General features: G+C 44.2%; 2 protein-coding genes across 4 annotated transcripts; one reads left to right on the top strand and one right to left on the bottom strand.

Moving 5' to 3' along the window:
- Window positions 1–1,316: 1,316 nt before the first annotated feature.
- ZNF628 (zinc finger protein 628) lies at window positions 1,317–14,706 on the top strand. The gene is made up of 2 exons (XM_066580780.1): window positions 1,317–1,446; window positions 5,646–14,706. Exon 2 carries the CDS (start codon window positions 5,660–5,662, stop codon window positions 8,969–8,971), a length of 3,312 nt encoding a protein of 1,103 aa, XP_066436877.1. The 5' UTR covers window positions 1,317–1,446; window positions 5,646–5,659; the 3' UTR covers window positions 8,972–14,706.
- Window positions 14,707–28,687: 13,981 nt separating this feature from the next.
- Window positions 28,688–125,593, bottom strand: AVPR2 (arginine vasopressin receptor 2). Of its 3 annotated transcripts, none has more exons than XM_066580777.1 (3): window positions 125,386–125,593; window positions 39,614–40,496; window positions 28,688–29,579 (listed from the first exon to the last, which is right to left on the bottom strand). In XM_066580777.1, exons 2-3 carry the CDS (start codon window positions 40,494–40,496, stop codon window positions 29,374–29,376), a joined length of 1,089 nt encoding a protein of 362 aa, XP_066436874.1. In that variant the 5' UTR covers window positions 125,386–125,593; the 3' UTR covers window positions 28,688–29,373. The 3 variants fall into 3 exon arrangements, with proteins under 3 accessions (XP_066436874.1, XP_066436875.1, XP_066436876.1); XM_066580778.1 differs by lacking the exon at window positions 125,386–125,593 and adding an exon at window positions 50,439–50,517; XM_066580779.1 differs by lacking the exon at window positions 125,386–125,593 and adding an exon at window positions 50,460–50,495.
- Between the last annotated feature and the right edge of the window lie 18,586 nt (window positions 125,594–144,179).

Here is a 144,179-nt window from a genome sequence, read left to right as displayed (position 1 = left end):
AAATAAGCATTTTGCCTCCGTTTTCCTTTACGTTTTTTGCTGCGCAGGATAATTAGTGTGCTCAAATTATAGTTCAGGTCGTTACGGACACGATGATACCACACATGTGGGGTTTTCTCTTTTTTTTCATATAAGTAGGGAAAAATGAGCAAAAAAGGGGTTTTTCATTATTTTTTTAATGGTTTTTTTACACTATTTTTTTAATACTGTTTATGTCCCTGAAGGGGATCTGATCTATAGCAGCTATGATCACTCTAGTAAGGCATTGCAGGACTTCTGTCCTGCAATGCATTATCGCTGGTTATAGCTATCATAGACACTGGCAACGCAGGACGCCTGTATCTGGCATCATGTTGTCATGGCAACCCGTTGGCCCTCCATGATTCCATCACGGTTGTCCGATGACATCACACAGGAAGCAATCTCCCTCTGTGAAGCCTTTACACAAGGCATGTAAGCGGTTAACAGTAGGGTTTGCTGTCCCGATGCACCCCCGCTGTTGCAGCGAGAGGCCGGCTATCAGTAACAGCTGGCTCCCACTGCTGGATCCCGTGAGATCCACAACATAAGGTTACGTCCTGTTGCCTTAAGTACCGCCCTGCCATGACGTAACCTTATTTTCTGTGGCTGGAAGGGTTAATGGACCATTTCAGTTTGTAATACGGACCAAAATTGGACATGCTATTTTTTTTTCACGCACATAAAATACATGTATGAAAAACGTATGTCTGAACGCTCCAATGCAAATCAATGGTGTTCAAATGCAGCCATGTGAATGAGCCGTTATAAAACGGCCCATTGAAGGCAACCATAAGGCTACCTACACAACAACAATAGTAAAGACTGAGGGGAGCTGTGTTCAACACAATGGGCCTCAATGAGCAAAACTGACAGAAAATCTGGCCTTGTTGCTCATAGCAACCAGTCGCAGCGCAGCTTTAATTTTTCCCCAGCTAAGAAATGAAAGCTGCACTGTGATTGGTTGCCATGGACAGCATTCTAAACCTTATGAAGTTTAAGCGGAGGCCGCCCATAGCAACCAATCACATCACACCTTTCACTGTCGACCCTGCAGTAAAAAAATAAAAGCTGTCCTCTGATTGGTTGCCATGCTTACGTCAAACATGGCTATATGAGAAGAGAAAAAGAGCAGCAACGACGCTCCTCAGTCGCTGTATAGTCACTGTAATTTTAGACTGCTTCTAATTACACACCCCTTATTTCCCCGCGGCTATTTTCTCTCTCTTTGCGTTCCAAGCCTCGCTCAGTCGCTTCCGGGTGGCGCGTCAGTATGACGTCACTTTTATAAGTCGCGGCGCATGGAGCTGACGTCATCGCGAGGACATGAAGGCCTAGTAACGGGAGGAGAGAGGAGCAGAGAAGAGTTCGTGCACCGCTCCCAACTATTTGCCGGGATGTGAGAGGGAGTCGGGACGCCCCCGGCCGGTGAGTGCACGTCAGTAAAGGGAGGAAGGGTAACTTGTAGTCCTCCAAGCACCACTGAACTGCAAGTCCCAGAACAACCTGCGAATCCTTCTGAGGCTAAAGGGCATGCTGAGATCTGTAGTGCCACAGCTTAAGGCACTCGTCCGCCCTGGCAACCCGTTTCCACCATCGGTTTGTGTAAAAACACACCTCAACGAATATCCTCATCGGCTGTAATGGGTCCGCGAAATACACGGAAATCACATATGGCCGCCTGATACCGCCCTAAACGGAACCGGTCGCCTGCTTGTAACCCGGGGCCCGTTTACACGTAACGATTGCCGCTTACAATTTGCTCAAACGAATGTAAGTGCGCGATATAATCGTTACGTCTAAACGCGAAGCTGTCATTCAAGCAGCGTAAAAATCAGCACCCGCCCGTTCTCTGCTCGTTACGACTTAACGCTGCATCTGCAGAATCATTTCCTCTTTATTAACAAAGGCCGAGATCACACGACCGCACGCTGCTCACGGATTACCTGCGCCGTTTGGCACGCGTAATGCACAGTGGCAATCTCACAGGAAATCCTGCCCGAAATCCGCCTGCTGGTGACCCTGCGTACCCGTCCGTGTCTTTAAGTGCCGGCGGACGTGTGCAGTACAGAAATATAAAAATTCCTGCTCGTACCGCAGAATCCGCAGGCCCATCTGCAATGTCAACCGCACACGGGCCGCGGATCGGACTGCTTCCGGTGACTTCATGTTACAGCGGGAGGCGGAATCCGGAGGCGGAACACTTGCTCCGGATTCCGCAGCGAAAATCCGCCCGTGGACATTAAGGCCTGACCCAAACAAGATGTTCTGCAGTACCTGGGACAGAAGACCTGCGGTGTATTACTGTCGCAGCAGAGTGGATGCGATAAATTTTTTTTTTCCCCCCTTCTTTCTTCCCCCCCCCCCCCCCCTTCCTTCACAAATCTTATCCATAATTAGTGGGAAAAATGCGTAAATTGACCGGTGCGGATCGTGGTAATTGATGTTGTGGGCGATCGCTGCGGCGTTCCTCCATTGCAATGCGTAGAGTAACATCTACGTAGATCTGCAAGGAGATTCACCGGTTAATTCACTACGGAAAACCTGTACGTGAGAGCATCCACTTGGGGGGCGGATTAATTTTCTGAGTTTTTTTTTTTTTTTTAATTTATTCATTATGCAGCCAGGTCCGCAGTATACATGCAGGGGTGGCCAAAAATATGGAAACGCTGTATGAAATACATGCCTTAAAATCGGTCTTTACATGTCTTATTGAAATATGATTTATTAGGGCGCCTTCACGCTGGCGATAAAATTGCGCGATGCGGGAGAGTGAAAATGCAGAATTATGAAACCGATGATTTTCAATGGTTTCTTTCACTCGTGCGATGTGATTTAAAAAAAACAACAAACCGCAGCTTGTCCCATCCTTCTGCTTTTTTCCCCTATGGAGCCTCCTTTTTATTGCATCGCGAAGCACTAGCCTGCGATTTTATTTATTTATTTATTTATTTTTTATGCGATGCGTTCTTAACATTAGAAAGTCCTCTCGACTTTCGTGCTGAAAAAATTGCGCTAAAAAAGCATGAGAAAATAGGAAGTAGCAATGATATTTTTGCGAGAAAATCGTGGGGAATAAGTTACAATTTTACCGTGATTTTCTCCCAGCGATGTCTCGATTGCCAGTCTGAAGGAGCCCTAATACCATGTAATTTAAGTGGAGGTAATATGGCACAGATGCTGCCGGGCAGAAGTGAACATCTGCCTGAGCAACAAGGTCCCATTGGTCAGCGGTTTGAGCCCCAAAAACACCCAGAGCAGGGCAAGAGGTGAAGTAAACAGAAATTTGGTGGGAAAGCTCTCAGCCAGGCAAGGGTCAAAAGGACAGCTCAGTGCTAATGGTTAAAAATAAGGATGAGCGAGTATACTCGCTAAGGCACTACTTATTCGAGTAATGTGCCTTAGACGAGTATCTCCCCACTCGTCCATAAAGATTCGGGGACCGCTGCGGCTGACAGGTAAGTCTCGGGAGAGAGGGAGAGAGAGATCTTCCCTCCGTTCCTCCCCGCTCTCCCCCGCAGCTCCCCGCCCTGTGGCGGCCCCCGAATCTTTAAGGACGAGCAGGGAGATACTCGTCTAAGGCACATTACTCGGACGAGTAATGTGCCTTAGCGAGTATACTCGCTTATTCTTAGTTAAAAACCCATGCATTTTGTACGATGTTTCCATATTTCTGTCCACCCCCTGCAAGGAACTAGTGTTACCTTGGTTAGTTACTTCTTTCTGTCTGAAACTCCTGTTCTCCTTTTTTTTTTTTTATATCCCTCAGATGGTCATGTGATCTCAATTCTGACCAGCTCAGATATACTTGGGGGTTATAAATTAATTTTCTAGTTAGTCTGTTTGTGTGATGCTGTTACATGGATTAACCACAGAAACAGTGTACAGGGGAAAACAAACCCTTCCGTCGCAGTTACTGATGATGGTCACACGGGTGTAATAGAGGAGGTCACAGCTCACTGTATACTTATGGTCTGTAGGTGAATATAGATGATAATGATGATTAAACTGCCCCATCCCCACAGCAGGAGGAAATGGTACAGCTTTTAGCTAATGCAGTGCTGATGCATTGAAACTGAAAGTAAAAAATATCACCACCAAGATGGTGTCTGATAAGCATCAAGGAGGCCGCACAGCAGGGAAGGGACTGGAGAACATAGAGGGGACCTGTGGGACAGACGATCTTGGGTGATGGCGGGTGAGGATGGAAAAATGTGATTTTGCTGGAGTGGCCCTTTTCGGAAAAAAAAATAAATGTCATCAATATACTACAGAAATATTGCACATGAAGACTGACTGTAAGGTTTTTAAATTTTCTTTTTTTTTTTTTTTAAATCGATAGCAATTTATGTCTTTGTTGTTGATTTGTCCCCATTTACTTCAGTGGGGATGTCAAAATCTGCAATCAATCTGCGGTGACATATTGTGGATTTTGAGGACCAAATGGTCAATTTCAGGCTCTTTGCGGCACATTTACTAACAAAGAAAGTGTTTTTTGAGAATTGCATAATGCAATTCCCGCTTCGATAACATACGACATTTGGGGCGCATGCGTCTTAGTAAATTTGCTGCTTCTCCAGCTGTCCCACAGTGTCAGATCTACAGCAGCTACGAGCGGGGAGTCGCGTCAATTCACTTTCAGGCGTAAATTTATCACTGAGCCACATCCATTTTTAAAGGGTTATTCCTAAGATTGATTTTTATTACTTATCAATGGGACAGGTGATGAAAGTCTGAACGCTGAGACCCCCTACGATCCCGAGTCCCTCTCTCCTCCTTATCAAAGTACAATTGTTTGACTATCACCAGCGGTCACATTGAAGGTGAATGGAGCGACTCTGCACACTCACCACTGCTGCTGTATGTGGGAAGCACAGTGCGAAAACGTCAAATTCGTCCTGTTTGCATTTACCCTTAAAGGGGATGTTGGCGCGCTTGGCTGTCTCCGCACCGCCTATAACATTGCATGGCCATGCCGTCACCTCATGCTCCCTTCCCAGCTGTATGCAGGAGCAGGTTGATGCCCATCACTAGACTAAAAGCCTCGCTAAGGGTCCCAGAAATCTGACCACAATCCATCAACCCGCTGAACAGCTGTTATTTGTGGAACTAATCCCTTTAAACCTTTTTCAAGTGTCAGTAAAATGGGCACATTTCATTGTCAACCACCTCCGGTTGTTCTACTGAAACAAATATGGATCACCATAAGGAGTCTGCTTGGCTCAGTAGAATCACATTAGGTCCGGGCATTCCTGCCATAATACAGATGACTGTTACAGCAACCATAAAGAGCTATTACAACCTCAAGCCAATCATGGCCGAGATGGTAACTCTACTTTGTACATAGTGGTCAGGTATAAGGAAACGGCCTGATTCGGCTGTTCTACACCGTTTCCACAATCCAGAGCTGCAGAGACAACGTTTCAATTCTGTGGGAGTTACAGAAACTGTGTAGCACAACTCGCTTGGCTGTTTCCGTACTCCAAAACATGGCCAACCGCCGCATTCGACCTGGTCGGGGAAGGAGGGGTTGTTAAGTATTCGGAGTAGGTAAAGATACTCTTTGATGTTGAAGATTGTCTTGAGATGTTGACTTAATTTTTTTTTTTATCTCCATACTTTCTTAGCAAAGTTCTTGAAAATGGTGGGGGCACAGGAGATGGAACTCCAGACGTCATCAGTACAACAGCAACCTCTGGTACAGTCTACAGAAACCAGTAGCCACCAGTATGAGTGCCACGAGTGCGGCAAAGTCTTCAAGTGGTCCTCTAGACTGATTCACCATCAAAGGACTCACACCGGAGAAAGACCGTATAAATGTTCCGAATGTCCCAAGGCCTTCAAAGGCTCTTCGGCCCTACTATATCATCAGAGAAGCCATACGGGGGAACGGCCATATAAGTGCGGAGACTGCGGCAAAGCCTTCAAGCGGTCATCTTTATTGCAAATCCACCAAAGTGTTCACACTGGGTTTCGGTCTTTCAAGTGCAATGTTTGTGGAATGGCGTTCAAGTGGTCCTCTCATTATCAGTACCATATGAGGCAACATACAGGTGAGAGGCCGTACAAATGTAACATCTGCGAAAAGGCATTTAAGAACTCGTCTAGTTTGAGGCGGCACCGAAACATTCACACAGGAGAGAGGCCTTATGTGTGTACTGTATGCGGCAAGGCCTTCACCCAGTCTACAAACTTGAAGCAACATGAAAGGATCCACACCGGGGAACGGCCCTACAAGTGCAATGAATGCGGTAAATCCTTCACCCATTCATCCAACCTTCTTCTTCATCAACGCACACATACTAGCGGGCACACACACAAGTGTGACTTGTGTGGCAAAGTCTTCATTTCGGAAGGTTTCCTCCAAAAGCATTTGCTGTCGCACGGTATCGTACAGACTTTTGTGCAAGGTGATACTGAAGTTTTCTTGACTACGGCTGGGGATGTGGAGACTGTGGAGATGCTCTATAAATGTGGCACGTGTGACTTGACGTTCAAGGTTGAGGACTTGCTGCTTGAGCATCAACACAGCCACACCACCGATGAGCAGGTTTATTCTTGCACGTCTTGCGATAAGACGTTTAAGAATGCCTCGGGGCTATCACGCCACCAATATACCCACTCTAATGAGCGGCCTTATAAGTGCTCCATTTGTGAGAAGACATTCGTGCAACTTTCCAACCTCTTGATGCACCAGAGAACCCATACTGAAGAGCAACAGTTGATCCAAACAGAAGCAGAAGTCACATGCCCCCAAACTATTGAAATAGTTCAGCCTTTTACGGCAACGACCCCTTCCGAGACGGTCGACCGCCCGTACAAATGCACAGACTGCAATAAAGCTTTCAAAGGTTCTTCAGGACTTCGTTACCACATGCGAGATCACACTGGAGAGCGTCCTTACAAATGTTCAGAATGTGGTAAGGCTTTTAAACGCTCTTCACTATTGTCCATTCACCAGCGGGTACACACTGGCGTCAGGGCGTTCAAGTGTGCCGAGTGCGGCCTCACATTCAAATGGTCCTCACATTATCAGTACCACTTAAGACTTCATACAGGGGAAAGACCGTATAGTTGTACAGAGTGTGGCAAGTCCTTCAAAAACACCTCTTGCTTGCGCCGTCACAGGCAGTTGCACACCGGCGAGCGCCCCTTTGCCTGCGTCATGTGCGGTAAAACCTTTACTCAGACTTCTAATTTACGGCAACACGAAAGGACTCACACGGGAGAGAAGCCGTATAAATGTGAAAAGTGTGACAAAACTTTTACCCACTCTTCAAATTTGCAACTACATCAACGGACACACTCCACTGACCGACCTTACAGGTGCACGGTTTGTGGCAAAGGCTTTGTCATGTCCTCTTACCTCCAGAGACACATGCGGACCCACGCTGTAAACACTGGGTCGGATGCGGAATTGATCGCACAAACTCCACTCGGCCCTCAGAATGGACAGGTCACGCCTAACACACAAAAAGTGCACATTGTATCTGACATGCCTACAACATTAAATCTAGAGGTTTGCAATCAAACCCCTTCATTAAACCCACAAACCTTCTTCTTGGTCCAAGTACCCCAGCAGAATGCTCCAAAGCTTATATTAGTACCCTCTCATCAAATCTTAAACTCGCAGCAGAAGGTACCTGTAGCACCAAGTGCAAATGCCAATCTTGTTACAATACCAAACACGGGTCAGAAAAATCAGCAGAGTAAAGTTTCACGAAAGCGAGTCAAGCAGAAAACGTCTGATGTAGTTCCCAATATTGCATCCCTAAATAAAAATATTCTCATTATGCCCAACACTAGCCAAACACTACCTAGTGTGCAGCCTCTTCAGTTTCAAACTATCCAAAGCTTTCCAAGGGCACAAAGATTACCCATGGGGCAGAACATACTTGTGCTGCAGAATATGGCCGAGCAAAGTCCCCTACAGTTATCGACAGTGCAAATAAATACAATGCCACCTTCACAGAAAACCGCAAACCTACAAATCCAACAGGTATCCAATACGCAAGACGTAACTATTCAAAGTTTGCCCAGTTCTCAGGAGGTATCAAACCTTCAAGTGAAGACCCTACCATTGGCAGAAGACGTGTCCAATATCCACAGCTTGTCTAGCCCCCAAAATATTTCTAACATGCATATCCACCAGGAGCTACCCAATGTCCAGCTCCAGACTAATTCGAATACATCCCCTCTTTCAGATATTCATATTCAAGCACTTCAAGAAACGCCAAGCAGCTTACACGAAAGTCAAAACTTGACTGTTGTGCTGAACTCTCCAGGCGAAGAGCTTCTAAGCACCAGCGAGAGCGTGGAAAGTTTGCAGTCCATGGAAGAAGTTCAGGACGTCCATTTTGAAACCCTTCAGACCGAAGACGGTCTGCAGAACGTCCTAGTCCTGCAGAACGCTGATGGCGAGCAAACGCGGTTGTGCGTACAAGGAGTTGAAAATATTCAGGGGCTACAAGACGTTTCGAACGTTCAAATTCAAGCCATGTCCAACGTGCAGGAACCTGCAAACTCTGCTTCCGAGTGTCAGAAAGTTTTTATTATTCAGAGCGCTCAAGGAGAGCAAACTCTACAAGTAGTTGATAACTTTCCAGGAGATCCAAATGTACATGTAGTAGAAAACATTCAAGGACTGCAGGCTGGGCAAAACCAACTGCAAGTTGGGCAGAACCAGCTTCAGGTGCTCCCAGGTCTCCAAAGCCACAACACTGTGCAGCTTCCACAGAATGTGCAGCTGAGAACTCTACCGAGCAGTCAGGGGCTCCAGGCTGTTCAAAATGTCCAGGGACTTCAAAACCTACAGGCGGTCAATTCTGGAGCCCAGAATATACAAACTATTCAGTTAGTTCAAAAGAATTCGGTTCAGGGGTTACAACATGTCTTGCCATTCATTCAGATTGTACAGAGCGCCCCGAAAGTTCAGCTTGTCCATACTTTTTAATGTTGGCTGCATTAAAGAGGACCTGATGGCTCTTCGGACTTGTAGGTCGAAGCGCTGGAGCATTTCTTTTTCTTTGCGTTGTCATTCCTCCTAGAAATATGAGAATGAAGTGACATCTGTGTGTTACCATTTTGTTTGTCTGTAGTGTTCCGACTTTACCCCTTTTAGAATCGGCTGGACAGTTTCGGACTGATTAAGGTCCTCCTACAAGTGGAATGGTTACACCCAGTTGTTAATTTGTTCTTAACGTTTCCCCGTGGAATAACACAAAGCAGAGTTCGGAGAAAAGATGCTCTAGAATTGTTGTTTTATTGAGGGAGGGAATGTATGTACCCAAGGAAAACCAGACATTAGGAGAGCTGCAAGGTGCTTTGTTAAAGCTATCCAAATAGTAAAACTGGTAAGCTTCGACTTTGACACTACAGCAGTGCCTGAATTACACGTACCGTCATGCATGAGGAACCTTGACCAGCCTAAACATCTCTGCGATGACTTGTCCATACTCCCATACGTCTACCCTATCCTTCGCAGGCACCTACACTTATGCATGGCTGTGTTTTACAGGATGTGACGGAAATTATTGCTTCAACTTCCAGTCTTCTAGAACTTACTATATTGTTTTTAGTATGTGTATTAATTCTTATAATAAGCAATATTATATCCAATTATTTACAATTTTTGTTTTTTAACAATAGAGCACTTTCTTGGAGGACGATTAGTGGTCTATATTCGCCTCCATTCCCTGGTAATTTCTTATATTGTAGCACGAGCATGCACCTTCCTTGAACGTCTTTAGACAAAAAAAAAAAGTGCAACCGCAGCGGTAAGATTAAGGATTAGTGATATTTAGCATTGCAAAAAGTTACATTTCTTTATTCTCCTATGAACTTGTAAGGTTGTCTTGTTGGGGATGATGGTGATATAGACTCAACACCCAACAGGTTGTTGTTTAAGACCTTTAGTAAGGTGTATTCGCATGCGGAAAATTACATTAACCTGAATGGAGTTGCTTGGGTGGTAAGCATATGAATTTCTGTAAACGTATTCGGATGAATTTGCCGACAGATTTACTAGGTTTGACCAGGGGTCCCCAACTCCAGTCCTCAGGGACCACCAACAGGTCATGTTTTCAGGATATCCTATGGTAAGAACACCTGTGGCAATGTCTGAGGCACTGATGATCATTACATCACCTGGGCAATACTGAGGAAATCCTGAAAACATGACCTGTTGGCGGTCCCTGAGGACTGGAGTTGGGGAACACTGGGTTTGATGATCATAAAAGGACAACTCACACTTACGAACACGTCAAAGCAAAACCACATACAGCTTACTGAGGTAGAACTGGTTTAAAATCTCATCTGGTTATAGTATCTACAGACATCATACATTGGGATATTGCCTTTTAAAATTTCCCACAGCTTATGCAGATCTCGGCTGAGCGGTCTGGTGGGCAGGCTGGACTGTCTCTGCTGGCTGGAGATGCTTCCATAACACCTTCCGACTGCGACGTGGATTTCTCCTACGTGAGCGGCAGCGATGATCGTCCACATGGAAGCAGGATCTTTGCTGGTGCAAATGACTGAGCAGTATCTGCCCAGAAGTTGGCCTTTTGGTCTGCAATCTTCTGGCGCATGCATGAAATTTAGGAGACCCCCATCCACGTCACTGGAGCGGTCAATGTACACAGCGTGGGAAATTTTGTAAAAGGTTGTTTCTCAGGGAACTGGAACCAAATGAGATTTGGAACCAGCTCTACCTCAGTAATCTGTAGCTGTAGTTTGATATGCTCAGAAGCAGGGGTGTAGCAGGCGGGGCATCTGTCCCGGGTGCAGTCAGAACTGAGGGGAAGGAGGGCACCAGCTTAGCATTTTAACCTCCCCTACTGTTTACCTGAAGCAGAGCTGGTTCTACAGAAAAAGGACATTACAGTTTTGGATAAACTGGGCTTGTTCTATTCAAATGGCTGTAACTCCGGTTAGATTGGGGCAACTGACGTGATTTTGGTGTCATTTTAAAGGCAGCGTGTCTGTAGCACTTCTAGCCATTAGAAATGGAGTTGGGAATATTGATTTTACAGCTGTCATGTCTGTGTGCAGAGCAAGAGGGGGTAGGGTGACGATTATCTGTGATTCTCCTGTCTGTCCCAGGGAAGGGGGTGACATGGGCTTTTCCTTCATGTTAAACCCCTGATCCCTGGCAGGGATGCCAAACTGATTTTTTATTTTTTTGCCCTGGGCAGAAGTACTGACAGGTTTCCTTTTATCTATTGTTAAATGGGTAGTCTGAGAAGGCATGACTAATTTAATAGAGCATGATGGGAGTGGGAAAAAATGACCTGAATTCTTCTAAAGATAGCACCACCCTTTTCCATGGGCTGTGTCTGGTATTGCAGTTCGTCCCTATTGTAGTGAATGGAACTGAGCTGTAATATCAGTCATAGCCCACGGGCAAGGGCAATGTTGCTTCCAAGGAAGAATAACCTTTTTCTAATCCCAAAAAAATTCCTTTTTTTTTTTTTTTCTTTTAATTTTTCAACATGTGTCCATTTATAATCTGTTGGATTTTATAGGAATCCACATGCCAGACAAGAAAGTAAGTAAACAATCCCTGCCCTGTGGTATTCCAGGACCATGTTGTATTTTCCCAGCGTACCCCCTTTTTTTTTAGCAAAAATATTTACCCAGTGTAATCGTTTCACATCTTGTGAAATTAAATTACTTTTATATTTTATCTAAAATTTTCCATTTTTTTAAAGAAACTATTCTTATGTAATCCTGTCCATAGACACAGGGAGGAATGCATGAACATCTTTACGCCAGAATTGCGGCTTAGAAAAGTCACAGATTCTTGCACCAGTCCAATTTGTGCAAAAATTTGCAACTTTTCACACTGCCTTTATCAGCGGGCAGGGCGGCCGCAGCCCGTTGGATTCACTATCCTTTACATCAGAAACTCTTGTAAGTTTATAGCGCAGATCTACGGCAGGTTTGATCTGCCGTAGATTTCAGAAAGTGGCGCATGGGCAGCGCAGGATGCGTCAAAAATATATAATAAGAGACTTGTGCATCTCTGTCGACACTCAACTAAGGCCGCCTGCAGACGGGTGGGTCGGATCCGGCAGCGAGGATTCTCGCCGCGGGACCCGACCCGAGCACCTGCAGGGACCAGCGCGTACTCGCCCGCGGCTCCGGCTGTTTGATGTGCCGGCTTGCTGGGCAGCCGGCGCATGCGCTGACCAGAGCAGGCGGCGGGTGTGCAAGCCCCGCACAGAAATAAAACATGCCGCGGTTTGTTTGCCGCGCAAGATTTCGCATGGCCAAACCGCGGCCGTCTGCATAGGATTGCGTTTGTTAACGCAATCCTATGCAGGTTTCCAGCAGCGGAAATCCCGCCGCGGAATTTTCGCTCGTGTGCAGGCGCTCTAAGATCTGCATGTAAACGACCGGTCTTGGATAGATGTCTGCTGTAGACTTTCCAACATCTCATAGGAAGATAGAAATGGATTAGATAGGATGTATTTGCCTCCGCTGGAGATGAGCAGCACCAGTAGTGTTTGGTTGTTAGGGGGGTACTATGGTCAGGAGACTCGCTTCTTGTAAAAGGGTCATAGACCTTGAAACTCCTGTTCGGGGTCTTGCACTTGGGAGGACAGGAGTCTCCCTTCTGGTGATCGTGGAGGTCGCAGTGTTTGGTCCCCAACCATTGTTGCATTAGATAGCTGATAAACGCTTTGGGACAAAATCCCCTTTTAAGGATATGTCCTTTTAAGTACTTGCCCTCAGCTGAGCACCAAGGCCTCCTCCAACAGTTGATCGGTGGGAGTCCCCCACTGATCTGAGATTGCTGATCAGTCTTGAGGATAGCTCATCAATATTAAAGTCCTAGAAAACCATTTTATGAATTGGTTGAGCCAGTTGTATGTTTGTAGACAGTTGTCCCGTTTCGGTTACCGGTAAAGGATGTGTCCACCGTAACGCTATTTTAAAGTTTTTACATATAGATTTAATCTTCATTAAAAAAAAATTTAAAGGACCTCTATCGTCTCCTTTTGAGCCCATAAAATGTGTTATGGGGCTTAAAGGTGAGGTGGAGGGATCCGAGAGGCTGCTTTTTATACTCGCTGGATCCTGCGTTAAAGCGCTGTGCCCAAACGAAATCTGCATACGCGATGACTTTCCACAAGACTCTGCATGCACTGATTTCTCGGTTGTTTTGAGATTTCAGCTCTGAAGTCTGCCGAATTTTGAATGAAGCTACGAAGTTAAAAACAAAATCAGTACATGATCATTTTATGTAATGATACTGGCAAAGGCCCTCTGTCATCACCGATCTCCATAACATAGTTTATGGGCCTTGGTGAGGACAGAGGCCCTTTAACATTATCGTAGCTTCATTCACAATTCTTCAGAGCTGAAATCTCAAAACAGTCCTTGCCTCCTTAGTGTCCATACAAAGCTTGCCCTGGTGACTTGCATTCTGAAATACTGCCAGATACTGTACAGTAATCTGATTTAGAAATGATTATCTCTCCCACTGTAGTATAGGACCACCTTTAAGCTTTGTCGTGTGTCTGTACATGAACTTACCAGCTGTTTTTAGTAGCAGCCAGCAGAATTGTGAATGCTGCTCTGGATAATGATGCAGGGTATAATTCCTCATCCGCATTGAGAAGTCGTTTATTTTTAGGTAGATTACATCTGTATGTAAAATATTGTTCATGGGTGAATTGGGGCAAATAGATGTTGTAGAGAGGGGACCCGTAATTGACTCGCGATGCTGCAGAAAGGGGCTGCGCCTGCCCATGTGTCACTATGGTTGTCCATCGCCTTCTGTGCTTGCAGTGTAAGGGCGGTTTCACATCAGCGTTGGAACCACTGCCTGTTCTTTCGGCTGAAAGCCGCGCAGCTGAGCGGAGATCAAACGGACCCCATTATATTCAATGGGGTCCATTCGGTTCTATCATAAAATTGAGCCAAATGTCCAAGGGGATTCCCCTTTCCTACTCCCCGAACGGAGCAGGAAAACGGAACCCCCGAGGCCGTAGATGTGAAACCACCCTAATCCTACCTTTCTCATGCAGCAGTGCCTCACAAGAGTGGATGGCCTAACAGTCGTCCTTGGTAGTAACCACTAATTGCTGGGGGTTGCAGCAGTTGGGCTCCTTTGGGGTAGAGGTCCTCTCAAAAGGTAAAGTCATTCTTGATGGAGAACTTTACAAAAGCTGCCAACGTCAATGGGAAATGTAATTAAGTAAAGAAGACCTATCGCTGGATAAATCAGTGGGGATGGCTTTATAGTTCTGTAGCCATGGCCCGTTGACTATACTCTTTGCTTGGATGGGCTGCCCTTTTGGTTTTGCGTCTGGCGCTGTAAATTGGGCTAGCGGGTGGTCCTCACCGCTCAGTCTCTTATGTCAAACTTAATTGACAGTCTGACATCAACCATTGAGCATGAGCAGGACTGCCCACTTGACACATTGACAGCGCTGTCCGGACGAAGGAGAGGACAGGAGAGAAGCCAGTGGGGCTGTGGCTACAGAGCTATGCAGCCAACCCTGCTGATTTTACCCTGTGACGGGTCCTCTTTAAGAAACGCACCAAATCTGCTTTTTGTTCTTCACTTGCATATATTTATTAAAGTTAGTGATTGTTACTTTTTGGTATTTGAGTGCAGTTCTGTTATGTACATGGTAACATGTTGCTAGTTATTACTATTAAATTTTATTAAAGATTTTTAAGAGTTTTTTTTTTTTTTTTGATTCCAGAAACTCTATATGAAAGAAATACAATACATTACTAGTATGCTGTTGACATATAAAAGTTCACCTTTACATGCATGTGCTAATATATCTGGTTTAGGCTGCTTTCATATGAGTGACAAAATCACACGATGCTTTCTATGGGTTCCTTCACATGAGCCATGTTTTGTAGCTGGCTACATTGTGAGAAAAAAAAATTGTGGGTTGCTGAATATTGCTGCTATTTGCTATGTTTTGTCGCCCGTGTTTCCCTATGGAGCCTTCCTTTCTGTTGCAATGCAACGTTTACAGTTTGAAGTCCTATGGTTTGTCCCTAAACTAGGCCATATCTGCATTAAAATACATCACATCACCTAACAGCCACTGTTCGCTCCACCACACTTCTGTTTTGAGGTTCCTGGCACTTGTTTATAGTCTTCTGTCAGCGCCTTCTGGATTGGAGGTGCAACCCCCTTCCCCACTCCAGGAAGCGCTGGCTGAGCCGCGGCGCTCGAGAACCAATCACAGCCATCGCATTGAATGGCTGTGATTGGTTCATCAAGTGCTGCAGTGATTGGCTGACTCAAGAACCAATCAGAACCAGTCCTTCCTGGAGGTGGGGATTTTGAACCTCTTCAAACGCACGTCTACCGGAGAGGAAGAGGAGACATGCGGCGGACCTAATAGGGGCTATTGGGTGATGTATTTTTAATTTGTTTTTGTCTTTTAATGCATCCAGGGCTTATTTGTGGTGTAAGGTTTATATTTCAAGTCCCCTGAAAATCCTGGCAAAAGAGCGCTACAAAATCGCGGTTACCGTGAGAAATCGCAGCGATATCGCTGTCACCCGTGTGAAAGAGGCCTTACTGTAATATGGTATATTGGCCAAGACTAAGAATTTAAAGTTTGCTTCAGTGTTCAATACAAATAAGTGCTGTATCATACGAGTAAATGTTTGTAGCGTATTATGTGGGTTTTGCGTGTGTAATACGCTGTACTTAGAGATGAGCGAGCATACTCGCTAAGGGCAATAACTCGAGCAAGCATTGCCCTTAGCGAGTACCTGCGTACCTGCCTGCTCAGAAGAAAAGATTCGGCTGCCGGGGGGTGGACGGAGGGGTGGACGGAGGGGAGATCTCCCACCCCCCGCTCCTTCCTCACCGCTCCCCCGCATCGGCAGCCGAACCTTTTCTTCCGAGCGGGCAGGTAACTCCCTTAGCGAGTATGCTCGCTCATCTTTAGCTGTACCAATATCTCATAGGCCGACATTTTGCCGCACACATAAATTGCGTGTGCAAGAGAAATTGCAGCATGTTTTATCTTGGCGTGTAATTTTTTTATTTTTTTTGGTCACATTCTTCTGACCTCCATAACTTTTTACCTTCCCATCAAAAAGGTGTGTAAAGGCTTATTTTTGCGGTATGAACTGTGGTTTCTATTGGTGCCATTTTGGTCTACAAATGACTTTTTTAATCGCTTTTTATACAAAATTTTTTTTCTTTCTTCTTATACATTGTGACCCAAAAAAAGCGCAAAACTGGCATCTGTGTATTTTTTGCTGTCGATGTTCAGGATAAATAATGCCGTATTCTGCTCAGACTGTCATCTACACAGTGATACCAAATATGTGTTTGGGTTTTCTTTTTTTTTTTTTCTTTTTGAGAATTTTTTTTAGAACTTTTTATACTTTATTTTTTTACAATGATGGAACAAAGTTTTCACTTTTATTTTTGTCTTTTTTTTAATGTTTGTTTTTGTTAGTTGCCTAAGGGGCCTTGAACTTGTAATCAATTGATCATGCATAGAGTCTAATGCAATACCATAGTATTGCATTAGACTGACAGGCAGTCTATCAATGGTAGATGACCCACTGAGTCAGAGAATGTGAGCTCCCAGGAGTAGTCCTCCCACTATAAAATTAAAATGGATGGACTACTTTCCAGCACCATTCAGTGTGTTGTGCGGCAGCTCGCAGAGCTGACATCATGGGAATGACGGAGAAGGTAAGTGTAACACTAAGGCCTCATGTCCACAGGGACAGATCCGCAGCGGGTGTCCCGCACACATGAACCGCGCCCCAAAAGGATGCATTGGACACCCGCAGGTAATTAAATACCTGCGGATGTCATTTTCCATTGAGGCGTGGATTGCGTGTGCGGGAAAACACCCGCAGCATGCTTCATTTTAGTGCTGGTCTCTCGCGGGAACGGCTCCCGCAGGCTTCTATTGAAGTCTATGAAAGCGGGCCGGATCCGCGGCACACCCACAGCTGAATTCCTGCTCTCCGGCGCGGAAGAGCAGGAGTTAAAAAGAAAAAAGAGTGCACGGCGCATGCCCAACACATCCGCCCGGCCGAAGAAAAAAGATCCGACCGCGACAGAGGGAAGATCCGCAGCGTCTGGACAGGTAAGTAAATCTTTTAAGGCCACATGTCCGCGGGAAAGGAAGGAACCGCTGCGGGATTCTGCAGCAAGAATCCACGGCGGGCCTGATTTTCTCCGTGGACATGAGGCCTAAGGCTGGGTTCTCACAGGGGGTATACCCGACGGAAATCTTGTGGTTTGGCCACAGTGAAAAAACGTGAGATTTTAGCTGGGCAAGCGCTGCTTCAAAGCCTGCAGCACTTAGCCGTGGGTTTTAGGGTGGCTCAGCTGCATGCTTTTCCGTTACGGCCGGCGCTTCTATAGCGTAGAGTGCGACTGCAATGGAAAAGAAAAAAAAGGACATGCTACGGCCGGCTTTGCCGCCATGCATTCACTGTCCCGTGTGGACGAGATGTCTGAGAAATCTTGTCCACATGACCGGCTAATGCCGAGATTAGCGACCGCAGGCCAATTTGCCACGGTGCAATTCCGGACAGAATTTCTGCAGCAAATCCCTCCTGTGTGAACCCAGCCCTACATATCTGGATTCAGCAGGTCCCCTACTTCTAGCCCCCGCTCTCCCAACCGGACGCCTCTATCTTTATTTTTGGAGGTATGAGAAGCAAATTGTCCATGAAGTTTGTATTCAAAACATTCCGTACTTGAAGGAGTCGGGGAAGTTGTTGGAGCTGTCGGACCTGATATTCTTGGTGGAGGCCGGTACGAACTGGAATACCGCCTATATGTTTGCAGAACACACGTACATTTTTCCCACGTTTATTGAAGTTCTATTTGCGTCACTATACGGAACATGGCACACGTTAAAGATCAGTGACAGGGAACCTGTCGTCACATTTCAGTACATTAACCCTTTCCAATCCACTATCTGACATATGAAGACATTCTGATTGAAGGCTGTACAGCTCTGATGTCCGGCAGGGTATTCTTACTGTATATTACTGTCCGCTCTGTTATTGGGGGCCTCTCCAGCATGTCCCATACCTCAGTGACTCTAGCCAGCAGATGGCGCCATTGTATAATGGCAGAAAGAGAAAGCCCCCTAGAAAACCCTGAATCCAAAATTGGATTGCAACGGGTTAAACAAAGCACAGTGCTAGACATAGGACCTACATCTGGTTTCAAAACTCTTTGCTGTTGCTCTTTTATAAAAGCATACCTGAAAATTCACCATTTTATAAACTTCCCATGTGAATTAAGGAGAGCGGTCCATTGTGCGGCCCGGACCACCCATCAGGAGTTCGCTGATCGGCACACGCACAGATGAGTGTGCTAAATCTGCCCACTAATGGGACAAAAGACAAGTTTTAAAAGTTTTTTTCTTAAAGCTGTAAAATATAAAAACTATTCAAGGGGTTGTCCGAGACTTAGGGTAATTTTTTGATGACCTCTCCATGCCGAACAGCTGATTCCCTGCACCGCTCTCAGTATGGACAGCGCAGGAAGCAGATTGCACCATCCGTACTGCAGAGGACCAGGTTGGTAGGGTAGGGGCAGCTCTCATTGAATTCAACTGAAGCTGTGTCTGCAATTGTGTCTGGATTGTGCTTGGGATCTACACAAGATTGCCATTAAAGTCTTATCCGCCTCAGACACTGGGCCTCTAATCAAGCAATGTTTCTAAACTGTTACATTTTTAATGTACGCAACCTACTTTTTATTAACCTTTTCTCGTTGGTACGGTTTTTACCGGCTTCCTACTGCTAACCATGTCCTTCCATCACATCTATAAATGCCGTTATATTACCCATCCTGATCTGTGGCAGTAATAGGAATACACCTTCAAGAGAAAATCAATGCCATTTGAAGTAGTGATTGAAACTGCATCTAAGGACCATTTTCTAGAACAGTCTGTGCGCCCTCAGTGCTGTATTCATACTGGTTCATGCAGAAGCTGCTGTCCCCAATGTAAAATCTGTAGCAGAGCTCCACAACTACTGTGTTCAAAAATTTAAGGGAAAACTTAAGTGTCCCAGTATAACCCCCAAATCGCTTAACCCCCAAATCGCTTAACCCCTTGCCGCCCCATCCCGCAAAATGACGTACCCTTACGTCATGGGGATAGCGTGAGATCATAGCCCCCACCCCCCTCCTGTTAACACCTTCCCTGCAGCAATCTTAGTAGATCGCAGCAGGCAAAGGGTTCACAGAAGGAGCGCGCTCCCTCTGTGACTCCAGCCCGCTCTCGCGCTAAAAATAAAGTACAAAAAATGAAAATGTAAAAAAAATGTTAAAAAACCCTTTTATGCTTTTTCTCATAATAGCATAAAAAAAATTTTTTTTAAATTTAAAATCCCACATATTTGGTATCGACGTGTCCGTAACGATGTGTACAATACATTGAATGCGCTTATTATCCTGCACGGCAAAAAGCGTTAAAAAAATGCTAAAAAACTGAGGCAAAATGCTATAAAAGTGATAAAAAAAAGTGTGTATCCCAAAATGGTACCAATAAAAACTACAGCTCGTCTCGCAAAAAAAAAAGCCCTCAGAGAGCTCCGTCCATGGAAAAATAAAAAAAGTTATAGCACTTTGAATGCAGTGAGTTTAGAAAAAAAAAATTATTTCCAAAAAAGGGGTTTTTATTGAGGAAAAGTGGAAAAACCTAAAAAAATATAAAAATTTTGGTATCGTTGTAACCGTACCGACCGGCAGAAAACAATGTAGTGTGTCATCGACGCCAAAATAGGCCATGTCCTTAAGAGGTTAAACGTCAGGGATAGCAATCTGTCCAGTGAGGAAGCATAAGCAATTGTAAATTGAATTCGCCTGCTTTGGTGCAAATAATACTGACAGGCGCACTGGACAGGCAACGGTGAGACAACTCCCAAATAAGGACCAAGGCCTGACTTCCTATTGGGCGATCCAAAATCACACAATTTTACCTGCCACTTTATTGATGCATTATTCTGTGGCTGTGTATGATGTAATACGAGGGCCAGAATATTTTTAAGGTCCAATTCCTGCGGAAGACCACCCCAGCTTTTAATAGGATGTCTTTACACAGGAAGGAATCTCCCCTAAGGATTCTCCGATGTTTAGTTAAAATATTTTTTACATCGGCGTCTTATAATGGAGTAGTAAAAAGTTTTTCGACTAAAATCTTCCTTACTCAAACTTTTTTCTTTGTTGGTAGGATGGTCCTCTTTAAGGACTTTTCTATATGAAGACTCAATAAGTGCCATTGGGTAACCTTTATCTTTAAAACGGGTTTTAAGAGCTTTGGCTTGTTCACTATATTCGCTATATAAATTCGCTATATAAGTACTTGGATACAATTAAGATTATTGTTTTACCCAATTGTTCTTTGCTTATTTGTGGTTGATAAAGTTGTTTAATCTTTGAACACGCGCCCTCCTGGTGATGGCCGTGCATGTTGCTGTAATGACATTTATACTCGCGCGGCCATCACGCGGTGACGCTGGCCTCCCTCTCCTCCTAGTTACTGGAACACAAACTTGCGTTTCATTGGAGGCGGGTCTCCTGTGAGCCGGACTGATCTTCTTTCTTCAGCACGGCGAATGCGTCTGGGAGCGCTGGACGCCGCGCCTGGTGCATGCACAGTTCTTTCTTGTTTTTGAATGTCCTGCTTTTCCACGAATCTGTGGCAGGTCCACAGTGGCAGCTGCGGGTGTGGCTTCCATTGACCTCAATGGAAGCTGTCCCTGGGTGATCTGCAGAAAAATGGAGCATGCTGGGAAAAAAATCACATCTGCATGCTTTTACTTGCTGTGTGGATGCTAATGCATCCCTATGGGCAGCAAGAGGTGTGGATCTCCCACACAGGGGACATTCACAGATTTTATCATTAAAATCCGCCTATGGACATTGGGCCTAAGACAACCCCCGAATAGGGAATGATTTTACCATTGGTGACCACAGACAATTCCTCTCTCATTATCCTCCCTAACTCTTTCTTCTCTAGTTTTGCTAGTGTGCTTGTCACCACTGGCACAGGAGGTGGTACCTGCAGCCCAACCAGGTTGACCGGGTAGTCCTGCTTCCCTATTATGGCACATCTGCATTTGTGCCATCAGAAGGTGGTTTGCCATATCTCCCAGCATTCTCAAGAGCATGGAGCAGATACCAGGATGTGGGCCATTACGTGAGAACTGGACAGGGTAGAAGGGCATCAACTTGGCATCAGAAGCGGTATCTGCTACTTTACATCAGGAGGAGCGCTGACAGAGCCCTACAAAATGACTTCCAGCGAGCTATGGGTCTGCATGTTTGTCAGAAACAGACGCCATGTGGGCCCAACGTCTTGTGGGACCCAACATTGTGCTGGGCTGCATTCACTAGAATTTGGAAGTCCGCCACTGGCATTCCATTCTCCTCATAGATGAGAGCAAGTTCACACTGATTGTCTTTCGTTCATAGATTACCCTATTTCTTCGTTAATGTTCCTTCCTGAAAACTTTTGGTGCATAACTTCCCTAATTGTCACCTGTCTTTTTCCAATGTGCTTCACAATAACATAACTAACTGTTACAATATTTAGCATCCATAGAACATCTGTGTGAAATCTTGCTGCTTCTCTCCCCGGTGTTACTTAATGCTGACTGACACCAGAAGAAGCTACAATGTTACACTTGTTCCTAAAATGGTTATCTTTTCTCAACCTGTACAGTGTTTCACTTGTTAGATCAACAGTTTGTACTCCAGAGCAGCTCTTCCTACTATAACTGGGACAGGGAATACCATCCATAGACAACTTATTTGGAAGTGCTGGAGAGATGTGTTTTATTATTGGGACCAGTGCCCAATTTCCTTTCTTTGGACACTAATTGAAGAAAAGGGGGAAGAGCTTCTTCAATATATTGGCTGAGATGGGTGGATTTACTCAGAAGCATGGAGAATCCAGAATCGTCATTCTGTTGCTAACGACCGACCATCTTGTCCTGTCCATAGGCAAAACAGCCTACTGTTCCAAACTTGTATCACCATAAGGTTGATGATGTAGGCTTGATTCTGTACATGTAGTTCATCTTGGAATTGTAGCCATGTGAACAGGACATTCTGTACACCTGAATGGGAACAGCTCAATATTGCACGCTGTGTACAAATGTAGCAAACATTAACTTGATGCTTGACACGTTAAGTGCACCGTTACACCAAACTCTAAATTGACACTTAACACAGCAAAAGCCATTGACAATGTTACATTTAAACTTTCCTGCCACTGTGCATTTAATTGCGGTTTATGTCAAGATATCGTTTGCTACATCAGTACGTTTTCACGGCCGGCTGATATACGCTGTGATCTGATGCATTGAATTCCCATGCATCAGATCACATGGCTGTATTCCTGAGACGTAAAAGCGCCCGACCAGCCAATATAGCGCCAGGTGTTTTTACGTCAGGCCCAAAAGATAGTCCTGGAACTATCTTTTGGGCTGGAATATGTTGGCCACTCCATGGGCTCCTATGGGAGCACATGGCAGCGGCTGCAGGTGTGAGGGAGTTTAGCAGTGTGGCTGCTAAACTTCATCCCTCTGCTGTCCTCCCCCCATGCAGGCTCACCTGTCCTCTCCTCCCTGCTCGTTCTTTGCAATGGGAGGGGGCAAGTTTGGGGCGGAGTTAAGCGCTGTCCCTTCCCGCTTCCTTCCATTGCTGGCTGTGGACAAGGGGTGGAATGTGGGCGGAGCTAAGCTCCCGCCCCTTGTCCATAGCCATTAATGGGAGGAGGAGAAACGGGATGGCGCTTAGCTCTGCCTTTGTCCTGCCCCCTCCCATTACAAAGAACAAGCAGGGAGGAGAGGATAGGTGAGCTTGCGATGGGGAGGGAGGAAAAATGGGGGACAACATGGTTGTCTCAGCGCATATGCCCCGGGACCCATGCCGCTTGAATGGGCAGCAAACGTCTGATTTGTGTGTCCGTTCACCAATTTTATCTCTCCCAACATAGCGTATATTGGCGGTTGGGAAGGAAGCCTTAGAAATGTTTTCCCACTTGGACCATTTCTTACCTGTGCAAGGCCTTTTTGAATAAATTGACAACTGTATGTTGTCTAAACCCAAAGACTGTTGCCTCCACTGCATGAGACTCTAACATGAAGCCATTGTTAAACTGATTTCCTGACACAGGGCTCATGGAAGTTATTAGAGCTATGTTATAGCATACATTCCCACACCGTATAAACGGCATGTGGCTGAAACGCTGCCCACCCATGGGGCAAATGGCCAGAATATTTTTGCAGGCAAAATTTTCTGACTTTTGGTCACCACGGGTGGGTAGAGTTTTGGGCACATGCGGTTAATATAGCGTAGGATCATATCCTCCTAAAAGGTTGTGCACTTGTGTGTCCATTACAGGACCAGGACAGATTTGTATGCACTGGAAATGATCTACGAAGCTTCTTTTTGAATGGTGGTGTAAGACACTATCGGTTGCACCAAGCACACCAAGCACCTGTCTCTGGACCTGTCTCACTCTCTAGTCTGAGGTTACCTCACCACTTTGTTACTGATGGGCATTTGTCTATCATTGTCATCTGAAGCCCTCTTGTTTCTGGTCAAATAGGGGGAAAAACTCCCTTTCGTCCCATGCACAAGGGGTAGCATTGTACATTATGAACTTGAAATGCAAAGCCAGACGCAGCCCATACGGTAGTTGGAAGTGGAACTATTTCTGGAAAAACTAAAAACAGACCTTTGTCTTATAATCTTAACCCCTCTAACTGTAAGAGCTCTATAATATTTGGGTTATTTTTTGCTCTTACCATACTGGCGTATGCAAAGATTGTGGCTTTAAAGATGGACCTCCACTCCTGCTTCAAGAGAAGACCTCACAAGCCATTCTCTAGGCAGCGATATTTGGGAGATGGTCTAATAACCACCTGTAAACATCTCAGTCTGTAGGATCTTTCATCTCTTTAGAACAGTTAGGTTCTTAAAAGATGACCTAAGAACCAGAAACTGATTAAACTCAAGACATGCAAAATTTTGGTATAGGTTGTTAGAACCTGGGCTGTCAGGTGAGTATACAGATTCTAAGGCTGCTTCGTTTTATTCAGAACTGTGTCCCTCAACTAGACCACCATGCTTGTTCTTCCTTCACTGAAGGCAGAAAAGAACAACCACAAAGAGAACATACAAACTCCATGCAGATGTTCTTTTTGATCAGTTTTGAACCTACGACCCCAGCACTTCAAGGCAACCGTACTAACAACTGAGCCAATATGCTTCACTTTGTCTTTTTTGTTCTTCTCCTTCTCTTCCTCCTCAAAAGAGAACATACAAACTCCATGCAGATGTTGTACTTGAGCAGATATGAACCAAAAACTCCAGGTCTGCAAGACAACAGTGCTAACCACTGAGCCACCAAACTTCTTCTCCATCTTACTTCTCCCGCTTCTTCTCTCTCCAAGGGAAGAGTCGGGGGAGAAGGAGGAGCAGGAGAACATTTTCTCCACTTTCTTCTTCTCCTTCCTCTTGTGCCTTCTTTCTCCTGCTTCTTAAGGAGGAGAAAGAATAATAAGCATGACGACTCAGTCATTAGTCCTGTTGCCTTGCAGTGCTGGAGTTCTAAGTTCAAATCTGATGAAGAGCACCATGTAGATTTGTCCTTGGTGATATTTGATCCTATGACCTCAAGGCAACAGATTGAGCCACATTCATTGAGGAACCACCACAACCAATAATGTAGGTGTCTTAAAAGAGCACAAAAACCTCCTGTGGTGCAAAAGGGCAACGTCCACTGTTGTATGGGTATCTCTAACAGGTTGCACAAGAAAATGGATCTGTTTTCATTGCTGTGAAATGGAAAACATTCTTTTCATTTTTTTAACAGATCCATTTTATAAATCCGCCCTCAAAAAAATAAATGGAAGGAATGCTTTCCGCTTATTTCTATTTCACTTCTGTTTTTTGTTGATTTCCATTTTTAGTAAAGCTGGATCAGCCAAAAGAATGCCAGTGTGAATGTAGCCTTAGCATGACTATTAAATCCTCATGGGTGGTTCTAGTTAGTGTTTCTGGGAGGTGCTGCTTTCTGATTGGTGTACATCAGTGCCAGCTTCATCACCATCAGCTTGACTATTATTACAGGAGATATTCAGTTTCTTTCCCGAGCAGTCTGAAATTCAGTATATTAGACCATCCTGCAGATATTTGGGGTTTATAAAACACCAGCAGCCTTACCTGGCTTCAGAGGGATCTATTTTGTGTAACGGTTTGTTTGTGTGTGTGGGTAAAAACTCTGTTTGCTACTGATATGAAGCTAATCTAAAATGAAATAATAGAACCCTTTTTCAGTTGGCTTTTGTCGGATGTCCCATGTCTGAACTATGTCCTATGTTTGATTTATCCGTTTGATTGGTATTTGGACACCTGGTCCATGTTTGTTAGTCCTACCCATCTGCTGGTGGGCAGATGTCTGAGCCTTGTCCTATTCATTCTCCTTCGTTGGTAAGCGGACACTAGAGCCTTGTCTTGTCTGTCTGTCAGTGTGAATCTCTTGTGCAGTTGCTGTGTCTGTACTTGCTCGGTCCCTGTCTTGTCTTTCTTGCCTCTTACGCTCTTTCTAGGTTTCCCTAAGTTCAATGTGAGGCTGTTCTTATTGCCCCGCTTGTAGGCAGTGTTCCCTTTTTTGTGGTTTAGTTACATTGTTAAAGTAGGGACTCGCAAGATAACGAGGACCCTTGACGTAGGCTTGTGAGCTTAGGTACTTTGGCCAAAATACAAACCAATACCTTGTACGTATGTATATATCCTTGTATCTTGTTGTGTTAGTACATTGGTAACTATTTAACCGCTTTGTCTAGTCTGAACTTCACCAGATGTAGCGTCTGACACTTGATTTCATGCCTGTTTTGTGTTCTCCGTGTCCGACCGTGTGTGTGTACCTTCCCTTCCAATCCTAAATACATTTCATTCATTAAGGTCGCTGTTTACATAGCCTGCATGAACGTAACATAGCCAGTTAGTACTATAGCCTCAGTCACATGACGCATGTATTGTTTTACACAATGTCGGGTTCCATTACAAAGTCACGGTGCTTGATCCCATCATGTGGCGTTAATGCTTTTTTGCGAATGTCATGAAGGTAGGTCCTAAAGAGCTCAATGCAGTCTAAAACCTTCCCAAGCACCCAATTTACCTATGTGGCAAATTTGATGCAGTCATTTGGCATTTCCGACTTTTTTATTTTTTTTTAGTCATGTGGTGCTTCTGATAGTAGGTTCTAGAAAGCGGAAACCCGTTCTAAAACTTTCAAAAGCACCTGCTTTACCTGTGGTGCAAATTTGGTGCAGTCGTTTGGCCATGCCTAAAGAACAGACACAGATTTAAAGGGTTGGGATGAAAAAAAAAAAAAAAAAGAAGAGCAGTCCATTGTCCATGCAGTATGAGGTATTGCAGCTCATTCTCATATCCCGCTGCGAATTCAATGTCCCTTGATTTGCCTTTTTTAAGACATTTACCTCCAAGCTAATAAACATGCTAGAAAAATTCTCCATGACCTTCAAGAAGAAGTCGTCATTCCACCAAATTCTTGGAAAGGGCGCTATCGCTCCACCATAAATATAACCGCTCAGGATGCGGACTTGAGTTGCTATTATCATGCCCAAAAATAGAGACACGACCTGAAAATAGTGCGGATCATCAGCCGACGCAGCCCCATTATGTCAATAAGACTTAGTGTGGAGCATATTTTAGGTATCTCAATCTAAGCCATAGTGGGAGTTCAGTGCTCTCTTGCGGCTGCTAAGATATCTTGGAGCTGGAGTTTAAAATAGCCGGATATTTCTTCTTCTTCCAGAGGTGACACGCTATTTTTAAGCACAAACATTTTGTATTGCCATATATCATCTGATATACAAATAAGTTCATGAAAGGTCTACATAAACGGGCGGCGGCAGCCATGCTGATACTTCCAGGAGGACCCTGCTGTTGCCATGTCAAAAGTGACCTGCTAGTTCTCCTGGCATGTCTGTTCTAGTAAATACTTGCATTCACCATTAACATTAAAATTATTGAGCATCTACGATTAGTTTTTTGAATTGTACTGATCCTCTGTTATTCCTCCTGGAAATGCATAATTGAATTGACAACAGATTGTGACCATTTCCCTTGTCAAATAGCTAAGTCCGTACACAGTCTGACAGAGGCAGCACTGATTGGATGGTGGCAGAATGTGTAGGAATAAGTCCTATCAGCGAGAGGAATGGTAACAATCTGTCTTTAGTTTATTCATACATTTCCAGGAGGAATAACAGAGGAACATCAGAGTTCTAGAGCTGCTTCAGAATTGTTATTTCATGGGAAATACAAGTATTTATTAAAACAGGCATGTAAGAAGAGATGACCGTTCCATCTCACTATAGACATTAATAGCATATTGTTCGTAGGGAAGGGACTTGTTATTTGTATAGCGCCAACTTATTCCACAGCGCTTTCAGGTAATTTATTTATTACCCCCCAAAATGAGCTGGGTACTCATTTTACTGACCTCAGGGGGATAGAAGGCTAAGTCAACCTTGAGCTGGCTACCTGAACCAGCGGGGATTGAACTTGCAACCTTAAGGTTGGAAGCAAGAGAATACTGCTGCCTTAACACTCTGCGCCATACTGGTGTATGATCAGTGTCCAAATGGGTGAAAACTGATAGATCGGTAGGGCTCCATTCACTGGAACCTCCACAATCCCTAAAAACATGGGACCTGTGTCCCCCCTATTTCACAATGGAGGATCCCAGCAGCTGATTTGCTCCTACACTACTGAAATAGAAAAAAAGGGATCCTGTATCGCAAAATAATTGGATTTTACTCATCCAGTTGATTTCCTCCAATAACTGGAATATCTCTTTAAGCCCCGTGATAAGTGAATGTGATGTCTCTAGCCTGAGAAGAGGCTATAGCACTCACCCAAGCACCATGGCCTCTTCAAGTAGCCGATTGGCAACTGTATTGAGTGTTGAATCCCCACCGATGTGATATTAATGACCTATCATGAGGATGGGTCATCAATATTTTAGTCCCAGTAGATCACTTTAAGGTCCAGGTTACCTGAATATTCACTTTTTGGGTTTTATCTGGTTTAAAAGAAACTATTTTACCCAGACTGGAGAGCAACTATAAAAAACAACGTCTCTCAATGGAAGAACCAGTTTGTTCATTACACGGACAGGCCATTTATTTCCATGGCATCTATGTAATGTCTTATTTCTCCTGTTGGAGTGCTGCAGGAGGACTAGACACTTGTTATTGGGTCTCCCGGCAGATTCCAGCTGATCCCTTTTATCAGCTCAATCCATAAGCAAAAAATTAGCAACTTCTTTAACCCTTTGCAATCCAGTTTTGGATTCAGGGTTTCCTAGGGGGCTTTCTCTTTCTGCCATTATACAATGGCGCCATCTGCAGGCTAGAGCCAGTACTGCAGTATGGGACATACTGGAGAGGCCTCCCGACAACAGAGCGACCAGTAATCTATAGTAAGAATACCCTGCCGGACTTCTTCTGACCTCGGAGCTGTACAGCCTTCAATCAGAATGTCTTTAGACGTCAGACAGTGGCTTGGAAAGGGTTAACTTCTTGACAGCCAGAGATTTTCAGATTTTGGTAAAGGCCTCTCGGGCAACAAGCAGTGACCAAATAATGACTTTAAAATTAATTTATTCTGTACATGTCGAGCACTGACTGTATACTGCACATACTTACCAGCTTCAGCAGATTACATTTTTTTTTACACGATTTGTGATAAAAATATGACAATCTCAGTAAATCCACTTAATTTTCACAGCATGACAGAGAGCCATCAGCCAGCTCCAAATACACAGAAATCAATGATATCACCATCACTTTTTTTTAAGTACAGAAATGTGTCCTCAAAGTTTGTGTTTTATACATGGAGGAAGTTCATAGTGATTCTTGTAGGACACTTCTACAGTCCTGACTCTTTAAGTCCCATTGGTTCCTTATTGTTCCTATTGTTCTTCAAAGAAAGTGCATCTCCTAGGATAGTAGCGTGAGATATTAGTTCCATTGTCATGACTCCGATAGTCTATATTTTGTGACGTCCAGGTATAGATAGTAGACCATACATTCTAAGAACCTCAGACCCACAATGGCTCTATTACCATGAGAACATATAAGGTGCAGTGCGTTAGGATTATTTCACAGGAACATGAAGTTTTGATGGTGTCTTCAACAAGACTATACTGTTGTGTAGAAGACGTGCGGCTACTACCACCATCGCCCTACTTCTTGATTGGCACAAAGTCCATGTCTCTCCTATCATCCTTCGACTGTTCACTATTGATACGTACGAGTGCCAATCTACATTTAATACGTTGACTCCTTAGGAAAGGACGTGGACCCAGTGAAACAGGATTCTTCAGGCAGAGAGTTCTTTCGTCGTCTCTTCTTGCAGCAGCAACACAAGATGGCTTGTACGTCCTTAGAGACGCTGCTACTGAAGATGGTGTAGATCCAAGGGTTCGTACAGCTGTTCAGACTTGCTAGTATCATCAGGATTTGAATGGCAGAATCTGAGGAATGGAAAGACAAGAACAGAATTATATACAGTACAGAGTATAATCAAAAAGACGGATCCAGCGCTATATCTCCACACTAGTATCCTATATTGAAATAACATTAGTGTACTGGAATAGGAAGGCATGGATGTGCTACATGATGGTATGGTGCATAGGCCCTTGGGTGCCGGGGAACATGGATTTCAATTTTGGGTTGTGGCCCCTGTAAGAGAGAGTATAACCCACTTACAAAGTTGTTACAAAGTAACATGTGAGAAGTAGAAATCAGTTTTCTGCATCTCTCTGAGACCACTGCTATGGCTTAAGTAAGGAAAGTACTTGAAGTGGTCTCCTTCTGCTAAGATACATGCATGGAGCCATCATTGGACCTGTGTTCATTCCAGGGACTCCCAATGTGGATCGGTACCTGAATCTCCTGCAGATGACGGTGGTTGACTTCCTGGATGATCTGCCTCTATCATAGTAAAAGGAGGCCAATTCCAGTACACTTTCCTAACTTCAGTTATTACTCTTAAGCTGTCCATATTAGATGAAAACTCACCAAACCTGGTAATTTCAGCATACCAGCCAACTACCTAATATGTATGATGATGTCCTGACTCCTCATGGATGGTGGATGTCAGGGAAAATATAAAACAGGCTTTTTGTATTTTTTCTTTGACTTAGTTTCTAAGCAATTCCCCAATTGCTCCACTTGTTCAGGATTTCGACTTGTAGTCAGTACCTGTAGACATTGTAGAGACCTAATCATTCAGACAACTGAGGGTTTGCTACAGGGAATGCAGCCTAAGCAATTCTCTGTGAGCCCAAATGTCTGGATGACTTTGTGCTGATGAATTTTAGGCTATGTTCACATTAGCATAATGGCTTCTCTTTATGATGGAAGCCATGATGCTGTGATGGATCTGTCATGTGATGGATAAAATAGAGACCGATAGTCACCTGACTTATAACGGTGTCTGTAGGGGCTCTGTTGAAGTTTTCTGTCTTCTGAAGACAAGAATTGTGCATGATGTGCTATTTTTGGCATCAAAAGGGATGGATACCCCATTGTAGGCCCTGGACATAGGTTAGAACAGAGGTTTACCTGGACAGTGAGACCCCCACCAATCAGCAAGTTACTTGAAATTCTGGTACAACACCTTTAACCCCTTCCCTCCCCATGACGAAAGGGTACGTCATGGGAGCGGGGTACTTCCCACAAAATGATGTACTCTTACGTCATAGGGATATCGCGAGATCATAGCAGATCTCACGCTATCCTGCAGCGGGAGCCGGCTGTCAGTAGTAGCCGGCCTCCTGCTGTGACAGAGGGGGGCTTTGGAGATGCGCCTCCCGCTGTTAACCCCTTCCCTGCCGCGATCTAAGTAGATCGCGGCAGGGAAAGGGTTCACAGGGGGAGCACGCTCCCTCTGTGACTTCAGCTGGCTCTCGCGATAACATCGCGAGAGCCCGGCTGGTTGCTATGGCAACAGGACGGCAGATACCGGTGTCCTGTATCGCCATTGCCTAAGATCGCTATAATAAGCAATAAGGCATGGCAGGAGAGAAGTCCTGCCATGCCTTATCGTAGCAATCTTCAGTCCTGCAGTGTTAATTCCCCACAGATTGTGTAAAAATATGAGCAAAATAAAGTACAAAAAATACAAATGTTAAAAAAGTTAAACCCTTTTTTTTATGCTTTTTCTCATATTAGCATAAAAAAATAAAAAAAATCCCACATATTTGTTATTGATGCGTCCGTAACGACGCGTACAATAACTTGAACATGCTTTTCATGCTGCACAGCAAAAAGCGTTAAAAACGCTAAAAAAACTTATAAAAAAAAGGATGTACCTCAAAATGGTACCAATAAAAACTATAGCTCATCTCACAAAAAATAGGCCCTTATAGAGCTCCGTCCATGGAAAAATAAAAAAGTTATAGGACTTTGAATGCAGTGATTTAGAAAAAAATAATAATTTCCAAAAAAAAGGGTTTTTATTGTGGAAAAGTGGAAAAAAAAATATAAGAATTTTGGTATCGTTGTAACCGTACCGGCCCACAGAAAAAATGTAGTGGATCATTTATTCTGCATAATTAACGCTTTAAAAAAAAAATCTATGGCAGAATGGATGCGTTTTCTCTCCCTACGATCATAAAAAAAATAATAAAAGTTTTACAATATAGCCTATATACCCAAAAATGGTACCAATAAAAACTACAGTTTGCCACACAAAAAAACAAGCCCTTATATGGCCCCGTCAACGGAAAAATAAAAAAGTTATGGCTTTTGAAAAATGGAGATGAAAAAATATCAAAAATTGTTTGGTCCTCAACGCCAAAATAGGCCATGTCATTAAGGGGTTAAGCTGGCCATACACATTAGATGTATCTCGGATGAACCCGATGATTTCGGCAGGACCAACTGATCATTTAATGTGTATGGAGACCTTCTGACACTCCCCTGATGGCAGATGTGGGAGGAGTATAGGATTGGACGGTTGGATTTCATCCTGCGCGATCCTTTAGTTTTTGGGGAGATAAGTCACCAGCAGAGGTGTCAGATTGTGGCTTAATTCCCCTTTACGTTCAAAACACATGCACAGTTAGCCGAGCCCTGTACGTAGGTGTATGAAGGTGGGGTGTCTAATGTGTATGGCCAGTTGTGGTACAAGAGCCGCTGTTGAGCACTTCTTTACCTTTTACTTCCTTTGGAGCATATAGCCCATTCTGTGCTATAAACGATACACTTTTTACATCAATCCTATAACATGGCTCTATTTGTTTCATTTTGCTGGGCAAGTCCAATGTTGGGCACTTGTATACATCAATGACAGAGATTCAATGGTCTGAATCTCCAGATTAGGACTGGTATCCGCAGTAGAAGCTTCTTAAAGGGGTTATCCAGTTATGAGGCATTAATCAGCCGGCCACAGGACAGGCAATCAATAGCAGCTTGATGGGGGTCCACCACTCGGAGCTCCTGACGATCAGCTGTTCGACAAGCCACGTCACAGAGCTAGTAGAAGCAGACAGCTCCATTCCCATTGCAGTGGTCCAGCTTGGTATTGCAATCCAAGATCCCATGTCTTTAGGGCAGGGCTGCACAACATGCAGCCCACAATGCCATTCTGGGTGGCCCCAATTATATGGAGACAGAAATATCTATGTGTGGCTGCTCACATGTAGTTTCCATGTCAGGGTGCAGAAGAATGACACATAGCAGGGCAACAGGAATGGAGAAGTATTAAGGGTGCTCTGTGTAGTCATGTGCCCTATATATAAGCAGAATCAAGTCTCTTGGTCTGTTTGGAACTTCAGAAATGAGTATATGGGTTAGAGTAGAGGCATTCTATAAACATGCATCCCTCTTCATTGTACTTTGTAGGGCTTATGAAATGCCGGGCCGTTACCTCGACATTCATCATCCACAATGGAGAGGACCACATGCATTGTCTCCTCCTCTCTGGAGTGCTGATTGGGGGGAATGTGACCTCCATTCTCCTAATAGGTGGGAGCCCTGGAAGTGGAATTTACCGTATATACTCGAGTATTAGCCGACCCGAGTATAAGCCGAGTCAATAAGTTTTACCACAAAAAAATGGTAACATTTATTGACTTGAGTATAAGCCTAACTACACTCGAGTATACACTGGGTAAAACAAACAAAACTCAATGCTCTCCTCCCAGACGGCGTCTGTGTCTGTGTCGCAACCTGCGTGAATTCTCCCCGCTGTCATCTCTGCCGTCCTCTCTGCCCGGCTCTGTCATCTCTGTCAGTGCTGTGTAAGTAAGCGCTGTGATTGAATTGAGTGCCACCCAATCACAGCCAGCACTCGATCCAATCACAGAGCTTACTTATACAGCGCTGACGGCGGGGGATTTGAAAGCCGAGCAGGGAGATGACAGCGGGGAAAATTCTAAAGCAGCTTGCGATTGGCTGTGAATGTTCGAGCGCTGGCTGTGATTGGCTGGCGCTCGATCCAATCACAGCGTTGACGATGACAGAGCCGAGCAGAGAGGAGATGACAACGGGGAGATTTCAAGCAGCTTGCCGCATCGCCGCCAGGAATACAGGAATTCAAGCAGCTTTCCGCACCACCGCTGGAGACACAGACGCCGGCTGGGAGGCGAGTATAGAGGGTTTTTTTTTAACCTTCCCTGACTCGAGTATGTGCTGAAAAACTAGGCTTATACTCGAGTATATATGGTACTTTAATTCATTCTAGCATATACTTAGGATATATCATGAATTTCCCAGATGGGAATACCCTTACAGCCCTTGAAAGTGGTTCATTATGGCAACGTGGTTCTCAGATCAGAAAAAAGTTCCCCTGACTTAGAGCCATCCTTAGCTCATAACCAGACTACCCCTTTAACCATTTGTCTTTAATCCATTAAGTTGTCCCACTGCGACAAGCCTTCTTGATATTTTGCTGGAATTCATTTCCATGTGAAGCACAATGATAGTATATCGTAGATTGCAACAAATACGCTTATTAAAACGGGTCCAACCACCCTCCGGTCAGTCTCCTTGCTGGACGGATGCCCTGTCCCAGAACATTTTATCACATTCCTGTTTTCTGTCTGTCACATCTCATAAATTTGACAGCATCCGCTGGCAATGCCCTGCCAGGAAAACTCTTCTCACAATGCCATACAATAATAGACCTAATCAACCGCTCTTCAAACATCCCGGAGCAAGTGTTCATGACAAGTACAAAGACCCCAGAGAAACTGCGACTTCACCGTAAAGTCCCTTCCGAGTACTCAAGAATTTTACAAAGCATCTCCCTTGTCGGATGACTTCTGTGGAGCTTATCATTCCAGATAGAACTAGTCAGCTATAATGTATGGGTGAACAAAGACAATAGCTCAGGGCTAGTGTTTGAACACATCCAAAGCCAAATGCAACATCTGCGGAGTGTTTGAAGAAGGACATGCATGTTTATTAGGCTTTTAAGGTTCAGATTGCAGTGAAAACAATCATGGGTGTGGAATTTTGTTCTCTCTATTATCCAAGCGCTGTTGGGAACAGCTAAGGTTTTGAAGGCCACTCGTTCATTGCTGGATGAAGATTCATGGTTGAAGGTGGTTAGCAACCTAAAGGGGTTGTCTCAGGGTAGACATTGGTGCCATATCACTCTTTGTCTCCTAACGGCTCCACTCAATGGCGAACCATGTAGAACTGAGGAATTAATTCAACTGTGCAACTTACAACTAAAGCATGACCCTATAAGCACACAACTGCACTGGCATCAGTTGACTTGCTTTTCCTATGAAATAAGTAGACATGGAAAGATTTGGGTCTCCTTTCCTCATTTTATTTTCCATGAGAATGCCGTTTCTAACCACAGACATTCACGGTATATCGATTTTAACAGCATCTGGACAACCACCATTTCTGAGCTAGGAGGTGCTACTTTAGTTGCCTGTTCCAGTCTGAGAAGTGGTCATATATTCATGATCACTCTTCATTGATGTCAAGAGAAGATGGTTGGTGGTTTCTATTCTCCCAATGATATTGATAGAGAATGGTCACGCCATTGTGTCATGTTCTTTGCTGGGAACATTATAGCAGACACCCTAGTGCTCACGATAGGTGGGGAACCCAATTATTAGAACCCCCACCAATCAGACATTTATGGAATATCAAGTCAATATTTCATAAATATCTCTCACATGGAAATCTGATCTTGTTTTAGTATCCATCATATATAGTCATGCCAAATTCCGTAGCACAAAGTCTAAGGGTGGTTTCACTTCTGCGTTGGAATCTCTGGTTGGAGGTTCCACTGTGGAACCAGCTCAAAATACAGGAAAAAAAAGCGCCGCATACAGCGCTTGTCCTTCCATCTAAAAGCCTGGCAACTGGTATAATACTCCCATTGTTTTCAATGGAGCCTCTAAGACAGCAGCTTGATTAGGCACTTTCCAGCACCACGATTTTCGAGCGGAGTCTGTTCCATTTTGGACATTTAGCACACCTCATCAATGATGACGTATGCTAAACTCCGCTGTCATCCGCGGGCGTTGGGTGATCGGCGAAATATTCAGATGGGCTGATTATTGGCAACTGATTGTTTGTGCTTGATAATCAGCCCATGTAAAAGGCCCTTTAGATGAGGTATGCAAGCTAGGGCAATTTCATAGTATTCCTAAGAGTAAAAATGTTATAAGAAGGCAAATACTTATTCTTGGAGTATTGGAGTCAATGCAGGGAAACATGCAAACTCTATGATGTTTATAAACTGGTTGGATAAGGACCCATGGTTCCAGTGCCAACCACTGTGCCACCACATGTCATTAGAATACCCAATAAATCTCTATCATCTCATGTGTTGTCCTCCATAATACTTTGCTCATAACAGGTTCTTAACAGTACTTGTTTTAATTTTGAATAGTTTTCCTCTTCGGTGTCTGAATAGTGTTTGCCTATTGCCTTACACTGTTTACTTATTAGAGCTGCGATAACTGTGTGCTAGTAGACAATCCAGTGTAAAGAGCGTTGGAAAGAACAAAAGGTTATCTACAGTCAGAGCATGTAGTCAGCAATGTCCTCCCATGTTAAAGACATTTTCCTAATTTAGACTTTTGTGCTGTGTCAGTAGGACAAGTATCGTCCAAATAGTCGCTCGATCGAGGGATTGTGACGCCCCTTTTATATGGGACGATTCTCGTTGGCCCAAGCGAATGAACTGGTGACGTCATCACCAACTCGCTCTGACAGCCTGTTTAGACTGCATGATTCTTGTTGAGAATCGTGTAGTTTATGCTCACTTGTCGTTCAGTGGTTCATATTCCTATGTGAATAATCAGGAGTGCATTACCCTTTGACACACAAAAAGGAACTTATCCCTGTAATGTAAGGAGCTGTTAGACATGTACTGACCGTGGACAGGATATGGATCCCCAACACACAGCAGGACTATAAGAGGACAGCAGGACTAAACGTTGGGTTGTAAATTTTAAAACTGGCCATTTCGGTGTTGAAATTGAGAAACCCAGTGGAAGGCCTGTCTCCGTCTCCTTGCTGGCAAATGTGAAAGCCATCCATGACATGATCATGGAGGACCGCCAAATATCAGCCAAAAGTACTGCCACATATCTGGGGATATCACGGGAGAGAGTTGGTGCCATTATCCATGATGATGTGGGAATGAGAAAGCTTACAGCCAAGTGGATCCCGAAACTATTGACAACCGAACAGAAGAGGAGACGTGTGGAGACATCGGTGGCTGTTTTGGAGCATTTTGCAAGACATGAGTCAGATTTCCTGGACAAACGGGTAACTGCAACGGTCAGCACAAAAGCAAAAGGCAACCATTTTTGGGATAAGAAGGGAGTTCTGCTCATGGACTACCTCCCAAGGGGTTCAACCATCAATCAGACCCGCTGACATGTACAGACTGTGGACAGGGTATAGATCCCCAACACACAGCAGGACTATAAGATCCCTGGGACATTCACATGTTCCACGTCCAATGTTGTGTACCTGATCTGCTGCAGTAAGTGTTCTGTTGGGGGGCTTTATATCAGGGAAACAGGACAAAAACCGAGTGCCAGGATGAGATCTCACTGCCATTAGAGAGGAAAAGACTGAATTACATGTGGTAAAGCATTTTTGTGGTCATGGACACAACATGGAACAGATGAGAGTTATGATACTGAAGGGCAACTTCAAGTTGCAGCGTCACAGAAAATTTGGGGAGTATTATTTTATGGCCATTTTTGAAACCCTCAAGAATGGAATGAACCTCAGACCAGGATTCTTGCATAATTGGAGAATTTGAAAGGTCTGAAAGAGGTCAAGGGGGGTGTTCTTAAGGAGAGCACCCAGGAGGTGTGTGGAAACACCTCAGGTGTGTGTGTGTGTGTGTGTGTGTGTGGGGGGGGGGGGGCATCATTTCTCCCCAAGGAGAGCACCCAGAAAGGGTGCTATTCTCAATCATTGTTTTACAAACTTGGTAAAAACTCATACTTTGATTTGAAGGAATGCTGCCATCCAATAGGTGGTGTTGCAGAGGTATTGTTTCATCTTCCTTGTTTGCAGTTCTGAGGCAGAGATTTCACATTCCTTGTCACTGGACTGATATTTATTTACTGTTATGGTCATCCCTCCCTGCTATTTATCTAAATGCTATTGATCCCAACACGTCTGTGCCCTCTTACCCTCTGTATCAGATATTTATGTAGTGCAAATTAAGTTCATCATATTCCTGCCCTCCATGTGATCATACGTTTTTATTAAATACGTTGTTAGATTTGTTCCATTATTGCCTGAGGAAGGACCCTGTGAGGTCCGAAAGCTTGCAATATTATGTATTTTTGTTAGCCATTAAAAGGTATTATAACTACAAGATTAATTGGTTTCTCTTACTGAGAAGAATCACATTTTGATCAGTGTTTAAATTGCCTGACAAGTGAAAGAGCCGAGACTGATTTTTATGCCGGCTGAAACTGAATGACAAGTGAGAACCTCCCGATTCAGTTGTTCCTGCATTCAAACTGAACAATTAGCATTCAGTTTAGCTCGTTTGAAAGATTTTCTGAATGATAATCACTCAGTGTAAACGCAGCATAAGCAACAGTTGTTCTGTGTAAACACGGCCACCAACCAAGTATCGAGTGAGAATTTGTTCACTATTCGCTTAACCCTTTGCAATCCAATTTTGGATTCAGGGTTTCCTAGGGGTTTTTCTCTTTCTGCCATTATGCCGTCTCCTTGCTGGCAAATGTGAAAGCCATCCATGACATGATCATGAAAGACCGCCGAATATCAGCCAAAAGTACTGCTACATATCTGGGGATATCATGGGAGAGAGTTGGTGCCATCATCCACAATGATGTGGGAATGAGAAAGCTTACAGCCAAGCGGATCCTGAAACTTTTAACAACTGAACAGAGGAGGAGACTTCGGTGGCTGTGTCGAAGCATTTTGCAAAGACATGAGTCAGATTTCCTGGACAAACGGGTAGCTGGTGATGAGACATGGATCTACTGTTATGATCCAGAGACAAAAGGAACAGTCTAAGGAATGGAGGCACAGTGGGTCCCCCAGGCCAAAGACGGGCCGTTTGCAACGGTCAGCGCAAAAGCAAAAGGCAACCACTTTTGGGATAAGAAGGGAGTTCTGCTTGCAGACCTCCCAAGGGGTTCAACCATCAATGCAACATATTACTGCTTGTTATTGGCAAAGCTGAGGCAAAATATTAAGGAAAAGCATCGAGGAAAGCTCTCTAAGGGTGTCATCCTGTTGCATGACAATGCCCGTCACACACGGCAGGTGCCACTATTGCAGAAATTACCTCCTTAGACTTTCAACTAATGCCCCATCCACCCTATTCACCCGTCCTGGCTCCGTCTGACTACCCTCTGTTCCCCAATCTCAAAAAACACCTAAAGGGACAACGGTTTGGGAGTGTTTTGGGGGCAACTAATACTGCAAATGAGTGGTTTGACCAGCAGTCGGAAGAATTGTATTTGCAGGGACTTAAAAAGTTGCAGGAGAGATCACCAGTGCAGTGACATCCTGGGGAATATGTAGAATAGTGGGGCTGTTTCAGCTTCCTAGCTCAATTTTTTCTGGGCAAGGCTCAATACTTAACACCTCGTATATGTACCCCAAATTGTTTTTATATGAAAACTAGAACTCGTCAAGCAAAATACAAGATGTCATACAGTCATAGTGATGATAAAAGAAAAAAGTTATGACTACTGGAACACAAAAGGAGAAACTAGTTGCTAAAATGTGTGAGGTTAAAATGCACTTAAGGCAACTGAGTTAAGCGCCTAATGTACTTACATGAGGCATAAATTAAAAATCTAAAAAAAAAAAGTGACATTTCTGGGAGAGTTTTTGCAACTTTAATGTCATTGTCCGAGTGTAAATGCCTTCCTTGAATGTTTAGGGTATATTAGTGATGGCTTATATACTCATTAGTATATTAAGCCCTTGTTTTATGCAGCTTTTCCCTCAGCCAGTCACTACATGTAGCTTTACGATATTAGAACACATATCAAAAGTAATCTAAAACACCACTTACTGCTTGCTCCTGATGTTTCACTCCAGACATTCCATAACTGCGCAATAAAAAACGGCGTCCAGCATACCACGTAGATCAGCACAATAGCAAGAGTCATCCGTACAGTCTTGGACATGGCTTTGGTCACGCCTGAGTCTATAACCGGTGGCACTCCATTTGTTCCACCCACCAGCTTTTCTTTTCTCCTTGATCCAGGTGATCTTTCCGTTCCTAAATATAAGCTACTGTGGATCTCTCTGAAGATCAGCACTTGGCAAGTGGTAATAAAAAGTGCAGGTAGGATGAGGACCGCCAGTGTTATCCAAGTCACATAAGCTTTAAGTCCCCACGGCTTCACAAAACTCGCCCAACAGTCATACACACCTGGATGAACCTCTGTTTTTGAGAATATAAAAATCTGTGGAAGACTGAGGCTGGCAGAGGCGGCCCACGCCAAGCAGACCGGGATGTTCCATCGGGCAGAGCCCTTTTTAAAAGTCATCATAGGTCGACAAATTGCTTGATGCCTGTCAAAAGTCATGGCTACAATCATATAAGAAGATGCAAACATTCCCACAACCTGGAAGTACCTGACAGACCGGCAAAGGAAGTCTGGACCGTGAAAGCGGTCAGTGATGTCCCAGATAAGTTGGGGTAATACTTGGAAGAAAGCGACCACCAAGTCTGCCAAGCACAGGTGAATCATGAAGGTGTGCATAAGAGCATTGTGCTTCCGTCTTTTTAGAAGAGTGAACAAGACAAGACAGTTTCCAAAAGTGGCAAAACCAAAAACGATTGTTAGAAGAGCAATGTTCCATTGGGCCACATAAGGGTTTCGTTTGTCCACATCTTCACCGGTGACATTGGTACTAATATTTGCAAATGGGCTGTTTGTCACAGACATCTAGCGGGAGACAAGACAGAAAATTATGGTAAATCGAAAGCTCAGATGTAAGAAAAATTCACACATACTGCATATTTCTGGAAACGTTACATGACAGGAGGACACGGCCTGTATACAGCAATTCTTGATAATGTACAGCAACAATAGTGAGGTAAGCTACTGTGTCAGACAATACAACTGAGGTCTGTGTGAGGTTGGAAGGATTAAAGGGGGTTGACTTTGGAGTTCAGAGATCAGGAGGGACTGATGGTGGTGTGAAGTGTCCATATAATGAGTCAGAAATCCATGTGTCACTCTTCCATCTCTAAACAAACCTCAGTTTTATCACTTCTGGAATATTTTTGTCTTTTTTATGCAAGAGAATTTATCATCCTGTAGAACTCTTGACAAGACGATGGGTAGGTAAAGCACCAAGTCATGACTGACTCCTCGGGTGATGTCACATTGTGACGTTTTCTTTGCAGACTGTTTTTGTGGGGTGGTTTGCCATTGCCTTCCCCAGTCATTTTTTACCCCCCAGCAAGCAGGGTCCTCATTTTACCAACCTTGGAAGGATGGAAGGCTTGAGCCAACCTTGAGCCGGCTACCTGAACCATGCGAGGATTGAACCCGCATTTCTGCTGCCCTAACACTCTACGACACATAAGGCTTACAAGACGATAGGAGCCCATGGCTAATTGGCAGTCATTTTTTGGTGAAGAAAATATCAAAATGGAGCTCCATTCCGATAGTAATTCCCACCACCACATTCTTTCTAATCCTGGTTAAAAGGGTATAAAGTGGTTCATTATTTGAGGACCTGGTGATCGTTGCATCATTTCTTTTCCTTGTGCATTAATTGAGGAGAGGAACCATGTACATATTTACACCACTCTGAAGAAAAGAGCAATAGGACCAACCTAAAGGTCCTTTTTTCGGCCTGATATCATGAGCGCTGATCGACAAAGCAAGTCGATCAGGGCTGGTTGACATTTGTTTCACATAGGCCGAAAAAAGGCTAATAATGGGGATGCATGATTGTTACTACCCTTCTTTGCCCCTTAGAACAGGTTGTACATGTCTGTTTCCCATTGTGAGATGTACAGCTGACCAACGAATATTTTTAGGCTTGCTGAAAAGCAACGATCAGCCGACAAATGAGTGTTTTGCTCATCTGTCGACTGATTAGTGCTCCTTTTAAATGGCCTGATGATTGGGCCATCGAACATTTGGGCAAACATTCATACTTGATTGGCAGCCTGTGTAATAGACCTACGTGCATGAATACTATAGCATGAGCTGCCTATGGTAGACTTATTCTCTGTATAACCTGTCTATCACCTTTTGCCAATTTCAGTGCATTTAGTGCTATTTCAGTTTCGTCTATCCGGCTTTGGGACTTGTATGCTGTGTGCAAGTTCAGGCCCATACTGCCTCAGGATCTCCATATGTCACAAGTTGACAAAAGGAACCACACCACAGACATATTTAGATGCAAATAAAACTGAAGAGTCTTTACTGAGTTTCAGATGAGTATCAGAGAACATAGAGTCCTTCCTCAGGCTTTATAGGAAAGAGAGCGGTCACAATATTCAGGAAAACAAAAAGAGGAGCTATGGGGCAGATATCTCCAAGCGACCAGCCAGGGAAAACTTATGAGGGTTTCTGGACTTGGAGATATCAGCCCTATGGCTTCTCTTCTTTTCTGGAATATTTAACTGCTCCTCGTCCTATGGAGCTCGAGGAAGGACTCTATGCCCGAAACGTCGCTACTACTCATACCTTGTTTTCAAAAACTCAAGAAAGGTTCTTCAGTTTTACCTGCATCTAAACTAATCTGCGGTGCTGTAGCTTTTGTAAGTTTCTGACAATATCAGTGCACTAACATCAATCCTTTTATGGTCCGTCAAGCTCTGTCAAACAGAATTTTTGAAAGGGAGCCTCAAAAATGTCTACCTCTGTGATCCCAAGTATTTCCAGTCCTGAGAAACACATGTATGAGTGATATTATCAGATCATTTCTAAAATTTGTAAATCCTGCACTATATGCTTAGTGTCCCTTGCTGATTTCCACTAAGTATTAGACCAAAGAGAGTACTTATAATATGTGTTACCCAATTTACCTGCTATCTTCAATGAAATTTAAAATACGGGGTGTCTCATAAGTGGGGAAAGACCCACGTAGAATGAAAACAGTTTGGCAGGCGGTGATCCAATTTTGCATACATACTGCAAGGCAAGGGGAAGTCTTATAGGCCATGTCACCAAAATGACGGCCATTTTGAATTCTGCGATCTTGGATTCAACTCTATTTTTTCCAGTGGGAAGGTAGGTGTATGATATATCAAACGAGCAGACGCTTTCCCCAGAAAAACAATGGTGTGCTTCATTTTAACATAACTTTATTAGTAATCAGATTAACACAGTGATTTTTCTTTGAATGTGAATGCTGACGTTATCGCAAGCAGAACGTGTTAAAATCATCCTTATGTCAGTGGAATGAAGCACATGTGCCACCACTGCAGATTTTAATCAATGCCACCCAACCAGACCTCCCATTACCCACATTCAGCAGGAGCCCACAACGTAGCACCCATTAGCTGTCTCAAGAATATGGGGTTAAGCATGCCTCCATACAGCGAATTAGGTCTACACATAAATGGCATCCTTATAAATTGCAGATGCTGCAACACCTGATGGAGGTTGATATCAATATGTTCTGCTTGCGATAATGCCATCATTCACATTGCCTGTAATGAAGAAAAAACACTGTGTTAACATAAGAACGAATAAAGTTATGTTAAAATGAAGCACACCATTGTTTTTCTGGGGCAATTCTCTGTAAGTTTGATATATCACACACCTACCTTCCCACTGGAAAAATTAGAGTTGAGTCCAACATGGCTGGATTCAAAATGGCCGTCATTTTGGTGACATGGCCTAACAGCTTTCTCCCTTATCCCCACAGCTTATATATAAGACTGGATGATCGTCTGCTAAACCATTTTCATTCTATATGTGTATTTCTACACTTTTGAGACACCCTGTATATAAATTAATGTACCATTAAATAGATATTTAAGTGGTGGCTCACCCTTCATTACAGCCATGTATCTCCACCAGCATAGTGTTTCATGGCACTTACTCAGTACTTTTCATGAAATATACTGTGTATATCTATATATATAAAGACGAAAGCCCTCACTCACTGACTGACTCGCCAAACGTTCTCCAACTTCCCGATGTCGTAGAAACATGAAATTTGGCACAAGTGTAGATTATCTCCAAAATAGGAAAAGTTAATGGGTCCCAACTCAATTATTCAATTCTAGCGCAAAAGAATTGGCGTCGAAATTTTACGTACATAATCTAAATCTCTCACTTCCCAATGTCATAGAAACTTAAAATTTGGCACGGGCATTGAATATGTCATAAATAGGAAAAGTTAATGGGTCCCAACTCGATTATTCAATTCTATGCGCAAAAGAATTAGCGTCCAAATTTTAGGTACGGAATGTATTTTTCTAACTTTCCGGTGTCATAGAAATGTGAAATTTGGCACGAGCATTGATTATGTCATAAATAGGAAAAGCTAATCGGTCCCAACTCGATTATTCAATTCTATGCGCAAAAGAATTAGCGTCCAAATTTTACGCACGGAATGTAATTTTCTCACTTTCCGGTGTCATAGAAACGTGAAATTTGGCACGAAATTGATTATGTCATAAATAGGAAAAGCTAATCGGTCCCAACTCGATTATTCAATTCTATGCGCAAAAGAATTAGCGTCCAAATTTTACGCACGGAATGTAATTTTCTCACTTTCCGGTGTCATAGAAACATGAAATTTGGCACGAGCATTGATTATGTCATGAATAGGAAAAGCTAATCGGTCCCAACTCGATTATTTAATTCTATGCGCAAAAGAATTAGCGTCCAAATTGTACGTACGGAATGTATTTTTCTCACTTTCCGGTGTCATAGAAATGTGAAATTTGGCACGAGCATTGATTATATCATAAATAGGAAAAGCTAATGGGTCCCAACTTGATTATTCAATTCTATGTGCAAAAGAATTAGCGTCCAAATTTTACGTGCGGAATGTATTTTTCTCACTTTCCGGTGTCATAGAAACGGGAAATTTGGCACGAGCATTGATTATGTCATAAATAGGAAAAGCAAATGGGTCCCAACTCGATTATTCAATTCTATGCGCAAAAGAATTAGCGTCCAAATTTTACGCACGGAATGTAATTTTCTCACTTTCCGGTGTCATAGAAACGTGAAATTTGGCACAGGCATTGATTATGTCATAAATAGGAAAAGTTAATAGGTCCCAACTCGATTATTTAATTCTAGCGCAAAAGAATTAGCATCAAAATTTTACGTACATAATCTAAATCTCTCACTTTTCAATGTCATAGAAACATGAAATTTGCCATAAGCATTGAATATGTCATACATAGGAAAAGCTAATGGGTCCCAACTCGATTATTCAATTCTAGCGCAAAAGAATTAGCATCCAAATTTTACATACGGAATCTAATTCTCTCACTTCCCGATGTCATAGAAACTTGAAATTTGGCACGGGCATTGATTATGTCATAAATAGGAAAAGTTAATGGGTCCCAACTCGATTATTCAATTCTAAGTGCAAAAGAATTAGCATCCAAATTTTACGTATGGAATCTAATTCTCTCACTTCCTGATGTCATTTTATATAAAGGAAACGTTGCATGGTTGCTTCCACATGGTTTTTCCTGGGTAACGCAGAGAACTATGCAAAATGGTGAACATATGTTTTTCCTCAGTATCTCTAAAGTAACCATGACTTCATAAGATTTTCCGTGTGAACACCAGATAAACACCAGTACCAAATTAACTCGGGCGAAGCTGGGTATATCAGCTAGTACTGTATATATAATATACATCCAGTCAGAAGAACTCAATTTTGACAAATTTAAATAGGTGTTTCCATGTCATTGTCATGTTCCTGTTTGGTAATGTCTTTCCGCGAAGTATGGTATTTTCATTACGTGCCGTGTCCCGTCTATTATGGAGCAGTTGCATTAGCAGTCATATAATTATCTAGGAATCAGGCATCTCCTCTGGGTGCTTTTTCAGCAGGTGGCTATTACATATATCTATTTATGAGTTGCATCGTTCCCCTCCCTACACGTCCGTGACCGAACAAGCGAACGCCATAACCTGAGCCATTAAATTCCAGTTTTTGCTGCATTCCTGAAGTGAATTTCTATTTCTGTCTGTGATAATTATTGCAGTACATGCAGGCTGTGGGAACAGCTGGGCAGCATCTGCAATCTCATCATCCACCATGTTATAAATTTCATATATATGCTTATTATTTTCCCTTACTGCGATCCAAATTCCCAACCAAATGCCTGTATATTAATGTGATCTATTACCAGGATAAGCCTTCCCAGGAGGTCGCAGATGTAGCTTCTCTCACTAATGATAAATTATTATTCTCTGTGCTCTCCAGTAATTTCACAGAATGGAATAGTCATCTGTTCTGGAGGGACCCGCAGCATCTATATGTCAGTGCAGAGTTATATTACCTGCAGGGTTAGTGGAAATATGGGTGACTGACAACCCTATGGGCAATGTAATGCACGAATTGTAAAAGACAATCCCTCCCCTAGAAGAAGTTGTCGGAATGGAGTGGAACTTTCTCTGTGTGATTGTAACGTTCATATAACTAAGTGATTACAATATCAGAGGAGAATTTATTGTGGAGAACTGATTACTTGAAGGGAGGCTCTAGTACCATGTTGTGCCGCTTCTAGCTTGGATACAAGATGTGATACAGGCGGGCATGGAGGCTCTAGTAATCTGTTGTGCCGCCTCTAGCTTGGATACAAGATGTGATACGGACAGGTGTTGAGGCTCTAGTACCCTGTTGTACCGCCTCTAGCTTAGATACAAGATGTGATACAGGTGGGCATGGAGGCTCCAGTACCCTGTTGTACCGCCTCTAGCTTGGATACAAGATGTGATACGGACAGGCGTAGAGGCTCTAGTACCCTGTTGTACTGCCTCTAGCTTGGATACAAGATGGGATATGGGCGGGCATGAAGGCTCTAGTACCCTGTTGTACCATCTCTAGCTTGGATACAAGATGTAATAGGGGTGGGCATGGAGGCTTCAGTACCCTGTTGTACCACCTCTAGCTTGGATACGAGATGTGATATGGTCAGGCATGCAGGCTCTCGTACCCTGTTGGGCCGCCTCTAGCTTGGATACAAGATGTGATACGGGCCGGCATGGAGGCTCTCGTACCCTGTTGGGCCGCCTCTAGCTTGGATACAAGATGTGATACGGGGTCGGCATGGAGACTCTAGTACCCTGTAGTACCACCTCTAGGTTGTATACAAGCCAGAGCCCGGTTGCCCTCATGCATCCACTGGTCCCCACACCTCCTAAAAGTCTATTCAGAACGGCCCAGGTGGTGGACAGTTTGTTAATACGACAATCCAGTCTCTTACATTCTAATAATGCGCCCCTCTCAGACTCCGGTAACAGGGTGAAAACTCTTCTCTGCGTCGTAGAGACGTCTAGTGGCCAACAGGCTCTACACAAGCAGAAGAAGAGGTCACTCCACACAAGGAGCCTCCGAGAGCCTTTTATAGGCCCAGGGGGGAACCACTTTTAGGGCCTCTGGTGACAAGACCGTTCATCTAATCACCACAACTCTCATCATTTGTATATCTGCCTGAGATGGAACTGCATGCCGAGTTTTGCAGCAAAATGACAATGGTAGTCTGGAACAGAACAAATTGTGGACTTTCATGTGCATCACGAAGAGGCTACACTTATATAGTACTAAGTCGCAATAATAGCAATTCTATAAAATGTTGAGGAAGAGGAACAAAAGGACAGCAGGAAAGCAATAATCCGCAAGAGTTACGACCATATATCAGCTAAGAGGGCTCATAAAGAAATGGGGTCAAAATCAGTTTTCTTCTTAATGTGTAACATGAGCTTGAACCAGTACTATTCTCTGCAGGGTCTACCACGTTAGAACATAGCCCCGGTACCGGGATGGGATATGGTGGAGGAGTTTATCACAGGACATAAGGGAGGCTCAGTATCAGTTCAGTACGCACACAATGGGACGTTAGGTAATTTGTAAACTGGCGACCGGGAGAATCGGTTAATTGGTGGTAGTGCTATATGTTAATTTGTGTGGGACACGTGAGGATCGCAATTTCACAGAAGTGATGTGATACATCTTTTAATCGAAAAAGTTTGACATCGCTGTGAAAAGCGCATGTTGGCAAGCGAAATATCGGGCCGAGTTTCTTGGCCTGCTATTGCGCTTGCCGGTGTGAATGTATCCTTAAACTCTTAAAGGGGTTGTCCCGCGAAAGCAAGTGGGTCTATACACTTCTGTATGGCCATATTAATGCACTTTGTAATGTACATCGTGCATTAATTATAAGCCATACAGAAGTTATTCACTTACCTGTTCCGTTGCTGGCGTCCTCGTCTCCATGGTGCAGTCTAATTTCAGAGTCTAATCACCCGATTAGACGCGCTTGCGCAGTCCGGTCTTCTCCCTGGTGAATGGGGCCGCTCGTGCCGGAGAGCTGGTCCTCGTAGCTCCACCCCGTCACGTGTGCCGATTCCAGCCAATCAGGAGGCTGGAATCGGCAATGGACCGCACAGAGCCCACGGTACGCCATGGGAGAAGACCCGCGGTGCATCGTGGGTGAAGATCCCGGCGGCCATCTTGGTAAGGTAAGTAAGAAGTCGCCGCAGCGGGGGGATTCGGGTAAGTACTAAACCTTTTTTTTTTTTAACCCATCCCTTGGGTTTGTCTCACGCCGAACGGGGGGGCCTATTGAATAAAAAAAAAACCCGTTTCGGCGCGGGACAACCCCTTTAATGCTGTGGGGCGTACATTTATGTCGCCCATCATACACTGCAGGCGCCGGCTGTTTCTTACAGCTGACACCCAGCAGCAACAGCTCCGATCAATTCTGACAGCGGCATTAAAATCATCAAACGATGTTTGAAGGCCCCGTATGGCTGGTCAAAATGAGGTTACAGGGAGCCGTGAGGGTGTCATGGCAGCCGGGGGCCTTCTGAAAGGCCTCAGAGGTTTACTAGCAGAATGCCATGCTCGTGCCCCGATAGCAGTATGGTGTACTACTATGGCATTACATCATACTGCAGGAGCGATCAAAGCATCGCAAGTTGTTGTCCCCTAGGGGGGCTAAACAATAAGGTAAAAATAAGATCAATAAAGTTTTACCAATTTAAAAAAAAAAAAGGTAATAGTTTAAATTACCCCCTTTTGCCATATTTCTAATGAAAGAATTTAAATCATAAAACCAAAATACATATTTGGTATCGACGCGTCCATAAAAGTCCGATCTATCAAAGTAATGTACACTGTACAATGATCGTTATCAGAAAAAAAAATAAAGAACACCAGAAAAGCACTTTTTTGGTCACCCTGTCTCCAAGAAAAAATGCAATAAAAAGTGATCAAAAAGTCGTATGTATTCCAAGATGGTAACGCAAACTACAGGATGTCCTGCAAAGAAATGAAGCCCTTGCGCAACTATGTCGGCGGAAAAATAAAAAAGTTATTGCGTGCAGAAGACGGCAGCAGAAAATTATTTAAATAAATTAAATGCCTGTGAAAAAAAATAAAGGTAGTACAGCAAAAAAAAAAAAAAAAAAAAAGAAGCTATATAAGTTTGGTATTGAAGTTGCAGTTTGTGCGCCATAGAAACAAGACGCACTGAAAGATGGCGGAATTTATTTTTTTATTTTTTCATTTTACTCCACTTAGAATTTTTTAAAAAGTTTTTCAGTACATTATATGGTACATTAAATAGCACCATTGAAAAATACAACTCGTCCCACAAAAAACAAGCCCTCATACAGCTACGTCAATGGACAAATAAAAGAGATTTTTTAAAAGGGGGGAGAAAAAAACGAAAATGAAAAAAACAAAACGGCAGCGTCATTAAGGGGTTAAACACAGCAGGTCAAATATCTTACAATATTGCAAACCATTTGTTACCGGCTGTATTGTATATTATATATTAACTACTGAAGATGTAATATGCCCCCTATAGGAGGGAATTTTGTATGGACCCAATGGGACATACAGTGCATAAAGAACGACAAAGTAGGAAAGGAAACACTATCTATTATTTCTCATAATTTGCCCACTAGATGGCAGCAATCTACTCTACTCTGCCTGACTTTGCATGTGTTGGTCTACGAAAGCATGAAGGACAATCTTAAAAGAAGATTTCCAGAATCAGCTTATTCACATCTGCATCGGAAGCTCCATTCAGAGCCTCCACCGCAGATCCGACATGAAATTCCAGCCGAAAAAGCCATGAATGCAGGACTTTTTCATTTTGCAAAAATGCTGGACAGCTGCAGGTACCGAACGAACCCCATTATAGTCAATAGGGTCCGATCGGCACAGTTTGGTTCTTTTATGAGCTGGATCTGTTCATCCGGGGGATTCCGTTTTCCTGCTCCCATAACGGAGAAGGAATCCCTAGTGCAGATGTGAGTTTAGCCTTAGTTGGAGGGACATGATGCAGGTGACATCATGGATATGACATCATCGGTATTAGTATGTAAAAGTGCTACCAAGAAGAAACTGTCCTTGCACCGATCAAAAATTGCAAAAGCAATAGGGTGAAGCAACATAGTATATAAAATGCATGGAGGGATGGTCAGGTCTTCTCATAGGGTGACAAATATGACCATCACCAAAGTTACAAAGCCCATTTATGGAACTATAACATGTTTCTTAGATCACACATATAGAGTTAAGGACGTTTGATGGATGTCATGAGATCAAGTGACGACACAAACATATATATATATATATATATATATATATATATAAATATATATATACTATAAAATGAACAGAATTGATGTAGGTTGCATCCACATGCTTACCCTTCTTCCTTCCTTCCTTACCTTCGCCTTCTACTCTATGCTTCCGGTATCTCAAAGTCAATTTAGCATTCTCCTCCAGGAGTCATCAACTAAACTGTAACTCCTGTCCTCTCCTCAACTTATGTAATTCTGCTTCATGTAGCAATACCTCTACACGAATACTTAATTACCTAATTATCTCTTAACTATCTCCTCCCATCTCTGTCAACATCACTGACCTCAATCTTCTCACCATTTCTAGGTTCCTGCTTCCTTCTATTCTTTATACTGTTGGCACTCATTTCAATTTGCACGTTATTTTGGTCTTGAGAATTGAAGCTCCAGTTTCATTGGGAATTGGGAGCTGGAAGCGTCATCAATTACCCGAACGAGGAGGCTCGTGATGCTGTACCATGCTACTTCCATCTTGGATACTCAGTTGAGGACGTTCAGTTGAGTACATAGGAAAGATCAAAATTGGCCCCTTTTTAAAAAGGGTCATCCGAGTATGATGAAATAAAACAAAAAAAAAGACCCAGGCCGGCTATAACAAGAGAAGCAAGGGTACTTACCCATCTTCTAACCCAATGATCCAGCACAGCCTCGTGGTCCTCCTGGTCTTGCTTTGGAACAGCTACCACTGGCTGTTGTAGCCAATCAGAAATTTTGACCCAAAACATATATATCAAATCAGACGTGGACTTGGTTATAGATTAGAAACCAAAACCTACGCTGCACAACCCAATAACAGAGATTGTCCTGTCGCCAAGGGCATCTAAAATCCACCCAACCACGTTTAGGTATTGGTGTGATATATTGGCTAGTAAGCCCTTAATTTGCTGTTACAGCAAAATCGCTAGATTAGGGGGTATTCCCTTTTTGATTAGCCTGAGAGCTGCCTTTCTGACTTTACAGACCAATAGTGATTCCATCCACGAGGTCATAGGCAGTGATTATATTTCGCCTATAATATTTCATTTATAGTGTTTCCACACTACCCTCTAATCCTGAATGTACTGCAAACAATCGAAATGTTGTTTATTAACCCTTTATTCATGGCCACTACTAAAAGAGAGCAACCAATGTGTTGCCACCTTCCATATCTCTCAAACCCTAAGAGAGGAATAGTGACCAAGGGGTGGAACAGTATGAGTATGCTACTTGATGAACAGAGCACACTCCACTCCTTCCTGGTCACCTATAGTCTCTCTCACATTCACAAGTTAGAGAGGTGGAAAGGAAGGGGTTAATTTCTGAGCTCTATTGTCACAACAGACCAAAGGAAGCCAAGGGTGTGCTAGATGATTTTCAGAACACACTTCCTCGCTTCCCAGTCCCCCACCAGATTACAAGTAAGGAGATGAAGAGGAAGAAGTTAATTTCTGAGCTCTATCGTCTCAAAGATGAGAAGGAGATTAGTGAGGGAAAATATGAAGTGCAGTGACTAGTCGGCCGCGCAGTACCACAGGTAGGGCGGCTACAACGTTGCCCAGCAAGTCAGTTCCTCATTCTGGCAGCTAGTCAGAGGGACTATAGGTGACCAGGGAGGAGTGGAGTGTGCTCTGTTCAACAAGTAGCATACTCATACTGTTCCACCTCTTGGTCACTATTCCTTTCCTATGGTTTGAGGGATATGGAAGGTGGCAACACATTGGACAATTGGAATTAAGACAATTCCCAAGCCCATTGTTTTCGGCCGATTCAGTTCCTCTGGAGAGGGGTGTCCTGCACTGGTTCCTGCAATGGATTATAAAGGGGTGTAACCAAACATTATGGGACCCCCTGTCTCCAAGGGGGTCCCATAGCAGGAGCATTGTCTGCCTCTATGATATGTACAGCCTTGAATGGAATCTATCAGGATCCATTCAAAAACTGATCATTATGGTCATCATGGCTTGTCATGAACCGTCAACTTCACACTAGTATGAATAGAGCTTTATGGTGATTGTTGCAACTAACCTTTTATTGTTTTTAGAGTTCGTGTCCCTTTAACCCCTTAATGGCCATCTGCTGTAAACATACGGCACGTGGTCGTGGGTGATGTATGAAGCAGGCTCAAAAGTCAAGCCGGCAGGTGCTGGCTGTTTACAATTGCTCTGCAACAGCAGTGATCTTAGCTAGCATCTCCGCTAGCTCCTATTACCCCCCACAACACAAAAGCGGGGTGCTGATGTGTTCACATGGCATCTGGAGCCTAGTGAAACCTTCAAGGGCTTCCAAGTTTTCAAGGCTATAAAGTTCTACTAACGGCAGAGCTTAATAGCCAATTGTTAAAATTACGATATACTGCAATACTGAAGTATTGTAGTATATTGTAGAAGCAATTAAACCACTGCAATTTCAAGTCCCCTATAGGTACTAAAAAAAAAAAAAAAAAGAAAAAGTAAATTAAAATAAATTTTTTTTTAAGTATTAAAAGAAAAGTTATAAAAACAACCTTTTCCAATTTCTCATATGAAAAAATAAATAAATACAAAAGAAAGATAGTTGGTGTCACCGGATCTGTATGGCCCGTCTCACACAATCAGATTTGAATTGTGGATTCGGATAGCAATTGATCCTCTGTAATACGCGGTTCAATCAAATGCACTGGATTATGCAGTTCTGCTCACATCAGCGGGTCGGAATTGCATAATCTGCTCACGGAAAATAGAATGCAGCATGTTCTAATTTACCACGGATTCCGTGACCATAGAGCCCATTGTGCTCTATGGTCGAAGATATACCCACAGCTCATACGTAATTACATTGGTGCCCGCATCATCACTAAGTCATGGTGCTGGAAATACAAACAAACAACCCCCTCCCCCCCGTGTACTGCGCATGACCGTCTGCGTGAATATGCAGTTATATGCAGAACATTGTGCTGGATTCTGCATATGGACGAACTATTAAAATATTTCTTTTTCCCACATAGTGAATGTTGTAGGAAAAAAAATAAATAATGCCAGTATTGCATTTTTTGAGCACCCCACCTTCTAAAAAAAATTGAACAAGCAGTTATCAAAAAGTCATACGAAATGGAACCAATATAAACTACAAGTCGCCAACCAAAAAACAAGCCTGGTGGATGGAAAAATGAAAAAGTTATGGATTAGAGATGAGCGAGCACGCTCGGTTAAGGCAGATACTCGAGCGAGCATCGCTCTTCTCGAGTATCTGCATACTAGTCTGAGCAAATGCGGGGGTGAGCGGGGGGAGAGAGCTGCCCCCTGCATTTGCTCGGACGAGTATGCAGATACTCGAGAAGAGCGATGCTCGCTCGAGTATCTGCCTTAACCGAGCGTGCTCGCTCATCTCTATTATGGAGTGAGAAGATGTCAAAAAAGTTATTGATTAAGTAAAAACCTGTATAAACTTGGTATTGTCACATTTCTACTGACCCACAGAATGAAGTTAATAATGTAATTTCTGCTGCACCACGAAAACTGTAAAAATAAACCCCCCAAAACTATGGTGCAATGTTTTTTTTTTTCTATTTCACCCCACTGAAAATATGTTTTAAAGTTTTTTCAGTATATTAAATAGTGCACTTGTCCCAGAAAAAAAGCGACCCCTCCCCCCCCCCATACAGCCATGTCGACAGCAAAACGAAAAAGTTCTAAACTCTTGAAAAGTGGGGATGAGAAAACGAAAAGAAAATTTGGAGAAATTGCTGGTCTTTAAAGGGTTAAATTACAACTAAATCTGCCTCTGTTTGATGTCAAGTTGACTTTGAGCTATCGTTATCCGAAAGCAGCCATTTGAGATACTGGCAGCACTTCTGGGCTCTCCTAACCAGGACCATTGTGCGCAGTTACTGTCTTGGAAGGCTTTCCCTGTCCCCGTCTCTGAAGGGCATAAATCTCCTTTTACATAACATGGTACTATGCAATTTATTTGTAATGATATATTAACTGCGGCTCTCGTTTGCAGTGACACCCTACAAGTCGCAGCAGCCAGAGGATGTGGCGCGTCTCCAAAGCTCTGCGAGAAGTTAGACGGAGGATATGGTGAGGCTGGGACAGATTAATAGGAAGCACTTAGAAGGGGACTATAATGAAAGCACTAGAGGAGTAACAGCGGTGGCAGCTGGGGCGCTGCATGGGTGACTGCCTTAATTGCAATTAGAGAAGGCCATGCTGTCCCTATATTTACACCTCGATCATGAGAGGGGTCATTTCACAGGAGCTTTGACATCGTTGTCATGGAAGAAGTAGAGTCTAGCATACTGTACAGCGAGCAGCGTCTACTGACGCAGCATGACGCGCCTTTCTAAGTGGCATCTCATTTTCTTCAATCTATAAAACAGAAAAGTTCCCACCATGTTTCCTGATCGCTCACATTTATGTACTAAAAGTAGTGCAATTACAACAGGTTAACCGTTTATGGAGAGCAGGATGGTGCAGTGGTTAGCACTGCTGTTTTGCAGCAACGGGGTCAAGTCAAGTACGGTAGTCCGCCGTGGACACCTGATGGAGCCATTAGGGTGACTTGCAGAAATTTCTGGGACTGAATGGGGCTGTTGCTATAGCAGGTGCTTGGATTTCTGTAAGCGCCGTTCAGATGAATGTAAACTAAGGTCTCATGTCCATGGATAGAATTGATCACCCATGCGGACAATCCGCAATTCAATATGCCCATAGACAATCATTGGGCATCCACAGGTAATTAAATACCTGCGGATGACATGTTTCCCAGCATGTGGATCGCACACGTGGGAAAAAAAATGCAGCACGCTCCATTTTCTGTGGGTTTCTGCATGGACGGCTTCCATTGGAGTCAATGGAAGCCGTCCGATCGGCAGCACATCCACAGCTAATACTGTGGACCAGACATCCGTCCAGGACGGAGAAGACCCGCACCGCATCCGGACAGGTGAGTAAAATATCCATGGTTGCGGGCACGGGTCGATTCCGCTGTGGACTTCTGCACTTGGAATCTGCGTGCGCCCATGGACATGACTCAATGAACATGTTACCCAACAGATCCTCTATATCCGTCATGGCTTCTGATTAATGACCAGTGAACTTCTGAAAAGTTCGACGGATTCGCTGAATTTGGACATAAAGTTTGGTAAAGTCTGAATTAGTTCGAAACGGAACCAGAACTTCACCAACACCCATAAACTGACTCTTAGGTCACCTAGGAGTGTATCGAAGTACTTTTGAGCTGTTTAAAAAGCAAAGTGAGTGGAGAAAAAGAAGAAGGAAAAATAAAAAATAAGAAGGTAAAAGAAGAAAGAGGAAAAGGAAGAGGAAGGAAAAAGGATGTTTATTCTTCTCCTTTTTCCTTCTTTTTTCCCCTTTTTCCTTTTTCATCTTCATTTAATTAAATTTTAGGCCGCGTTCTAAAATTTTTGGAGTTGAGGTTGTAAATATTGTGTAAATCATCCTAAAGAAGGCTATAACAAGTCAAAAAGAGACCTCCTAAGAAAACCAAATCCCAGCCAGTCCCTTTCTCCCCTGCCATACTCCTGTGGCACAGTGACAAATAACCAATGGAAAATACTGAGTCTTACATGAGAAGGATTGGGACATTATGCCCAGCATATTGGGCAACATGGTGGCTCAGAAGTTAGCACTGTTGCCTTGCAATGCTGGGGTCTTGGGTTTAAATCGTACAAAGGACCACATCTGTACCAAAGTTAGTACATTATTTGAGGAGATCATAAGCACTAGATGCAATCCTATTGACTTATAGCACAAAGGAAGTTACTGTTCAACTTCATCAATGTAGATAGGACCTTTGGACTCTGAGTCACCAGTTCTTGTAACCACTAGACTATCAGAGACTGGAAACTATGTCATTGGGTCACTATAGAGAAGATGGGATCCTCTTAGGTCAGAAGGAGCAGCTCACATATCTTACTGGTCAATTAACTAAAGAGATGCTATAACAATAATCAATGAATGTCATGGGACAGGAGTCTCTTTCTTATTAAGTCACCAAAGACTACAAGTTAGAAGGCATCAAAAGTACATCTGATTTAAGGTTTGACTGTCCCACCAGAGTACCAGAGGATTCCTCAGTTGACTCCGGCTCTGATAGAGTAATGAACTTCAAAGTTTCAGCAGAAGACTGCCTCAGTAGGAGGTAATTTTGGAGCCAATCACTTGTCCGCAGGGTGTATTTCTTATGAGATGATTCACAATAACAAATTAGACCTTACTGATGATATCTCTTGTGTGTGACATAAAATAGCAGAGATTATTGTCATGCATCGGGCATGTACCCACTGTGCCACTGAATGATAGGGCTTTGAAGGCTGCACCTTGGAGACTACTGGTACATAACTTTAAACCCCTTTTTGAGGGATCTGGTCATAGCTGTAGAACCCCTCTTAAGAGTAGTCTTGGTGCAGTAGCAGTTTACATAGACAGGTCAGAAAAACCACACTGCACTACTGGAGGGACAGGAGGAGACGTAGTCAATTACATGGGACGAGGACAGGATAGATGAAGTTCAGGCATAAGCAGAGAGTCAGGGCAGGTGGCAAACAGATAAATTGGGGTCAAGGTATAAGTCAAGGTCAGGACAAGAGAAGTCTGGAAAGCTGGGTATACAAGCACAGATCATAGCAGAAGTCGAAAAGAACAAACAGCGCCTTTGCAAAACCTTTGCTCGGGCACCTTCCAGTGAGGGAGGTGCCTTATATAACCAGGGCAGTTTTCAGATTGTTGGAGATGGAAAGCTGGGGTGCGTTCTGCTTTCTTAAAAGGTGGGCTGGAAGTAACAGTATATCTGCCACACAGAGGACGGGGTGAACATGGATGGCCATGACCGGAGGAAGGAAGAGGTGAGGGAATCCACCAGCGGTGGCCAGCAACATAACAATCATCAGGTAATTGTTGACAAGCACATATCTATATATATAAAGACGAAAGCCCTCACTGACTGACTGACTGACTGACTCGCCAAAAGTTCTCCAACTTCCCGATGTCGTAGAAACATGAATTTTGGCACAAGCATAGGTTATCTCCGAAATAGGAAAAGTAATTGGGTCCCAACTCGATTATTCAATTCTAGCGCAAAAGAATTGGCGTCGAAATTTTGCGTACGGAATCTAAATATCTCACTTCCCAATGTCATAGAAACTTAAAATTTGGCACGAGCATTGATTATGTCATAAATAGGAAAAGCTAATGGGTCCCAACTCGATTATTCAATTCTATGCGCAAAAGAATTAGCGTCTAAATTTTACGTACGGAATGTAATTTTCTCAATTTCCAGTGTCAGAAACGTGAAATTTGGCACCAGCATTGATTATGTCATAAATAGGAAAAGCTAATGGGTCCCAGCTCAATTATTCAATTCTATGCGCAAAAGAATTAGCGTCCAAATTTTACGTACATAATCTAAATCTCTCACTTCCCAATGTCATAGAAACATGCAATTTGGCACAAGCATTGATTGTGTCATAAATATGAAAAGTTAATGGGTCCCAACTCCATTATTCAATTCTAAGCGCAAAAGAATTAGTGTCCAAACCACAACTTCATAAGATTTTCCGTGTGAACACCAGATAAACACCAGGACCAAATTAACTCGGGCGAAGCCGGGTATATCAGCTAGTTCTATATAAGTTGGACCATCAGACCACATTCTGACAATGGTCCTAGTGAGTAAAAGGATATCTGCCAACTGAATTGCTCACGACAGAACTTTACCCACTGGGTAACCAGAAATAAAGTACTGCTTGGTTCGCTAAACCATCAAATACTGGGCATGCCAAGCACAGAGGCAAGCCAAATATGTAACATTTTTACTCTGTAATACTGACTTTAAAAGGAACCGGTTTTATTGTCTTAGATAATATCCGAGATGTAAAGACGATAAAGTTATTCCTGGCAATGAGGAGTATTTCTCTGTGGGAATGCACAAAACGGAAAATTAATCTGTATCAGATTATGTGGAATTATACAGCAAAAGCCCAAACTGATGAAGTAAATTTCCACTTTGAAGTACTAGAGATGTCCAATGAAAGCAGAAACGTCCAATGGAAGGAAGCAAGTTAGAAAGTGTCCTCGGTATGGGCACCTGCCGGTAGACACTAGAGTCCACTACACCTGCGTACTCGAGAGGCTTCTCTCTGCAGCAATGCATCAGCCTCTGGCATTCCCATAAATGTGACCTTTTACATGACGGAGAGAACCGGACAAACTAGTCAAGAGAGTCTTAGGAATCCTATCAAATAAATAGGAGGGGCAGAAAGACTTTCAAAGAAATGTGATTTTCGGAAGACATATATGGTCAACAATGACGAACTCAGCAAGACAGTTTGAGATGATATTTAAGGTGCGAAGACATGGAGTAACTAAGGGAAGATATCAGGATTATTTGCCAGGAGGTTGGTATTGTTGTCTACATATTAGACTGGTGTTCTCTAATTCCCATCCGCAGGATATCCTATAGTAAGAACACATGTGGCAATGTCTCAGGCACTAACAATAATTACATCACCTGTACAACACTGAGGTTATCCTGAAAACATGACCTGTTGGGGTGACGTGAGGACAAGAGTTGGAAAACACTGTACTAGATACATACAATACTTTTCAAAAGTTTTAGGCAAGTATGGAAAAAATGCTGCAAACCAAGAATACTTTCAGAAATAGAAGTGTTATAGTCAAGTGCATTATTATCCAATTATATGCAACAAGTGATAACGATCATCATTTTCATAAGTAAGTTGAAACACAGTCAGTAACTGAACAAGAAACAGCAGTGTAGGAGGCTTAAAGCTTGGTGAGGAGCAGCCAAACTCTGCTACGAAGGTGAGGTTGTGGAAGACAGTTTAGTATCACAGGTCATACACCATGGCAAGGCTGATAACAGCAATATGACACAAGGTAGTTATAGTGCAACAGCAAGGTCTTTCCCAGATTTCAAAGCAGACTGGGGTTTTAAGATGTGCTGTTCAAGCACTCTTGAAGAAGCACAAAGAAATGGACAACGTTGAGGACCGTAGATTTAGTGCTTGCCAAGGAAATAGTGCAAAAGATGAAATACACATCATGCTTATTTCCCTTCCAAATTGGAAGATGTCCAACAGAGCCAACAGCTCAGAACTGGCAGAAATCAGTGGGAACCAGGTACACCCATCTACTGTATGGGGAAGACTGGCCAGAGGTGGACTTCATGGAAGAATTACAGGCAAAAAGCCACAATGTTTGACGAAGAAAAAAAAAGTGACTCAACTATTCACAAAAATATAGGAACTGAAGTATAGAAAATTGGACTGATGAATCAAAATTTGAAATATTTGGTTGTAGCAAAAGGCGGTTAGTTCTCCAAAGGGCTGGAGAGCGTTACAATAATGAGTGTCTGCAGGCAGCAGTGAGGCATGGTGGAGAGCGGTACAATAGTGAGTGTCTGCAGCCAGCAGAGAAGTATGGTGGAGAGCAGTACAATAATGAGTGTCTGCAGACAGCAGTGAAGCATGGTGGAGAGCAGTACAGTAATGAGTGTCTGCAAGCAGCAGTGAAGCATGGTTGAGAGCGGTACAATAATGAGTATCTGCAGGCTGCAGTGAAGCATGGTGGAGAGCGGTACAATAATGAGTGTCTGCAGGTAGCAGTGAAGCATGGTGGAGAGCGGTACAATAATGAGTGTCTGCAGGCAGCAGAGAAGTATGGTAGAGAGCAGTACAATAATGAGTGTCTGCAGACAGCAGTGAAGCATGGTGGAGAGCGGTACAATAATGAGTGTCTGCAGGCAGCAGTGAAGCATGGTTGAGAGCGGTACAATAATGAGTATCTGCAGGCTGCAGTGAAGCATGGTGCAGAGCAGTGCAATAATGAGTGTCTACAGGCAGCAGTGAAACACTCTGGAGAGTGGTACAATAATGAGTGTCTGCAGGCAGCAGTGAAACATTATGGATAGCGGTACAATAATGAATGTCTGCAAGCAGCAGTGAAGCATGGTGGAAATGGTACAATAATGAGTGTCTGCAGGCAGCAGTGAAGCATGGTGGAGACCGGTACAATAATGAGTGTCTGCAGGCAGCAGTGAAGCATGGTGGAGAGCGGTACAATAATGAGTGTCTGCAGGCAGTAGTGAAGCATGGTGGAGAGTGGTACAATAATGAGTGTGTGCAGGCAGCAGTGAAGCATGATAAAGAGCAGTATAATAATGAGTGTGTGCAGGCAGCAGTGAAGCATGGTAGAGAGTGGTACAATAATGAGTGTCTACAGGCAGCAGTGAAGCATGGTGGAGAGCGGTACAATAATGAGTGTCTGCAGGCAGCAGTGAAACACTCTGGAGAGTGGTACAATAATGAGTGTCTCCAGGCAACAGTGAAGCATGGTGAAGAGCGGTACAATAATAAGCATCTGCAGGCAGCAGTGAAGCATGGTGGAGAGCGGTACAATAATGAGTGTCTGCAGGCAGCAGTGCAGCATGATGGAGAGCGGTACAATAATGAGTGTCTGCAGGCAGCAGTGAAGCATGGTAGAGAGCGGTACAATAATGAGTGTCTACAGGCAGCAGTGAAACACTCTGGAGAGTGGTACAATAATGAGTGTCTGCAAGCAGCAGTGAAGCATGGTGGAAATAGTACAATAATGAGTGTCTGCAGGCAGCAGTGAAGCATGGTGGAGACGGGTACAATAATGAGTTTCTGCAGGCAGCAGTGAAGCATGGTGGAGAGCGGTACAATAATGAGTGTCTGCAGGCTGCAGTGAAGCATGGTGGAGAGCAGTACAATAATGAGTGTCTGCAAGCAATAGTGAAGCATGGTGGAGAGTGGTACAATAATGAGTGTGTGCAGGCAGCAGTGAAGCATGATAAAGAGCAGTATAATAATGAGTGTGTGCAGGCAGCAGTGAAGCATGACAGAGAGTGGTACAATAATGAGTGTCTGCAGGCAGCAGTGAAGCATCGTAGAGGATCCTTGCAAGTTTGGGGCTGCATTTCAGGGACCAGGAAAGTAAGTATAAAACCTTTTTATTCACAGGTGACAGCCAACGTGCTTCACGGATGATCAGGGATGACTGACCTGACGAAGAGTTTGGTTCAAACTTGAAATGTGTTGCCCATCTCTTGTCAATAAAGAAGCTTTGTGTTTTACCTTCCTGGTTCCCTGGTGTGCGCCAATAGGAGCTCCAAGTTCCTTATCTAATAGAGTAACATGTGCAGAAGAGGAACTGGCAACCGCCATTTATTATGAGTGCATTCAATGCTGTGCTAGTCGGTCTTTTCACTTGATCAGCAGTGCTTTTGTGGCTTTTATTGTGTATCAGCGCATCAACACGAGGCACTTCTTTATTTATGGCTAGCAATTTGGTCACCAGTAGCAGGGCTATGGAAGAAAAGAAGAAAGCCAGTCATCCAATCAATGGTCTTCAGTTGCATAATTTTCATATATAGTATCAATAATGCATGCAGCATGTGTAATCCTGTATGATATGTATCCATAATTTGTACAAGCCAATTTAAATCATTGATCAATGATGTCACATAATTGATATGAGCAGCTGACCCTAGCTGAATCAACACAGGTTCCAGTCAGACAGGTTTGCTAAGAGGCCTGTAGCTGGTTCACAGCATCCATCTGTCTCTAAACACACCCCATTGATTGGTAAGGAAGGGTAAATAATATCACTCACAAGACTGTAAAGAATGTCACTAATGTAAACAAGAAAGAGGGTCTAAGCCAGACTACTCATTTCTGCATACCATATGATGAGCGATGTGGTTTATGCTCCATCTCGAAATAAATGCAAGACATAGGAAGTGGAACAAGATCAACCCCCTTGAAGTCGCACGAGACGTAGAAATTAACTCCTTTGCCCAACAAGCATCAACAAGAGACATTTAAAATTTAAAGCAGACAGGCTCTCTTCATTTTCTTCCCTTGAAAGAGACGATTGATGCGAGAGGTTTGTGTCAGAAGTATCAGTGAATGTCGAGATAGATAATCCCAACAAGTATGCCAGTTATGCTAACTGGTCAGGTAATACCAGAGCAGAGGCGACTTTATTGTCTACTATCATCTCCAGACACCAAGTTTAATTAACCTTCTACAACTGTTCCTAATAATTTTGTTGTACGACTGATCTGCACTAGAGTTGAGCGAACATACTCTGCCGAGCTTGATGCTCGTTCGACTATTAGCATACTTGATGGTGCTCGTTACTCGAACGAGCATCAAATCGTGTTTAACCCCGCCTCAGCTTTTGGCTCCTCCCTGCTGTGACGTGCCTGTTTTGTCCCCTCCGCGACGCAGCGCGCCATTGGCAAATTTTTTGTCTGGCAGGAAGGGGAGAGAGAGAGATGGGGGGGAGAGAGAGGGAGAGAGAGGGAAAGGGGGGGAGAGAGGGGGAGAAGGAGAGAGAGGGAGAGAGAGAGGGAGAGAGGGACAGAGGGAGAGAGAGGGAGAGAGAGGGAGAGGAAGGGGGAGGGAGGGAGAGAGGGAGAGAGGGAGAGGGGGAGAGGGAGAGAGGGAAACAGAGGGAGAGAGAGGGAGAGGGATGGGGAGAGGGAGAGAGGGAGAGGGAGAGAGAGAGAACACGAACCAAGAAAAAAAAAAAGCTCAGGACCCGGTGTCCCACATACAAAAATGTTCAAGTCTCCCATTGTAGTCAATGGGGTTTGTTACTCGAGTAGAGCTCTCGAATTTTACGAAAAGCTTGACTCGAATAATGTGGACCTGAGCATTTGGGTGCTCGCTCATCTCTAATCTGCCCCCCTTTACAGAGTATTGCATGGCAGCTAATCTAATATATTGAAAAACCACCCAAAATTGCAATGAAAAATGGTCTTCTAGAAGGATGGTCTTCTCAAAGAATGGGGACGGTATCTACTAACCAGCCTTAACATTAAAGGGGTTTCCAGGAATTCAACAATGCCACCACCCATGCAGCCTGTGAGAAATTGGTCCTAGGATGGGTTGAATGCATCTCTAGACTAAAAAGTGAAGGAGGCAGGGATAATAGTGCGGATTAAGCCTAATGCCATATTATTCAGTTCTGTCAGGTTGAATGCTAAGCTTGACAGGATTGAACAGTGTGGTATTAGGCTCAACCTCCGCATACAGCCCCACATCCTTTCCCCTGTTCTTTAAAGATACATTCAACCCATCAAGCTTTATCACAAACTGCATAGACATGTTCTTGAATTCTTGGACAACCCCTTTAAGGGCATGGTACCATATAAGGATGCATTGCAGCTGCATCATAGGTGCAGGTGGTGGGTAAACCTGCAAAACCGGACACCAATTATCAATGAATTAATAATTAACAATCTATCTGAGGGGGTTCCCAGGACTCCCCTCCATGTAAAAGCAACTCCTGTTCCGGTGGGGCCAGCACATTCATGCATTGCCTAGATCAGTGATGGGCAACCTTTTGAGCTCGGTGTGTCAAAATTCACCAAAAAAAGGAGCATAACTCGGGTGGTGTGTCACTTTGACAAAAAAACATAAATTCACAATATTTATAGTTTAAATAACAAAAATGTATAATTGTAATGTATAACTGTATTTAATAAGCCCCAAACACCCATAGCACAGGCCCTCGCCTCTCCCAGCCTCCCCCTCACTTATCTCAGTAATGATGAGCCCCCAGCAGTGACAGCGCCTCCCACAGCAGTCCTCAGCAGTGATAGTGCCCCCCACAGCGGCCCCCAGCTGTGACAGTGCCCCCTGAGACCCATATACTTACCCCCTCCACCTCCTTGAAGCTCCGCTCCTCCGCTGCCTTTTGCGCTGCTAGCGCTGATGATCTCCTGCACACACTGTGACGTCAGTGTGCTGCCGGACGCCTCCTTCTCTGGACGCTCTTGCAGAACCAAGTGGTAGGAGACGTCAGGTGAGGGGGGGGAGGAGGATCCCGACTGCAAACTGACATCACAGTGTGCGCCGGGATCAGCGCTGCTAGTAGTGCTGGTTAGTGAATAACAGCAGGGAATCCGCAGCCCTTGCCAGTATTCACTAACGGGGTGAACGTCCGACAGCGGCCGCGTGTCAGCGACTATGGCTACGCGTGTCAGTGCTGACACGCGGGTCATAGGTTCGCCATCACGGGCCTAGATGGTCAATCATCTAAATGTAATGCTACATTTCCCAAATGAGTGGCTGCCCCTTGCTTTCTCAGAGGATAGAAAAATCAGACACTGGCTTGTCTTTGATAAGGTGTTGTCTACTCCATTAATCGGGTAGTCTCCTGAAGTGACGTCAGACGCCAGGAGCAGCGCGCCGAGACAGAGGCACGACGGGGGACTGAAGGGGACAGCGCAGCAGCGCAGGAGCCGATACCGGCGCCGAAGCAGGTGCGGGGGCAATAAGGTGAGCGGAGCAGAGAGGTAGCCGGCGCCAAGAGGCCACCAGGAGTCCAGCGACTGCAGCAGCGGAGGGGACCGGAACGGAGCAGCAGAACAGCTGAGACAGGAGGTGAGAGTGAGCGGCCGCCGGGAGAGCGGGTGACGTCACCAGGAGGAGCGGAGGAGCCGCAGGAGCCGATAAGTATCTTCTGTGTGTTTGTAAGCTAAGTGTGTGTGTCTTCTGTGTATCTGGTGTGCCCTAGTTGTGTCTTCTGTGTGTGTGTGTGTCTGTGGGTCTAAGTGTTTGTGAGGGGGGGGGGGGGAATTTTTGAGCGGTTGAGCAGCGTGTGAGCGGTTGCAGCAGCGGTTAGTGGAGGCAGCAGCGTGTGAGCGGTTGCAGCAGCGTGTGAGCGGTTGCAGCAGCGTGTGAGCGGTTGAGCAGAGGCAGCAGCGTGTGAGCGGTTGTAGCAGCGTGTGAGCGTTTGAGCGGAGGCAGCAGCGTTTGAGCGGAGGGAGCAGCGTTTGAGCGGAGGCAGCAGCGTTTGAGCGGAGGCAGCAGCGTTTGAGCGGAGGCAGCAGCGTGTGAGCGGAGGCAGCAGCGTCTGAGCGGTTGCGGCAGCGTGTGAGTGGAGTGTGAACAAGTCTATCTTCACTACTTCCACATGTAAATTGTAAATCCCCATTAGGATGAGCTCCATGCCTGGCAATGCCGTCCAGTGTGCTACTTGTGCAATGTATGCGGTCCTTGATCAGCCGATCGAGGGTGCATACTGTTGCGCAAGATGCGTGCACGTCGCACATTTAGAAGCCCAAATTCTGGATCTAAATCAGCAACTGGCAACACTGAGAGCCATTGACATCATGGAAAGGAGTTTGGTGCTCACTGAGCAGACACTCGCTGGGGTAAAGGTTGGGGCGGATGGTGCTACGGAAGAGCAGGGGGAGCAGGCAAAAAGCTGGGTGTCAGATAGAAGGAGGCGTAGAGGGAATAGATCCAGGGAGGCTGGTCCTGAACTGGCACAACCCAACATGTCTGCAACGTTGGCAGATGAGGGCGATGCCATTACAGAGCCAGCACCGCTGCAGCACGACAGGCACTCTGAACGCCAGGGGGATGACTGCTCCAGTGAGACGGGGACGGGGAGTGCAGGGCAGGCTAGACAGGTTCTAGTGGTGGGGGACTCAATTATTAGGGGGACAGAGAGGGCAATCTGCCATAAAGACCGGGATCGAACAGTGTGTTGTCTTCCTGGCGCTCCAGTTCGACACATCGCGGATCGGATTGACAGATTACTGGGAGGGGCTGGTGAGGATCCAGCAGTCATGGTGCACGTTGGCACCAATGAACATGTTAGAGGTCAATGGAGGGCACTCAAAAATGATTTCAGGGACCTAGGGTCCAAGCTCAGGGCGCGGACCTCCAGGGTAGTTTTCTCGGAAATACTACCTGTACCTAAAGCCACACTAGAAAGGCAGCAGGATCTTAGGGAGGTAAACAAGTGGCTCCGGAGTTGGTGTAAGAAGGAGGGATTTGGGTTCCTGGAGAACTGGGCTGACTTTGCTGTCGGCTACAGGCTCTACCGTAGGGACAGGCTGCATCTTAATGGGGAGGGTGCAGCGGTGCTGGGGGATAAGATAGCTAGAAGGCTGGAGGAGTGTTTAAACTAGGGACTAGGGGGGGGAGGGCAAAAAAGAGAAATAGTGGGGTAGCCAGTGTAAATAGCGACCTGGGTCCAAGCAAAGGGAATTGGGGTCGAGCAGGGGGTGGGGTTAGTACAGTTAGAACTGATAGATCAGCCATAAGTACGAATAGCAACAAAACAAATTTAAATAACAAAAAAAGCTATATAAATTGTATGACCACGAATGCAAGAAGTCTGATTGGTAAAGTGGGTGAGCTTGAAGCGAGAAAGACTGATGAAAATTATGATATAGTCGGAATTACAGAAACATGGCTTGATGATAAGTGCGATTGGGCGGTGAATTTGCAGGGGTACAATCTCTTCAGAAGGGACTGAAGGAACCAGAAAGGGGGAGGGGTATGTCTGTACGTCAATTCGAACTTGAAGCCGAGGCTACGGGAGGATATAGGGGTAGGAGACGAACAGGTAGAATCTCTGTGGGTAGAAATACAGGGAGGAAAAAATAACAAAATCCTGATAGGGGTCTTCTATAGACCACCAAAAGCAACAGAAGAAACTGATAACTTACTATTAAGGCAGATAGAAGAGGTGTAAAACCGCAACGAAGTAATTATCATGGGGGACTTTAATTATCCAGATATAACATGGGAAAACGAAACCTGCAAATCACACAGGGGTGATAAGTTCTTGAGAGTAATTAAAGACAATTACCTGAACCAACTGGTACAGGAACCAACAAAGAGGGAGGGCCATTCTGGACCTAGTACTAACTAACAAACCGGAACGTATAAAGGGGGTGCAGGTTGAGGGACACTTGGGGAACAGTGACCATAATATAATTAACTTCCAGCTGTCATTCAATAAGCCTTATCAAGGAGCGACAAAGAAACTAAACTTTAGTAAAGCAAAATTTGATCAGCTCAGAACTACTATCGGTAACATTAATTGGGACAACATCCTCAAAAATGACGGTACAGAGGACAAATGGGAAAAGTTTAAAAGGATCCTAATCACCTCATGTGAGCAGTTCATTCTCTTTAAAAATAAAAGAAACTCAACTAAAAGGAAACCAATGTGGCTCGACAAGACGGTAAGAGGGGCAATAAACGAAAAAAAGAAAGCGTTCAAACTACTAAAGCAAGAAGGCAGCGAAGAAGCGCTAAAATCATACAGGGAAAAAAACAAAATATGCAAAGATAAGATCAAAACTGCCAAGGAGGAAGCAGAAAGACTGATCGCCAAAGAGAGCAAAAACAACCCAAAGCTATTTTTCAACTATATTAACAGCAAAAGGATTTGCAGGGAGAGCACTGGCCCTTTAAAAAATAATGCAGGAGAGATCATTGATGATGACGGAGGGAAAGTAAATCTACTAAACAGTTTCTTCTCAAGTGTATTCACAAACGAAAAGGAAATGCCACATGAGATGCAGGGGAATAAAATGAACCCATCACAAAATATCTCATACCTAACGCAGGAGGAGGTGTGGAAGCAACTAAAGAAGACTAAAATTGATAAATCGCCGGGCCCAGATGGATTACACCCAAGGATACTAAGGGAACTAAGTGACGAGATAGCTAGGCCGCTATATCTAATATTTCTAGACACTATCAAGACCGGTGTAGTACCATTGGATTGGCGCATTGCCAACGTGGTTCCAATTTACAAAAAAGGGAGCAAAAGTGAGCCTGGTAACTACAGGCCAGTAAGTCTCACTTCAGTAACGGCAAAAATTTTCGAGGGGATTCTGAGAGACGCCATCGATGAGTACCTCAAGGAGAACAAGGGTATAACTCCTCACCAGCATGGATTCATGAAGGGTCGCTCATGTCAGACAAATCTGATCAGTTTCTACGATGAAGTAAGCTCTAAGCTGGACCAGGGAGAATCTATTGATCTCGTATATCTGGACTTCTCTAAAGCCTTTGACACCGTGCCACATAATAGGCTAATATACAAAATGAGGCAGCTCGGACTGGGTGAAAACGTGTGTAAATGGGTAAAAAATTGGCTCAGAGATAGAAAGCAGAGGGTGGTAATAAATAGTTCGTACTCTGATTGGACCACAGTCGCTAGCAGGGTGCCACAGGGTTCAGTATTAGGCCCCACTCTGTTCAACATATTTATCAATGACCTGGTAGAGGGGCTGTACAGCAAAATATCAATATTTGCAGATGACACAAAATTATACAATATAATTAATGCAACGGAGGACAATGTGCGGCTACAAACGGACCTGGATAAGCTGGGGGCTTGGGCAGAAAAATGGCAAATGAAGTTCAATGTTGAAAAATGTAAGACTATGCACATGGGCAGGAGAAACGGATGTCACCAATATTCAGTTAATGGGGTACCACTAGGGAAAAGTGATATGGAAATGGATCTGGGGGTACTAGTGGATTGTAGACTGAACTGGAGTAACCAATGCCAGTCAGCTGCTGCAAAGGCAAATGAAGTCTTGGGGTGCATTAAAAGAGGTATAGGGGTGAAGGATGAGAACATTATCCTTCCATTATATAAGGCACTTGTCAGGCCTCACATGGAATACTGCGTACAGTTCTGGTCACCGGTGCTCAGGAAAGATGTCACAGTGCTTGAGGGAATTCAAAGAGGGGCAAGTAAACTAATACATGGAATGACGGGACTGGAATACCCAGAGAGGCTATCAAAATTGGGATTATTCACCCTGGAAAAAAGACGGCTAAGAGGTGATCAAATAACCATGTATAAGTACATGAGGGGACAATACAAGGATCTCTTCCAAGATCCGTTTACACCCAGGACCGCGACGGTAACAAGAGGACATCCGCTACGATTAGAGGAAAGTAGGTTCCATCACCAACATAGAAGGGGATTCTTTACTGTAAGAGCAGTTAGACTGTGGAACTCTCTGCCGGAGGATGTGGTGATGGCAAAATCCATAGAGGAGTTTAAAAGGGGACTTGATGTCTTTCTGGAGAGGAAGGACATTATAGGATACAAGTCTTAGGTTAATTGTCAATCCGGGTATACAGGCAGGTAGGAACTATTAGGGGTTGATCCAGGGAACAGTCTGATTGCCATTAGGGAGTCGGGAAGGAATCTTCCCCCAAATGAGCTAATTGTCTCCTGCCTCTTGGGGTTTTTTGCCTTCCTCTGGATCAACACAGGAGGATAGACAGGCTGGACTAGATGGACATTGTCTTCATTCAGCCTTACATACTATGTTACTATGTTCTAAGCGGTCAACCCTCTTTCAGAATACAGCCCAGCAAACAGAAAGGGTAAACAGAAGTGCCCCCCCTATGATGTTGACATTACCTAAAAGGACAGGCGTTGACCAACAGACACAACCCCATTACATTTCTCTAATCACAGTGTTGAAGGTCCTTTATGAGTGAGAACACATCCTCTTGAACCTCCCTGTAATCATTGGAAGACCCCTCCACTTTGACAAAGCTCTATTGCTTTGAAATTAATGTATTCAAGAACACTATGAAGCAATGACTGGGGGAGGTGGGGGATGCAGGGACTTGAGACCTGGCGACAGTCTCAGCTCTTCTATCCAAAGAATTGTGGTCCCTGAGCGTTTTCACTTTGTCTCCAGAAATATATGATGACCCCGGGGATGGGGGAGAGCCAATTTAAATCTGAAGGGAACTTAGCGCAAGTTTGTAGTTGAAACAGAATGCAGTAATTAGATGTTTGTTTAGGCTTGTAAATTATAATAGAAAAATGCCAATTACTTGCATCGTTCTCATAATGAATGACTAATGATGAATACATTTTGCAATGCGCCGTAATCATAGTCTTGGATATGGTAATTTGAAGTCTGGAGATAAATATTAGCTGAATGGCTAATCATTAATTCTCATTTTTTTGAGATCTGCCTCACAAATTACGGATTTTACAAATCCCATGGACATTTCCTTAGTTAAGCGGAATGAACAAGTCATTGTCAGAAGCGTTTGAATGATTCGTCTGTATTCGTAAAGGGAAACTGTCACATCCCCAAAGTACCATTAACTAAGTTGTGTTGTGTTCCAGCACTAAAGTAGGTGCAGTGTTACAAGTCAGACCTATACAAGTCTATGAGAAAGCACGTGCTTGGAAAAGAGTCCGTTTTTTTGGCTGCGCCTCCTTCACTGGGTAACACTATTGGATCGTGGGAGCCGGTAAGTATCAAAAATGCATCGCCCGGCTCCCTGCCATGCCCCCTATAACTTTGTTTATGGTGCTGTAGGGAACTGATGGGTTCCCTTTAAAGAGGTGACCTTAAAAGGTCCACAATATGGGAATAGTTACAACATGGCCATTAGTCGCCTTATGTCCAATGCGAAAACCTTTTGAAGATGGTGGCTTGTGGAGGGTCCTACAGTGGATTAAGAGATTGAGTATACATTGCAGTAAACAGTAACAGTCTTTACTTGGCAGCAGAGGCGTAACTTGAAGCTCCGATGCAAAACCTGTAACAGGGCCCCCAACTATAATGCTTTACTCATAGTACTGGGTTCCCTATATGGAGAAGAGAGGCCTTATGGGCCCCCTAAGGTTCCAGGGCACAGGTGCAACCGCGTCCCCTGCATCCTCTATAGTTACGCCCCTGCTTGGCAGTGGAATGAATGGTGCAGACTCATTTGGCACACAGTTTCAATACTATGGCAATGTGGTCTTTACTATTCAGTGTCTTGGTCTGTTGGCCCTCAGGGAATCAAATTTCAGTCTCTATATATTCACAATCTCTGAGTTACTAATAATTTAAGTCAGGAGCGGTATCATCACTCCTTAAGGAGAGCACCTAGAAGGTGAGTGAGGAGACTTAGAAGGCAATGCAAGTTCCTCTGGGAAATATATGCAAATAAGGAAGATGGAACAATAGCTTTGCCTCGCCACCTATTGGATGGCAGCATTCCTGCAAGTCAATGTCCGACCCTTTATACATGTCTTTTGAACAATGATTGGGGATTGCAAACCAAGTCAGAATCTATACACAGACAGCTGTTTCGGGGTATTTGCCCCTCATTAGTGTGCAGTAGGAGTCTGGCTTGGCTAGTGAGATGCCTGTGATGTCAGTCGGTAGGGGTATCATCACTCCTTAAGGAGAGCACCTAGAAGATGAGTGAGGAGACTTATAGCGCCATGCATGCTCCTTCAGGCAATATGCAAATAATGAAGATGGAACAATAACTCTGGAGCGCCACAATGATTGTTACAAAGACCTGTATAAAGGGTTAGACATTGATTTGCTCACCCTTGGGACCCCCTCGAATCTTCAGGGACGAGCCAGCAGGTACTCGAAAAAGGCGACGCTCTCTCAAGTAAATCGCCTTAACGAGTATGCTCACTCATCTCTAATAAGAACCATTCTGGGTCAAGACATGCCTTACCATTCATTGAATAGATGCCGAGCATGGCACCTTCCAATGCTCACCATGACTCACCATTAGAGTTGAGAGAACGTACTCTGCTGAGCTTGATGCTCGTTCGAGTATTAGCGTACTCGATGGTGCTCATTACTCGAAAGAGCATCACGCCGTGTTCGACCCCGCCCCAGTTTTTGGCTCCTCCCCACTGTGATGTGCCTGTTTTGGCCCCTCCCGCCGCGATGCAGCACACACGTCTATGACAAATTTTGGGGCTGGCAGGCAAAGAGAGAGAGAGAGAGAGAGAGAGGAACCAAAAAAAAAAAAAAAGCTCAGCGTCTCACATACAAAAATGCTCGAGTCTCCCATTGTAACCAATGGGGTTCGTTACTCGAGTAGAGCTCTCGAATTTTATGAAAAGCTTGACTCGAATAACACGGACCCGAGCATTTGGGTGCTCGCTCATCTCTACTCACCATACAATGTCCACACAGGCCATGACAGCGACTATAACATACATCTGCATCTACATAATAAACATCAATCACTATAGCATTTTCCCCATTAGACACTAGTATTTCTATCCTCATAGATATTAGCATTTTATGTCATCTCTCTGAATAAACCCCATGTACAGAAAAAGTGTTACAATATGCGGCCATTGACTTACTTTTCTCGGCGGCCACTGCATGCACTCAGCCTCTTTTCCTTGCAGATGCCAGTCCCCTGGATCTAATTGGCTCTGTCAGCTGGCCAGAGGGTGTGCATGTGCACCTGGCTGCACATCTATAGGGACACTGTGCCCAAACAATGTGCTCCCCTGCCAATCAGCTGCCATGCCTGGCAATATTGGACATGCTCCGCCTATAGAGGGTGCCTGAGTATTGAGTTCCTTTCGCTCTGCTCAAGGCACTAACAAGATTTGTTCTGACTTGGTTTCCAGACAATGGCTATCCTGGCTACATTCTTGTTTCCACTCCTGACCCTAGCTCATTAATCTGACTAAAGGCCCATTTACATGCAAAGATAATCATTCAAAAGATAGGTTTTGAGGGATTGTTTTGCATAAACTGATAATGGGCACTAATGTCCATTAGTAGCTTATCACCTTCATTTACATGTAAATGAGCATCCAGGAGCTGTATGCACAGAACAGCAGGTAGTCTGTCCTCTGCATTCAGCTCCTTTCTTCTGCCAGGGGCTGCCACAGCTTTCTGCAATGTAATCAGCAGCTCCCTTGGAGAATGCAGCACCATGGACAGCAAACACAGCATGCGATCTGTGCTATCTTCTTTCTGGCTGAAAGATGGATTTTATGCTAATCTAAAAATTATTGTTCGGCCGAAAAGTGAAAGATGGGAGCATTTAAACACAATGATTATCGCTCAAATGATGGCTTTTGAGCAAATTTTGAGTGATAATCGTTGCATGTAAATGGGCTTTAAGCTTCGGTTCACTAATGGCCCTGACTTCTGGCCTGTATTGTCATTCTACACTAGTTCTCAGTGACCTGACCTCTGACTTTGTTTCTCGTACTAAAATGTGCCACCTGCCCGATCTGGACTGTTTGACTATGCTACAGTTGAACGCAACCAACATCATCGGTGAGCATACAGCCTCAGAAGGGGTCCACGGAATTCCCTCAGCACCTGAAGCCCGTACTAGTAACACCGCGCCAGCAGAAGAAGATTCCTCTTTCTTTTGGGTACCCCTCGTTTGACTTCCCAGAGTTTCCTGCACATCACATCAAGAACAGATTAACCTCCTCAACTTCAAAGTGTCCTTGAAAATTGTTTTCAAGCATTGGCAAATATGAAAGGTGAGGATGAAAAGATGGTTCTTACAGGCCTTCGGCAGAGAGCTTGGCAGGCGTCAATGCCCAGGCCGCACAAAATCCGAGCTGCCACTATAGGGGGTCTCACATTCACATTTAATGACATTTTCCTATATTCACATTTGGATTCCACCCGGAGTAGCACCGGCTCCACATCCTTCTACTTCAAAGCAAGCTGGCAGCCAGCAGGTGTAATCTCTGAGCCCGAGACACAAAAGCATAAAATCACTGAAGGGACAGCTGGCAGGAAGAGGGAGGGCAGCCGGGCGGCATAGCTGGCGCTATCAGATCAGGAAGATTGTGCAACAGTGCGAGCCTGGAGAGATGGCTTATCAGAGCAAGCCTTGGCATTAGAATTAACTGGACACATGTCTCCTCCTTCACATTATTTGCTACTTGGTTAACCCTTCTGATGCCTCACTGCATGTTTGTTGCATGTGTAAGGCCAGATGAGCGTAGAGTTTTTGCAGAACGAACGATGCTTTTTTGCACGTGCATCGGCACACTTTACTGTATGCTTTCCACAAGTGCATTTGCACGTAGCAAAAAATACGCACCAATTGAAATGGCTAATCTTCTAGCGTATTTTGCACACCTTTGTGCATCCCCATTGACTTCTATAGGGACTTTTGGTGTGTAAATGTGCAGGAAAATAGAGCAAATTTCGTTTCACCCATTCTAGCCCACGGGTACATGAAGCTATACATTTTCATACGCTTTTAGGTATAAAATGTATACAGTTCACGGATGGTTAAATCCTAGTGTGAATGTCCCCTTATTCCGATGGACATGCTCTATGTCCATGTATTTCACAAACGGAACATGGATCATTATAGCCTATTCGGCAATTTACATAGGTGAGTTTTCACATCTACTGATGGTCCGTGGGAAAAAAAAATCACTGTATGCCCTATTCTGGTCCGTGTCCTGCATGAGAATAGGACATGCAATATCCACTGTCCCTGCAGATTGGATAACACATGGAAGATGGATGAAGTTGTAGGGCGCAACTTGCATATAGCCATCTGAAGGAGGGTTAAGACCTAACTGTAAGGCCTTATTCACACAAGCGTTTTTACGTGGCTAATTGAGCCACAATAAAAATATTGCGACCACCTGAAGCATTGGTTTCCAATGTATTGATTTAGATGGCCAATTTTTAGCTGCGCAAAAACATAGCCCCGGGAAAGATAGAACATCGGTGACCGAATACGGTGGCCGAAAAAAATAGGTCTTGCCCTATCTTTTTGACGATATACACTGGCGGCTCCCATTGACTTCTATGGAGCTACAGAAAAATTGAGGGGGAGGGAGTTTACTTGCGTCCAATGCTGCGAAAACATAACAGGTGCCTGTATTTAGACATTAGATGTAATTCTGAGGATTTATGCCGACCGAGGGAATTCCGGGCTGCGGCGTATTTTTCGCTGGAAGAGATCAGGTTGGTAGAAGCTGTGACTCCCTCACATCAAACTGTAAGTGAGGCTGGCCTCAGCAGAGACATTCGATGGGCAGACTAGTAGGGATAAAATAGTTAGCCAGCAGGCCTGCTGCAGGGAGAGGCAGAGACTACACTGAAAAGTCAGACTGTTGCTAAATTTCTGTAGACTATATTGATAGTAGTGGAGTGTTAACCCCTAAAGAGAAACTGGGCATTATATTCCATGATCTGTATTTATGTAAAACAGCACAGGAAAAGTGGAACCAGCTCACTCCCACGGATAATATCCTATCTATGTAGCATGGTGAAGCGAAGCAAGCTGCCTGATTGCTGCATTCCGGATGTTGGAAGCCCAATGAGCTCAAGATTTGTGTACCCTGAATACCTTGTGAATGGAGTAGCAATGTGAATACATGACTATCGCTCCATTTGCTTCTATGGGACAGAGGTAGATCATTGCACTTGGCTAATTTCCTCCATTCCATAGAACTAAATGGAGCGGTGGTCAAGCATACGGATCATCTCTCTATTGACATACGATCATAGGTCATTCAGGTGTGCTTTGGGGTGTACAAATCAAGGATTTGCACACACCCCGAAGGACCTACGAATGACTCATAGGTCACTCGGGGTGTGCAAATCCTGGAATTGCTGAGGGGGTCCCATTAGTTAGACCACCAGCAATCAGAAATGTATCCTCTATATAAAGGATAAAGTATAAATGTCTTTAATAGGAAAACCCCTTTAATTGTAATTAATTAGTTTTGCCAAATCATTTGAGAGCTTTTTCGTAGGGTTGCCAAGGCAAAGTTTTTACAACGGGGGTTTTTCCCTAACCCTCCCCATTTATCGGGGCTTGGGATTGGCATATAAGAGAAGTGTAATAGGAGGCATCAGCTTCCATTGATTTCAATGGAAATGAAGCCCGTATGACGCTTTTACCTCCGACTCCAATGATGACATATGGCCCCCTGCACTGATAGCGGGCTGGCTTGGGTATTGCTCATAAGACATTGTTTTTTAACAGCCTATAGTCTACTGAGGAGTTTGTGGGGCTAATATAGTGTCCTTGAATTTCCCTATAACCTGGCTTGTCTAGTCAGGGTGGAATCGTGCTGATAGAACTAGTGATTCTACAGCCATATGCTTTTATATATTTACTAACTATACTTTCTTTACATTATTCAGCAAACACCATGACATTTACTCTTGAGTTGACCCTTTGCATTGATCACTCGATATAGATGCATGGAGTCTACTAAACTTTGTTGCTAACTAAGAGTTTTGTATGTCACAATACAATGTTGGACATAGGCAATGTTTGTTTGAATATCACCAATTCACATTGTAAAACCCCCATGAAACTAGAAAGATGATCCTCCTAGCAATAACTGTGAAAGGAAGAGCCTAAGGTCTACGTAACTATATAATATGGCCACAGCTGCACTAATAAGATGCGCATCAATGTGTGGACAGAAACAGAAAACATTAGGCTTTTCAGGTTGCTGGAGCAAATTTTAAAGTATGGGGTTAGCATGGTGGAGGTTTCAGTCTGGTACATGGATGTGCTACCTCTTAGTACATTTTTTGCACTTACACCAGCGCAAACATTACTTAGATCAGCATATGAAATGCCAGTGTAAGCAAATATTCTCCAATCTTTTACCAGAATAGCTGTCCATATCTCCATTTAGGTCAAGAAGGCTATCATTTCTCCTTAGAAAGAGCACCTAGAAGGTGTGGGAGGAGACGTATAAGGCCATCCATGCTCCTCTGGGAAATATGCAAAATGGAAAGATGGAGCAATACCTCTACAGTGCCACCTATTAGAAGGCAGCATTCCTGCAAGTCAAGGTCAGACTTTTTAACAAGCCTTGTAACAATCACTGGGAATTATGAGCCAAAGCCAGAATAATCATGTACAGATAGCTGTTTCGGGATGATTGTCTTTCATCAGTGTGCAACTGGTTATCTGACGTGGCTAGTGAATGGTCTACAGAAGTGCAGGACAATCCACTGCTTAGTCAGTATGGGTTGTACGTCTGTATGTGTGGCGCACCCATATATGGCGGTCATCTTGGTATCGGTTCATATTGTGCAGACTGGGTTTGTTAGCAGTCACCCCTCCCCTCCCCTGAGTTGAGTTGAGTGGCTGGTCAATCAGTCTGCACATGAACATTTTTGCTCCTCTATATTGCAGTCTGGCTTGCTGCATGCTGCCAGGTCAAATTGCAATTGAACTTTTCCTGTAGGATATATCGTGTATCAGGCTTCTTTTTCTGTGAGTTAAAGCCAAAATGACCATGTACAGATAGCTGTTTCGGGATGATTGTCTCTCATCAGTGTGCAATTGGTTTCTGACTTGGCTAGCGAGATGTCTACAGACGTAGGTCATGAAGGGTATTATTTCTCTTTAGGGAAAGCACCTAGAAGATGTAAGGAGACTTATAAGGCAATCCATTAGGTGGCACTATAGAGGCATTGTTCTATCTTTTAATTTACATATTTCCCAGAGGAGAATGGAGGGCATTACAAGTCTCTTCACACCTTCTAGGTGCTCTCCCTAAGGAGAAAAGATACCTTTCCTGACCTACGTCTATAGGCCTTTCACTAGCCAAGCCAGAAATCTGCTGTATGCTGATGAGGGGCAATCATCCTGAAAGAACTGTCTGTGTATAGTTATTCTGACTTTGGCTCACAGTTCCCAGTCATTGTTACAAGGTTGTTAAAAGGTCCTACATTGACTTGCAGGAATGCTGTCTTCCAATAGATGGCGCTGTAGAGGCATTGTTCCATCTCCATCCTACATAAACAAAACCAAAAGATTTGAGTCCCTTCATCATAATCCTTCACTGTTTTGAAGTAGGAGACAGGTTTTGAGGCAAAAAAAAAGAAAAAATGTTAAACTTCTCCACTACTACATTTAGTATGGGTGGCTCTGTCTTTCTTGATCTAATTATGTGCTGAGACTATAGAAGTCATCCACATGTTTCACTTAGTGGTGGTCATTTGTACATGCTGATTTACATGTAGAGCCCTGGACCTTGAGACTTTAGCATTTTGCAGTTCATGTTCCCCAAGGAAAGACTAGAAATATAAGGGACCATTACTTTAGTGACCTTTATATTTTTCTATCTAAGCAAACACAAGCTTCCCAGAGTCTGGAGATTTACTTAGGGGCCATTGATTGGCAATGGGAACTTCTAGTGATGTAATCTACTCAAGAACATTTCCATGATATGCAACATATCCATCAGGACCATGGGATACAGTTCAGTATCAAGGAATCAAGTCCCTGTCTACCTCAGTTATTAGAGACTTGTCTTCTTCTCTACAATTAAGGTATCCCCTTCAATAAATATGACCAAGGAGACATTTCTCTTCGTGACTTATAGGTGTAAGATAAATCCATATATGATAAAATCACTTGGATATCCTGAGTAATATCTTCAAGAATGTATGAAAGAACAAAAATAAGGGCATTGGGAAATTTTGAATCTAACATCCCATTTCTTTCCTAGAAGAGTAACCATTCACAGAAGGTAGAACATCGGTAACTTAGATCACTGTAGATTTGTACACTCGAAAAGGGAAGAGAATAGACACTTTATTGCTCAATCTCATAAATGTTTTTTGGGGTCTGGAATGGTGGTCACATGATCCACCAAAAAAAAAATTCAAACTTAAAAAATAACTAATAACTTCAGAAGGGTCGGTGATCCGGGGATTATTACGATTGCCAGATTGGAACCGGGAAGGAATTTTTTTCACCTTAACCCTTTCCAATCCACTGTCTGACGTCTAAAGACATTCTGATTGAAGGCTGTACAGTTTCTGATATTGGAAGATGTCCGTCAGGGTATTCTTACTGTATATTACTGGCCGCTCTGTTGTCGGGGGCCTCTCCAGCATGTCCAATACCGCAGTACTGGCTCTAGCCAGCAGATGGCACCATTGTATAATGGCACAAAGAAAAAAAAACCCTAGGAAACCCTAAATCCAAAATTGGATTGCAAAGGGTTAAATTGGGAAAATTGGCTTCTACCTCATTGGGGCTTTTTGCCTTCCTCTGGATCAACATTGCGGAGGGGGTAAGCTGACCTAGATGGATAGATGTCTTTTTCAGCTTTACATACTATGTTACTAAGAAGTTTCTTGCATCTTTGGATAGAGTTGTCAGCCCTAAGGGTCTCCAGTGTTTGTTCTCTGGTCACTAAGTGTTTCCCGTCTCTAGAGCAGCAGCAGCCATATATCTTGCGGTTATATATTGGTGTTGTGTCCTTATAAAATACCTATTCTTTTTTTTTGCAGATTTCATTAGATTATAGCATATGAAGTAGTTGTTTATATACTTTTTTTTAGCATATTCTTGCTCGGCACATTGTTTTTCAGGGTCACTACTTGATCACACTATGAGAAATCTGTGCACCGATTGAGCAAGTGGTGTTCAGACAATGCTGTCTGCATATAGAGGCAGATCGCTGAATGCAGAAGAATGATCATGTAGACTCTGTCTCCGTCTGTGCTGGTTTCTGCAGCTGTGTCCGCTCCTCCGTCACCAGAGCATCCGACTCCCTGTATACAGACAATGTAGTTTGTACGCTACTTGCTTTGAAACAGACTGCGCTGTCTACCTATAAAGGAATCGGCCGCTCAGTGATTTGCCTCAGTCTGCTTAGAAGCAGCGTACGGATTTCCCATAACGGCACTTTCAGATGAGTGTATTTTAGCTCTGTATCTGCGGACCGTAATGTGGAGCTAATCTAAATCTATATATCTATTCGCATGGCCGTATTTTACACGGTCTTTTTTTGAAAACACAGCATGACATATTTTTTGTGTATTTGCCCCATACTTCTATTCTTTTCTATTGAGCAAATATGGATCAGGTTTTGTCCAGTAGAAAATGAAATCCACAGAGGCAAATACTGAACAAATCGTGATGAAATACTGATGACATACGGTAGTGATGTCATCTGTAACACGTCCGTAATATGGATCTGTATTACGGACGCATTACAATACACTTGTCTGAAACTGGCCTAATGTGGTCAAGCAGTGACACTGAAAAAAACGGATTAGAACAAAAATACATTAATAAAGTATATTTCAAAGTTACTTAACATACCATATCATAACGAAATCCACAAAACACACAAAGAGAAGAGTAGGTACATTTTACCATGTATAACATACATAGGGTTTGTCCTGCGTAAGAATTGTATTTCATCACTCAGGCATCACCCTATGCTGGCACCATTCACCATTAAGTTTTTTTTCATTGTTCTAGTGCAGTGGTGGCGAACCTATGGCAGGCGTGCCAAAGGCAGCATGCAGAGCTCTCCCTACTGGCACGCGCCGTTCTTGGATGCTCACCATGCTAGTGCATACTGGCAGGGGCCGCAGCTCCGCTGCTGGCATTCACTCAGTGGCGCTGATTCCGGCGCACACTGTGACGTCAGTGTGCAGCCGGGATCCTCCTCCCCCTCCCCTGATGTCTCCTACTTGGTTCCATGAGAGCAGGGGGAGGAGGAGTCCGGCAGCACAGTGACGTCACAGTGTGCACCCGGGATCAGCGCCGAGTAGAGGAGGGGGTAAGGTATATGGGTCTTGGGAGGGTGCTATTACTACTAGGGCTACTGTGGGGGGGTCACTATTGCTACTGGGGCCACTGTGGGGGGGTCACTATTACTACCGGGGGCCGCTGTGGGATGTCACTATTACTACCGGGGGCCGCTGTGGGATGTCACTATCACTACTGGGGGCCGCTGTGGGATGTCACTATCACTACTAGGGGCCGCTGTGGGATGTCACTATCACTACTGGGTGCCGCTGTGGGATATCACTATTAGTACTGGGGGTCGCTGTGGGATGTCACTATTATACTGGGGGCCGCTGTGGGATGTCACTATCACTACTGGGGGCCGCTGTGGGATGTCACTATTAGTACTGGGGGTCGCTGTGGGATGTCACTATTATACTGGGGGCCGCTGTGGGATGTCACTATTAAACTGAGGACCGCTGTGGGATGTCACTATTATACTGGGGGCTGCTGTGGGATGTCACTATTAGTACTGGGGGTCGCTGTGGGATGTCACTATTATACTGGGGGCCGCTGTGGGATGTCACTATTAGTACTGGGGGTCGCTGTGGGATGTCACTATTATACTGGGGGCCGCTGTGGGATGTCACTATCACTACTGGGGGCCGCTGTGGGATGTCACTATTAGTACTGGGGGTCGCTGTGGGATGTCACTATTATACTGGGGGCCGCTGTGGGATGTCACTATTAAACTGAGGACCGCTGTGGGATGTCACTATTATACTGGGGGCTGCTGTGGGATGTCACTATTACTACTAAATCTGCACCTGGTCTATATTGAAACAGCCTTGCCCTTTTAAGAACGATAGAGGTAAAAGTCATACATCGTGATAAGCCCCGCCGCCTGACGTGTTGGCACTTTGCGATAAATAAGTGGGTTTTGGGTTGCAGTTTGGGCACACGGTCTCTATAAGGCTCGCCATCACTGTTCTAGTGCTTCTCACAGCCTTTAAGACAACATTGGCACTGTCTAGGTAGAGGTTCATGCACAGTATGTTCAAAATTGTAGGCAGATTTTTGGAGATATGAGGGACAATTTAGCAGGTATGTTAAGAGAATGTCAATGATCAGGTTCAAAATGGACGTACATTATTTTGTACTAGAGCAATACATTTTTTAGAATAGTTTTTTTTGTAAAGTTTTGATATGTAGCTTGTTTTATTCATAATGAAAGCTGTATAGAGGAATTACATTTTTTAGTTAATTCTTAAGTTTTTAAGAATGGTGAATTGCTAGTCGATATTCTTCTGTATTGGATGAGATGCACTCACAGGTACTCACCTACCAAAAGCAAGTGGACACCTGAGCAAGAACCAATAGTAGTATTTATTTACATAAGTTTATACTTAGCGGGGTCACCTTTGGCTCTAATGACATTGGATTCTCTTTGTGGCATACTTTCTACTAACGTCTGATACACTTCAGCTGGTATTACCCTCCATTCGTTGTGTGAACACCTGAGGAATTCTCTCATTGAAGACGGACACTATTTATATTTCCTACTCAACATTCCAGTTAGTCCCAAAGATGTTCAGTAGGGTTCAGCTCGGCACTTTGTGCTGACTAGTCCAATCGTGGAACATTCATATCCTCAAGCCAACGTAAAACAATGTTGGATTTGTGACAAGGTGCGTTGTCTTGTTGGAAGTATGGCCCACCATTCCCAGAGTATTGCCACATTGTCGGCAGCACATTATTGTCTAGAACATCATGGTACACCTCCATGCTCATGGTTCTTACCACTAAAACCAATGGATCGAGACCATGCCACATAAAACATCCCCAGACCATAACAGAACCCCCTCTGTACATAACTGTTGGCACAACTCACTCAGGCATCATCCACACCCTGGTACATCCATCTCATATGAACATGGAGTAGCACGATTCATCGCTCCATAGAACATTCTTCCATTGCTTAACTATCCAATGGCGACCCTTCTTGCACCATAGTAGACAGACCAAAGCATTGAGCTTTGTGATTGAGGCTTGTGTGCAGCAGCCCAACCTGTACATCCAATAGAGTTCAGTTCCCATAGCAAGCTATGGATGACAGCTCCAAGGGTCTGCAGCTTATGTTGGATGGTTTAGGACATGTGACATGCAAATAAGACATTCTACTGATAGGGGTATCCAAATACTTTGGCTAGGATAGTGTATAAGTAATTTAAATAGGATACACTGACTGTGTGCCTCTTCTATGTCTGCAGAGTTTTCAGCTTTTAATAACATTGTTTTCCTGAGAGCACATCTGAAGTCTAACTAATTCTATGTATGCAAAGTCACAGATGGACGCTCATGGGAAAAAACAAGCTGTATCACCCATGACCAGGAACTAAAATACAATCTGTTTTTCCACTAAACAAGATATATGACCTGCACCATAAATACAGGAGTGACATACATACCCAACTTGTATCCAAAATATAGTAGAATGTACACATGGAAAATGTATGAAAAACTTTATCTTATCTTACACTTCAACTGTAGTTTGTCACCAGTGGTGGTAAGAAGCGAGAACTTCTTTCGTTTTTGGTCTCCCCCTATTCCAGATTTCTTTGAGCCATATACTTCGTCTTCTTTTTAAATCGAGATCTTTATGTTGGGATTAGAGATGAGCGAGCATACTCGCTAAGGACAATTACTCGAGCGAGTATTGTCCTTAGCGAGTACCTGCCCGCTCGGAAAAAAAGGTTCGGCTGCCGGCACGGGTGAGCGGTGAGTTGCGGGAGTGAGCAGAGGGGACCGGGGGGGGGGGGGGAGAGAGATCTCCCCTCTGTTCCCCCCTGCTCTCCCCCGGCGCTCCCCGCCCACCGCCGGCACCCGAATCTTTTCTTCCGAGAGGGCAGGTACTCGCTAAGGACAATACTCGCTCGAGTAATTGTCATTAGCGAGTATGCTCGCTCATCTCTAGTTGGGATGTTTTTTTTCTCAAGCATTTCCGCTCCCGATACATTTCACTTGTGCCAAATAATTGTCTAATTATTTACTGCACTTGGCTCTAGAAGCTAAACATGTGGTCTTTAGATGAACTTGGCAACTTATGCCAACAAGATACGATAAAAAGATTTAATCAAGTCTCAAGACTTTATGTTGCCAATTCAAATCATGATCCCGTTGTTATGATGAAGAAGATGCAAGAACGGAGTAGATGTTGCCATTCGAATGTTTCATACACTGATCTACAGGGAAGTGCTACCTTGAAAGGAGAGATCTCACAAAGTCATGTTGGTGGGGGTCTGGGAGGTAGGACAAATGTATGTCTATGTACCTACCTATCTATTAAAATTGAAGAGACCTAAGAGTGATGTACTCCAAGATGGATGTAAGGACTAGCACATTTCAATTTTGATCATGCATTATATATGTAATGCCCCCCCAACTCTAACCCAAAATGCAGTCATACATGGAATCAATTCAGACCAGTTTATGAGAAGACCATATCTTATCTGGTCCAGATTCTGCGTTCAATTTTCAATTTCATTATGGGAGGTCTAACAGTGTTTTTACAAAAACCATTGTAGTTTTTGTGACAATTTTTGAACCAAAGACAGAAGGGAATTCAAAAGAAATGGTAAATATAAAAGGAAGAACGTATTCTTCTCCTTCCTGTTTAATCTTCTTCTGAACTTGGCCATTTCTTTTAAGGGAAGCACAGTTCTAAAAAAACATTTTTCACAACAATTTTGAGCTGTAATTTCAAAGACATTTCAATGCACGGCATTAGAAAATATCTTTAAAACATCACAAAAATGCAGAACCATGATACACTGAAGTAGGGCACCTATTATTCCATTGACCGTGACTGGCGACAGCTCTTCTCACCTTCCTCCTTTCCCAGATGCTTATATCCTCTAAGTCTCCTGTGTAACAGATGCCTCACTAACCTCTAGCTGTCTCCTCTGTCTGTAGGACATGTGCACACTTGGTCACACTTAGAAGGCCAACGGTAGCATTAAATTTTCCCATCCGCCACTTAAAGTTGCTTGAGAGATAGTTTTCTAGACATTTAGTGAAGTTGTTTCAGTATATGCTTGTTTCCTGGTTTTGATCTTCTGTCTGACTGTCCAACTTTCCTAGACTCTGCCTGTCCTGACCTCAGCCCATTATATTGACTTAAGTTTGCCTAAATGCTGCTTACCCTGACTTTCTGCCAGTATAACCATGTTGCATGAACCCTGCCTGCCCTAACCTTGGCCTTATGCTCGCTATGTTCTTGACTAGGTCAAATCAGTCATTGGCATAGTGAGCCAACACCCTCTGCATTACAACACCATATAAAAACATCTTCAAGCCTGAAGGTCTAAATATTATGTCCGCAGAGAGTCCATTATATTATTACCATGTGGCTCAATGATACTCAGGTACAACTGTTATATAAGGCCATCATGCGCCGACCAACATAAACCGTGGAGGCTAGCAGGACCAATATAAGCTACAAGCCTGTGTTAACAGGTGCAATACAAGAAGCCTATCCTTATCTCCTCTTCAGTTCTACAACTTGAAGCACAATCTCTTGAACATATTGCCTTGCAGCTATGACAGATGTTAAATGAAGCCATGGGAATTGAAATATGTGGAAACAAAAAAAGACGTTGCACTTAAAATATTTTTCGTTTTCCTTTGCAACCTGTGCTGTAGTTTAGATCATGCGCTGAGATCACGGGTTATTTATAACCAATTCATTTATATTGCCCTGAGGCCTATTTAGGGCAGTGTTGAATGCGGCTTCCTATACACTTTTAATACTAGTATTTCACAAGTTCTTAGCTCACTTATCACCAGCATTAGATATGTGAAAACGTTGCTGTCATTGCTTTGAAGGAACCATGGAAAACTGTATATAGAAGATAGAACCATTAGCTAAATGTCTTCGTTGATCCAAATTGACTTACTATTATCCTTCTGCTATAGAGGGCCTGACTACTTTATGGTTAAAAAACATGCCAGCAAGTGTCCTCTTTCAAGTGTTTGATCAAAATCATAAGTTTCATTGGAGACAATGAAGTTCTAGCTCCATAAGACTTTTTTCACGGAGGCAGAGTAGTCTATTAATTCTTTGAGCCCTTTCACAGTAGAGACATATAGTAAAATTCAATTCTTTATTAGATTTTCTTCTCTAAAGACCAGGACACTCAAATAGGTCGTGTACACTCTGCTCCTATAATTAAGGGCAAAGGACAATGACTTGAACACACACATAAAACGGTCTCAGACACTAACATACACATAAAGCTCTAGTAAGTGATACAGCACACTAATGGAGAGGGATGCTGACACCTTAATTTATCTCACAGCGAATACGTAGGATACTATGCTATGATAGATAAATTACTGATTTTGTGATACATTCATTGATGGTCTGTGGTTCTTTATAATACTGTTACCCTACAGCGGTTGCTGGTCCTCCCAGGGCAGCGGTATGTGGGGTCTCGCAGTCGGGGAGAGTCTCCCCGGCTTGTTGTCTGGCTGCCGGGGGCGCGTGTGCCTGGCAGACGTGGGCGTCGTGGTGCTGGGGGCGCACGTACCTGTCGTGCACGAGCTCCCTTTTATTATTTTCTGTTGGGAGTTGGCTGTCTCCCTCTCTCTGCCCCTGGTCGGATGCTTTTGTTTAAAGGTTGGGCAGAGACTTGCAGTCACTGCCAGTTATTGGTTTCCTTCAGTGTGCTAGCTAGCCTGCCTCTGTTGGTCTCCTGCCTCTGTCATCTTGTCTGCTATACTTTGCTATTATCTGCCAGGTTTTTCCATCTGCCTCAGTTCTGCTTAGTATTGTTTGTGTTGGGTATTTACATCTGCCTTTTTGTCGGTACTCTACCCTTTCCATCCAGGTACGACAGCTTCCCTTTTCGGTCCCTAGTGAGAGTAGGGACCGCAGCCCAGTTGCCCGCCTGGGGTTAGCCAGGAGTGGATGCAAGCAGGCAGGGACAGGGGTTGTGGGTGAGATCTAGGGCACCCGGGCTGGCGTATTAAGGGTAGTATACCATAACAAATACTATTATTGGTCTTTGGTTTGATGCATTTCCCTACTGAATCAGTAGTTCATCAGTTGGGGCTGAAGCCTCACTGTACTTGGCTCATAGATCAGGAGACACAAGAGGCCTGCTCCTATGATGTCCTTCCGGGGTTGCTTGCGTGAGACAACCTCGCCAAAACCTTTTTTTCATGCTTACTATTCAACTACCTAGCAATTATAAGGAATATATACAGTTGAAATAAATTTGAAGCTGAAGAAACCTGCGGTATACATGTGGGCACGCTCTACAGTGATTGTGTCCACCCTTACAATAATCATTAGTTCTTTTCCATTCATTCCCCACTTAAAACTTACTACCAATGCACAATATTTCTATGGACACCAAAAATTTGCTTCCGGCTATGTTAATAACAAAACCATCCTTTGTGTTGTAGTTATGTTTCGAACAGTTGCTCGGTCTATTCACATTCTTCAGCCTGAGAAAAACATTTGGTGGGAACTTCTCTAATAAGTTGTAAATCACCGATACGTTCTGCTTGTCAGGCTCAACCTAGGCAACAAGCAAGGGAAGATTTGCATTATCTAAAAATCTTTAACCTCCTCAAGTCAAGCTGTTGTGGAATAAATTAGGAGCTGTAAGGCGGCAGGTAGAAGCGAAAGGCTTCATCCATGCGGGGACCTTCACGACACCCATTCTTGTTGTTGGTCCCAGCAGTTGGACCTATCCTGTGGATAGAGGATAACTTTATAACTTGGCACAACACCTTTAAGAGCCAGTTTTCTCTTATATATAAGGGTGAATAGCACTATCCATTACGTGCTACTTTGCAGACAATGGGAAGCCCTGTTATTTTCCATTCACAGGGATGGTCTCATCAAGAAAACCCCTTTCGAAATGGAAACTCTTCAGAGCCTGTGGCTTCAGAAGCTGCAGCTATACAAATTCCCTGTATGGTTGACCATGTAATATATGGTTGACCATGTACTAAAAGAACAGATAGTGCCTACCAAAGGAAGCTGGGGTACAGTGTGAGGTCCTTTAACACGGGCTGAGTTGTTGGGCCAATATAATTAGTGTCAATCCGCAATCCTGTTGATCAATTCTCATTTCACTGAGAATCGGCTTATTGAGGGTGAACGATAACTACTATGATCATTTACCCCGTTGGCCGGCTGTATATATCCCTGTTCATAGGAGAGATGTATCGCTGATCAACTAGTATTTTGATGCTTGCTGAAACTGAACAATCGCCAACGAATAAGTGTTTGTTTGTTCATCAGCTGATCGTTGGCCATTTACATGGCCCGATTATCAGCTTGTGTAAAAGGACCTTTAGTCATCATCTCTGCTTATACAAAATAGCTCCTGAACAGGGAGACCCTCTTTATGATGGCCACCAGCCTCAATAGGTGGAAGTGGACAATTACTTATAGATGTACAAATTGTACATCTGGTAGTCCGCCATCCTGCTTATTCTCTTCCATGTTCCTCTTAAATCTAGAAGTCATAAATAACATGGAGAGAAGTGGCCATAGTCCTCCTTCAGGCATTGCCATGTTGAATATTGAGTAATGATGCCATTTTTGTGGAAACATGGAATGGAAATCTAATGGAGTCACCTACTTAGAAACAGCCCAAACTAATCTGCATTTGTATGACATAACTTTGTTTCTTCTTATATAGAGGGAAACAAATGGATGCATCTTCTGATATTTGGTATGATATTTGAGATGCCCAGTGGATTATAGCTTTCTAGTTCCTTAGGTATCATCTCAGGAGTAGTCATATTGAGGAAGCTGAAATGCTGGTAACTGTAATGTTGAGTGATCTGCTCCTACTTATAGAGCAAGTCAATGTAGAATCACACAACAGATGTTCCGGAAGCGGTCAGAGCAGGGCAATGTTCTCAGATGCTGAAAAGATCAACCAACTAATAATTGAATTAAGTGATATGATTTAATTTCTACTCCCACATTTGCAACAAAATATGATATGACACATATCGAGCACTATTACCAGTCTACACCTGCTCTACTTGAATGTGATTTACAACGCCCGGAGGGTAGAGCAAGGAAGTGAAGGCCTCTTGGAAAAATCATTCGCAAGAACCCCTCTCCAACAGCAGTGTCATATAAAGTGTTGGACATAGATGCTGTCGATATCCCGCTGATGTCACCAGAATCTGACAATGATAGTAAAGTTCTGAATGGTTTTGAAAAGGGCTCGAAGGAATGTAGAGCTCTCGCGGTAGAGGCCCCGGTGCAATTGTCCCTTTTGCCCTCCCTATTATCCAGGCTTGACCATGTCATGGAATAAATTGTAGATGCCCCTTATCTTGGGCCGTAAACATGGGATAATTTATTTGGTGACTAAAGGGAATGTATTTTTTTACTAATATGTTTTTGTTTTCTGATTTTAGATTTTCTATTGTCTGAACATGAATATGGAGGCAGTCATCTTGCCCGAGCTGCAGATAGCAGCATTCAGTGATATGCTTTACAGCAGCCTCATGGGCCATAGACACAATACAGAGAAAATGACTCCTATGGAAAGCATGGGCCTGTACTGTGGACACTGTGCAGATAGGGGGAGGAGGTGAGCTGTGATGATGATCACCTATTATGAATGGTGTATCCTGTGTAATCTATATATAGGTGTCACCTTTTATTGTAATCCTCCCTGTGATGATAATGAGATGACTGCTGAGAGGTTTTCTCTACAAAACAGGAAGTGTCAGACAAGTATTAGGTTTAGTGGTCAGCATGAAAACTGCAGGATTTCAGGATTCTCTTTGTTAAATATACATAGTGACATCAACATTAATTTAAAAAAAATCACCAAAAATTCTAAAAAAGCGGTCTAAAATGAAAATTTGATTTATACAATAGGTCATTTTCTGAAGGCACATTTGCTTTAAACTAGACCAGTGATTCCCAACCTTTTTTTTACCATTGGAGCAGAGATGTAAAGTGAAGCTGCTGGGCCCCAATGCAAAATATTTGTAACAAGATTCCCTCAACTATAATGCTTCCTTTATGGTACTGGTCCCTTTAAATGGGGAAGAGAGACCCAATGGGTCCCCTAAGACGCAACTGCATCCACTATAGTTACGCCCTTGCATTGGAGTTAGCCTGAAGAATGTGTCCTCGCTTGGGGAGCCCAACAACTACCTAATACCTACTCTAAAAGTGGCAGCTTTGGCTCTTGTTGTCTCAGTGCTTTGAAGCCAACTATCCCCAACACAACTGTAGGAACCCCAAGGCCTACATTATACACTGTGCAGCATATTAAAAAGATGAGATCAGTAAGAATGCCCCCTGGAGGCACAGGGAGGAATTTTTTTTTTAAACCCGGGTTTCATACACCAATTGTAATCTGTAGCCTATGGGAGGAAGATGTGCCAAATATAATAAAAAGTGTAAGCTTCCTAATACATTTGACACATCCATGCCATCCATGCGCCAAAAAACAATATGCACACCAGCCATAAACTGGAATAGAGTTCTGCTATAATTTATGCCAGTTTCTGGCATAAATTATAGTAACTTTCTGTGGCTGAAGTCAACCACATTCCCTCCTGCTAAGCACCACTCACTTTTTTTTTAAAAGAAAGGCCAAAAAGTCTCAAATTTTTGAAAAAGTTGACCAAGTTCCAAAGCACATTAGGATTTCACAGGACCCTGGTTGAGAAAACCTGCTCTAATATTAGGTTCCATGTGATACCCTTGATGTATTCTATTTGATCACATCATAGTTTATGGAAGTGAAATGTTCACACGTTATATAGGAAACCAAATTGTACACACTACCCCACACATAACAGGAAGCTTGGCAATGTGGTACATTATGCCCTGGGAATTATGTGCTCAGCCTCAGAATATAGCTGGAGGAGGAGAGATCTACTTGCATCGCTGCAGAGATAGCAAGTTCATTTAGGCAAATCAGTTTTTACGCAGCTCTAAAATATTAGCAAGCCTTTCCAAAGCCTAAAAGTGTGAAAGCAAGGTAATGAGATGCTGTGCTGTATGTAATTAGCTCTAACTATGAGGAATGTCGACGTGGCTCTGTGATTGGAATAGTCTGGTAATGATACACAAGCCAAAAGTTAATTGATCAGCCAGTATAGGAAGTTGGCAGATTGTAATTCTCACTTTCCCTGCATAGGCGATTACTAGTTGCTAGTATAGCAAGTACAATGCTACACTCGGGAACTCTTATGATTAACTCATAGACTGCCTGACCATGTAATAAGGAAACATGATAACTCAGATACTTACTATCTCACACGAGACTCTGAAAAAGGGACAAGTTTGGCTGATGGGCTGGCTAGAATGATTGGCAGCCCAGGCAGCTAGTCAGCAACTTTCCTATGATACAGTATATAAACTGGCTCCTCCTTGCTGAGGGTGCTGGTTATACTTCTTCATAATAGGTCAGCACGCAAAGCTTTCATAAAACAACTTTTCTATATTTTATTTACTACAATTAAAAAGATGTTACAATATAACAGAGATGAGTCTCCAATGTGCAGCAGACAGGCGGAAGGAAAGCATACAACATATCAAGTTCATAGAAGAATATATAAGTTCAAAAATGCATGTAGGCAAAACCATATATCAACAATCATTTAATCGTATAGAATGACACATCAAGCATACAAAAGATTGAACCTACATACATACGTAACAGTACAAAATGCATAAAGCCCACCTTACCACCTGCACCCCGACACGTACATTGTACTGCCTTGCATAGGAATACATGGTGCTGTTAGCATACTCTGGTACAGGTCCCCCTGCAGACCCTAGTGAGCGCCGAACCGCTGGCCAGGTGATTCCACTTGTGCATCCTTTTGTAAGCACTGCAGCATAAAAGCACTCATATGCCTTAAAGTGCCTAATGGTGATGGCCTACATTTCTCGGGGTCGGGCCTAAGAGTGTCCTCCAGATGGCCCCGCCATCCACGTAGAATAGCTGGGATTAGTTATGGATGGAAGAAACGTTGTGTAGCCCCCTCTCCTGCCTCTAGACCTATATTATCCCCCTCCTCTTCCTCCTCTATACTTCTCCCATAGGTGAGTTGGGTTGGAGAAGACGCCCCTCTTTTTTGCTCAAAGCCACCCTCATTGCAGTGTTGATTAATTGCTGACTAGCCAGACAGTTGGGATATTGGTATGCCTTCCTCCTTCTCTTCCTCCTGTAACAACAACATGTCATAGTCCCTGAGACCCTGTAGCATCTGTTCCAGCAGGCAGACAACAGGGATGGTCATACTGATCAGTGCATCATCACGACCAAGCATTTTGGTCACACAAGTCTTTGATCTGCAGCCACTCTAAAGGGTCAAGTGACTGACCTTCATACAAGTCAGCTAATGGCATACACCAGTTGGTACTCCATGATCGCTGTCTGCTGCTGGCTTAGCCTCTGCAACATATGCACTATGGAATTCCACTGTGTTTTCTCATCACCGGTGAGACAGTTGGCTGGTAGCCCAAACTGCTCTGCATCTCCGCCAGATGAGGGGCGGCTGGGTGTGAACGCCAAAGTATGAGTACAGTTTCCTGGCCTTTTCCAGCACTGTAAACCTGGGTAATTGTTTAGGAAGTTCTGCCAGGTTCATCACACGGGCCAGGAAACGTACATGTGTGAGATTGCCGAGGCGAAGGGCTGCCAGCAGGTTGGTCCCACTGTCACACAGAACTTTGCCTAGCTTCAGGTTCTGCGGGGGCTGCCACATTCAATGCAGCATCAACAATATCAAGAATCTGGCACACACATACATACACTCTTTGAAAAAAAAACTAAGCACCTAGAAGAAGTTGCCGTTTTGTTGCAAAACTCAGCTTGCAGTTACATCTCAGGCAGATATGTAAGTGATTAAACGATTAGAGATGTGGCATGATTAGATGAATGGTCTTGTCACTTGAGGCCCTTAAAGTGGTTCCTCCCTTGGCCTATAAAAGGCTCTTAGAGGCTCCTTGTGTGCAGTGACCTCTTTTTCCGCTTATGTAGAGCTTGTTGACCACTAGATGCTTCTATGATGCAATTAGAGATTTCTCCCAATTAACAGAGTCTGAGAGGGGGCGCATTATTGGAATGCAAGAAGCTAGATGGCCATATCAAGGAATGGCCCGCCACCTGGACTGTTCTGACCATATTGTTCAGAGTTGTTGGGACCAGTGGGTGGGTGAGGGCATGTACACAAGGCGACTGGGCTCAGGATGGCCTCAACAGACTATCAGTGAAGTGGATTGCTTGCCAAGCAAGAGCAGCTTCAACTGTTTCGTTGTCTGCCTTCCAGAGACAGGTGGCACCATGTCTGTTGGGGTGCTGTGCCATTACATGTACAGTTTTTGGCACCAACCATCGCCTTCGTTTGCAGTGGGGTCATGAATGACAAAACTGGTCTGCTATGGAGTGGAACTGGGTTATCTAAAATTATGAATTTTAGATTTAGTTTGGGAACAGACAATGGCCATGTTTGTGTCTGTAGACCCAGAGGTGAGCAGCTCAATCTTGTCTTTGCTGTGGAGTGGCACACTGCCCCTTGCTGGTGTGATGGTCTGGGGGGGTGGGGGGGTGGTGTTCATTGCATACGACAGTCAGTCACCCCTAGTAGGGGTACGAGGGACAATGACAGCTCAGCAATATGCTCAGGACTTCCTGCATCCACATGTGTTCCTCTCATGGCAGCTTCCAAGAGGTAGCAGGATAATGCTCGGCCGCACACACAAGGGTGAAACACGAATGCCTCCACAAGATTGTCACACTTCCATGGCTGCCCGTCGCCAGATTTATTGCCAAGAGAACATGTGTAGGACCATCTGGGACGCTAACCACAACAGCCTACGAGTTTGCACAGTCTAGAAGCTCAGTTACAGCCAATGTGGACTGATATGTCACAGGATACCAAACGGAACCTGTATGCCTCCAAGTCCACCTGCATCACATCTTGCATCCAAGCTAGGGACCCAACAGGGTACTAGAGCATCCATGCCCCCCAATATCGCATCTTGTATCCAAGATAGAGGTGGTCCAACAGGGTACTAGAGCCTTTATGCCCACCTGTATCACATCTTGTATCCAAGCTAGAGGCGACCCAACAGGTTACTAGAGCCTCCATGCCCACCCGTATCAAATATAGTATCCAATCTAGAAGTGGTACAACAGGGTACTAGAGCCTCCATGCCCACCCATATCACATCTAGTATCCAAGCTAGAGGTGGTACAACACGGTACTAGAACCTTTATGCCTGCCCGTATCACATCTTGTATACAAGCTAGAGGCGGTACAACAGGGTCCTAGAGCCTCCATGCCTGCCCGTACCTTGTATCCAAGCGGTACAACAGGCAGTATAACAGGGTACTAGAGCCTCCTTTTCAGTTTTCCACAATTAATGATCCTTTTGCTCTGCTATTGTAATCACTTATATCAATTGTACAATCACAGAAAGAAAGTTTCATTCCATTCTGACAACTTCTTCTAGGTGCTTGATTTATTTTTGACAATGAGTGTATTATATATATGAATACCCTATATACATTATATACCGTAAATGTAGGATATTTATTTCCTGTGTCCTTCGTAAAGTCATGCCAGGATCTTCTGTTTCCTACAATCCGCTAATATGATTTGGTCGCAATGTCCTATGAGCCAAGCACTTCCAAAGTGACTTTTATTGTAATATAAGTGGGTGTCATCATAGGTGTCCTTGGTTTGTTCCTGAATTGCATTTGTGTTATTGAGACATAGTGACTTTGTGGCCTTTGCGTTGGCCAAAAATAATATGAATGGTTGGAATAAAACAAAGCATTCCACTTTTACTGCCATCTGTATTCATATGTGAAGCACACTGCAGGTTTCTACAGAGCAATTTATCAAAGTCGACAGAATCAGACTTTATCATCTGAAAATACGGCTGCAGGATATTTCTTAATAGAGTGGAAGATATTCTTTCGTGCTATCCAGATAAATCGTCCATTAAGGTAATGATGATTTTATGTACATTAATCTCATACAACAAGCTACCTCTACGTCAAAGTATCTTAGGAACAGAGCTAGGTGCCAGGGTGGCCATACACTTAAGACTGGTGTAGGCTGAATGCCCAATCAACCAAAGGCTGTTCCACCATAAGGCTACTTGCACATGGACTGTTTTTGGTTGGACAAAAAAAGGGTCAGCTGACCATTTGTCTTTTTACTCGGTCTGTCAATCGGGAAAACAAGTGTTCAGACCAACATTCCTGCCTGATAACTGGGCCATGAAAAACCCCTTAAGCCTCTACTGGAAGCAGCTTATCTCCCAAGGGAGCAAAGGATCGGCATGTTGAAATCCTTCATGCATGACCCATCTGTCCCCAACATCTTCCTTCTGAGGAGACCCTATACATATTAGATCGTTGGCAGATACTGCCATAATCAGTGGGTTTAGTCCACATTTATTGAAGATGTATAGACATTTTGACATGTTTGACTCACGGAAAAGAGGTCCATAAAAAGACATACATTTTTAACCACCAAAACGAATTTTTTTGCACCTTAATCTGGTGCTTTATATTGTCTTCTGGCACTGTCTTAAATTATATAGGCGATTCAAATGGCATTATATATAACAGACAGGTTCAAGGCCAAATATGTAGTGGTGAAGTAAGGTTCTTTAAAAAGAATTTCCTTCAAGGGGTGTTCCTGTCTAGGCCAAGCTTGGCTGTGATGGGAATATGGCTCTATATGAGGTAGCTTGACAGCCTGGAGGATGGAAACAGTTGAGTATGGCTGGGCCTACAAGTTAATGAGAGTACCCAAACAGGGTAGCACTGCAAGCTATAGTGCTTCCATAACTTACAGAAACAGCATGACTCACTGTGCTATACTGTTTGCGTAACTCCCATTGACTTTTATGGGAGTTTTAGAAACAGCATAGTGAAGCCTGCTTGCTTCCCAATCCCGACGACCTTGTACAGTTGGCCTAGGGGAGATGGAGGCCACACATAGAGGCAACTAGCTGACTATTATGGCATAGCCTGCTGATATGCCATAAAAGCTTGAGATGGGAATACACTTTTAACTTTTTCTAAGCTACAAGGTACACTTTAGAGTTATCTAAAGAGGAAAGGGAGTCATTTGAAACAATTTTAATGAGTCCTCCTTCTGTGCTGGTTTGTTCCATTACACCCACCATGTGAGGTACAACCACTATACAATTTATGGCACTGTGCCTGATATGACATGAAGGGGTCTTGGCGCTCTCCCAAGTCCTACTGTCACTTTAATCGTCTGATTACTGGCAAACTGCTGCTGATCAACTATTGATGACCTACTATATCCTGAGAGTAAGTCATCAATAGTTTAGTCCCGATAACCCATATAACAGAGTGTGGGACATTAATTGTGTTTTGCCAGATGCCCAGTCCAAGAATTGTAAAAATGAGAAATTCTGATTATTCATAGACAGTAGTTTTATGTATAACTTGCTTATGGTGCCTGTTGAGCAGTCCATCCTGTTTTGACTACCTATGAACATAAAACTGGTTTCTCATGAAAACTTGATGTAAAGCCAAACTGAAAAATATTTTTACAATTTGTAAAGTAAACTGTTTTTTTTTTTTTTTTAATATTCTTAAAAGGGCAAATAAAGGGCTAATATCCAAGAACCTCATTAAAAGAATTGTACAGAGAAGTGAAATCCTTACTCAGACCTGCAGTGTCCATCCTCCATGTCAATGCCAGTTTCGACAACAGGACACATGGTACGTACTGTCTCTATTACATCATTGAAGGGGTCTGGTTGTTCCATTCATCTTAATAACTAAGCCAACCACGTATTCTGTCAGGGCCGATGAAATCAGTAGAAAAGCCAGCCCCTTGCAATGATGTGACTGTCACAGACAGAGTCCATATCATGTGACCCAGTGTTGGAACAGAGCTGGACATCGAGGTTCTGACATCCCAAGTCCATGTAAGGATTCCACCTCCCTGGGTAACCCCTTTAAATAGTCTTATGTCAAGAACTCCAAGTTACACCCTGTTTACAGTTTCCATTACCCCCGAGTTCTGACGAGCTCCATAGCATGGTCTACTGCACTATTCTTTCCAGTAAGGAAAATACAAACCTGACAGACCCCATTATAAACCAATAAGGCCCATTGCAAAATGGATCCTCCATATTTATCAGGAATCGATCTCTACCTATCCTGACCATGGCAGTTTTCTGACTACGTCTTGCCTGATTATCTCCTGACCTCCAACTTTATAAGCCATTTTGCATGAACTCCACCTGTCTTGACCTTGGTCTATTTACCTGACTACGTCCTTGCCTGCTCCTGTTGCACCATGGTCTGGTGCCCCTTGGCTTGTCTGGATCAGCTATCAGTACACTGGGATAACTTCTGGGGAAGCAACCTGAAGCTTCCCCGCAGGGAAGACCAGATCCCTCAAAAATGGGTTTAATGGAGGAAACCAGGGGACTTCTTAGAGCAACCCCCAAAAGTAGCTGAAAGTCAAATTAATCAGAGGCACAATGGGTCCACACCGGTTATGTTACAACCTCCATTTTGGAAGATGTTGATAGCAATATGGGTTACCAGGCAGGAGAATCATGATCTCAACTTTCTCTGTAAATTATCACATAATGTGTTTGTCACAGCTTGCCACCCCGATCAGAAAATCAAGACTGGGGTGACAAAATGGCATTAGCCCTGGCCCAAGTGATTCTAATGCTTGTGTATGATCAGTTCATTTTAGTGCTGGATGCCGATGGAGACACTTCTCTGTGGATTTGTGGATTGATTGGTTGTCTGGGAGGTGTGTAGTGCTTTAGCTTGGACATTTATTCCAACTCCTCCTCATAGAGGATACGAGTTACACTTTTGGTCTAAAGGTGTTTCAGTTCAAGTCAACGGCTATGCCCCAGTCCTGTGCCTCAGTTCAGTTTGTTTGGCTACTAGTGTCATGTGGAGTATCATTACAACCTATCTCCTGAACATTTGTGGTCCTTTCATTTGTGAAGCATTTAATTCTTTATGTGCTTTTGTGACATCTACATTTTCATATATTCATATAATATCTATTGCAACCATATTCCCAGTTTCCAAGAAGGGAAAGTCAGTGTCGCCCCAGTTTTCCGACATGGGGTCACCTTCATCAGGGCAAGTGCTCTGTTTTTCAGTAGGATCTCCTCATATTAGAAGGTTATGGTCAGATTCTCCTTTTCTGCACTTATAAGATATTTTATGTTATCTGCATTTGGACCTTGTGTATATTTTCGTCATTTAAGGGCATAACATTACGTCTAGAGATGAGCGAGCACACTCGTTTAACTGTGTACTCGCTCGAGCAGCATGCGGGTGTGGGGGGGGGGGCAGTGGGGTCCAGCGGGGGGCGAGAGAGAGAGATCTCTCTCACTCTCGCCCAGCTCCCTCCCGCATGCTGCTCGGACGAGCGTGCTCGCTCATCTCTAATTACGTCCAATCTGGATGTGATATCTTGCCTAGAGGTCGGACATAATGTTGGTCTATATAAAAAGACATTAAACCCTACCTTGAAACTCATATAATTAATTTATTTATGCTATTTTTTCATTGGCAACATTAATAGAGAACTGCTTCGTAATATCCTTTCACTTTAATCATTCTACACATCACTCAATTACAAATTAACTTATGAATTTCCCGGCCAGGGCTTGTAACTATATGTTTACCTAGCTATAGTAATACAAGCTAATCTTTCATCAAAAATAAACATATTAATACGCAAGTAAACTGATTAATTACATAGCCTTGAGGTCAGGGATCATCTTTCTATCATGGGTTACATAAATGCATCATTGTTATGTGTATAACATGGTGTGTAGTAGAGATGAGCGAACACCAAAATGTTCGGGTGTTCGTTATTCGTAACGAACTTCCCGTGATGCTCGAGGGTTCGTTTCGAACAACGAACCCCATTGAAGTCAATGGGCGACCAGAACATTTTTGTATTTCGCCGATGCTCGCTAAGGTTTTCATGTGTGAAAATCTGGGCAATTCAGGAAAGTGATGGGAATGACACAGTGACGGATAGGGCAGGCGAGGGGCTACATGTTGGGCTGCATCTCAAGTTCACAGGTCCCACTATTAAGCCACAATACCGGCAAGAGTGGGCCCCCCCCCCTCCCAACAACTTTTACTTCTGAAAAGCCCTCATTAGCATGGCATACCTTTGCTAAGCACCACACTACCTCCAACAAAGCACAATCACTGCCTGCATGACACTCCACTGACACTTCTCCTGGGTTACATGCTGACCAACCGCCCCCCCTCCCCCCCACAGCGCACACCAAAGTGTCCCTGGGCAGCCTTCAGCTGCCCTCATGCCACACCACGCTCATGTCTATTTAGAATTGCGTCTGCCATGACGAGGGACCGCAGGCACACACTGCAGAGGTTGGCACGGCTAGGCAGCGACCCTCTTTAAAAGTGGCGGAGCGATAGCCCACAATGCTGTACAGAAGCAATGAGAAATAGAATCCTGTGCCACCGCCATCAGGAGCTGCACACGTGGGCATAGCAATGGGGAACCTATGTGCCACACACTATTCATTCTGTCAAGGTGTCTGCATGCCCCAGTCAGACCGGGCTTTTTAATTCATAGACACAGGCAGGTACAACTCCCTATTGTGAAGTCCCTGTCGACCCACAGCATGGGTGGCTCCCTGGAACCCACCGGCGGTACACAGAAATATCCCATTGCATTGCCCAACACAGCTGAGGTAGTAATGTCGTGCTTAATGCAGGTGGGCTTCGGCCCACACTGCATGCCCCAGTCAGACTGGGGTTCTTTAGAAGTGTACAGATGTAGTAAAAACTCCGTGTGCACCTACAGCATGGGTGGGTGCCAGGAAGCCACCGGCGGTACATAGAAATATCCCATTGCATTGCCCAACACAGCTGAGGTAGTAATGTTGTGCTTAACCCTTTCCAATCCAATTTGTATATGGTTTTCCTAGGGGGCTTACTCTTTTTCTGCCGTTATACAACAGCGCTATATGCTGGCTAAAGCCAGTACTGCATGAGCTGACACGTAGGATAGGCTCCGACAGCAGAGAGGCTGGCAATATACAGTAAGAGAACCCCGACGGACGTCTACCAACAACGGAGCTGTACAGCCTTAAACCCTAATGTCTTCACAGGTCACACAGTGGACTGGAAAGGGTTAATGCAGGTGGGTTTCGGCCCACACTGCATGCCCCAGTCAGACTGGGTTTCTTTATAAGTGGAAACAGATGCATTTATAATTCCCTGTGGACCCACTGCCTGGGTGGGTGCCAGGAAGCCACCGGCGGTACATAGAAATATCCCATTGCATTGCCCAACACAGCTGAGGTAGTAATGTCGTGCGTAATACAGGTGGGCTTCGGCCCACACTGCATGCCCCAGTCAGACTGGGGTTCTTTAGAAGTGTACAGATGTATTAAAAACTCCGTGTGCACCTACAGCATGGGTGGCTCCCTGGAACCCACCGGCGGTACATAAAAATATCCCATTGCATTGCCCAACACAGCTGAGGTAACGTCAGCTGTAATGCAGGTGGGCTAAAAATTAATTTGATTACACTGTAGGCGAGGGCCCACAAAAATTGCTGTATCAACAGTACTAATGTACATCCCAAAAATTGGCCATGGCCAGCCAAGAGGGCAGGTGAAACCCATTAATCGCTTTGGTTAATGTGGCTTAAGTGGTAACTAGGCCTGGAGGCAGCCCAGTGTAACGAAAAATTGGTTCAAGTTAAAGTTCCAATGCTTTTAAGCGCATTGAAACTTATAAAAATTGTTCTGAAAAATTATTTGACTGAGCCTTGTGGCCCTAAGAAAAATTGCCCGTTCAGCGTGATTACGTGAGGTTTCAGGAGGAGGAGCAGGAGGAGGAGGAGGAATATTAGACACAGATTGATGAAGCAGAAATGTCCCCGTTTTGGATGGTGAGAGAGAACGTAGCTTCCATCCGCGGGTGCAGCCTACGTATTGCTTACGTATCGCTGCTGTCCGCTGGTGGAGAACAGAAGTCTGGGGAAATCCAGCCTTTGTTCATCTTGATGAGTGTTAGCCTGTCGGCACTGTCGGTTGACAAGCGGCTACGCTTATCTGTGATGATTCCCCCAGCCGCACTAAACACCCTTTCCGACAAGACGCTAGCCGCAGGACAAGCAAGCACCTCCAGGGCATACAGCGCGAGTTCAGGCCACGTGTCCAGCTTCGACACCCAGTAGTTGTAGGGGGCAGAGGCGTCACCAAGGATGGTCGTGCGATCCGCTACGTACTCCCTCACCATCCTTTTACAGTGCTCCCGCCGACTCAGCCGTGACTGGGGAGCGGTGACACAGTCTTGGTGGGGAGCCATAAAGCTGGCCAGGCCCTTAAAGACTGTTGCACTGCCTGGGATGTACATGCTGCTCGATCTACGCACATCCCCTGCTACCTTGCCCTCGGTACTGCGCCTTCTGCCACTAGCGCTGTCGGCTGGGAATTTTACCATCAGCTTGTCCGCAAGGGTCCTGTGGTATAGCAACACTCTCGAACCCCTTTCCTCTTCGGGAATCAGAGTGGGCAGGTTCTCCTTATACCGTGGATCGAGCAGTGTGTACACCCAGTAATCCGTCGTGGCCAGAATGCGTGCAACGCGAGGGTCACGAGAAAGGCATCCTAACATGAAGTCAGCCATGTGTGCCAGGGTACCTGTACGCAACACATGGCTGTCCTCACTAGGAAGATCACTTTCAGGATCCTCCTCCTCCTCCTCCTCCTCCTCAGGCCATACACGCTGAAAGGATGACAGGCAATCAGCCGGTGTACCGTCAGCAGCGGCCCAAGCTGTCTCTTCCCCCTCCTCCTCATCCTCCTCATGCTCCTCCTCCTCCTCCTGTACGCGCTGAGAAATAGACAGGAGGGTGCCCTGACTATCCAGCGGCATACTGTCTTCCCCCGCCCCCGTTTCCGAGCGCAAAGCAGCTGCCTTTATGGTTTGCAGGGAATTTCTCAAGATGCATAGCAGAGGAATGGTGACGCTAATGATTGTAGCATCGCCGCTCACCACCTGGGTAGACTCCTCAAAATTACCAAGGACATGGCAGATGTCTGCCAACCAGGCCCACTCTTCTGAAAGGAATTGAGGAGGCTGACTCCCACTGCGCCGCCCATGTTGGAGTTGGTATTCGACTATAGCTCTCCGTTGTTCATAGAGCCTGGCCAACATGTGGAGCGTAGAGTTCCACCGTGTGGGCACGTCGCACAGCAGTCGGTGCACTGGCAGCTTAAAGTGATGTTGCAGGGTGCGCAGGGTGGCAGCGTCCGTGTGGGACTTGCGGAAATGTGCGCAGAGCCGGCGCGCCTTTACGAGCAGGTCTGACAAGCGTGGGTAGCTTTTCAGAAAGCGCTGAACCACCAAATTAAAGACGTGGGCCAGGCATGGCACGTGCGTGAGGCTGCCGAGCTGCAGAGCCGCCACCAGGTTACGGCCGTTGTCACACACGACCATGCCCGGTTGGAGGCTCAGCGGCGCAAGCCAGCGGTCGGTCTGCTGTGTCAGACCCTGCAGCAGTTCGTGGGCCGTGTGCCTCTTATCGCCTAAGCTGAGTAGTTTCAGCACGGCCTGCTGACGCTTGCCCACCGCTGTGCTGCCACACCGCGCGACACCGACTGCTGGCGATATGCTGCTGCTAACACATCTTGATTGCGAGACAGAGGAGGAGGAGGAGGAGGGTGCTTTAGTGGAGGAAGCATACACCTCCGCAGATACCAGCACCGAGCTGGGGCCCGCAATTCTGGGGGTGGGTAGGACGTGAGCGGTCCCAGGCTCTGACTCGGTCCCAGCCTCCACTAAATTCACCCAATGTGCCGTCAGGGAGATGTAGTGGCCCTGCCCGCCTGTGCTTGTCCACGTGTCCGTAGTTAAGTGGACCGTGGCAGTAACCGCGTTGGTGAGGGCGCGTACAATGTTGCGGGAGACGTGGTCGTGCAGGGCTGGGACGGCACATCGGGAAAAGTAGTGGCGACTGGGAACTGAGTAGCGCGGGGCCGCCGCCTCCATGATACTTTTGAAGGACTCCGTTTCCACAACCCTATACGGCAGCATCTCAAGGCTGATGAATTTTGCGATGCGGACGGTTAACGTTTGAGCGTGCGGGTGCGTGGCGGCGTACTTGCGCTTGCGCTCGAACACTTGCGCAAGCGACGGCTGGACGGTGCGCTGAACTACACTGCTGGATGGGGCCGAGGACAGCGGAGATGAGGGTGTGGGTGCAGGCCATGAGGCGGTAGTGCCTGTGTCCTGAGAGGGGGGTTGCATCTCAGTGGCAGGTTGGGGCACAGGGGGAGAGGCAGGGGTGCAAACCGGAGGCGCTGAACGGCCTTCGTCCCACCTTGTGGGGTGCTTGGCCATCATATGCCTGCGCATGGTGGTGGTGGTGAGGCTGTTGGTGTTGGCTCCCCGGCTGAGCTTTGCGCAACAAAGGTTGCACACCACTGTTCGTCGGTCGTCAGGCGTCTCTGTGAAAAACTGCCAGACCTTAGAGCACCTCGGCCTCTGCAGGGTGGCATGGCGCGAGGGGGCGCTTTGGGAAACACTTGGTGGATTATTCGGTCTGGCCCTGCCTCTACCCCTGGCCCTGGCCACCGCACTGCCTCTTGCAACCTGCCCTGCTGATGCCCTTGACTCCCCCTCTGAAGACCTGTCCTCCTGAGTAAGCGTTGCACACCAGGTGGGGTCAGTCACCTCATCGTCCTGCTGCTCTTCCTCCGAATCCTCTGTGCGCTGCTCCCTCGGACTTACTGCCCTTACTACTACCTCACTGCAAGACAACTGTGTCTGATCGTCATCGTCCTCCTCACCCACAGAAAGTTGTTGAGACAGTTGGCGGAAGTCCCCAGCCTCATCCCCCGGACCCCGGGAACTTTCGAATGGTTGGGCATCAGTGACTATAAACTCCTCTGGTGGGAGAGGAACCGCTGCTGCCCAATCTGAGCAGGGGCCCGAGAACAGTTCCTGGGAGTCTTCCCGCTCCTGAGCAGGTGTCATTGTAGTGGAGTGAGGAGGCTGGGAGGAAGGAGGAGCAGCAGACAGAGGATTCGGATTTGCAGCAGTGGACGGCGCAGAACTGCGTGTTGACGATAGGTTGCTCGAAGCACTTTCTGCCATCCAGGACAGGACCTGCTCACACTGCTCATTTTCTAATAACCGTCTCCCGCGTGGACCCATTAATTGGGCGATGAATGTGGGGACGCCAGAAACGTGCCTCTCTCCTAATCGCGCATCAGTCGGCTGCGACACACCGGGATCAGGAGCTCGGCCTGTGCCCACACCCTGACTTGTCCCTCCGCGTCCTCGGCCGCGTCCACGTCCTCTAGGCCTACCCCTACCCCTCAGCATGCTGTATTACCAGTGATTTGATTTCACAGGCAGGAAATAAATTGGCGCAAGACTGCAGGCCAAATATAATTTTTGCCCTTTTTGGAAAACGAAAGGCCCCACTGCCTCTAGTGAATGAATAATCTAAGTTTAATAACTGTGCTGTGTCCCTGCTAATGTGTCACAGAACGTGAGGGTAGCAGAGTTATTATAACTCTGGCAGAGCAGGTATTTTTTTTCCCAATTAAGGAAAGCAAATGGCGAAGCCAGCAGTAAAGCGTAGCTGGGTGCGTCTGATTTAGCAATGTTGTTCACGCAGCTCACACGTGTCCACAGGCGTTAGGACGGACAGAGGCTGGACAAATAGATTTGTTTTCAGTTTTTTTCCACCAAAAGGCAGCACTGCGTATATTCAATGAACATGAGAAGTTTAATAACTGTGCTGTGTCCCTGCTTATGTGTCACAGAACGTGAGGGTAGCAGAGTTATTATAACTCTGGCAGAGCAGGTATTTTTTTTCCCAATTAAGGAAAGCAAATGGCGAAGCCAGCAGTAAAGCGTAGCTGGGTGCGTATGATTTAGCAATGTTGTTCACGCAGCTCACACGTGTCCACAGGCGTTAGGACGGACAGAGGCTGGACAAATAGATTTGTTTTCAGTTTTTTTCCACCAAAAGGCAGCACTGCGTATATTCAATGAACATGAGAAGTTTAATAACTGTGCTGTGTCCCTGCTTATGTGTCACAGAACGTGAGGGTAGCAGAGTTATTATAACTCTGGCAGAGCAGGTATTTTTTTCCCAATTAAGGAAAGCAAATGGCGAAGCCAGCAGTAAAGCGTAGCTGGGTGCGTATGATTTAGCAATGTTGTTCACGCAGCTCACACGTGTCCACCGGCGTTAGGACGGACAGAGGCAGGACAAATAGAATTATTTTCACTTGTTTTACAAGCAAAAGGCAGCACTGCGTATATTCAATGAATAATAACTGTGTTGTGGCCCTGCCTATACAATTCTTTCCCTGCAGTATCAATGGAGGGTGGAATGCTCTGCAGAGGCTGTTAGGGATAAAATCCATGTTACGTTAATATGCTGTGGGGCTCCAAATCAGAGCTATGCCGGCCACCATGAGAAAGCAATAGACACAGGCATCACGGTCGTGTCTTAGAGCAATCTGCTTTATTGTGTAAATTGACTTAGTCTTATACAGAAAAAAGGAGGCGTATCAGTAGGTTAGTGTTACAGAGGTTGGCCTGTTTTACTGGTACATAAGTTTGTCTTCTCTATAAAACAATGCTTTATTTGTTTGTTTGTAGACATCGTGTCTTATACCCTGATTATCATCACACTCTACATTCTAATTGCATGCCCTACCTAGACAGCAGTACAAAGCATTCCATACAACCTTTTGATCAGTGTAACGAGATAATCAAGATCTTGGAGACATGATGGACACTTAAGATTACACCTCTACATAATGTAATTAAGTACTAGCCTAAATGTACAAGCATTTTAGCAGAGCTTTTTATAGGACACAGAATAGAGTGTACCATTTAGGCCTACAGCCTCCGGAAACGTATATTACAGATGGATGAAATGTATACATATATAAGTTTTCATGTTCATAACCCTCACAGTCCCCCATTTTGAAACAGTCCATCTTGAAAAGAGCCTTTGTAGTGGTACTATCAGGAGTGCTAAGCCACCCCTGCCGGTCTTTCTATCCTCTTCGCCGGATCCCCACTGTTGTTGCTCTTTTACGTATGACTGTTTTAACGACATCGTAGAGGGAGCGATTCCAGATAATTTGCTTGTCTCCGTATCCCACAGAATGTCCATAAATTGCAAACACTCAAAAGAATGAACAAAAGAAACAGTATTAGTAAAGGGTGAAACATAAAATCCATCATCTTTCCTGCAATAGGTGACCATTCAGTAAAAATATCATACTAGTTATACTCTGTGTCTACCTGGATCTTAGTACCTAGGCTGACTAGCTTATCTCCTACCCATACATTTTTCTAATTCCATAAGGGAGAGGTTAGTAACATCCAAATGCATTTAAAGGTATTCAGTATCTATCATTAGTCTTACAATTCTACCCAAGGATACTGTCAGAGTTGACATAGGGATAGCATCTGGGTACCAGTAGTACCTTAATGTTGCTTTAGCATCTGGCAAAAATGTGTAAGTTTCTGTAAACCAATGTATCACCGATATGTTCTGTATACATCCAGACAATGGAGTGGTGAGATTATACATACTGGTGGTTCCAGTTCGGTTGGCAACAAAGAACATATACATATTGGGGGCCAACTTCTATCAGCATATAGAAGAAGCAGGTAACACCGTCCAATCACATATGCTGATTGAAGGCTGCTGGAAACATGGCTCATATGCGGCTGTACTCCGTCCGCATGCTAGGCCATCCAGTGTTTCTTCACAGTTCTCTATACCATGGGTTTTATTTTCACTATAAATCATCATACCTGTGAACTTGGGCAACCAATATTGTAAAGCATATAGAGGCGGTCCGAACACCACAGGTAGTACTACAGATTTACACATCAGGCTTGTGTCCTTTACATCATAAAATCATTTCCCCAGTGCTATACTCATCAGAGCATTCTATACCATCAGCCCCGGGCCGTATCCAAGATGCTACTGGAATTACATTATTGAGAATATTTTTCCACAATTTTTCATTATTTGTCATCACATCTGACTGCTTTGTCCCTCTCGTGCATCATATATACATATTGCAGGCTACATTGTGTATAGTTCATGAATTTACTCATATTTACAAACAAATCCTTTTAAACCGCAAAACCAGATTAAAAAGCGTTAATACATCCTTATCATATCCTAATGCAAGACATCGGGGGAGGAACAAGGAAGGCATGCATTGTGCCTGAACATTTATCGATCTAGAAACATCCTGTCCTACCCCAGCCATTTTATTCTTCATCACCTCTAAATCTATAGAGTTCAGAACCCCTACACCTGTACCAATTCCCCCTGATAGGGTATCATACTATTTTCGTTTTCCTCTGGTGCAGGGTTTCATTGCCTGAAGAGAAATATTATAATGCAATATGGTTTTCTGGCTCTTTGTGGATGATAAGGGGTGTCAAATGCCTGGGAGTTACCCAGGGCAGACATGAAGTGTTGCATTATTTCACCTGTGAAATGTGTACCTCTATCTGACTCGATTACCTCTGGTACCCCGTATCTGCAGATTACCTTATTCATGAGCTTCTTTTCAGTTACCTGCTCATTTACTTTTGTAACAGGGTACGCCTCCAACCTGAAAAACATCAACAACAAGCACATATTCATACTTCCCAACACGTGGGAGCTGAATGTCGTCAATTTGCAATCCCTGAAATGGGTAGAGTGGTCCTGGCAAGTGCCTTTGTGGTCAATTTACTTCTACCCTGTTGCTTACGGCATAGCTCATGCAAAACTGGACAAATGATGTAGCAGCTACAAAGAACCCAGGGGGCAACCCTTTCTCTCTCAAGCGTAGGTAACATAGCTGCCTCCGATAGGTGAGTCTTTTCATGGATCAGCTGGGCCATCATGGGGTACAGGGATCGTGGTAGGCAAGTTCTACTGACTGTTTGCCATACGCCACCCTGTTCTACTGCTCCCATATTAGTCCATTTATCTTTTTCTTCTTTGCTGGCTTGTGACTGTAATGTCTTTAGTATATCAATGTCCATATTTTTATCAAAGTCCAAATCATAGTCTCTGACTTGTGCGGTCAGTATCTTCTTTTCTTCTTTCTTCCACGGCTTGAGGGCCGCTGTCTGCGCTGAAGTCTGCTAGGGCGTTGCCTTTTGCTTCTGCACTGTTGGCTTTAGTATGAGCTTTCACCTTCAGGATTGCTACTTTGTCTGGTAGGAGTAGGGCTTTCATAAGGTTCTGTACTGCTACACCATTCTCAATGGGTTGTCCTACAGAAGTTTAAAAATGTCTGGCCTTCCATATTGGGCCGTAACCATGATCTATGCCGAATACATACCAGGAGTCAGTGTAAATGGTTACCTTCTGTCACTCTACACGCCTCAGTGAGGGCCTTCAGTTCCGCTTCTTGTACCGAGACATGCGGAGGCATTCTGCTTTTAGAGATCTTGTTGTGTGAACATCTGGTGTGGAGTCGTCAATCACCCTGGTACCATCTATAAAATACAACTCAAAATATGTATTAACAAGGGGTTTCAATAACTCTTTAAAACTTAAACTTTCTTGTTGCATCAATGCTAGACAATCATGCTGATATTCTATTCCAAATAGATCACGTTCTTATTTGCAAAAATTTTTTTTTTTTTTTTTAAAAATAGCTGATCTGTAGTACATAGATCACCTATGCATCCCCCTCCCCCATTTGATCACCTATGCCTCCCCCTCCCCCATTTGAAACAGGATACTCGATTGGAAGAAGAGTAGCCGGGTTCACCATTGAAAAGAAATATTAAAGGGGGGGCATGAGCAAAGCACATTGCAACCTTATTTGACGAGCTAGAGACAGATGTTTAGGTTGTACTTGAGTAAGTATACTCTGGATGTCATGAGGGGTGAGAACCACTAGGGGGGGTAGTTCAGGACCAACTCAGAAGACTTGTCAACCCTTACTTGTACTGCTGCCACCGCACAGACACAGGAGGGGGCTCCTCGGGCTACCGGAGTAATACCCAAGTGACCGTGGACGTCCTCCATGTTTTTGCGTCAATACTGCTGTCGCATGAAAGGCCAGGGACGGCAGTATGAGACAAGTCCCAAAAAGGTGCGAAGCTTTGGCAGCAGAAGAAGATACAGAAATGGCTTGAACTGCAGCCCTGCGTCGTTCTGTGAGATGTCTGCCTTCTTGAGCTAGACAACAACCTTTTGTTTACAAAGCTGTAATTTTTCCTTTTTAAGCTTTGCAGCCATTTTCTGCTAAAAAAAATTTTTAGAAGAGAAATGGGTGCAGATTGACATGTTTTCATATCCTCAACACAAAGCTGGAAAGTCATTAACATATTGCAACAGCACAGTCCCCTCAGGCGGAGTCCAAGCCTGCAGGACAGTTACATAAATGCCCTTTTGTCTGAAAAAGGGCCGGAGATTCAGACTCTGGTATATTATCTATGACCTTAGGGATTTCAATAGACCTTCTACAAAGGCCATACTAAGTACATGTTTACCCATCTCTTCTATGCCCCTATACCCCAGATCTGACAAACGTTGTTGAAGGGGGGCATAGAATTGTTTTACACTTTCTTCCTTCTCTTTGTGTGATTTTAGAAAGAGACAAGGAGGATTCTCTCAAATTTTTGTTTTTCTTTTCCCAATGTTTCAGACAAATTAAAAATATTTTACCACTTCTCAATTCTCTATGATTAATTTAATCCTAATCTGTGCCACAATAGTTTTTCACATAATTTTTGGATTATCGTTCCCACTGCCTTCCCTGTTTTACATATACTCCTATTCCACCCTCCGCTCCCTGCATCTCTTTCTTGTCCTCATGCTTCCACTCACTAGCCTAGGATCTAGTGAGCATAGGCATAACCGGTTTGCACCGAGGAGCTCCGCAAGCAGGGCAGCTCTCTCTCCAATCCGGGTTCTGTTGTCCACAATGCCAGCAGGTCCATCCCTCCAGTCCAATGTTTGACCTTGGAGTGGATGACTTGGCATAGGGTGGGGGGGAGGAGACGGTTGGAATTGAGATGAAGGAGGGGGTGAAGATGGAAGAGGGAACTAACCCGACAATGAGAGAACATCTTTGAATTCTTTTCTCATTTCATTTTCAGCTACTGAACAGTATATATATATATAATACAACATACTTCCTGTGTAGCCAAATATAACCAATTCTTAATTCAGATTTCTTTGCAAAGACAAGTAGGTCTTCTAAAGCCCAGTACTCCACCCTTTGAAATGTATCTTATCTTCTATAGAACACAGAAACTTCTCCAGACAAATAGCTGTATAACTGGTTCCACTGCCTGTGACATCTTCTATTGTGCAAATAACCTGGGCTGACCATTCAAAATGAACTTAGAGTGTAATACACTTGCCCCCACCTTACAAAAACTGCAATTCACACTCACTAAGGGGGGGTTTTATTCATTCCTATACGGACTGATAATATGTGAAGTAGAAATTGGGATTGTATTTACTGTACACCAGACTTCCAATAATGAGCGAATTATGTATAGATAAGAAAAACTCTTAGTACCGCGGTTTTTACACAATTTGCTCAGAATAGGCTACCCAATGACAAACACAATACAACTTATGCCCATTTCTACCCACATACTGATATTCACCACACTGTGACCACTCAGCGGCCAATATATTATAGGGGGCTTTATTCCACCCTGGCATAATTAACAATTCATCGGACACTTCTTTGTTCTTAGCTACCGACATTTTCGTACTATTGCGGATTTTCTTAAAAGGCGACATTTTCACACTAAGCCCGATTATCACAAGAAATTCTTCAACTATCAGTTTATCAAAATTTTCCTTTAAAACAAACTAGTGTATTACTCTCTGCGTAATCCTGTTCACAGCGCTATTAATGTATTGCTGCAAGGAGCAAGACTTAGTTCAAATTACGCTTTATAGAGAGTTAGACACTATAAAAGGTTCATACTGTAGTTGATTGGGACCCTAATAAGTGGGATGGGGACCAATATTCATTTGCCAATTTCTTTAGCTATCTTCCGCACCTTATCCTCTTTTACCAGCAGTATGGACAATGGCTGGCGGTTTATATACACCAAGAGGCTTATTGTTTTTATTCTTTCACACACATAAAACGATTGTTTGTTTCACTATTTTCTTATGCAGTCTTCCGTACCTTATCCTCTTTTACCAGCAGTATGGACAATGGCTGGCGGTTTATATACACCAAGAGGCTTATTATTTTTATTATTATTTTCTTTATACACTCTTCAAATAAAATACTGTTGTTCATTGAAGATGAATTACACTTTAAATAGAACTTTTGTTATTAATTTGACTAAAGTACTTATCAGGTGTTTCAAGTACACAATTATCTCATATTAATATCTTAATTCAATAATATTCAAATTAACACAACCCAATATTTTTGAATTCCACATATTCCACGAATCTGTATATACATATATACACTGTGGTAATCCTGGGCTATTATCTCACACAACTAGTCTCAGGAATAAAATTAGATGCCCCTCCTTTGGTCACTCCATTCGTTCAAGTGAGAGACTTAACATGGAGTCTAAGAGTGACCTTCACTCTATACATTACCACAATATACATATATATACACCAACATCCACTTAAAATGGAGACACACTTCTCACCTAGGCTGGACTGTGTGTAGGGTGGAGCAAGACCTGTTCCTATTGTTCTTCCCTCCCATCTCCTTACATCACCTAGCTCCACCCCCTATGGTCTGGCTCAGCATTTGGTCATTTTTGCTTCATTTCGTTTCTGGTTACCGGACAGTATACACCATATAACACAGTCTAACTCTCATACAGGTCCTTCCATTTATACACACACATAAAGACAAAAACATTTGCATGTCAGTTACTAACGTGTCAGTACTTTTTTAAGTGTCAGTACTTCCTCACTTGTCTAAAAGTGTCGGTACTTCCCAACCCTGCTTATTTCCCCCCGTCTCGACTACTTCTCTTATACCTATAAGAGGCTCCCATTCAGGGATTTTATCCCCTGAAAATTTTAGGCTTCCCTGGTATAACTTATACCATGCCTTCCAGAGATTGGCAATAGGGTTTCATATTCTGTACACTGACCATGCAAAGTAACAAATAAAGACAATAACAGTTAAACACCCGCACAGCATATTCAGCCCACCATATGAATTCTTAAAAAGCTTGAAGATTTATAAGAGGCATGCACTTCTTACCCCTCGGACAGGAAAGGAGCAGCCAGGAAGCACGGATAGATTGTGGCAAGATAAAACCTTACCTTACTGCGCAGTTTTTGTCAATCCGTGGTTCCGAGTGGCTCCTTATCCCATCTGGGTCCGGGGGGGTTCGAGGTGTAGGTGGTCCTCTTGTTCCATCAAGCCCCACGTTGGGCGCCAATTTTGTTAGGGATAAAATCCATGTTACGTTAATATGCTGTGGGGCTCCAAATCAGAGCTATGCCGGCCACCATGAGAAAGCAATAGACACAGGCATCACGGTCGTGTCTTAGAGCAATCTGCTTTATTGTGTAAATTGACTTAGTCTTATACAGAAAAAAGGAGGCGTATCAGTAGGTTAGTGTTACAGAGGTTGGCCTGTTTTACTGGTACATAAGTTTGTCTTCTCTATAAAACAATGCTTTATTTGTTTGTTTGTAGACATCGTGTCTTATACCCTGATTATCATCACACTCTACATTCTAATTGCATGCCCTACCTAGACAGCAGTACAAAGCATTCCATACAACCTTTTGATCAGTGTAACGAGATAATCAAGATCTTGGAGACATGATGGACACTTAAGATTACACCTCTACATAATGTAATTAAGTACTAGCCTAAATGTACAAGCATTTTAGCAGAGCTTTTTATAGGACACAGAATAGAGTGTACCATTTAGGCCTACAGCCTCCGGAAACGTATATTACAGATGGATGAAATGTATACATATATAAGTTTTCATGTTCATAACCCTCACAGAGGCGATTTTGAGAAGCCCAAAAAAAATGCAGCACAGCTAACAGCAGCCTGGACAGTACTGCACACGGATAAATATGGCCCTAGAAAGGACCGTTGAGGTTCTTGAAGGCTACACTCACTCCTAACACTCTCCCTGCCTATGCAGCACTTCTGTCCCTAATGCCAGGTGCAACGCTCTGCAGAGCCGATTTTGAGAAAAAAAAAAAATGCCACTGCTAACAGCAGCCAACACACAGCTATCAGTGGCCCTAATAAGGACCTTTGGGGGGTCTTGAAGCCTACACTAACTACCAATTCTTTCCCTACAGCAGCTCCGGTACAAACAGCACTGTCCCTCATCTAACTCACCAGGCATCTGAGGCGAACCGCGGGAGGGGCCGACTTTTATATTAGGCGAACACCTGATCTTCCCAGCCACTCACAGCAGGGCGGTGGTATAGGGCTTGAACGTCACAGGGGGAAGTTGTAATGCCTTCCCTGTCTTTCAATTGGCCAGAAAAGCGCGCAAACGTCTCAGGGAAGTAAGTGAAAGTAACCAGAACACCGCATGGTGTTCGTTACGAATAACGAACATCCCGAACACCCTAATATTCGCACGAATATCAAGCTCGGACGAACGCGTTCGCTCATCTCTAGTGTGTAGCTTGTGATAGTAGTATTTTATTTCTGCAATGTGATTCCAATGACATACAAATGATTGGGCGACTCTGTATACAAGGAAGATATACAGACTGTACCTGCTCTGTTGGGGTAATGACTTCATCTTTTGATGGTTTTCATAGTTTCTTCATGGCTATGTGAACCTGTTTAATACCTGCTCTGTTGGGGTAATGACATCATCTGCATGTACCTGCTCTGTTGGGGTAATGACTTCATCTGCATGTACCTGCTCTGTTGGGGTAATGACTTCATCTTTTGATGGTTTTCATAGTTTCTTCATGGCTATGTGAACCTGTTTAATACCTGCTCTGTTGGGGTAATGACATCATCTGCATGTACCTGCTCTTTTGGAGTAATGACTTCATCTGCAGGTACCTGCTCTGTTGGGGTAATGTCTTCATCTGCATGTACCTGCTCTGTTGGGGTAATGACTTCATCTTTTGATGGTTTTCATAGTTTCTTCATGGCTATGTGAACCTGTTTAATACTTGCTCTGTTAGGGTAATGACATCATTTGCATGTACCTGCTCTGTTGGGGTAATGTCTTCATCTTTTGATGGTTTTCATAGTTTCTTCATGGCTATGTGAACCTGTTTAATACTTGCTCTGTTAGGGTAATGACATCATTTGCATGTACCTGCTCTGTTGGGGTAATGTCTTCATCTTTTGATGGTTTTCATAGTTTCTTTATGGTTATGTGAACCTGTTTAATAGATTGCTATTATATTTAAAAGAGACAAGTCAGAAAATGTCATCGATATAGCATTCTTTCTGCTGGGGCCCTTTAGGTTACCGAAATTAATGGATGTTGTAACGTTCAAAGATTTACATAAAATTTCTGTGGATGGTTTCTAGTAACACTAAATTTAACATCATGAGTACTTGTTTGAGGACAATGGATAAAAGACAATTCTCTGTATTTAGCATGGAATTATATGCTTGGAGAACTTCAATAATGGATTATCATCATAGGATTATTGCATGACCTTTATATTGATCAATTTCGCTTTGTTCAGCTTTAGGTATACACATGTGTTCAATATTCAGTCTTGTTTGACCGCAGTGATAGAATTTACCAAATGGGATTAGTCAGCTCGATAGAGCACCTCATGATGGAGTCTGAGATGAAAGGTTAAACCCACTAGAGAGACATAATTAATCATCCACATTGTACATCAACAGTACAAATTGTATCTGATGCATCCATGCGCTTCGAGGAGTTTTCCAGTTTTATAAAAAATAAAAAAGTTCTGCAACTAATGTACTTTCTGCTTCAACAGTTCTCTATTTTATGATCTCTGCTAGATGCCAATGAATTGGAAAATTCCTGTTTACACCCAGAAGTTGACAAATCTCTTTCTTGCTCTGAGAATTTGCTACAGTATTTCTGTACAGGTTAACTTAAAATGTATTGGCCTTGTTAGCTCAAAGAGGATGGTTTTGACTACAGTAGATGCATTGTAGCAAGTTCTCAGCTATAATGTATTTGGTATTGGGATACCTTGGGGGTTGAAGGGGTTGGTCAAAGTTCCCGCTCTCGGCATCTCGGCGCTCAGTTAATTTTGCCAGGGCAAGTCGCAGCCAGCTGAATATTTTCCTTGCAGCAATGAAAATGTAGTATTATAGGAAGAGAAGGTCTGCCAGAATGGGAACCACCCTTACTAAGCGTCTCTGTGTTCTTGGTCATAGAGTAGAGTCTTGAGCAGGGGACTCCATGCCATGGCTTGTATGTGCTTATAGGACATATGAAAAGAGTTTGTGGTCTTTGCACAACCTGTTCAAGTCAGCTATGTTATGGACAGCGAGTGTAGACCCACTGTGCCAACCAACCAGTTTGACTTTGGGCTAAACCTAAGGGCGTTACAGGCATTTGAACTTCACCATGGGAAACCAAGCAGGTGGCTACCTCCTGGAGTAGTCCCAGTGTGGATGGCAGTTGACCCTTGGGGGTCAGAGACACCGGTGCAAAGCACCGTGAACAGTCTGAGCTATGAACAGGCTCTGGACTGGTTTCGGGACAGGCAGTGTGAAAACAGAAACCAGGTAAGAGACCAGGAATCAGGGCAAACACTGAAGTCAGGAGCAGAAGGCCTAAGCTGAGTGAGAGACAAACACACACCAATACTCTGGCACGGAGGAGGATTCCCAGCACAGCTAAATAGGAGGATAATAACCAATTTCCCTGCAGCTGGGCTAAAAGCACTCGGGAGACTTAACTCCTGCAGTACTGATGAAAAGTAAATGGCTAAAGGCTATTCATACATGAGGAGCAAAGCGACGCCCGCATCTGCCCTGAATAACAAGAGCGTGGCTGCCCGAGTAGCTGGCCTAACAAACTTCTAAGATTGCCATCTCAATAATGTTGCACAGCCAAGTATTTTTACTCTCACCTGATGTGTATCCCCAGCAATACTGCGGAATAGGCATTATTACCTTAAAATGTGTCTTTTATGCTGGTACTACAGAGAACTTTTAATTTCAGCATCAGGTTGCACCTTCTATTTGTTCCACTTTGATGGTTCTATTACTAACAAGCTCTTACTTGTGGGTGTGATCTCTATACGGGTTGACGGCACCTGAACTTCGCACTACAACCTATTACTTACTGGGAAGACCATCTCTTTTTTCCCATCCCATCCAAGGAGTCCTAGTATCACAATATTCACCTATCATTGGGAACGTTCCACTCCTTTTTTTCATCACCTATTACTGCCTATCTAGTTTAATATTGCCATTGGTCACTTAATGTTGCACAGCAAAACACATCACAGCAATGCAAAAATAATTCCTGCTGGTTTGAGTTCTGACTACATACATATAGAGTCCCTTGCTATCAAGCGTCAGGCCTGTTGGCCAGCAACTCAACAAACAGTTCTTAATATCAACATGGCGTTGGCTCCCACAGGCCTTGATATAGGCTGGCAACAATACCCGAAGGGCTCATACTTCTTTTATTGAGCTCCTTTTGATGAAGCATAATGAGCATCATTACTACAACTCAAAACAATGAGTGGTTGGGCAGCCAGCCCTTTTTTCCCATCTCCAGCAATCCAGGCCCTTTTTCTAGGTTTAAAGGCCACCACAGTATTTAGGTTGAGTAGCTGATTGAACCGGCAACTACTGCAGAAGAACATAATACAGAATGACAGGTACTTTCACTCATCCTAAATCATCATGGCTCTTATATCAACTAACTGTCTTATAGAATTACTTCCTACTGGTCAGAGAGATCAGTGTCTAATGGGACCATATGCCCTTTTGTCCTATTAGTGAACAACAGGGTTAAAATGACACATGGCAGATGGTGGACCTGTTACAGAATTTGGAATGGGGCCCAGGAGCTTCAGGTTATGTGTCTGCTGATAGGAACTGATATTTAGGCAATATTCCTACAATCATATCTAAACTGGCTTTGAAGAAAAACTGGCTAAACTGGCTTCCTCGCATTTTCTTAAATGACTAAATGCCAATATAGCGAGAGGTCAGCCAGAAACGATAACAGCGGACGGACATGGGGAAATATTTTCTTTTTATTATTCCAGTTATTTTAGATGACGAGTGTTTTTGTCTTTGCAAACCACATTCCACGTTCCTTCGTTACACTCCTGCATGGGAAAAGTATGGGGTGAACAGTTGGGTTTGCAGGTTCAGTTGACTGCGTTACGGCAAAGGTGACCTATGACTAAAGGCCCCCATACACATTGGTATTTCATTGTCTGAACCCAACAATTTTTATGGAGCCGGACGACTCTCTAATGAGTATGGATGTCAACTTTTCCCCGATAGATGACGTAGAGGGAAGGAAAGATCCAGGATGCAGGATTTCAACACCCAATCCTTTTGTTCCCCAGGAGATAAACCGATGCCATCTGTCTGCTGCGCAATTCCCAAAACACATGAACGCTTGGCTATAGTCAAGTAGGGTGAAAGAGCTGTTGCATTATGGGCATCTTAAGGGTTAACTGGAGAATAAAAGTTGCCACACTAGAAAAAAGTAGCCATACACAACTTATTATAATACACTACTCTGATGGACAGCTTGACCCATATACTAAACTTAGGCTCCAGATTGGGGTAAATGTAATTAGCATATTAGGAATTTGCAGTCTGCACAGTTATATAATACAATTTTGTTATCCACCTCTTAGTACATTATACTAGCCTTGTATTCTCTCCAATCACTTAATACAAGCTGTCCTAAATAGTGTCTATATGTTGCTTGAAAGCAGCAGAGCAGTTATGTGGTCACAGCCTGCAGGTTTACTATCCAGGTATAGCTGTGCTAAGAGTCATAGTTAGACTTTCCTTCACCTGGGGCAAAGCTTCCCTATTGATATACACCAGCCAATGCAGAGTGGCTTGTTGGTGCACCCCATAGCACATACCAGCCTACACCCAGCCATGCCTCTAGGTAAAGAGCTGTGCCGCAACATGCCGCCCCCTCCCACTTACCTACTGCTGGGGCCACAGTTGGGCAGTCATCCATGTGCTGATTTCCACACTCACTTCTCTGCTGGCTTTGTAGTATCTGCCTGTAGGGCTCTTGCATGCTCTTACTTTCACTTGAAGGACCAGTGCATGCTCCATAACTGTCCAGCTCCAGTCCTGTATCAGCATCTCCTATATTAGGTATCCACATCCTAGGGTGGATGCCTTAGCAGTTAGTCTCATAAGCCATTATGATAAAGTCCCTGTTAGTTGTATTCTGCTTCTGACTCCTGCTTGACTCTTGACAACTCTGATTTCTGTGCTATCTGACCTTGGCTCTTTTTACTGGACTTCTCGCTGAACCTCGTTTTTGCACTTCTGCCATCAGTCCTGACCTATGCTACGTTTCTGAATAATCCCTTGTCCACACCATGAGATATTGCGCCTCGGCCCTGTGCAGCGTCAGCAGCCAGACTACCGGGACTATCTGGACTGGTAATGGCTTGGTGGCCCCATAGCAAAGACTGGATACACCATTGGAGGAGTCAAAAGTGAAAACCGGGGCACCCCAGGTGGTGCCTCCTGAGTTAGCCCAAAGTCAAATCGGTATGTGACATGACAGATCCACATCCATCTGCTAACAAAATGTCTCTATAATATTATAATCTTAGGCAAATTCTAGTAAAATAACTCCCTAATGTAATAGTTAAAGAGAATTTTCAGTGAAGACTTGCATAATGTGCAGTAGCTAGCCAAACGTAGGATTGGTTGAGCCCCCAACAGATCCCGAGAACAAGGTTGCCCACTGCCCATGAATTCTACTCTCCATTGAAGCCCATAGGAGATAGTGAGCATGCCTAGGAAATGACCCTGCCTACATGTACATGCCTCTATCATATAGTGAGCACATGCCCCCATTGTCAGAATAGTGGGGGTTTCAGTGGTCAGACCTGTACTAATCTTAGTTAGGCGATAAGTCATTATAGTCTCTGGTGGGAAATCTCCTTTGAAAAGGCTTCAAAGACCTTCATTTTAACTTATGTCTGTTGCCGACTCCATATATATATATACTGTATTCACACTGCGATATCGGTCAGTGAAAATCTGACCACTTTTCCAGTGAGTTCCCTGCGATTTTGATGCGCATCTGATACATTTTTGGGTTCTTCTTTCGCATGCAAGTTCTGTCCACATCGGATGGAACTCAAGTAGGAATATCACCCGTGTAAATACAGTCTTAGGCTACCTACATATGGCGAATGTGATCTCAGGCAGAGAAACTCGACCCGATATCGTACTCACCAACATGCACTTTCATAGCGATGCGAAACTTCTGTGAAGAAGCGACCCTCCAGCGCGACTTTCAGCCACATTAGAGGATCGGCATGTGTTTCAATGGGAAACCTTGCATGTCATGCGATGTGTTTTACTGTCCCATTGAAAACAAGAAACGCCAAAAGTTGGGACATGCAGCATTTCTTTTCCCCATACTGCGTCACTCATATATAGGACTCCATTCAAAAGAATGGTGCTCATACCTATTTGCACGAGATTTGACCATCCCGCAACGCACAAATCTTGCACGAGTTTCTCGGCCGTGAGAAACTGGCCTAAGGATGCTCATACATTTTAGATAGTTGTTGGCCAAACGCTCTACAGCTATCTCACCTGACAAACCCATAGACATACAGGCTTGGCCAAGCATATATGTGTTCTAAATGGGAAGAGAGGAGAAAACGTCTGTCAGACATCTCTGGTGGTGACTAATTTTCCAAAATATAATAGTAGTGAAATTCAACAGCCTGATCTTTATCTCCCCTGACATTAGATGATTGGACAGTCCCACCGAAATATACGGCCACCCTTAACTGATTGGCATGGCCACCATACAGTTGGGTTCTTTGGTCTGTGTAAATATGTCTTACATGAGTGAGCACTTAATCTACACCAAGATAGCGGCTAGAGTTAGTCATGTCCTTACCCTCATGGACAGAGTTTATGGACACAATGCTTTAGATCTATATACATATCAAACCCATAGAGATGTGGATGAACATTGGTAATCTATAATCCGTTTCTTTAGTTTGCCTTCCCAGCCCTGTATCTAGAAACACAACATGACCAATGACATCATGTTGGCGCACCCCTGGCACCTAATAAACTCTCCTTCACTCTCAAGTAACATTCCTGGCCAATGTACCTTGAGGTCAATGTAGCTCTCAGCTTCACATAACAGTGGGGAACTTCTATTAGAGCAGATGACCTCTAATAACACAGGGTTATTACAGATGATCTTCTCAATGTGAACCCCTCATAACTCCCATTTAATGACACTCAGATTCAGAAACTTGATATCAATGGAGACAGCGGAGCGCATCCGTGCAAGTTTCACACAAAGTCCTCAGAGATCCACAATCTGAGAATTGGACATCCAACAGCCAACTGTGTGGGAGATTCTGCACAAACATTTGCAATGTTTTCCTTACCAAATGTAACGGTTACCCACCCGAAAACCGGTCAACGACAAACCGAGGCAACATTCTTCCTGCGAAAGTATGCAAATGTAATGGAAAGCGATGGTTTCATGGAGTCTTTCATGATTTGTGATGAAGCCGCTTTCCACTCTTCGGGCAACAAACGTTGTCAGAATCTGGAAGGAGGGGGAACCCACCTGTCTACGTGGAGCATATACATGACTCCCCCAAGGTTAATGTGTTCTGCGCTATAACCTGTAGGAAAGTGCACGGCCCCTTCTCTCCCATGAGGAAACAATCCCAGGGATTTTGTACCTGGACCCTACAGATATGGCTTCTGCTGCAGCCGGAACAGGAAATCATCTTCCAACAGGTTTTATCTTCAACAGGACGGAGCGCTACCTCCCCATTTTCACATTAAAGTCAGAAGTGAGCTCAGTAGGAGACTACCAAACACATGGATTGGCCAGGCAGGGGGTGGCTATAGTGACCTTCTTTCTTTATCTCGACGTTCCCTCAAGACTTACGCCTTGTGATTTCTCTCTCTGTAGGAGTGTTAGTCTACATGCCTACTTCACCACCCACTATGCATGGTCTGTGGCATCCCAGAAGCCATTGCATCAGTCAGTCGTGATATGCTACAACATGTATGGCAGGAACTTGACTACAGGCTCGATGTGTGTTGATGGAGAAACATTTTTGATGTGCAACAAAAGCTTTTGAGTTTCTGTTTCCATTGATATCAAATTTATGTATCGGAGTGTCATTAAACAGGAGTCATCGGGGTTTCACATTGGGAAGAACATTTGTAAGAACCCCATATTGATAATACCGGCCACAATGACACCTGTCCACATTTATCAATGTATTTGCGCCGTTTTTTTCCAATCCGCACCCCTTCTGCAATGTTATTGCAGAAGGGGCGCGGATCGGACGGCTTACATTGACTTCAATGAAAGCCGTCCATGACGAATTCGCGGAAAAATGGAGCATGCTGCATTTTTCCTCTGTTTGCGGAAACCGCAATTGGTTCCTGCAAGTGTGGAGGAAGAATTAATTTCCCATAGCATGCTATGGGCGCTATTTGCTGCGGATACCTGCCGTGGATTCCGCAGCAAATATCCGGCCATGGACAGCCCTAACATCTAATATATTGACATATTACCCTGGTTTGTTATCAAAACAACTCTGTCCTCATATGTATGTATTATGTACTGCTACATGCTATGAATCCCACTCACTCATCATCACCATAGCATCTACCCCTACCTTCATGCCTCACATTATCTACATCCACAAAAGCATTCACTACACTACAGAAATAGGAGACTAAAGCTTGACCTGTGCAGTGGAGGGACACAGGTCCCCCATTCTTGGTATCAGTGGGGACCTCTATTGAAATATCGGTTTTCACTCATCTAGCGGATGGATGAAAACTAATTAAAACGACCCATTGCTATAATACCCTTTAGTAGTATTTAGTGAATTTAATAGAGAAGTACATATAAGAAGTGCCAAAGGTGTTAACTGGTGCGAGAAGGTGCAAAAAAATGCAAAACGGTGCCAAACTAACCAGATAGAACGGACTACTTGCGTGCACCTTCATAGTCATAGGACTAGTCCTCTTCATTAGGGACCTTCACAAGGGAAGGAGTGGATTTTGTCAATTTTGTTGCGTCTTTAACTGCGGAATGCATTCTGTGAAACGTCTCAGACTTTAATTGCAAAATTACACCTTTTAGAAATCTGCAACAACAATTCCATAAGACTTCGTTTTCGTGTTTGAAGCAAAGACGCGCAGATTTCAACAGGTGCGGAACTCCAGCATAACATTATGAGGCAGAAACGTTCATACATGGACTAATTCTGTCCCATGTGAAAGGTCCATGAGGATCACACATAAGTAGTTTGTTGACTACGAGGAGTGATGGACTCCGTACCTCAGCTTCTATGAGCCCATAACCTTAGTTTATGGGACTCAAAGAAGTCATCAGAGCTCCTTTAATCCCATAACACCACAATGCTTAAGTTTTTGTCCTGGCAGGGTGATAGTTAACTCAACAGGATGTAAACTTGTGGAAGGCACGGACTCAGGGGTGACTGATAGCCGGCCTCCAGCTGCAACAGGAGGGATCAATGAGAACACCAATCCTTGCTCTTAACCCCTTACATGCCACGATCAATGTACATTGTGGCATGTAAAGGGTTCACGGAGACAGCACGATCTCTCTGTGATGTAATCGCAGAGGGCAGATAGGCTGCCATGGCAAGCAGATGCTGATGCCTGGGTCTGCCATGGTCTGTGATGGCTATTGTGAGTGATAATGCATTGCAGTGCAGAAGTACTGCAATGCATTATCATAGCAGTCAGAGCTTTTATGGTTCACGTCCCCTAGAAGGACATAAAAAAATGGAAAAGGAAAACGTATTGCAAAAAAAAAACCAACTAAAACAAAATCTTTTCTTGTACACTTTCCTATTTGCATTTAAAAAAATTGAACCCCCCCCCCCCCCCCCACATATTTGGTATCATTGTATCCATAATGACCTGTACAATACATTGAACACACTGATTATTCTGCATGGCAAAAAAACGTAAAAAGAAAAACTCTAAAATAGGCAAAATGCCTATTTTGTTTACCAAAAAAAAAGCAATAAAAGTGATCAAAAAAGCTGTCTGTACCCCAAAATGGTACCAATAAAAACTGCAACTCATCACACAAAAAAAACAGGCCCTCACAGAGCTTCGTCCATGGAAAAATAAAAACGTTCTGGGACTTTGAATGCAGCAATGTAAAAAAAAAAAAGAATAAAAAAAAGGGGAGGTTATTTTGCAAATGTGGAAAACTTAAAAAAGATGAATAATTTTTGGTATCGCTGTAATTGAAAATTTATCATGTTATTTATGCTGCATGATTAACACTGTAAAGAAGAAAAAACAAGGGCAGAACTGATGTTTTCTCTTTCTGCTCTCAAAAAAAAAATTTCTAAAAGTTTTATAATACATTATATGTACCCAAAAGTGGTACCAATAAAAACTACAGTTCAACACACAAAAACCATGCCCTCATACGGCCGCGTCGACGGAAAGATTTAAAAAAAGTTATGGCTTTTGAAAAGTGGAATTAAAATCACTGCATCCCTATGGCTAAAATAGTCCGTGTCCTTAAGGGGTTAAAGTCAGACGCATAAATATAAGTTTGCAAGTTTTTTCCAATCACCCCAACAAAACCTCTCATATTGCTTATTAGTATGTGTAATGATAAAATGCAGCAAACCGTAAGTGATGGTTAAAAAAATCTGCTATCTCTTCCTGTGAGAGGCAAACGGAATATTTGCTCATATAATAAAAGCTGTAAGAGCCTGGGATGGAGAACTAGAGAGAAACGGGATATTGGTGCATATTATGTAATAACACAATCGCCTCCATACGGAGTGATGTATCTGCACACTCCAATACATCAGCAGGTTAGCACTGGGGAATAAGGCAGATTTGCCGTTGAGGAATCTGGGAAAGCTGAGTAGTAAACTCCATTAGAGCCTTCCATTGGTTTCATCCAGCTTTCCCAGACACAGATCTAGCAGTCTTTAACATGACGGGAGCATCAGGATAACTTGAGCATTGTGTTACATTGTAGTTATCATCAAGCATTTGTAACACAAAACATGGGCTGTTTACAAACATCAGAATTCAATGATTTTTCTCAATTTCAGATTGTATCTCTTTTTATATTCCTGCAAACACCTGATAATGACGTATAGAAGAGTGACAGTAGAAGACCATGTGCTCCATTGGGTCACATTGAGGGATTTTATTAGTATTTAGCAGTGAATTCCTTATCATGCAATTTCCAAAATATGCAAAGTAGTTCAGGCTATACGGATACATGCATGTAAGGATGTATTCACTGCCTATAATGTGTTTTGCATTGCTCACTTACTATGTATAGTATGTCTTTGGCTATGTTCATCCTATGTCATGTTTAGAATGCGGCTATGTCCCTCTGCTGGATGGACTTCATTGACTTTACAGAGAATCTGTCAGCTCCTATGAGTCCTATAAACTGAGGCTACGGGTTTATAGGAGGTAAAATACTGAATTACAGGGTATGACATGAATGCCAGGTGCACATTTGCCCTGTTCGGGCACAACTCACATTGGACACCTGCCTGTGTGCTGTATGATACACAGATGACCCCCGCATATTGATATGCATTTGCATGTACCAATTCTCATCCGTGATACAGACCAGAATATGACATGCAATCATTTTTTCACGCAGACCATGTGAAAAAAACCTGCCCCAGAGGCTATAACGGATGTATGCGCTGTCCATGAATGACCACAGACAGCACACAGACCCTAACACATTCCTATGTCCACACAAGACAGAATTTGCGCACATTCCACAGCGGATCCGCACCACAAAATCCACACCATTTCGGTGGATGTGGTTTTTAATGCAGATTTTAGTGCGGACTTAACCCCTTATTTGAAGAGGTGGAATTTGCACACAATATGTGGTGCTATTATTGACCTCCTGTGGATCCAAAATCCGCTCTGCGGGTCAAATTCCGCAGCAAATATTTTTCTGCAGCATGTGGACAAGATTTTTTAAATTTACATTGCTGTTACTGTAACTGCTGCGGATATAGCCTTATACTTATCCTCTCAAGCATTTATCCATTATCTGCTCTCAAAGCTGCTGTTGCATGCATCCTGCGAACTGCATAGGTGTGCGCACAGAATGAGAGTGCTAGTCCTGTCATTCTGTGCACATGTCTACCGTATGTAGTCTGTGGGATGCATGCAGAGAAGGGTAAGTATAAATGTCACATTCCTGGATTCAGCTTCTATAAACCCATAACTTTAGTTTATGGAACTCATAGATTCCTTTTAATAGGGTCCATCTGGGTCCAGTAAGGATGATGAATGAGTGGAACAGGTTGCCATGGCAGGTGGTGAGTTCTCCTTCAATGGAAGTGTTCAAACAAAGGCTGGACTGACATCTGTCTGGGATGATTTAGTGAATCCTGCACTGAGCAGGGGGTTGGACCCGATGACCCTGGAGGTCCCTTCCAACTCTACCATTCTACGATATATTTGACATACAAGAATAATGACTGTTTTATTCCTGGTGTCACAAAATATTGGAAAGCCTGACAGAAATGCCAAAGTGTGAACAGAGTTCCTTACAGTACCAGGAAAAGTGATGTTCTAATGAATGAACTAATAAGACAATTCTGATACATAGTAGTACAGCTAGAAGTTGCCCTTACCTTGTGATGGGCACTGGCAGGGTAACCCTCCTTCTATCCTGGCATCTATTCATCCAAGAAGAGGACAGTACCTGTCCTGAGACCTTGTAATTCTCCAGAGGTCTTCTAGATCCAGAGAAGGTCCATTTAGTAGGAGAAGGGGTAAGTGTGGGGTGCCGGGCTGCATGCAGCGGAGGACTGCTTGACAGGAGCTGGAGCTGTTACTTGTGCACTGGGAGCTGCAGGGAGGAGGAGGAGGGTAGGGTGTATCACACACATGGGCTGGCACACACATCACTAAATCTTAGCACTTGCTTTCCCCAAGCTCATAGTGTTTGTAAGCAACGAAAAAATGGTAACATTGTAATTCCAGCTCAGATTAACCCTTTGTTCTACAGCTGAACAATGTCCAGCGGTCTATATGCAGCACTGAAAAGGGGGCTGCTGAGGTCTGGTTGCTCTTCCATGAGCAGAACCAGTAATCATTTTTCACCAGGCTTGATACATTCAATCGATTCCAGTTAATTATCAGTAATTGTGCTACTTGCTGCTTATTGATCAGATCAGGCAAATTATCAGTTTAGCTGTGGTCACCCATACTAGGAACCTAATCAATAATTATAATGAACCCTGGCTATTATAGATGATCTTACCGATGTGAAACCCCTCAGAATTCACGTTTAATGACACTCAGATGCAGAGATTTGATATCAATTATAGTTTAGCAAAACCGTCAAACAATAAGGCTACATTCACACGGGCGGACGTGTATTTGCAAGCACACGAGCGCAGCATTTTTGCAGAGCAAACGTTGTTTTGCGCGTGCATCGGCATGATTTACTGTAGTTTTCGGACGCTGATGCATACACTAAAAAGCAACGCCCAGAGTTCATTCACACGAGGGAATTTGCGCAGCTAACTTACGCACGCAAAAAAACCCCTTGACGATTAGGTTGGACATCTGCGACTGAAATTCACTGCGAAAATATAGGTCTTGCCCTATCTTTGGTGCGCAATGTGCAGAAGTGTCCATAGACTCTTATGAGAGCTGGAGAAAAGGGAGGGGGAGCGAGTTCTGCTGCACTGCTAAACCCAGAAGCAGTGTCCCCGCGCGGATGGAGGGAAGCCCCACAGCAGTGGACTCCCTTCATCTCCCCAGGAGTTACCTTCATCGTGGGGATGAGGTGACTTCCCGAGGAGATGAAGGGAAGCCCTGGGGAGTTCCTTTAACCCCGCGATGAAGGAATTCCCCAGGGAAATGAAGGGAAGCCCAAGCAGGGATGAAGGTAGTCCCTGGAAGGGGTTCCCTTCACCACTGCCAGGGACTCCCTTCATCCCTGCCGGGGACTAACAGGAGCTTACAGCGGAACATTCAAAAGTGAAAACTATGTGGGAAATCAGCACCATTTTCCGTCATGTGTGAATGTACCCTTAAAAAAGTTTTTGGGGCATACTATTGATAGTTGATAGGCTAGGCTCTACCGATTGAGACCCAAGCCGATCAGCGCCCGTTGTCATGGCCACAGCGCACTGAAATATGTAACAGAAGCAAGAAGCACTACCTTCTATGTAGTGGCTGGTGCTCTTAAGTGCAAGCGCAGTGCTCTTAGATATTAATGTGAGCTGTGCCTGCAATTACCAGCACTGGCCACTACATAGGGGGTTGGCGCTAACTGTTTCTGATCCGTACAGCTTTGTGTTGTGGCGCTGACAACAGACACCCGATCATCTGATATGGCCATCCATAATATTTGCCTGGGGAACCTCTTTAAGACAGCACAAATTTTACAAATGTTGTAGGCGGACATCGATTTCAATGTCCTCCTGCATTGCTTACAAGATTTGGGCTGAGCTATTTAATCGAGACTTAGGTCTCTTAACTGATTTTTGGGGCTTTCCTCAGCTACATCCACAGTGATCACAAGGGTTTCCACATTAGGAAAGGTATCTGTCCAGCAGGGACAAGCAAGACGCACCCAGTCCATATGCCCTGTTAGGGCACATGGATGTCATAGAGTAGGATCTCGCACATGGGACCCCCTGTATAAGCAAGAATTAAGAGCAGCTTCATAAGAAAAGCGCATGTTCTAGTAGTCTAGAGTCATTCTTGTATAATATGGACGGCCATGTCTTCCTCCAACAAAATTAGCCGATTGACATAGAGATTCCGGTTTTCCTTTGAGCTGCCTTATCAGCTTCACACCGTGTCTGGGTACAAATCACACAGACGCAGTGCATGCTTGTGGGTCAGCGTTCTGCAATAGGACCCCAACCCCAACCATCAATGCTACATTCCCAAAGGCCCCTTTAAAACAGGCACACTGATTAGGCAGAAAATTCTATAAATGAGGATTTGGGGCTCCCACCCACTGGCGATATTTTCTTTCTTGCACTGCGAGAGCACGAGAAAAATCTCGCATCGCAGCGCAAGAAAGAGGCCGGTATAGAACCGGCATATCGCAAATGGTTTCAATGGGGCCAGCGGCAGCAGCGCTAGCCCCATTGAAAGCATAGGGAGAATGCCGCGGACTTCTGCCACAGCTGTGACAGCTGTGGCAGGAGTTTTCTTCATCCCCTTGGGGACCGCAGGGATGAAGGAATCCTCTGACACAGCTGTCACAGCTGTGGCAGAAGTCCGCGGCATTCTATTTTATTGCTTTCAATGGGATCAGCACTGCTGCCGATCCCATTGAAATCAATGGTTTCAGCAAGCCCAGCGAAATGATTATCGGGGAAGGGCTTGAAATATAAGCCTTTCCCCAATAAACATCAATAAGTGTGTAAAATTTTTTTTTTAAATTATACTCACCTCTCCAATCACACATAGCTCTTAGCTATTCATGAATGAATAGCTAAGGGCTATGTGTGATTGGCTGAGCGCTCAGCCAATAGCTAAGCAGTAGCTGCTATTGGCTGAGCCCTCAGCCAATCTGCACAGCCCTTTCAGGAGGCGGGGATTTTTAAATCCCGACTGCTGAAAAAACTCAGTAGCAGTGCCGGGGAACCAGCAGGAGGACGCGGCTGAGAGCAGGGAAGGTGAGTATAATTTAAAAAAAAATTTTTTTCGCACTTATTGATGATTATCGGGGAAGGGCTTATATTTCAAGCCCTTCCCCGATAATCATTCCACGGGGCTTGCCAAAGCAGTGCTTTCGTGCCGATCCCATTGAAAGCAATGGGATAGAATGCCAGGGACTTCTGCCACAGCTGTCACAGCGGTCCCCGCGGGGATGAAAGAAACTCCTGCCACAGCTGTCACAGCTGTAACAGCTGTGGCAGAAGTCCCCAGCATTCTCCATCTCTTTTCAATGGGGCTAGCGCTGCTGCCGCTCGCCCCATTGAATAGATTGGCGATATGTTGGCGTGATGCCGATATCCCCGGCGTCATGCCGATTTTTTTCTCGCACTGCGATGCAAGACTTTAAAGGGGTTGTCCCGCGAAAGCAAGTGGGGTTAAGCACTTCTGTATGGCCATATAAATGCACTTTATAATATACATTGTGCATTAAATATTGGCCATACAGAAGTTATAGACCTGTGCAGTGCGAGCACGCCGGAGCGGGACAGAAGAGGGCAGACAGCGCAAGCGCGTCTAATCCAGGCAGAAGAAGGCTTCGGTCGGCGCCATGGAGACGGGGATGCCAACACCGGAGGGGGTAAGTATATAACTTCTGTATGGCCAATATTTAATGCACGATGTATATTACAAAGTGCATTTATATGGCCATACAGAAGTGCTTAACCCCACTTGCTGCCGCGGGACAACCCCTTTAACTTTAGAATCGCATTGCAGTGGAGAAAATATCGCCAGTGGGTGGGAACCCTTATGAGGAGGTTGTCAAAAATCCTTCTAAGCATAGGCCTTGTTCAATCCCCGCATGGTTCAGGTAGGCGGCACAAGGTAGACTCAGCCTTCCAGCCTTCCGTGGTCAGTAAAATGAATACCCAGCTTGCTGGGAAGGAAGGGGGGTAAAAAATAAATTACCTGAAAGCGCTGCGGAATAAGTTAGCGCTATACAAATAACCAGATTTTTATGTCTTACTATGGAGACCAATGAGTGTTTGGAGAAATAGGGACACAAACATCCTCAAAAGGCTTATAGTCAAACTGATGATACTGATTAGATGTTTATACGGCAATGTTTTTCATTCCATTGCACTTTGCACTCGTATCATTTCATGTCCCCAACCATCAGTCTCTTCGACGCTTCCAAGTAACTCTATGTAACGAATAACACTAATAATAAAACCAAAAACACGTATCCGCGCAGAAGAAGGAACACATGGCGAAAATGTAGTTCATATGCAAAGTATGTCAAAGTATCTGGGAGCAGAACCGCTGCCAGATAACGTCATGTTTTTTGTGGCCTACTCTTTGCATACTTTAAAACAAAACAAGTTTCAATGGCCAAGTCCTCCCTAAGGACACAATCTGTGACCCGGTAACCCTTGCCTTCTTTTAACTCACAGCATAGGCCACTTTATGGTCTGGGAAGGGGCAAGGATCTTCATGACAACAGAGCAGACTAGGCTGCATACTCTGAAACATAAAAAGCGTAAGGGGTAATTCATTAATAGGCTTGTCCAGTTGTAAATGACTGATGGTCGATTCTTAGGACAGGCCGTCAATAGTAGATTGGATCCCCTCTGATGAGTTGTTTGCCGGGCTGGTGTGTGCATGCACTGAGCTGATTTCTGCAGGAAGCAGACAGCTCTGTTCTCACTGCTGTGGCCAGGCTTGGTATTACAGGCATAGTTTCCATTCACTTCAATGTGAACTTTGGCTGCAATAACAAGCCTGGCCACTGCAGAGAGAACGGAGCTGTCTACTTCCTGCGGAAATCAGCTCAATGTACAAGCACATTAGCCAAGTGAATAGCTCAACAGCAGAGGTCCCAGGTGGTGGACCGCCACCAATCTACTTTTCATGGCTTATCGTAGCTCTGCCTACTTAATTATTATACTGCTGTCCATATTACTTTTTGGAACTTATAGTTCTCCCTGGGTAATTGTCATCAGTATGAATGATTTAGCTATCATGAAAAGATTTTTGAGTCATGCAGGGATTACAGACCTTAATTTTATTGTACAAATGTTCTGCACATGTTGCAGGAAGGCAAAGATTAATACAGATGTAGCAAATGTTAACTTGACACTTTTCCAGGCTTTGCTATCAGGATAGGTCATCAATAGTAAAGTCCTAGACAATCCCTTTAATGCAACCATCTGGTCCTGGTACAAAGCTTCATTCAGAGACCAGAGGGGTGTGTTGTATCCACTTCCACTGGTTTTCTGCAGTGATGTCCCGTAGATCTTCTGATTCTGGGCCCATTTTTACCTTTTTCAACCGTCTAAAATCTTCCAACTAACCTAATCCACACTATACATAGGTAGAATGTTAGACTACCAATGCATTACACCTGCTCTCTGATTGGCCAGTGCTGCTCATGTGATTAACACTGGCCAATCAGTGAGGAGTACAAAAGTGCCTCTGACTTCCTATCCACAGTGTGCATTAGGTAGTTGGAAGATTGCCACCTTGGAGAAGTGAAAATGGAGCTTGGATCTGCAGGACGTAGGTGCAGTAGACCAAAACCAAGTAATCTAATACTGCCACTGCACTCCAGGGACTGGACTGTCACTTTAATGTAGAAAACCATTTGACTTTTTTAATGGCTTTTGTTCTGTTAAGTGTCAATTTAAAGTTTGCTACAACTTGTGCATTTAACGCATTAAGGATCAAGTTAACATTTGCTATTTCTGTAAGTGATTACTAAAATTGATCCCACTCCGGTGACATAATGCATTTTGCTTCACAAGGGTTAATGTTATAATTCATTTGTTGAACATAATTATAATAATAGATGGAACGGCCTGCAAAGTCTCTGGGATTTAAGAATAATTTCTAGTGATAGTTTCTGGTTGGTTATATAGCACTGACATGTTGTACAGCCTTGTACAGAGAGGTTGTCACTCCCCAACGGGGCTCAAAAATCTAATTTCCACATATATAGCCACTTCACCTATCTTAAAGCATATCTAACTTTTCTGAATAAGCTGCTGTGGTGTGTGTACAGGAGGAATAACTCTCTATATACGACTTGTATCCTGCATTTATCACCATTTTCCCACCTGCAGCCTGTATATCTGATTTTCATTTCTCTTAGTTGCTGGGTGGAGACTACTGCTATGATGTCTTTTATACACTGAGTACCGAGCAGTGTTGATGTAATTTCAGTAGCTGTGGGATAGTAAATGACTCCCTATTAACTCCAGCTGCCGTATTTGTGTTAATCTCTGCTTTTGTTTCCATTCTTTTTTCCCCTCCCACTCCTCTCCATTGAATTCTATGATAGTAATGGGTTGTTTGTAAAAGAGTCGACTCCTTTACATGTGCAATGGCAGCTCAATCCTGTCAGTGAGCCGGAAGTAGTATTCTACTACTACTACTACTGCTTCCCTGCTGCCACTTCTGCTGCTGCTACTAGTACTACCACCCTACTACTACTGGCTCGGTGCTACTTATACATCAACTTCTACTACAACTACCACTTCTTCTGCTACTACTACTACCACTACTATTTCTTTACTACTTTTACAGTACTGTCACTTCTTCTACTGCTGTTACTATTACTACCTTACTAGTACTGCCCTACTATATTTATACTACCACTAGTGCTATTTGTACTGCTACTACTACTTTTACTACTCACTGTCACTACTACTACTTCTTTTACTACTACTGCCACATCTACTGCTGTTGCTACTACTACTTTACTACTACTGCCCTGATGCTACTATGACTACCACCGCTACTACTACTTCTACCCTACTTCTGCTACTGCCCTACTACTAGTACTATCGCTTCTACTGCTGCTATTACTACTGTTACTGCTTCCCTGTAGCACTTCTACTGCTGCTACTACTATTCCTACCACCCTACTACTACTGCCCTGGTGCTACTAATACTACCTCTTCTACTGTTACTACTACTTCTACTGCTGCTGCTACTACTACTGCCCTGATGCTACTACTGACACCACTTCTACCCTACTACTGCCACTTTTAATGCTACTATTACTATCTGCTGCTATTATTACTACTGCTACTGCTAGGCTTTACTACTATCGCACTACTGCCCTATTCCTACTGCTGCCACTTATACTGCTACTATTACTACTACTACTGCTCTATTATCCACTTCTTCTACTGCTACTGTTACTACTAACTACTACCACTCACGTCTACTACTACTGCTGTACTACCCACTTCTACTGCTACTGTTACTACTACCTTACTACTACTGCTACTCACTTCTATTACTACTGCTCTACTACCCACTTCTTCTGCTGCTACTGCCCTACTACTAGTACTGGTACTTCTACTACTACTGTTGCTACTATCACCCATTTCTACTGCTGCTGCTACTGCCCTACTACTTAGTACTGCTTTGTTACTACTACTGCCACTTCTACTGCTACTGTTACTATTACTGCCCTACTACTACTACTACTGCACTTCTACTACTACTATTATCTTACTACTACTACCCACTTTTACTGTTACTGCCCTACTACTACTACTACTGCACTTCTACTACTACTATCTTACTACTACCCACTTTTACTGCCACTGCCCTACTACTACTGCCACTTCTACTGCTGCTGTTACTATTACTGCACTTCTTCTATTACTATTACTATTATCTTACTACTACTACCTTCTTCTACTGCCCTACTACTACTGCTACTGCTACTGTTACTAGTACCACCCTACTACTACTGCACCTCTACTACTATTCCTACTGTCTTATTACTACTACCCACTTCTACTGCTACTGCTCTACTACTACTACTGTTGCCACTTCTATTGCTACTATTACTACCCACTTTTACTGCTGCTGCCACTGCCCTGCTACGCCAATTATACTGCTACTATTACTACTACCTTCCTACTACTACCCACCTATACTGCTGCTGCCACTGCCCTACTACTACTACTGCCAATTCTACTGCTACTATTACTACTGCTCCACTACTACCACCCACTTCTACAACAGGACTACTGCTTTACCGCCCACTTATACTGCTGCTCCTACTGCCCTACTACTGCGACTTCTACTGTTTCTACTACCTTACTACTACTACCCACTTATACTGCTGCTGCTACTACCCTACTACTATGCCAATTCTACTGCTATTATGGTATTACTACTGCTTTACTACTACCACCCACTTCTACTATTACTGCTCTACTACCCACTTCTGCTGCTACTGCCCTACTACTGCGACCTCTACTGCTACTTTTACTACTACTACTTACTTCTACTGCTGCTGCTACTGTACTACTACTTCAACTGTCGTAAGTCCTACTAGTACTACTGCTTCCCTACTACTACTGCCTCTTCTACTGCTGCTATTATCACCACTAGGGATGGATGGGTATATTATATATGCAGCTGCACAGAGCTCTAGCAGTTTCCTTTATTTAAACAGAACAAATTTACTGGGTATTATTGTATCTTGACACCACCGGAAGCTAGGGGTTTGACAGGGAAACACCCCTGTCTTCCCCGTAGCTTCCGATTGGCTGCATTCAAGGAAGTCCTAGCAGCAGTGTCTGGATACCTTTTGCCTGCCCTGGAGGGTTAGGGATTGGTGTTCCTGTGAGGCTTACTTTATTACCTGTCAATGCTTCCATGTTACAGCGGTTACATGGAAGCATTTACAGAAAATAATGTAAGGCTAACAGGAATAGTAATCCCTAACCCTAACCCTCCAGGGCAGGCTAAAAGCAATCCACAATTTGGCCAGGGAGTATAGACCCTGGCGCCGCTGCTGCTGGCAGACTGCTGCGCTCTTCACACTGCGCCCCACCGCCGCTCAGCACCACTCAAATGTGCCACTGCAGCGCTGACATGTGGTGACTGGCGGCTGACACCTTACTGCATGGCCACTGCTGGCTTTTACCTTCCTCCAAGGCAGCCATGGGAATGTGAACAGAGGTGGCAGAATACAGGCGGCAGGGAGAGTCACCACAGGCCTGCTAAAAGGGAGCATAACCGATGCCGTTCAGCGGTGCTGCGAGGCCACGGTCCCCTACAGGACCTGTGAGCCCGAGGAAGGGAAGACAGGCGTGCAGCAGGGAGAGTCACCGCTGCCCACCTAAAACGGAGCGAAGCCGATCACATTAAGCAGTGCTGCTGGAAGCCGGTGCCTACAGGACCTGTGAGCCCGAGGAAGGGGAGACAGCCGTGCAGTCAATCACGAACAGTGGGCGTCAACCCCGTCAAACACCCTGTATCTTGGCTCCACCACTACTTCCGGTGGCATCAAGATACAATAATACCGTTGAATTGTACCCATTTGTGTCCAAGGTATCAGGTGATAGTCAGCAGGTAAGTGCAGGCCCTTTTTTTTAACCCCCTGATGGCAATACTGCCTGTACGAGGCTGATGCCATGTCATGGAGCTCTTACAACACCTTATTATAACTGCACTACTGGGGAGGACCCTCATGTACTGGGGGTGACCCTCATGTACTGGGGGTGACCCTCATGTACTGGGGGTGACCCTCATGTACTGGTGCCCTGATTGTGATTGCATGCTCTACAGGCCTGCTTGGTATGCCATTACTGATACTTACTTTTTACCAAGCCGCATACAGAATACAAACTCGTTGTCATTGTGCAGCGCACAAAGCATCATCAGATTACAATTTCAGTATTTAATAAAAAATGAGATGTAGTTCTGGTAGGTGACACTTTTCTACCACTTTTACCCAGTCTACCCTCAGTCCACATAGCAGAATAAAGAGAGCAAAACAGTTCGACAACCTTTCCTTTTGCTTTCGAGACGGGGGATTTTAAGAGGCTATTACATTGCAGCTGGTGCTGGGTCGGCCTCCGGTCTGGGTGTCCTTCTTGAAGAGTAGAATATCTCTTGTAGATTGTAATTGAATCTCAAGATGGAACTTGCAGGACCGTCAGGATTATAGATAATTAGCTGAGATGCATTTGTCACTCAAGAGGAACATAATGGTGCCTGTGGAGAACGGCGTGCAGTAATGTGTTAATAATACTGAGGTCATTCCTGCTCATCTCTGCACCGACTGACCTCATCGTCTGTATTTATATTTTGGGGTAATCATTTAATAGGTTTCTGCGGCTGGGACATCATCAACAAAAGCAGAAGATAAGGATCTGACACAGATCTGATTAGCCCATCCCTGTATATCTTCCTTGGTAGATAGCTTTTTTCCATTTAAGCAGGCATGTCCTTAAGGGCCCTTTTACATGGGGCGACTTGTCGGGCGCGGATTCCGATAGGCCGTAGCAGCGGTGATTGTTCCTGGAGGGCTGGAGATCGTTCTGGCCCATCCACCTCCTTTCACAGTAAACAGACAGTTGTTCACAGATGAACGACCGCCTGTTCACACTGCCCCTTGTCTACTAGTCAGCCTAAACATCTCATTGACTGTTGCCTGCTAAATTTCACTGCTTGGTGACCATTTGAAGCCCTTCATAGACCCCCACAATGATGGGATTTTCCAGTAGGATAATGTACCATGCCATTGAGCTCAAGTTGTCCAGAATTGGTTGCATTCCAGAGAGTTCCTATGAATGATGTGGCCTGCATGTCCAATCGAGCATTTATGGGATGTGGTGGAGAAGTCCATTCAGACCCAAGATCCTGCACCTACAAATACCCCGGAGCTGTGGACAGCTATCCAGATGGAATGGCTCAACATCCCTCTAGGCTTCCATCCACTTGTGGAATCAATCAACTCCACATTGAGTTGCTGCACTTTTGCCGGGCTAGAGGGAGTCCCATACACTATTAGTTATTGTCCCATGACTTTTGGCACATCAATGTATACAGGACCTGTCAGATTCCAACCCAACTGTGCCCCCCTAAATAGTGTCTGACAAAAGATGCCCACATGTATGATATCAACTAGGGAGCTTTCCATTTCCAAAATGGAGAGCGCCCACCATGTGCAAAGTGTCATCAAGCGTTCCACCATATATAATGCCAGGCAAGGTTACTCCTTTTATACAGTGCTAGCCATAGAATACTCTATATACAGTGCCCACATAGTCTGTAGAGCTGTAAAATGAATGCACTCACATGGGGTCAATTCCATCTGGGGTTTACTATGTAACTTCCTACAGTAATACATACTATAAGAGTTCCTTAAGACTTGTACAAAACAGTCATACTAAAACTGCTGATTAGCATGAACATCACACAACATTAGTAATCCTCTATCCTCACGGAGTCGTAGCCTTGACCTAACCATATTCTTAAGAATATGCAAGAAAAATACTGCATCCAACCCCCCCCCCCCCAAACTTTGAAAGACCATACTGTGTCCATGTATTTTTACGTACTTCATATAGCATAAAGCTGCCCATAGACATTACATTTTTGCTGTTAGATGAGGCTGACTGGCAGGGTCTGTTGGCAATGGGGTTAAGAGAAGTTGGGGGGTCCCAACATAAACTTTTGTACCTGGGCCCATGAGGCTTTAGCTACACCCTTGGGTATCTGTCAGCCACTAATATCACCCTCCTCCCAATTCAAATAACATGGCCAAACCAAATATGCATGTTATGGGGGTCAGCGTGTTTCTCATGTTCTTGGCCACCATAAGAATCGGGATTTGTGCTCCTTATTTTACTAGATATGATAAAATAATGGTCTAGTCCTTGTTTAAAAGTCCCCTCATTTTGGTTACATTAGAAGAGCCTCTTAGTGTCGTCTCTTGATCTTATTTGTCATGCAACAGTTTTATGAGCTGATTGTTATCTTCAGATAGAATACATTCTGGTTTCTGCACAGAAATCTTGGCTCCTTGTGTTATCAGCAATGTCTCGGCCTATTTTTAAAATGAAGGAAAGCATGCCAAATAAGGCTCTGTTCAGATTTCCTTCAGCTCGGTCTATAGAGCGGTTTCATCATAATTATGGAAGAAAATAGCTCAGCATGATGCGCTGTTTTTATGGTTAAATGATGGAACCCCTGGATGGAAGCCATTATAGTTAATGAAGCGATGCAGACGATGGAGTTACAAAAATACACAATAATTATTCCATAACTAGAAACGAAAGAGGATAAATATAATAATGGAAGATATACAGTTGCTAACTAACTCTTACACTTCCAAAACTTTACACGAGATACGAAGATATAAGCAATGACCTCGATAAGTATTAACGGAAAATGGATAGAATAACACACGGCTCCTTAGAACAAGATTAGCACTCTATAGGTTTTAAAGTGTAATAACCTTATTACTTCAGGATAAATGTTGATGGCACTCGATACTTAACATGGCTGGATGACAGAAGGTGCATACAATAGAATCTTTGATGATCAAGGTCCTAACTCAGTCTCCTAGAAAAGTCTGCTACATAATACTCTGGCAAAGCTCCTTATGCATGGCACAGTCTCTCAATTGGGTTTGAGTGCTTGTAACTAGTAATAAACTGTCTGGTCACTATCTCTGCTAGCAGGTCCATTTTAGTGTGCACACTTGCCGCTTTTATTGAGGCAGGCCTCACTTACAACCCGATGTTGATGAACTCCTTAGACGCCTTCTTGGGTTCTGATCTAGTTGTCCTGCAGTGTAATCATAAGCTTTCTTGGTCTTCCAAACAGTTTGAATCCCCAGCAGTCTTCGAAACGATGAAGTTGCTGTCAGTGGTACACTCTATTTCTGTGCAGTCCTCGTCTGTCCTGTAGACTCAGGCTCCATACAGTTTACAGGCAGCACCTTTGCCCATCTACTAGGTCCCTATGCTCTCTACTTGTGGTGCAAATTCTTTTTATAGTGGTGACAGTATCTATCTTACAAGCGTAGTGCCAGAATGTGGTGCAATTTTCTTGCACACGTGGCAAGTTGGCACACTTTAAGGTGCAACTCACAGTCCATCACCATAGCAACCATCCAACTGTTCAAGGAAGCCCCTTAGATGTTCTACCAAGAGCCACTGGGTTCCGTCATTTTGATAGCTATGGCAGACATTTTATTTTTATTCCTCTGTCCCATAATGGAATGGAGATGTGAATAGAGCCTAAAGCAAAAGAGAACTCATCAGTACTGAATGGCCGCTATGTTATGTCAATAGAGAGGTGCGGGGAAGAGCGAGGAGAGAAATCGCCTCCAGCTGCCCCGCTGTAAGCCAGCAATACTAGTTCTCATGAGGCAGCACAGAAGCAAGTATGTGCGTGGACGAATGTGGGGCATCGTCTGAATGGGCCTTAAGGGTGGACACGCACTGACGATATTTTCTCCACTGCGCTGCGAGTAAAGGAAAAGTCTCGCAGCGCAGTGCGAGAAAAAAACGGCATCACGTTGGGACATCGCCAGTCTTTCCAATGGGGCCAGCGGCAGCAGCGCTAACCCCATTGAAAAGAGATGGAGAATGCCGCGGACTTCTGTCACATCTGTGACAGCTGTGGCAGAAGTCCACGGCATTCTTTCCCATTGCTTTCAATGGGATCAGCGCTTCCTTGCGAAATGGCTTCAATTGAAGTCAATGGAAGCTGTCCGATCCGCAGTCCTTCCGCAATTGACATTGCGGAAAGGTCGGGAAAGGCAGGAGTTTGATAAAATAAAATCTGTACTGCACATGTCCAACGGCGAGCTGGGCAGACCATCCGCACTACAGATGAAACGAAAGGAAACCAAGTATGCACGGACGCCGCTGCTACCAGGGACGGATTCAGCATGCAGAATCTGATCTGCCAGTGTGCAAGCGGCCTAAAGTAGAGCATCTAGATGTGTGAAGAGACACCTAGGAGGTGAGTGAGGAGACTTGCCATAAACCCACTGCACACTGATGAGGGGCAAAAACCCCCAAACTGCTGTCTATAAATGGATTCTGGCTTTTGGCTTTCAGTTCCCAATCATTGTTATAAAGACCTGTATAAAGGGTCTGACATTGATTTGCAAGAATGCTGCCATCCAATAGGTGGCGCTACAGAGGTATTGTTCCATCTTCCTTATTTGCTTATTTCCCAGATGAGCATGCACGGCCTTATAAGTTTCTTCACACACCTTTTAGGTGCCCTCCTTAAGAAGAGATGATACCCTTCCCGACCCACTTAAATAATTCAGGAAGCATTAGTATTGGCTGGAGAAAGGAAGACTAGGTGCATGCACTGCTCCTTTAAGTGGTGGGCCAAGCAAAGACACTATGGGTATATCTGACAGGTGGGGCAACAGAGCAGCGTCTGTGGCACAGAGTAGATTGAAGATGCTGACAGCCGCGGCAGGAAGGAGGTAAGGAGAGCCAGTTGGCTGAGGCCATAGCAATATGTATAACACCATTGTAGTATGTCAGACATCCTGCTTAAACTAACAAAAGCACAGTCTTGAGATTCAAGTTTACTAGCATTCTTTGACCACATCCCGCTGACTACATAATCAGATGAGATGGGAGAATCGGATTAGCAGATCTCATTAAACTGATGGCAGTGGATTTCTTCTACTTAAAGGGATTGTCTGGTTAAAAAATAACTTTTTAGAATGAAATCCAAATGATTTAGAATAATAAAACAAGCAGTTCTTACCCTCCTCAGCCCCAGCGCTACGGCCCGTGATTTTCCCAATCTGTGTTGCCAGTGGAAGTCAAGTGATCACTACTAGAGATGAGCGAGCGTACTTGGCCACGCCCCTTTTTCGCCCGAGTACCGCGATTTTCGAGTACTTCCGTACTCGGGTGAAAAGATTCGGGGGGCGCCGTGGGTGAGTGGGGGGTTGCAGCGGGGAGTGGGGGGGGGAGAGGGAGAGAAAGGGGGCTCCCCCCTGTTCCCTGCTGCTACCCCCCGCGCCACCACGCCTCCTACCGCCCCCCGGCGCCCCCCGAATCTTTTCACCCGAGTACTGAAGTACTCGAAAATCGCAGTGCTCGATCGAGTAATTACTCGAAACTAGTACGTTCTCTCATCTCTAATCACTACCAAATTACCAACTATCTCTAAAGGCAACATTAGCTTGATGAATTGCTTTTCATATCTGAACAGATTCACAAAAGCAGGGGCATTCTTTCCATGAGGCAGATTAAGCCTCTTGCCTCGGGCCAGAATAATGTTGTTTGTGCAAATTGGGGACCAACTGGGAAATAGTGACCATAATCTAATACATTTCCACCTGTCTATCAAAAGAAGTTTTATTGGAAAGCTACAAAAATACGAAACCTTATGAAGACAAAGTTAGATCAGCTCAGAGACAACGTCCTCAAAAGTAAGAGTACAGCGACAAATGGGAAATATTTAAAAACCTCTTAAATACAGTGAGCAGTTCATATGTTACAGGAATAAAAGTGTTAGGAGTAGGAGAAAATCAACGTGACTTAATAATGATGTAAAGGGGGCAATAAACAACAAAAAAAAGTTTTTAAGCTACTGAAACAAGAAGGCAGTGACCAGGCAATAAAAACCTATAAGAAAAAAACAAATGATGTAAAAACAGATAAAAGCAGCAAAGGTGGAGACTGAGAGAGACTCATTTCCAAAGAGAGTAAAACCCTAGACTGTTCTAAAACTATGTAAATAGTAAAAAGATTAATACTGAAAGTGTTGCCCTTTTAATAAATAATGTAGGAAAAACTGTAGAGGGTGATGAAGAGAAAGCAAATCTATTAAATAGTTTTTTTTTCTCTAAGTAGTAGGGTTGCCCCTTTTCGGGACAGGTGCTCCACTTTGAGGTGGGTTCTGTCAGAGGGGCTCAGAGTACCCCGCTCTGATCGGTAACTGTTCAGTCTGCTCCTGCATCTAAGCCACCTTAGTAGCGAGCATACACGACTGTCTTGATTGCTCTGGTACCAGATCCCCAATGGTTTTGTCAGCAATCCAGGACAAACGTGACAATAGGTATACCCCTGTATACAAGCTTGAGATAAACCCCTACAATGCCAAGAGGTGGCATGAGTGTTATTAAGCATAATAGTTGGGGCAGGGGAGTTCTGTAGATGGTTGGTTTGACAAATTTGTTGGAGAAGAACTTGGTTAGCCTGCACAGAAGCCTGACCTCAACCCCATCAAACAACTTAGGGATACAATTATAATGCTAATTGCTAGCTTGGTCAACATCTGTACCCTTCCTTACTAATTTTTTGTAGTTTAATACATACCATCAATACAAATATCTATTCGAAGAAGATTTCAAAAAATTGTCAATTCCACGATGATGGTTATGAATTTTAGCCATTGCTATTCTTTGGGACAAGTACTATCTTTTAAAACAAAGTACAGAATATAAATAAACGTACTTTATACAAATAACAGTTCAAACAAAATCTCAGGACCAAAATAGAATTCTATTATTCTTAATTAAACTTGAAAGACGATGCCAAATTTAGAAAAACCCAAACATCTTTTTGAACCATGGTAATAGGGTCAATGTTAAGGACCTAAGAAGCCCAAAGGTTTTCAGTATGAAAGAATTTGCACAAACATGTTTTTGCTTCAATGGCTTTTATCAGATTTTTCCTATTTCAAAACAAGATCTAGTAGTGGTGGTGAACCTGTGGTACGCAGAGCCCTCCCTGCTGGCACGCACCACCATCGGCTGCTCACCATGTTAGTGAATACCAGCCAGGGTGCCGCGGCTCCCCTGCCGGTATTCCCTCAGCAGTGCTGCTAGTGGTGCTGATCTCAGGGGCAGACTGTGATGTCAGTGTGCAGCCAGGATCCTCCTCCCCCCCTCCCCTGACGTCTCCTCCTAGGTTCCGGAAGAGCAGGGGGAGGAGGTGTCCGGCAGCAAACTGACATCATAGTGTACACCTGGGATCAGCGCCAGCAGCAGCGCTGAGCAGAGGAACAGGGGCGCTTCAACGAGGAGGAGGAGGGGGTAAGTATGTGGGTCTCAGGGGGGCACTATCACTGCTGGGGCTGATATAGGGGATACTATTAGTAGTAGTGTCTCCTACAATGGCTCCAATATTAATAGCATTACTACTGGGGACTATTGTGGGATGTGACCATTTTTACTGGGGCCACTGTGGGATGTCACTATTACCAATGGGACCGCTGTGGAATGTCCCTATTACCACAGGGGCCACTGTGGGATGTCACAATTACTCCTGGGGGCCATTGTGGGATGTCACTATTATTACTCGGAGCCATTGTGGGATGTCACTATTATTACTGGGGCCACAGTGGGATGTAACTATTACCACTGGGGCCGCTGTGGAATGTTACTATTATCACTGGGGCCGCTGTGGAATGTCACTATTACTACTAGGGGCCAATGTGGGATGTCACTATTACTACTGGGGCCATTGTGGGATGTCACTATTATTCCTGGGGCCACTGTGAGATGTCACTATTACCTCTGGGGCTGCTGTAGAATGTCACTATTATCACTGGGGCAGCTGTGGAATGTCACTATTACTACTGGAGCTGCTGTGGGATGTCACTATTACTACTGGGGGCCACTAAAGGATGTCACAATTACTACTGGGGCCACTGTGGGATGTCACCAGTACTACTGGGAGACGCTGACGGATCTCACTATTACTACTGTGGCCACTGTGGGGTGTCACTATTACTACTGGGGCCTCTGTGGATGTCACTATTACCACTGGGGATGCTGTGGAATGTCACTATTACTACTGGGGGCCACTTTGAGATGTTACTATTACCACTGGGGCCACTGTGGGATGTCACTATTACTACTGGGGCCGCTGTGGGATGCCACTATTACTACTGGGGCCACTGTGGGGTGTCACTATTACTACTGGGGGCCACTGTGGGATGTCACTATTATTACTGGGGCCACTGTGGGGTGTCACTATTACTACTGGGGGCCACTGCGGGATGTCACTATTACTACTGGGGGCTGCTGTGGGATGTCACTATAATTACTGGGGCCGCTGTGGGATGTCGCTATCACTGCTGGGGCCGCTGAAGGGTGTCGCTATTACTACTGGGCCACAGTGGGATGTCACTATTACCGTGAGGATCACTATTACTGCTGGGGTATGTTTACACGTGGCAGAAATGCTGGAAAATTCTGCAGCATTTCCACATTCAAAAAGCAGTCAAAATTTGCACCCTTTCTATTTTAAAACCATTTAAGCCATATTCTTTTTAAAGCGACAGGGATAAATTATACATTGGGATAAGCCCCGCCCCCTGACGTTTTCGCACTTTGCAATAAATAAGTGGGTTTCGGGTTGCAGTTTGGGCACTCAGTCTCTAAAAGGTTTGCCATCACTGATCTAGTAGATTGAGTACTTATCTGACATCTACGTAGATTATACCATTAGAGCACATTAACTGGCATAAATAGGAATTATACATTGACATCACTAAATGGCTATGATTGGCTCATTGAGCGCCGGCTGTGATTGGCTGCTGGCGCTCGATTAGCCAATCACAGCACTCTCTTTGCTGGAGGCGGGGTATTTAAAGCCCAGTCACCAGGAAGAAGCTCAGCTGTCAGACGGGGAGGACGCAGTTTGCCGCAGCGCTGCCGGAGACCATCAGAAGGCATCGGGACGCCGCGGGCCAGGTGAGTATACGGCTCCCCCACCAGAAAATAAGACACTGTGTCTTTTTGGGGGCAAAAATTAATATAAGACAGTCTTATTTTCAGGGAAACACGGTATATTAGTTAAAGTAGCCATAACAAGGGGTGAACTGCTAAGGGTACGTTCAGGTTTGCGTTAGGGCTTTTACTTTCAATTCTATCTCTTTGTTCCGGTTTTGGAGCAGAGAACAGAATTAAAATTTAAATAAATGTTTTTATTATTTCTCCATTGATTTCAATATTTCATTTTTTTTTTGTTTTAAACGCAATGCT

Source organism: Eleutherodactylus coqui, chromosome 10, assembly GCF_035609145.1.
Source record: "Eleutherodactylus coqui strain aEleCoq1 chromosome 10, aEleCoq1.hap1, whole genome shotgun sequence".
NCBI lineage: Eukaryota > Metazoa > Chordata > Amphibia > Anura > Eleutherodactylidae > Eleutherodactylus > Eleutherodactylus coqui.
This window is presented reverse-complemented; position numbering and strand designations above follow the sequence as displayed.

Coding starts and splice junctions, on each gene's coding strand:
- ZNF628 (XM_066580780.1), top strand. CDS start 5,660: ATGGTGGGGGCACAGGAGATGGAACTCCAGACGTCATCAGTACAACAG.
- AVPR2 (XM_066580777.1), bottom strand. CDS start 40,496: ATGTCTGTGACAAACAGCCCATTTGCAAATATTAGTACCAATGTCACC. Junction 29,580..39,613: donor TGAAACATCAGGAGCAAGCA/GTAAGTGGTGTT, acceptor TCCATTCCTCAG/ATTCTGCCATTCAAATCCTG.